This window comes from Antechinus flavipes, chromosome 1 (genome assembly GCF_016432865.1).
Source record: "Antechinus flavipes isolate AdamAnt ecotype Samford, QLD, Australia chromosome 1, AdamAnt_v2, whole genome shotgun sequence".
Classification (NCBI taxonomy): Eukaryota; Metazoa; Chordata; class Mammalia; order Dasyuromorphia; family Dasyuridae; genus Antechinus; species Antechinus flavipes.
Window position 1 is genome coordinate 175308079 of NC_067398.1, and position 144179 is coordinate 175452257.

Genomic DNA, 144179 nt, shown 5'->3' on the forward strand with positions numbered 1-144179 from the left:
TGATAAAAATACTAGCCTTGATCACATTTCTTGAATTGTAACTTAGGTATGGTACCTAGCCCATCAAGTGGGGACTACAGCCTGAAAATGGTGTACAAAATGGCATCTCACCCTCCCATTCCCTTTCTTTCTGGTTGGCTCCTTCAGGTAATCTGAATTATTTCCAATCAGAAACCTAAAAGGTCTAGTGAATTTCCCTGATTAGGGAGAGAACCATTTTTTCCAACCATGCAGTTACTGCTCAAACTCTCAGAGGATTAATGATAATCATGATTTGAGGTGTCGAAGAAATAAACTCTGTTTACTTACTACTTTAATTGAGTTCTCACTGGTATGTTTCCCATTTACACAAATCAGTCATCATAAAACCATTGATTCAAGCTTTAAATACTAAATGATAAGTCAAAAGCAAGACTATTCATACCATTTACTTAATAGAAGATATGAACAGGAATAATCAAACTACAACAGTGCATTCATAATCTGGATTATACTCTCCCACTAATTCACACAGTGTTCTTGAGGGAGAGTGGGTTCCAACTTACAGAAATGTAGTAGAAAATAGGAAAACCCATTAATTCAGAGCAATTACTACTCTGGACAGAAGGCCCCAATGTTCTCTATCTCCTTAGAAAAAAAATTGCAGGGCATCTCAGTTGCTGGGCAACATCATTTTCTTATGTTTCCTTTCTGATCCCTCAGGTTTCTTACTAGGCAAAGTCAAGTTTTTGATTCTTTCAGGATATTAAAACTATGACAAACTCTTTTAGTACTTGCCCATTTTTGTTAAGCTGCTAAAAACGTATTACTCTTTTTTAGTGATACACAATTCCCATAAATCAGAAAATTCCCAAGTTTCTCATATCTTCTCTGAAGTTCTAAAAAATTTCTCATCTTAGGCTACAGATAATGATAGGGCCATGTAGCTTTTCCTCATGAAGTTCTTTAAAAAGCAGTATTATTCAAATACTCAAATATTCAAAAAGTAGAATTAATCACCTGTCAGAACAACCAAATCTCTTTGCTGCAAAGCTCATTTCCTGCCACTGTCTCAGAGAGAACAATAGAAAGCAACACAGGCACACCTGAGAAGTTTCACAACTTTAAGTCTGTAGATGGGACTAAATTGAAATAAACCCAGAAAGCTCTCCTCATAGTATCAGTTTTGAGTTTTTCTCCAACAAGCCAGTCAGTTCTCGTTATAGCAATATTTAAATTACAATCAGCATATTTCCCCACAAAGCTTCTACAAAAATTTCTTGTAAGCTCAGAAGCTCAATGCCTCTATTTCATTATTTGGAAGCAGTTTTTCCTCATAGCCTCTTGTGACTTCTGTCTCCAAGTCCTTCTGTACTCAGCTTCTTCCTCTTTTCCTTTCTCCATCTTTGATTATTGACTTTTTTCTATAGCTTCTTTTCTATCTTTTTGTGCCTCAGAACAGTGCCTCCTAATAAATAGGGACATCTTTAACCTATTTTGGGAAACTCAACAATGCAACCTTTCTACAGGTATTAATCCGACAGTCTTCATATAATTTTCCCTTATTCTTCAAATAGTTTTTTAATTTATATTTTGTTGTGATATAGAAGCCACCTGCCAGTGGATGCTGGAGGTGTAACTCAGATCTGTAGAATGGATCTCTTCATGTGAGAGGAGGATGATGATACAAGAAGACTGAGAGGCAGTTGCTGTTCCCTGACCTCTTCACTGAGAGGCAGTTGTATTATCTGATCTCTCTCCTCCTCCCTCTGCTTCCAATTTATTTAATTCCCAGTCCACAAGCAATACCTGTGTCAGCAAAGGCTGCTTTGCAACTCCTTCAGATGTTATGATTCCCAATTGTGGAGGTTCTTGGAGAATTGACCTGCCCCTTCACCTAGGAATGGTCCTTAACAATTCCCTGTTTTTGTTTTATGGATATTTTCCCCCCACATAATGGTCAGTAAGTTTGTGCATTTGCTGTTATTTGAGTCCAAAACTGAGGAATGCAAGTAGCACTATCATAATCTCTGGATGTTTGTAGGGTGAAATACTATAGCAGGTGTTGATCTTGTGAGATGTCATGGAGGCAAACTTTTAAATGGAGAAGAGGACTATAGTCAGAACTCATAGCTTTTTAATTTAATATAATTTGAGTTTCTCATCAGTCTCCTGGATTGGCCAGAGTGTGTTGGCCCATTTAATTACCCCAACTAAAAAAGTCTTACCAGGTCTCTTCTTCCTTTCCTTCCCCATGAGTTACTAAAGGAACTCTGGGAGGATCCTACTCACAAACAGCTCTCAGATGCTGCTGCTTCTTCTTATAATTTTTGTGCTTCTTATGCCTCATGTTCAGGTGCCATATGTTGTGAAGCCACCTTCTAGTGGCTGCTGGATATTATGGGAGCCACTTGTCAGTGGCTGCTGGGGATCCAACTCAGACCAGCAGAATGGATCCCTTCATGTGAGAGGATGATTCTGATGATGATACATCATTATCAAGAAAACTGAGAGGCAGTTGCATTCTCTGACCTCTCAACTGAGAGGCTATTGCATCATCTGACCTCTCTCCTCTTCCCTCTGCCACTAATTTATTTCATTCCCAGTCCACAAGCAACACCTGTGTCAGTAAAGGCTGCTCTGCAACTCCTTCAGATATTATGATTCATAGTTGTAGAGGCTCTTGGAGAATTGACTGCCCCTTCACCTAGGCATGGTCCTTAACAATATTTTGTCTTTTGTAATATTTAAAATAAAAGCTAGATACAAGTGAACTGATAGACCAAAATGTTCTGCAGCCATTATCACTTTAGTAATTGCTCTACCTTCAAGCAGGTCCTTTTGATACATTTATCTGAAGGACAGTTCCTGCCCTGGTCCTAGAACAGTCTGTGTTTCTCCTCAATATTTTATCTGAGAAGCTGTTTCTTTTTTTAAGCTTATGTCCATATTCTAAAAGGGCAACTTGCATTGGAATTGAATTAATACTGACAGTTATATTCAATATAGAAAATAGATATATTGTAGAAAAAAATTTACTTGTTCTTTGGGTACAGGGCCACCAACCATTTGGTAGCCTAACTATGATACAACAGGTTTTTATTAGATGTAATTGATATAGTTTGTAAGATATGATTTCAGTTTAACTTAGTAAACATCTTTTGATGTCTATTATATGAAAAGCATTGCAGTAACTACTCAATATATTTAAAACCAGGTCCCTACATCCTACCAGATGAAGCAGTTTATTATATATTGGAGGAGAAAAGACCTAGGAAATTAAATTATATTAAATTAAATAGGCATTTAATTAATTGATTAATTGATGTGCTTCTTGGCTTGTTTGTTTGTCTTGAACTTGGTGTCCATATCTTGTCTAAGTTGGAGATATAACGGCCACACATAGGTCAGACAACACTACTGATCAGTATGGAATCCTTGAGCAATTTCTGATCCACTCAGGTTCTCTACTTCATGGATATCTTGATGCTATCTCCACCTCCAGGGGCTCATCACAATGGTGTCAGGCTTAGTATGGGCATCCAATCAGTTTTACTTGACCTCTACTCAAAACTTTCCAGATTAAGAAATCTACCAACCTCAACATCCTTAGTATCAAGGTTTATAGGTGTGCATGCCATCATGTTCAGTTCAACAAACATATATCAACTATTTGCATATTATTACTTCCATTTTACAGCTAAGAAAACAAAAGTTAAATGGCTAAGGTCATATAGCTAGTAAATAATGGAGCTGGAACTAGAACTCAGTTCTTCTGCCCCCAAACCTAGTTTTCTCTAATGTAAAATAAATTTTTAGAAGGAACAGAGGACTTGTGTTTGACTGAAGGAATTACACAATGGTACACATAAGAGCATTTGAACAGTTTTAAATGAAAAAAAAATTTCACATGGCAGAAATGTAGGGAGAAATGGAATGCAGGAAAATATGGACTTCTTTGGGAGAAAGTGATTGAATTTGTCTGATTAGGGCAAAAGTATGTGAAAAAGGAGAAATGAGATAAAGGAGAGGTGAATTGGTAAATATTTAACAATAGGCTTTCCAAAAATGTACAACACATTTTTAAAAATTTATTATTAATTCTTCCAATTTTCTCCTTCATTTTCTTAAGTCTAGATAATCAGCCAATCCCTTATCTGTACTGTTTGCTAATTTCCAAGAGAGAAGTACCAAACTGAAATTTTAACAATCAGCTCTCATGAATCAATAAAAACTGGCTCCAGCCAACAATATAATATCACAGTTATATAGCAACATAGTTCATTCTGTTAAATATTTGGCTAGATCATTAATTAAATTGTCTTTTTCCTGTATCTCCTCATTTTCTCATCCACTGCCATCTCTCTTGTTCAATGACAACCCTGGATAAAGATCAGAATAGTAGATTGTAACCAGATTATGGAGGTGTTTAAATGTCAAGCAAAGGGGTTTCCTCAATATGCAGCAATTAATAAGGAGTCATTGAAAGGTTTTGAGCAGAAATATGGCATGATCCCATCTGAACATTGGAAAGATTAATCTGACAGAGGAATTCAGATAGATTGGATAGAGCGTGGAAAACATGAAAGAAAGAACTCTGAGAAATTACTATAGTGGTCCAGTTGAGAAGAAATAAAACCCTGAACAAGGGAGGTGTCAGGGAGTAGAAATCCATAGATAGAGACAATTTAATTAGTGGTTTATCCAAATCTATATCATAAAGAATCATGTTACTATACATCTCTTTTGCTCAGGAGCCCTATTGCAAAGAACATTTCTCTGAGTTTCAGAGGATTGAGTTTTGTTTTTAATGAATTTGCATAAACATTAGAAGCATATCTTGCACATATATGTGCCAGCATCAATTTCCATATCAACCAGTTTGACTTAATACCATAGCTCAAATAATCAGTTGTGAAATTTAATTTAGTTATCATTTCATAGGATTAACTAAATAGTTTGGAGATCCATGATTAGAGTGAGGGATCAATACTATCTTGTTGAAAAGTAATACAGATAAATATTTTTTTTTTATCTTCGTTAAAAAAATTCAATCACTTAAATATGTGTCTAGAAAAAAGTTCATATGAAAAAGATTTTAAGATTCCTGTAAACTTCCATCTCAGTAAAAATCAACAATATGTTGAATGCAAATTCAACCTTAAGTTTCATTAATAGAAGTACAATACATAGAAAGAATGAGGTGCTGTTCTATTATATTCTATTCTGGTCTGATCATGTATAGAGCATTGTTCAGTTCCAGAGACCACATTTTGGAAAAGATTTTGAAAAGCTGAAGGCTTCCTGGGGCAACAGAAATCCATATCTTATGTCAATTGAAAGAACTGGAAATGTTTAGTCTGGAGAACAGAAATCTTAATAGATCTATTATTCATTTTCAGTTATTTAAAGGATGTTCAGTCTTTCTTCAGTCATGTTCAACTTTTTCATGACCCCATTTGGAGTTTTCAAGGCACCAATACTGGAGTGGTTTGTCATTGCCTTCTTCACCTTATTTTACAGATGTGGAAACTGAGGCAAAAGCAGGGTTAAATTAATGAGGGCAGATTTGAACTCAGATTTTCCTGACTTCAGGCATAGTATTCTAAGTGTTATCAAGTGGAAAATAGGCTAGGATTGGTTTTGCTTGGATAAAGAGAGCTAAGACATAGTAAACAGTAGAAAATATGGGGATCAAGTTTTCATTTACAATGAACAAAATTGCCCAATATTGGAATTATTCCAAACTGTAAGGAGTTGTCTTTGGAGATAGTGATTCCTATTACTAGAAATCTGTAAGCAGAGATAATATAATCATTTTAAGGAATTTTGTGTATATAGGTGTTTTTGTTTTGCTTTGCTTTTGGAGGCAATTAAATGACTTGTACAAGATCATACAGATAGTAAATGTCTGTTACTCTATTTGAACTCAGATCTCCTGATTCTAGGGCTGTGCTCTCTTCATTGTGCTACTTATCTGTATCCAATTTAATCTTTGTATAGGAGATTAAACTAAATGACTACTGAGATTCATCCCAATTCTTCTATTCTATAATTCAATTCATTCAAAACAACTGAAGCAGTTGTATATTTAGGATTTGTTAGCTATATATATTTTTTGAGATCTTCTGCAAAGCCTTTCCTATATTAAGAAAAAAATCTGTTTCACAATAAATAAAAGAAGAAAGAAAAAACTGGACTTTTGATTTCATTGGTAAATGGCAGATAAGAAAGCCTCTTCTACTAAAACAGAATTATAGCTCTAGATAACTGAGGAATGACTTCCCCCAAGATTATATAACCAGTATGTGTCAAAGACAGGACTTGAACACAGGTCTGCAAGCCAGCTTTTTATCTATTTCATCATGTTATCTCTAGAAGTAAAATAATTCAGTTTATTTTTTTACAATAAACCAGAGAACTATTTATTATGTGACATATCTTTTCTTGCAAATCACCTCTTTCAATCATTTTGGCATTGAATTCACAAGGGTTTTTTTTTTTTGGTTGTTGTTGTTCAGATCCACATTTTTATTATCTTGGAGACTGAGGAACCAATCTATTTTTCCCCAAGATTAGCTTTGATTACAACCCAAAGTTTTTCAATGAGATTTAAATTAGTCCACTGAAGCAAGTTTATTTCTAAGTCTTAGATAAATTATGTAACTTTTCATAATGTGGCATTGAGCAAAGTCATGGAACAATGTTACACTGATACTTTGAAATTTCTGTAATTCAGTAATAATTCTGATTCTTGGTATATAAATATATTGATTAGAATTCACCATTCTTCCAACAGTGACATTTTCAGACTGAATGAAGGGTTAAAAAAAAAAAAGCTTCCACGAAAACATATGGAAATGTGTAAATGTTTTAGTCCAGTTTAGATTGAATCTCATGGTTTTGGTAGAGCTTTGAATGAAAAAAGTGAGTTTCATGGGTGAATTACTTTTTGCAAATTTTCAGTACTCAAGTTTTTGTACTGTTTTGATTTGTTTCAAAGACCAAGAAAGCAACTAAACAGGTGTTGTGGACAGCTTAGAGTTTAGTCAAGTTCATCCACTGCATCCAGGACCAGCTCTGATCATTCTGACTTTTGTCTTGCCATCGAATTTTAATGACTGAGAGAATGAAATAAATTATTTTGTGCCTCATTTAAATCCAATTCATGCAGAAATGCAGATATCAACCTGTGATGTCATTGGTCCTCTTCAAAAGTAAAGAACAAATAGTAGTAGTTCTTAAGCACCACAGAATAAGAAACATAGGAAAAAAAGAGAACAATGAAACACTTGTGTATAGCACAAAATCCAGCACTCATATGGTGAAGAACTTATTGAAAGTTAGAGAAACCAACTCAATCCAGGTTTTTTTGGTGAAGTTCAGAACTCTGAGTGAGCCTAGAGTCAGTAAAACACATTCTGGGGCCACTCTTGTTACTAAATAACTGTCCCAAATAATTTGCACATTGTTTTACTACTAAAGCAGCATTATTTCCTTTTTCATTCAGTTTAGCATTGTAGACAGCTTTGTGCTATTGTTCATTTTTAAAGAGGACTAATGACATCATAGCATGATTATACACTGACTTTGTGTGAACTGGATTTAAGTAAGTCAGAATTGCACAAAGTTATCAGCTTCACTCTTTCTCCTAGACTCATTGAAGTCCAGTGGCAAGATCAAGGTCAGAATGATTGGAGATAACCCTGGAAGCACTGGAAGACCTTGGCATGTTAGATGTCTGACCAAGCTCTAAAGATCTCTGCAACACTTGTTTCAGTTAGCCTTCATGACAATTAAACAAATTGTTTTCATCCTCCCATTCTACCAGGAGACATCTTCACATGCTTGAGGTAGAAACCTCCTTTTACTGACAGGTTTGTAGCCCATTGGTTACCTTCCATCTGGTTTAGCCATCTGTCAAGATAATTTTTTGGGATATGACCATTGCCCATGCTACATCTTCTTTGGAATCACTCGTGAAAGAGTTGAGTGCCTGGTAGACATCAAAGGTGGATGAGCAGGCTTGAAAAGATCTTGGCAAGCTCTCACATCACAAATGTTAGTCTTCCTTGAATATCCTTATACGCCATTAACTATTAAATGTTTTCTGTTACATGAAATAGATTCTAAGTATCTATTAATCAATGTTTGAATCTTAGGGTTTTTTATGTTTTTTTCATCACCTTTGCTATACTATATTGAATAGTAAGTATTCAGTAAATATTCATTGCATGAATAATTGATCCTGAATTCCTAGGGATTATTCTGTTTTAAAAATCAGTATTATAATTAATTTTCCTAACCTTTAATTTTCATGTTAAACTGTCATATATGAACATAGAATGTTGGTTTATCTACTACCCATTTGTCACTGAAAAAAAAAAAAGTTGTATCCCTGTTATATCAGCCTAGCCCATTTTGTTATCTAATGGATCCAGGTTCATCTTATTAAATATCGATTGACTAATAAATTCCCATTGCTCAAGGATGAACAAAGCCATCCAAGAGGAAATTATCCAAAATATACATGAATGCCCTCATTCCCATATGAGAAATGATAGATTTTGAATGAATTGAAAATGTTATGTCATTATAGAACCCATTTTTTTCTTCAAAGGGAAACTTGTTTTAGATAAGAAGGACAGTTATTTCAGAAGAAATGCATCTTGTTTAAAAAAAAAAAAGAATTTCCCCCCTCATAATAAAAGCAAGTATTTATACATTTAGAAAGCATCATATAAATTAATATTTGCTATTATACTATTATATGTTATTATTTTCCCACTTTATAGACAAGATAACTGAGGCAGACACCACTTAAATTACCTCCTCACAAACTTAGAAAATGTCAGAAGCTTGATTTAAACTCGGGTTATCCTAATTCTAGGTCTAGCAATCCATATAGCAATCAACTGCCTTCATGCCTACAGTCAATGTTTTCCACAAAGCAAGTAAATTACATAGATGTCAGAATAATGGCCATTTTTTCCCCAGGGGCTACATTATTCCCTTGACATGGATAGAGAAGGGGGAAAAATGATAGATTATCACAGCTCATGGAAAATAAGTTGCTTTCTGAATAGTCTGGTTTTATCTACCTACCCATCCATGTACAAGTTCTCAACAGGATTGATTTTTTTTTCTAGTATTGTTATCCTCTTAATACTACATTGCTGAAACAGATTTTTTTAAATCAAAGTATGTGTGAACAGGATTGGAACTAAAAAAAGAACCTATTTATGAAATCATGTTTCTAAGGAAATGCATTGTTCTTATGAACCAAATGAGCACATTTCTCACTATTGGAAAATGTTATATGAACATTACATTTTATGTGACATTGAACAACTTCAATCTGATTTGCATATAAAAATAAAAGAAAGTAGCAATTAGGTTGCACAGTTTGTAGAGGATAGCCCTAGAGTCAGGAGGACTTGAGTGCAAATCCAGCCTCAGACATTTACTAGTTACATGACTTTGGGCAAATGACTTAACCTGATTGCTTAAAAAAAAAGAGTAGTGAATGGAGGATCAGCCTTGGAGTGAGGAAAATTTCCCTAGTAGGGAAAAGGTTCCCTATTAGATAGGGAGCTTGGAATAAAATGTTCCATCTATTAATATCCTAAATTCCAAACTTTGTATTGATGGAGTTTTTTTTTTAAGTTCCCTATATTGATGAAATCAATTTTCTATTTCCTTCCCCACTCCCACCAAACACACACACACATATGCATATATAATATTTTAATTAATTTATTATTAATTTAATATATATTTTAGTTTTTGAAAAAAATTATTTGGTATTCAGTGTTCAAAAGTAACTTACTTTGGAAATGTCAATCAGTGAATACTGAAATTATTCACAATGCTAAAACAAACTTTGTTCTCAGAATCATACTCAGAATTTTAGAGATGATTGGGCCATTGGAATTCATTAAGACAACTAAGACCCTGACAGACAGAGTTATTTGACTGTGGTTTACGTATATAGTAATGGGAAAAGAGGAATAGAATTGTAAAAAAATCAGATCTGAAAAGAAATGGTTCATCTTCGCTTATTTGATTTGCTATTGCCTTAGACACAGGATATGCAATGAAAGACACAGAAGAGAACTAATGTGATTTTATGCAAAAGTGAAAAATACATTATATTATATCTGGAATCAAAAGACATAGGGTTAATTTTAGGCTTTGCTTCGTGTTATCTGAGTGACTTTGGCCAAGTCATCTTGGTATTCTGAGCTTTTGTTCCCTTAATAATGAAGTGGTAGTCATGATGTTAGGGCTGGGGAGAAGCAAAGTTACATTAAATAATATCTAAGGTTCTTTCCAATTCTAAATCCTATCAGATTAATCAATGACAGAGTAACAGATTTAGTAAATAAAAGAAATACTAAAAAAAATTCCAAGATTTAATTATTAATGTGTTACAATTTATTTAGTGTGAAAAGAAACATTAGGTAATAAGATAAGTCTGTCTACAAGTTCCAAAGTGAATCAGTAAAAAATGTATCTATTCTGACTTCAGGGAAACTTTTGCATTATATTGCATGTTACATACTCATCAATATACTATGATTCAGGAACCATTGCTATTCAGAATTTCACTGTACCTAGAGATCGTAACAATATTTTTTTTCTGGTGAAATCAGATTTGACCAGCTTTGCTTAACATTTTCAAGTTATATAATAATGTGTTATAATAATAAGTTATATAATACTATGCAATAATATTCACTTATATAACATATAACATCTCAATATCTATATAATATATAATATCTGCAATCCCATCTTAAGGCACAAGATTAAATTATATGACCTATCCAAGTAACAATGATTCTTTGTCAAATAGTTCATTATCTAGTACACTATTTCAAACTCTGATTCTTTTTGTACAGCAAAATAACTGTTAGGACACGTATGCTTATATTGTACTTAATTTATATTTTAACATACTTAACATATATTGGTCAACCTGCCATCGGGGGGATGGGAGGAAGGAGGGGAAAAATTGGAACAAAAGGTTTGGCAAATGTCAATGCTGTAAAATTATCCATGCATATAACTTGTAAATAAAAAGCTATTTAAAAAATAGTTCATTATCTTGTGGACAATTTTTATCTAGGATTGCTTTATTCAAACAACATTTATTGAGTAGTTACTCTATAGGGCACTATAGCTATTTAAACAAGAAGAAAACATATCTGTTCTAAAGGAACTCATAGTAATAGTTGCCAGTCATATAGACATTTATAATTAAAAATACTTTACATACATTATCACATTTAAATCTCAACAATACTATCAGACAAATGCGACAACTAGTATCTTTCTTTCACAGATAAATAAAATTGAGACCCAAAGAAGTTTAAAAATTCTATAGTGAATAGAGCTCTGGACCTGGAGTCAGGAAGTCTTGAGTTCAAATATAACATAATATACTTAATAGCTGTGTGATTCTGCACTAGCCATCTGACTTCTCTGTGCCATCAATTTTCTTAACTATAAAACAGGAATAATGATAGCATCCACCTTCCTGGAGTATAGTAAAAGTCAAGTGAGATAGTAGGAATAAAAAGGAGCTTAGCACACAACTTGGCATTCTTTTCTTTCCTTTGCCCAGGGTCACACAGCTAGTGTCAGAGATTTAAACACACATCTTCTTGAAAACAGCTATTTATCCTCTTTTTTTCTAGTGTTTTCTTTCAATCTAATGACCGATACTAAAACCATACATAAAATAAAAGAACTATTAATACAATGGAAAATAATTAGCACTGGTGAAATTAATACCATGGAAGGGTTGCAGGATATGGGAAAGTCATCTAGAAAGCTAAGTCATAGAAAGTTTCCAGGAAGTAAGTTTTAAATTGCATTTTGAAGGGGATGAAGAAGAGAGATTAACTAAGAAGTAAGGCCGGTTGTCCTGAAAAGAGTATCTAGGCACAGAAATGAACAAGTCATATTTTAATGATGATGAGCAAATTAAAATTAGCCTCGCTGAACAAAAGATCTGTATCTTAGAGTACTGAGAACTTAAGCTGATCAGGTGGATAGTAGCAATAGAAAGGAGGCAAATCCAAGAGACATTGCTTTATTACTATATGAGTAAAGAAATTACATATTTCTCTCTTCATTCCCAACAATAAAACCCAGAACTATTTGAATGGAATTGCTAGCCATGTAAACTAGCAATAAACCCTATAAAGTTCAAAGCTCCAAAAAAGAAAAAAACAACAACAAACTTTCCTCCTCCAATTGTTTCTTTGAATCTACAAGGATACATTTAGCAGACATCCTAAAATATTATATGAATATTTAAAAGAACATATTTGAGATGCTATATACATGTGAAATATAGTTTTATACAAAATGTCATGCATTTTTTCATCTGAATCTCCAAACAGGTTGATAATCTAAGTAGTATTCTCATTTTTTAAAATGAGAAAACTAAATATCAGAGAGATTATGTTAACTACTAAAGACTACATTGCTATAAGCAGCAAATCCAGGACTCCAACAGGTCCTTCTGATTGCCCCATTCCCACCCACTTCAGTTCAATTTAATAAGTTTTTATTAAGTATCCATTATGTTCAAATCTCTAATAATAAGCAGGGGAGAATCAAAGTCTGCATTATATTTAATGGGAAAGATCATGTCCACAATTATATACAAAGTGAATACAAATTTCATTGAGATTAGGAGATGGGGGAGCACAAATGACTATGAAGATAATAATCATGTACAGGAAGTGACATTTAAGCTAAAACTTGAGAAGCAACAGAAATTCCAAGTGGCAGAGATAAGGAGATGCATTTTCCCAATATTACAGGTGTGTGTGTATGTGTGCATGCATGTGTGTGTGCACGCATGCATGTGCACATGTGCATACCATGCCTTATGTTGGAAGAATGAGCAAAGAACACTGGAAGCCAAAAGAGAAAAATAATTATCACATTTTAGTATTAATTTTATTTAAAGTTCTACCACTACCACAGAAAGAAAATCATCACTTTCTAGTATAAGATATTGAGGAATTCATTTTTTGAGTCAGAAGATGAAATGATAACCTTAATCTACTTAGGGTTTACTATATAATATAACAAAAGAATAATTATGTGAATTAAAAAGTAGTAGATTAATTATGTTTCCATTTACATTTCTATTCCCACTGTTAAATGCTTAAACTCTGGCATTTTCAAAGTCATTAATATATTTACATTTTATGAATGGAATACCTCCTATAACAAATGATGCTTGTAAAATGATAATATACCTGGGATGTACTTTCATACTAAAGAATATAATGAATATAAAAATTTTCCTTAAACATGCTGTTTTGGGAATAGAAATATAACTTGAAGCATAGTTTATAAGCTCATATATAATTATGTTCACCTAATAACATGTGTATTGACTATATACCCTCACATATATACATATTAGAACCAGATATACGTAATGGGTCAAACTAAAAAGTCTTTAATCCAAAGGAAAATGAAATTGATTTCTCAATAATTATTATGCACATATTAATTCTAAAGTGTTCTGCTTTGTAATGTTAATTTCTAAATCTAATGTGTTAAATTCATATTTTATTCAAAATAAATAATAGTGATACATGTATTATAATAATTTCAACTTATCCTTAATAGGTTTTGAGAAGGTAGATTCTATTACATCCACTGTAACTGATTTAGAAACAAGAATTATTATCAGCAATGGAAGATAGAAACAATTAGCAAAATTCTCCCTATGCTTTGGAGAAAGCAGAATTTAGTTGGAATATACAGCATCACTCCACTCCTTTTTGATGTGTATAGGCACAGGACTAAGAGATTGGTGTACCACATGTTTTAACACATCTGATAAAGATTATGCACTGCTCTGAAGTAAAGCTTTCTCCTTTCCTGCAGCCTATGCTATGCAAACAAGTGGCTAGAGAGAATAACAGAGCTTAGTGCTTATATACCCTCATACATAAGAGGGAAAAAGTTACACAAGGTGTATATTCATTACAAAATCGTGCTCATTTTGACACAAAAATATTGACATGCCATATCCTAGAGATTCATGTTAAGCACAGAAGTCCATTCCATTATTAGTCTATCTACATAATACCAAATACAGGAATAAAGACTGAAAATTTTGAATTGGACACCTGCATCTTTCAAGATATTTTGATAATTTAATACTAGATATTACACACGACACAAACTGAGAGTACAGATATATCTAAGAAAAGTGGGGAAAACAGATTTAATTTTCATATGGCAAGATTTTTCTTCTCTATAAATTTAGACAGGTAACTAGTGAAACAAAGTATCACATGAGCCAAGGGAGGAAAATTTTCAATATAGGAACCTTATCTTTCAACTAATATTGTTTTTAAAACTCATACTCTGATCTTTTTTTATTATTATTTTTGTTTCAAGTTTATACGGACACATAATACAACCAGAAAAATATTACCAATGTGACCTTCATAGATATTTTTATAACATGCCCATATTTTGGTTTTTACATGCATATTTTATAGTTTCAATTTCTGAATCAACCAATATTTTAACTTTATGTAAAATTACATGCAAAGATTGTTATATCTCTGTGATTCTGCATGTCAGTTTCAGCTTTTCAAGTTCAGTTTTGGATCCTCCAAAGTCTCAAAGATACTTTCAAAAAGAAGTATTTTCTCAATGTGTAAAGCTAAAAAATGGGTGGTAGAGGGACTGTATTGATTTCTGTTAAAAACACTGCTCCATGCTTTATGATTAAAATTACTCTTAGACAAAACAAGTCAGTAACTTTTTCCAATAGAAAAAGAGTCCTGTTTCTTCTAAACAAAATTTTCCCAAGATTTTTCTATCATGTATTGTTATAAAAGTTGAACTGCAGAATATGGAAATTAGACATTAAATATTCAAATTATCTATCTATCTATACATACATATTTTAAAGTACATATGTTTCTCTGAATCTGCATGGATATAGATGAGACATTTAGAAAAGTGAAATTGTTATTAATACCAAAAATGATATTTATATTTTCATTTTGGTATTCATATCAGGTTTGGGGAATATTGAGTATTGAAGGGAAAAAAAAAACTATAGCTCTCAAAGTAGAATGTGATTAATATTTTTAACTATAACTTGTCAAAAATCTATTTGTGATATTTTATATTTTAAATTAGTATAGATGTCAAGGAAAAATTAAATCTATAATTCTCCAGAATTTTATAAATAGCTATTTAAATACAAAGAAGAGGCGAAGTTAATTGAAGTTAGCTTAATAATTATTAAAAAATATAAAAAGTAAAAAATATATATATTGGCATTTCACCTATGTAAATCATCTGGAGTGACTAAACTTTAGGAAAAAAATCTTAAGTTAAATTAATATAATAATTTCAGTTCTGATGTATATACATACATATATACTTACATATATGTGTGTGCCACAAGAATGTCACTTTAAATAATAATAATTTGACTGAAAAGCTTCAGTACTTAAGGTTACAAATCTCTCCTGATAGTTATGAGACTCTTTGAAGCAAATTTATACCCCAAAATATAGTTCACATTGTAAATAGAAAAGGATCTGCTTATCTGTTTTTTTGTGTCGTGAAAAGCAGGTTTTTTCATTTCACTATGAAATGTGTGGTTATTTGTATTTTAAACGAGGACATCTCAAAATGAACACAACTGAGGCAAAGACATTTTTACCAAACAAGTAGAAGCCCAATTAATAAGATTTAAATTCCTATTAATTTATAAAACAAACAAACCTTTAAAAATGAATATTGGAATTATGTATGTAACTGATATGCCTAAATGAGGAAAATTACCCACAAACTTAGTTTCTCATTCTAAGTCATGTGAAAAAAAAAAGTTAAATTTTCTCAACTCTGTAACAATGAATTCATTATTTAAGTAGTTTCAAACTGAGATTTTGTTCAGATAATTTTTGGTAGCTATTAAAAATAAAAACTTATGTAAAGAAAGTAACAGTTGATCTTTTCTTTGGCTAACCATTATCATTTTTTCCTCTTCCACCTAGTAATATAGGCCAAAATTACATAGTAAAATGGGTGTTATTTCAGTGCCTTTAGGTCTTCAAAATTTTGATTTTAAGGAGATTAAATGTACATCTTTTTTCAACAATAATTCTTTTTGGGAGAGTTCCAAGATTTAGGGTCCTGTCTCCTTTGCTTCAAATTATACAGATGAATGATGCCCACAATAAAAGAATGGCTTTTAGGAAATTGGAAAACAGCATAGAAACCAAGACAGAACCAAAATATCTTAAAGGTTGATTTTTTTATATCATGATCAGAAACAAGTCTTGTATTCTTGATATAATATGATGATTTGTTACTGCATGGGGCACAAAAATGGTCAATAACATCAAAGAGGAAAATTCTTATTTTGGTATTGAATGAAAAAGCTGTGATTGCAGTCCCATTGCCCTAATGGCAAAGCCTGTTTGAGGAAAGTTCCAGCCCCTCCTTCATGCTTCTGAAACAAGTGGGTAATAATATTTTAATGACATTTTCCTTTGTGTCACTTCTCCCCTAAGACAAAGGTGAAGTTGTACTTCAAAGAGAAACAGAAATGGTTTTGGAGGTATCCCATTTGTAACAGTTCCTACTTAACCAGGAAATACAGCTTTACAGGAAGCATTCCTGTATTTCCTGGACAGCTAACTGGGACATACAGAAGGGATTGATGGATGATGCCTTCCCTTTGGACTTAAGTCTTCAAAAAGTCTCTGGCTGGATATAAAAGATAGCCTCAGGTTAGATGTAGGCATAGGGCAATTAAGGCATTTGAAGAATTGAAAAATCATCCTAAAGACCCATTTGGAGTTTTCTTGGCAAAAATTCTGAAGCGATTTTGCCATTTCCTTTTCTATATTATTTCATAGATGAGGAAATTGAGACAAATAGAGTTAAGTGACCTGCTCAGGGTCAAAGAGCTAATAAGTTTCTGGTGATGAATTTGAATCTGGATCTTCTGTCTCCAGACTTGGCATTTGATCCCCTGAGCCATAACTCCAAATAAAATGAGAAACTAAATGATTATCCAGACACTACGCTTACCTCTCAAAAATCTCTCAAACTCAGTGACTTCAAATATCTAGATGCCTTCTGAAAAACTAATTTTTTTATGCCACATTAGCTGAATCACTATGCCAATCCTACCTCATCCTTCCCTTGGTCTAGCAGCTAGATACTAGAAATGCAAGACGTTGCTTTCTGTAGCTGCTCACCAGACGAGATTTTCGAGAGAGCCCACTAGATGGCATGAATGCACCGTCCTGGGACAGTTCTGCCCACTGCCTTGGGAGATTCTTTCTTTTCATGTTGTTGGACCAGTGTTTAGTGCTGTGTGATGTACTTTCTTTCAGAAAGATCTTTGTATTGCTTGACTCTTTTCAGGACACAAAGGAGATTTTTCTTCCCCTCCATGGAAAAGTGGGATTGAATTTGGAATGATAGATCTTTTCAATATTTACCAGTTTTTTCAGAGAAATTTACTTTGGGGCACTTTGGGACATACTCTGCTATTTGTTGGCTGGCCTTACTTAATAGGGTGTTTCTTTGAAATAAGAATCCCTTCAGCATTATTTTATACTTAAACAACTGCAGATAAAGTTCACATGTTCTCAGCCAGACCTCTCTAATGTTTCCTGATTTTTGTCATCAAAAATTCTCTTTGTCTTTCTTCCCCTGATAGTATAGGGGTGGTAATTAAGGACTATCAAACAAAGAGCTGAATTTTATATTGCTAAATGAATGGGAGTTGAGTTATCTTTAATATTATTTAACAATAATGCCAAAGGAAATAGGCCAAAACTTGTTCTCCAAATGCTATGTTTTTCTTTTTAAGTGTTTCTACCTCATTTAATTCACCCTTCAATCCTAATGAGACAAAAGTACATTTAAACTCAAAGTACTGTTCCTGCTTTTCCAATATGTTCAGATACTTTATACGTAATTCAACCCCAACAACAACAACAACAAAAATGATCCTACTTCTCATATCATTTCCTACCAAAATCATTTCTTCACAAAATGTCCACTTAAAAGTTGTTTTGATCTTTGGTAAATGCATTAATTTAAAATAAAATGTAAAATTAGGCCTCTATGCTCAGCAGTGCATGAATGACAAATCTGTTGTAGTTGGGGTATATTTCTAAGACACTCTTTTTAAATTCCTTACAGCAAATTTACATGTGCTCAAAAAAAGATGTTACACATTGGCAAAACCAAGTGTATAATTTATTTGATATGTTACTGATATAGCAATGTTTATACATAGTTATAATAGCTTAAAACTGAGTAAGATTTTTGGAATTCCCTGTATGAGAGATTTTACAGTTTTTGAAATATTCTCTTATATAGTGATCTAATCTGAAATATTTTAAAATGCAATTCCATTTAAATTTTTTTTCCATTTGTGAATGGAGTTTTCCTTCTATAAAATGCTTTATAATATAAAGTAGTATATGCCTCCAATTTTCAGTGCAATCTTGTTTACCACAATGCACTTAGGAAAAGAAATGGTCTTTTTTTTTTTTAATGGGTATTGAGTTAGTTAGACAAGTTAAAAAACTTGGCATATGGCTAAATATAATGAGACATCTGGTATTGAGAAATACTGTTCTATTAGGCTGTGCTTATCTGTACCATATCATATTTGATCAATTGTATAAATAAATAATTTGACCAGTCATATAAATAAAAAAACCTAAGTGGTAATAAGCCATGTTAAAATGGGCCTGTACTATATTGTGCTATGTGAAAAGTCCATTTGGGGTAATCACTAAATGCTATTTTTAAAAATCAAACTTGGGGTATAATCATTAAATGCTATTTAAAAAAAACAAACAAGTTATTATATGGTATTAAAAAGATTGATGTAAGAAGTAATAGCAAAGTAACAAAAGGAATTCTATATGTAGAGTAACAAAAGGAATTTTATGTGTATATCTTTTCAATAATTTTCCTAAAGAGTACAGATAAATTATAACCATACTGATTATTATTTAAACATAGGGAAGGTCATTCAAGACCAAATGGAATATTATAATCTTTCAGTGGTTAACTTTATATATTCATCTGAACAAATTTCAAGAAATTGTTTTAGCTGATTGGTATTGGCAACCAAGCTTTTCCTGGCATCTGAATATACAACACAAGGAAACAGTGCAATGTGAAGTGATTATGTGAAACCATCTGGGTTATGCCCAAATGCAGGATAACTAAGAGAGTATATTTACCATGGAAAAGATCCACTGTGTTCTATTCAAACTCTTGTCAAAAGGTTAACAGTTTGTTATATTTGTTGTCATCATTGGTTTTTCTGTTATTATGAGAGGTACATTGTCTTCTGTCATTATTGCAGGGCAATGATTTGAGAATAGCTCTGAAAGTTCTTTTATCTGAAAGTTCACATCATTTATGAAAAAATGACTATCCACACTTTGCCCATAAAACTGTGAGAACCAGTGATGTTTTCTTGTAAGTAAATGGAGGGGCAGGGAGAAATAAATATTTAATACTTCATTATGTTCCTTATAAAATCCTATGTTTGGAGCACTTAGTAAACTCTGGAATAAAAGTCCATGAAAAATCATGAGGGGAAAACAAAAGTTAATTTAATAACTAATGTTATGTCAAGTAGGCAAGTTTAAAATACCAAATTTTCTTAGGAAAGTAAGTTATTTTAAAGTAGATTTTCAAATTAATCATAATGCATTTCATTCTTGCATGTCAAATTTTCAGTGATATGTATAATCTAGTATACAAAATAAATTGAATTGTTGGTTGTGTTTTTTCTCTTTACATTTAAAAGACAAATTTTGAGGGTGTTTTTTGTTTTCTTTTATTGTTTGTTTCTTTGGTCTTTTAACCATGGTTGATTTTTTTGGCCACATTTAAATTAAATATCAACTCTGTCACTGTAACCATAAATAGTACATATTAAATAGCAGAGCAGTGATCACAAAGCATTGAATTCCACACTTCCCTGCCCAGAGATTTTTCATTTCATGCTATATATATTTAGTATTCATTATGAATTGTCTACAAAGCCCAAACACTTCCTTAAAAGAAAGAAAACACATTGAAAAAGAATTTGCCTTTTAAGACTTTTAAAAATTCCAAAATATGTAACAAAGGCATATTCTTTTATAAAAGGAAAGAAAATTTTCTCTGTGCTTTGTTGCTTTGGCATTGGGCTTTTATAAACAGAAAGCATGTTTTTATTCTAATCAACATTTTGAGATGAAACAAACAATGAAAGAAAATGAGATTGTAAAATGTTCTTAGACTTAGACTTAGAAAACAGGTTGACCACATAGACTTCATTTCACTGCAGCATCATATGGTGCCTAAAGCACGGAGACATGCCTCCTTAGCATGCAAAATGAAGAAAAAGATCGCAAGGGACAATGCTTATGGGGGTGGGGAAAGTGAGAGTTCTTACTCCACTGGTCTTACAAGGTTGCTATTTATGTCATCTTTTTCATAGAAACATCAACAATCAAGTTAATACATTCCAGGAAATCAATAAGCAATGAACTCTCTTATCTATCTTTTGATCCCATTTTTCCAAGTGTTTTTGCCAAGTATCATCTACCTAGCACACTGCCTTAGGCTATTTAATCTGTAACAAAGCATAGTTTCACAACCAAACCCAAAGTGAAAGCTCATAACTATAGTCACCATTTCCCTGGGCTCTAATCATAGGCTTGGCAGATTCTTTAGTTTGGAATCATGTCTGAGTCAGAGGAATATGTTTCTATTTCTACTGAACCCTAAGCAAAAACCACCCAAGAAAGGACCTTTTGAAGGAGAACAATTTTGGAACCCTCTTATTTAATAGCATGAGAATTGTCCCTTTGCTTCTTCTCTGGTTCTCTATTAAGTGGACTATTTGAAAAGCATCTAAGTTGTTGCTGAGATGAACTAGGCAGATCAAATCTATCCCAAAATAAATTTGAAATCCAAGAATTTGAGCAGGAAATTCTATATGAGTGTATTTACTACTGATCCCTTCAAAGGATATCAAAGGATAGATTGGGTTGACAAAAAAAAAAAAAAAAATCACACTCATGTGTGCCCGCACACACACACATTAAAAAATCCTAACCAAAACTTAAATAAAAGGGACATGTGTTGCTAATCCTTGAGAAAGACCATTTGCACCTGGTGTTGGCAATAGTAATGAAAAGCCAATATCCCATCTAAGGCTATTTTCTATATTACAATTCACTAAAATGCCATCGACAAGGAGCTTATGTGAAACAATACATAGGCTATTCCTAAAGCAGAACTCAGGTATCAAGGAATAAAATGTGGCTCTTTTACTCGTTTTCATTAGGGTCTGATATTTTGAAACAAATGTAATATCAGGGACCGAAAAGAAATACAACAGCAAATTTGCCCGAATTATGAAAACACTTAGCAAAAGTTAACATAAACAATTAATATTACCTATCCATTTGAAATATCCTAGCCCTTGAAGAATCAAGATTCATTTCCAGTCTTGTTTTACTGATTTTCAATTCAACATTATTAAATGATGAACCTCTAGCACTGAGGAGAGTGCCTGGAACATAGTAGGCATTTCATAAGTGTTAGTTGAATTAATAGGTGGAAATTTTTCATCATTTTCCACAAAATGACTTGTTCATGATTAAGTAAGTCTGGAACTCAGTACTGCAGAAGCCTAATTTAATCCTTTTACCACTAGGTCACACTGCATCCTCAATACAAACAACAATATTGTCTTTGCCAATATCACACAGCTGTATAATTTCCATATTTCATACCCCTTTTGTGTTTACCATTTAATAGTGGCACATGTTTTAACCAGGGAAGGCAATGCTTATCCTTGCAAACAGAGTCAAAATTCTAAGATTTAGTGTACAAACAAGAAAAATGGCATTAGTGAAAACTCAGAATTCACATGTTTTTTTCCCAGTTACATTTTTACTTGGCATGATATTAAAAGTCAAACTATTTCTACCCAAAACAGATATAGATCATGGGTATGGAAATCCAATAAGCCAATAGCTAAAGGCCATGTTATTGTCCTTTCCTCCTCCCCTAGCTCATTTATGAAATAACATGTTTTTCTTCCCAATGTTTTCCCCCTCCTCTCTCTTTAGTGGCAGTAATGCTTACTGCTCTTGACATAATTCTTCGTTCACCCCTGACAATCATTTTTTTGAATACTATCCCAGCAATAAGATACCTGGAGTCTTTCGGATGGCCATTGGCTTGAGTTACCCCAATTAGCTAGAATCACTTGGTAGTACCCAGAGAAGTCAGGTGTTTTTCTCTTTTGGCTGAACACAACATTATGGGAGAATTCAACATTTTATTCAGGTCAGCTTATCATTCCAGAAGATTTTTTTATTCCTCTGTGGTCTTAATATAGTTAAATAGGAGTTTTAAAAAATATATATAGAAATAGGCAGGTTTTTATACCCATCATTCTGCCATGACTGTCAAATAACACAATCTTCCTGTTCCCTTATCCCCCAAACCCCCCCAAAAAATTTTCTTTATAACAATTAACATTAGAGTAACTGAAAGACATGGCTATGAATGGATAATTAAAATGTTTTTATATAGAAAATTATATGTATGTACTTGTACATGTATATCATAATACATAATCCAGCATATTATATATGCACAAGTAAACGTGCACACTCATGTGTGTGTCTTTTTTTGTGTGTAGATGAATACATCTATCTGTGAAATATCTGTGAATCTTTTTAATAGTCATTTTCCTTTTCAAAACTCTCTAATGGTGTGGAGAGTGTCCATAAATGGAAAAGGCTATATGGACCACCAAAGTTAAATGCAATGTGTTATAATATGTGAACATGGATATGAAAATGACTTTATCCCAGGAATAAAAATTAGAAGTTTTAATTTTTTCTAAATTAAGTGTTAAAAACTTGGGAACTGGGATTAATTTACTGAAAAGAATTTCAACATGGAAAAATGTTTAAATTGTAAGTTAAGAAATAAAACAAACTAGGATACTTTAATTATATTAAAAGGAAACTTTTCATGTTTTCCTTATGACAACAGATATTACAGATTTTTTCTGTCAATTTTCTCTTACTTTATTTTGCATTTAGTACATTATCAATATATACATTTGTGTCTGAGAGTTGTATTCTTTAATTATAATATATTTTCTGAATTCTTTTCTTTGTAATCATTTAGTGGTCATATATTTTGTGCTTTGTAAAAATGAGAAACACCTAAATTCACATAACTAATAATACTTTATAGGGGCAATAAAGTCCACACAACGACGGTGGACAACAAATAATAAAGACTAATATGAATGCATGTCTCTTCTTTTGACATGTAAACAGTCCGCTAAGGAGGGGAAAGACTAGAAATTGAATTTAGCTGATGCAAATGAAATTAAACCTAAATTGGTTGTCATATCAAACTGATGTTAACTATGTAAATGTTTGCTGTTTATTAAGCTACAATTTAGAATTTATAATGCTTCAAATAATAAGAATCTCTTCATATTCATTTAAAATACAAATTAAAAGGACATGTAAAATTATTTTTTCTGCTTCCTCTTTTAAAAATTATTTAAAATCTCTGCTGCTTTCCCATGTGATACTTCAGTGATTATAGTTCATGAGTACTGTAGTCTAATATATGTACACTCCAAACACACTCACACACACACATATGCATTTACTTTTCTGGCCAGGCAGTATCCCATTACATCACTGCTTCAAATGCGTTCATTCTCTTCAATATTGTTGGCTGTTTCAGGTTAACTACCAAAATCATTTGCCTGAGAAACGAGATTTAATTGTCTTACAACTACCTCTGTGAGGTACAATAGGGATTACAAGTACCCATTGATTATACTATTGGGTAGAATAAGGGACTCTTATTCTAGAGTTTCTCATTCATTTTGTCATTGCATTCTCTTTGAAAGAGACCAAATGGGTCCCAGCAGGTGAAAGCAAAGAAACCTGAAAGGCCCCCTTTGATGAATGACAATACCCCAACCGCCCTCCCCCCATTTTGGGAGATTATAAAACCTTATTAAATCATGCCCTGTTAGATATTGATTGAGAGGGAGCTAAACGAAAACCAACAATAGCAGCATGAATCAGAGAACAGTGCTTTCATCAGTGGGCACTAAACACAGCTAAGCTTTCCAATCCTTGGGGGGGGGGGGGAGAGTTGGGGGGGAAAGGGAGGAGGTTGGTATTTTTTTTTTTTACTATTTACTTTTGTTTAAACCATTATCCAAGAAAGTCATACAATTATAGCAGCTTTGTCAATCAAGAATGGATTATAGTTGTTTAGCAATTCATCTTTTAAAATGTAGCAGAGTAACATACAGACAACATTATACTTAAAGTTAGGATTCTAGATTATTATTGGGGTGGGGGGCAATTCTGGGTAATTATCCCAACTGTCACTGACTTCATGACAAGACTGATTTAAAATATACTGCTTGGACATAACAAATTAAGAAAGTTGAAAAGAGATAGTTACTAGGATCCAAGTTGAAAACTTACCCATGTTTTAAGGTTATCTTTGATAACAGACTGTTTTCGTTTCTTGGCTGTCATGTCAGCCATCTGTGAACCCCACTGTAAACAACCCCTTTATGACAATCACCTCAGTATTATTTGAATATGTCTGCTTTAAAGGAGATTTCTGTAATAAAGACTGTGTGTTAATTAACTGTCAACTTTTCTTCTTTTCCTCCCCCCCTTTTCTTTATAAACTATGTGAATTTCAGGAAATAAGGAGAAAAATATCTCCTAATTTCTCCCCACACACACCATCAAATCTTAAAAAAAATAACAAATTGTGTCAAACTAAAACTTACTTTCTCCTTCTAGGACTAACAACCAGGCCTGATTCTATGTAATTTTGTTGCTTTTAGTACTTTCATTTGATTTCATTCCTCTTTTTTCCTGACAGGTACAGGTGACCATTTTTTCTCCTCCATAAGATCCTTATTCAAGAACATTATTAAAAAAAGAAAGAAAGAAAGAAGGAAAGGAAGAAAAGAAGGAAGGAAAGAAAAAAGGAAGGAAGGGAGAAAAGAAAGAAAGAAAGAAAGAAAGAAAGAAAGAAAGAAAGAAAGAAAGAAGAAAGAAAGAAAAAAGAAAGAAAGAAAGAAAGAAAGAAAAAAGAAAGAAAGAAAGAAAGGAAGGAAGGAAGGAAGGAAGAAGGAAGGAAGGAAGAAGGAAGGAAGAAAGGAGAAAGAAAGGAAGGAAGGAGAAAGAAAGAAGGAAGGAAGAAAGAAAGAAAAAAGAAAGAAAAGAGAAATGAAAGAAAGAAGAAAGGAAAGAAGAAAAGAGAAAAGTAAGAAAGAAACAGAAAAGAAAGAAACAGGAAGGAAGGAAGGAAAAGAAAGAAAGAAGAAAAGAAGGAAGGATAAAAGAAAGAAACAGAAAGGAAGGAAGGAAGGAAAAGAAAGAAAGAAAGAAAGAAAGAAAGAAAGAAAAGAAAGAAAGAAAGAAAGAAAGAAAGAAAGAAAGAAAGAAAGAAAGAAAGAAAGAAAGAAAGAAAGAAAGAAAGAAAGAAAAAATAATTTGGTTAAAAAACCAAGATATTTTGTTTTTGGTGTAATGGTTACATGATAAAAAAAAATCAATTGAAAGCTAAATTTCAATAACTGTTAAACTTGCTTAAATTAATATTTGTCAAAGAATGCAATACCCAAGTATTTGTGATAGCAGTATTAATGCTGTTATTAGTTTGATATCAATGATGAGTAATTTGCACTTCAATAATAATAGCTTTATTTGTGGGAGTAGGATAAATGCAGCTGGCAATGGTATTTGATGCATCCTCTAGTAATAAGCATTGCATTGAACCTGAAATTTTAATGTCAACTTTTTTCTAGCTAACTTTTTTATATTGTTGTTCACTAAAGACATCCTCGAGGTGCTTAAAAACAAGACATCAGGAATTAAAATGTGCTTTAAAAATAGACAACAGCAGAGTGAATGCAGTAATATTTGTTTGACAATTAAAATCTAACATCTTTGCAATACAGCTAACTGCAAATTGAAGGAAAATATGGTAAGTATAAAAGATATTTGACTTTTTAACTAGTGTTTTAGAATGAGAAAAAAGCATATGAAATTATTATATTTCAACCAAATACTTATGTCCATTTTTCTCAATATAACTCTAAGTAAATTATTTTTCAGTAGTGTTAAAGAAATATCTTTATTTTAAAATCATGCTATGAATGATTCCTATTTGGAAACATGTTTGCAATATGTTATGGAACATTTGTAATGTGGGCTGCCCTGTTTTTTTTTTTTTTTTTAAGCTGGAACTATTAATTCAGTAATAGACTCCCTTAAAATGATCAACTATCTGTCACTAAACATTATAGTTTTATTTTGTTTATGTGTTTATATATTACCAATATTGTGAAATATTTAAATGAAGGTTAACAATGTAAATTTTATTCTCATACTCTTTGTTCAGTATATCTAATAATTATATAAGCCACTTATATCAAAGATAAAAAAAATTAAAATTATGCCAAGCTTCAGGGAGATGTAGATGGTAGTTACTTTTCAATACTTACTATGTTGCATACATTCTTATAGATACAAAATACCAGTTAAAATGCTTTAAATTTTCACATGCTACCTGTAATGAATAATTAACAAACTGAATTTTATTGCTAATTGTATTTTCATTACATTTGATTTCTTCAAGTGAAAGTGTTACTTGATGCTTTTACACTCAAAAATCAGTTCTGTATTGATTTGTGTTTCCTGTTTTTAAAAATATACATTTCTTTGTACCTACTCCTTGATAAATGCTGAATGTTCTCTATTGGGAAAATTGATAAAGAAACAGATAACTGTTCATTGTATTGTGGTCTCCATGCTGGATATTTTCTGCTTTGGAAGAAAAAATATTAAGAATTTTTATCTTAGCTAACTTTTCCAGGAATATTTTTAAAGTATACCAGTTAAAAATAAATGGGTGCCCTGACTAAATGGCAGACATCATTTTTAGCTTTAATTTTTCTATAATATATTAATGAAAAAAGATAGTAAGAACTATACAAATACAAATACAAAGATACATATATCATTTATCCCCTTTATTGTATTTAGGAATAAGAATAATCTTATTAAAATTTTTAGTTATCACACTTTAACCCTCTCCCTCCATTATTTCTTGTGTAAATATTTTTCAGCTAGTTTTCATAGAAACTATTTTTAACATTTTCTCATATAGATAATTTTGGGAGCACAGTAAAAACTGTATTTGAGTCTTTTAAAAGCATATAATATCATGCATGTTTCAGTAAGTTATCTAATTCCATAAAAATAATCACAATAATTCACTAATAACACAATTTTTCATTTAACATGAAAGGTTTTAATGTATCCTACAAAACTCTTTCAAGCAGCTGGTATTAAAAACATAATATAGTTATGTGTTATATGCTTTACTTATTTCATAATGGGTCGATCATAGAAAAAAGCATATATAATACCGTTAACTCTTCTGTCTACATGAGTACATTCACACTTTTGCAAAAGGAACTCATTTACCAACCTTTAAGTCAAAATACAAAAAAAAAAAAGATTCTTCCATTTACTTTATGGAAGTAAACATAAACTTTTAACATTATAATGTTAAAAGAGTATACAACCCTCAACTTTTTGCAGTTTAGAATTATTTTGCCCCACATATTCCATTTCATTTCTATTTCAAGTTCTTGACCTTCTATGCTATTACAGCATTACATGTACATTTCAGTAACAGGAATCATTTTTTGAATCAAATATCTAAGTTGAAACTATTCTAAAAGACATTAGTAACTATCCCAAAAGTGGATTACTATTGATTTTAATATGCCATATTTATTTATTTATTTATTTTTACTAATACTATTTTTGTCATATTTAATTTTCACCCAAGTTGAGGTAATTTATATATTAAGGTAGAGTTAGTAAAATGGAATGGATAATACATTTTTGATTGAGAGATATGAATTTCAGATATGAATAAATTTATGTTATTTACTAATGTAAGTTCTATAATATTTTGTAAGTGCTTTGACCATAGTAGAACTTCCATAAATATTTGCTCATTTAATGAATGAATACTTGTAGATAATTCTTTTTGTAGTGAAAATGTGCTTGGGACTGGGGAAGGGGGAAACAGAGGGAATGGGGGGTAGGTTAAAGGCAGGATATTGAAACATCCCAATGCTTATTTGCGCTTATTTGTGAACAGAATAAACAAGAAGTATATTGTTGTTGTTTGTGACAAAAGAAGACTAGTTTTCTGCATCATGAATACTTTGTCATTTTTTTTAGATTTCTGAGAATTTGAGGATTTTTGAAAGATAAACTGAGTTCCAAATATAAGAGACTTTAAGGTAATTATACTTTAAGTACTCTTTTAAAAGAAATTTTAGTTTGTCCTGGGTGTTCTTTTATGCTGAGTGTGTGTGTGTGTGTGTGTGTGTGTGTGTGTATCTGTATGTGTCCAATGCCAAACTAAGTTAACCTGCTTCTAACGTTTGTAATTGTAAAATAATAGCAATTCTAAGTGAATGAGTAAATGAGTGAATAAAAGCATGATAGTAATCAGTATGTGTTGAGATCTTAGAGTGATTCAAAGTTGACTTGATATAGGGGTTAAAAGAGCCAATTGAGAAGACCTTGCCCAAAGAGTTGAAAATGTTGGTTTACTTGGCACTACTATTGTCATTGAGGGAAACCAAAACTGAGATATTGTGAATAAGTTAATAAACATTTATTAAGTGCTATCTATGTACCAGACAACATGCTAAGAAGTGGGGATACAAAGAAAAACAAAATCAGTCCCAGCTTTCAAGGAGCTACCATTATAATAGGGAAGACAACTTACAAATGATAAGGTAAAGACAATAAGCATGTGTGAATATATATGTATATATTCATAAACAGAAAAAGAGAGAGAGAGAAATATATATACATATACATAATGAAAGAGGGAGGTATTATTACTGGTCAGCACCAGTGCAGACCTAGAAATAGATGGGGATTTGAGCTGAGTATTGAAAGAAGCCAGGGAAACTAAAAAAGAGAGTATTAAATTAGAAAAAAAAAAGTCTTAGGGTTAACATTTAAGTTAAAGTCTCAGATCACATTTAGCATCATGTATAAAAGCAGACAGAATTTTGAAAATTATTTTCATGATATAAGAATGAAGGATGTTAAGTGTATTTTCCCATGCCTCATCAAATACTATGAAGTACAACTATAAAGTAATGGAATTGAATTTTTAATAATTTTATAAACATACCAGACTGTATGTATCCAATGAAATAGGTTTTTTGTCATTCAGCTGTTTTTCAGTCATGTCCAAGATTTTGTGACATCATTTGGAGTTTTCTTGACAAAGATAGTGGAGTAATTTGCCATTTCCTTCTCTAGCTCATTTTACAGATGAGAAGGTTGAGGCCAGAAGGGTTGAGTGATTTATCCAGGATCACAATTAATAAAACATCTGAAACTAAATTTAAATTCAGGAAATTGAGCTTTCCTGACTTCAGGCCAGGTGCTCTGTGCCACCTGGCTGCTCTAATTAGATAATACACATTAAAATTGTCACATTGGAGGGGTTACATGCTGATTCCAATGCTGCTTTTACCAATTGATTCATTTTTGGAATTCTTTTGGAACTGATTTCAGAAATAGCTTCCAAACACATTGGCTACTTTTATTTACATTCACACCTTGCTTTTGACCTACAACAATGTTATATAACTTGATCTCTGTGCCCTTACTCCTACTCCTCATCTCTTTTATTAACCAGACTTAGCTTCACAAATTTTTGACTACTTTAAAACTTCAAACTTATCCTCAGAAGACAAGGATTCACCATTCAAAATTTCCAAAATAATGTGCCTTATCCTCTGAAAGTAGTATATGTGTTTCCAAAATGACATCCTGAAGGGGCAAAGCTTTTTTTGGTTGTATAAATCTTAGACTTAAAAAAATCAAGTACATTTCTTTGCAATTATATAAACCTTCTCTCTGAAATGACTAGTGATATAGCAATTGTGATAGCCCATCTTCTTTTTTTTATATAGTTCTCATTCTTCTTAACACTGCTACTTGCACTTGGCACTAGTAACCTTTCCAAGTGTACCTCCATGGCTTCAGAGGCATCATATTATTGTGGTTCTCCCTCTATCTTCCTAACTATTCTTTGTTTCACTCTCTAGAGACTTATCCTCTTGCTGAAATTTAATATAAAGTTTCCCTAAGATTGCTGTCCTAATCTTTTTTCTTTCATCCCCTAGAGATGGCAACTTTCTTTCTCTATAGAGGTGACTAAGTAGTACAGTGAAAATAGAGTGGGGTCAGGAAACCTGAGTTCAAATCCAACTTTAGATATTTGTTTGTATGTGACCCTGGGCAAGAAAGCTACTAAGCCCTGTTTGTCTCAGTTCAATTTAATATGGAGATAATGATAGTATCTACCTGCCAGGGTTGTTGTGAGAATCAAATAAAATAATAATTACAATACTCTTAGCCCTGTAAGCACCTAGTATTGACATCTACTATGTTGGCTATTATTATTAACTTTTACTTTTATGCCAGTGACTATAAAATTTATGGTTTCATCTTGACCTCCCTTCTGAGTTCTATCTAGGAAAACATCTGCAACTGTCTATAAGGCACTTTCCTGGAGGAAGCCCCACATTGAATGCAGCTTTACTATTTCTACATTTGATTTCATTTTGTCACCTAAGGCATTACCATTCATACAGCATTCCATATTTCTAACCTTTGGACTTCTTTTACTATCCCTTTCACCTTAACTCTTAATCCAAACAATTAGCAAGTCTTGTTGATAAATCTTTATGGCATCTCTAGTTCTAAGCACTAATAATCATCTACCTGATGATAATAGTTGCCTCTTCACAGCTCTTCTTGAAACATTTTCCCACTATTAGCCCTCTCCCATGGGTATAAGACTCTCTCCTTGTTGATAGAGATAAATCCTTGACCTGGGTGAGGAGTAGAGCAGAGATAGTATGAGATGGAGAGCTTCTTCCCTCTTGAGTTATCTTTTAAACACCTTGAGTTTTGGTCCTCTTTGAGCTTCTAGTCACTTTATGTGCTTCTGGCTTCTAGCTTTGAGAAGGAAGGTAAAAGAGGCTAACTTCATTCATTTCTTATACCTAGTTCTGATCTTATACCTAGCCCAATCTTCAAAAATCTACAGGGGCTCCCTGTTATATATGATCAATCTCATGACAATCTCTGTCATTCACAGCTTTCTACAATATGAAAGATCAATGACTTTCCAAGCTTACCTTGTTTCATTCGTATCTGTAAATGCTATATTCTAGTAAAACTAGATTATTTTTCTTCTTTCTGTTCTCTATCACATACCTACCACAGTGTTCTGCAAATGGTAGGTACTTAACAAATGTTTTTAAATTAATGCATGTATGTATATTTGCTAGATTTCTTGTATATTTTAAAATTTTATATAAAACTTTAAGCTATTCTTATAGACAAGATAGATGGCTCTAAAATAGTTGGGGAGTTAGCATATTATTTTGAATGGTTATGGATAAAAATGAAAAACAATCTTAATACAGAATTGTGGTTTCCTCTGCCTTCAAAATAGCATTAAATTGAGATTAGCATGAATAAAATTTCAGGGTCTTTGAAAAAATAACCTTTGGTTTCTTAGAAAAGATAACCTAAAAGATATAAACCTGGAATACAGTATGATAGAAGAAAATATATAAGAATACATAAGATAGTTAAGTGTGAATAACTTAATTATTGAATGGAATATTTAAACAATTGTTCCAGTTTAGAACAGGTCCATTGCACTCTTGTGGTTTCCTTTTTGAGTACAAAAGTATATCTCTGCACACACACATTTATGTTTGAGCAGAATAAGGCGAGCTTTCACAGGTCCCTTCAAAATGGAAAGATTTATATGAAAAGTCCTGTATCCTATTGTATTTTTCTTGTAAGAATTTTGTTTAAAAGGTACATCATTTCATATATATATATATATATATATGTAACTAGTATCTACCCTATTAGAATTAAGGCTCCTTTGGGAGCAAAGATTGTTTGATTTTTGGTGATTCTAACCCCCAGTATATAGAAGAGTGCTTGGTGAATAGTAAGCACTTAGTGAGTATTGTTTGATGGATTGTTCACCAGAAGTTTTGCCACAGATGACGAACCATGGAAACCCAGAAAAGAAAATATGTTATCATCAATCACAATCACCCACACTATTTGAATTCATTTTAATACAACAATTCAAAAATGGTGGTGTGAAGCTAGGAAATTGCTTGAGCTTTCCCAGTTTCCCTCAAAAACCATGTGGAACAAAGCCTCTGAACAGAGTCGGACAGAATGAAAACACTTTCCAGCTCAAAATAGATTGAAAGGACTTCAAAAAAGGTCTGCTATACTGAAGTGAAAGGGGTCTCAGCCCCTGGTGTCTGGGAAAGCTAGAAAAATAGATCCAAGACAGACAATTTAAATATTATTGATCTACAGAAAGGCCACAACCAGAAAAAAAGGAGCCTGGATAGCTTTCTTCAAGAGATCATCAAGAAATATTGCCATGGTATACTAGAACCAGAGTGCAAAATAGTCATTAAAAGAATCCATCAATCAGCTACAGAAAGAAATCCCACAAACAAAACTCCAAGAAACGTTGTTGCAAAATTCCAGACTATAATCTCAAGAAAAAAATACGGAAAGCTGACAAAAAAAAAACCCAACAACAATTCAAATGAACATACAACAAATATACAACAAATACAACAAATCAATGAGCAAAATGAGCAATGAGCAAATCAATGAGCCAAAGTCAGGATTATTCAGAATCTGGCAACTTCTACAATAAATTATTGGTGGACCTGGAATACCATATTGTGGAAGGCAAAGAACCTGGATTTAGTTCCCAGTAGGAACTGAGCATCATCTTTCAGGGGAAAAGATGGATCTTCAATGAAGTAAGAGACTTCTCTTTTTAAAAACTAGAACTAAACTGAAAACTTCATCTTCAAATACAAGACTCAAGAGAAACATACAAAGGTAAACAGTGAGAAAAATATTATTTAATGATTAAAATGTTTACATCCCTAGGTGGGAAAATGGTATTTGTAACTTCTGAGAATTGTATCTTTTACCTAGGCAGTTAGAGGGGGCAGATATGAATGGAGGATAGGATATAAGAAGGACAATAAACAACATACCAAAATCTATGGGATGCAGCCAAAGTAGTTCTTAGGGAAAGCTTTATATCTTTAAAGAGCTACATGAATAAAATAGAAAAAGAGGAGATCAATGAATTTGGTATGCAACTAAGAAAGCTAGAAAAAGAATAAATTAAAAACTCCCAATTAAATACCAAATTAAAATTCTGAAAATCAAAGGAGAGATTAATAAAAGTGAAACTAAGAAAACTATTGAACTAATTAATAAAACAGCTAATTTTATGAAAAACCAACAAAATAGATAAACTTTGGTTAATTTGATTAGAAAAAGGAAAGAAAAAAATCACCAGTATCAAAAATGAAAAGGGTGAACTTACTACCAATGAAGAAGAAATTAAACAATAATTAGAAGCTATTTTGCCAAACTGTATGTCAACAAATCTGACAATCTAATTGAAATTGATGGAAATTTACAAAAATATTAATTGCCCAGATTAAGAGTAAATAAGTTACTTAAATAGTTCTATTTAAAAAAAAGAAACTGAACGAACCATCAATGAACTTCTAAGAAAAAATCTCCAGGGCCAGATGGATTTACAGGTGAATTCTACAAAACATATAATGAACAAGTAATTCCAATACTATGTAAACTATTTGGAAAAATAGGTAAAGGAGCCCTGCCAAATTCCTTTATGACACAAATATGATACTGATACCTAAACCAAGAAGAAATAGAGAAAGAAAATTACAGATGAATTTCCCTAATGAATATTGATGGAAAACTTTTAGATAAAATATTAGCAAAGAGATTTCAACAACTTATCAACAAAATAATATTCTATGACCAAGTGGGATTTATACCAGAAATGCAGAGTGGGTTCAATATGAAGAAAACTATTGCCATAATTGACCATATCGATAACAAAACTAACAGAAATCATATGATAATCTCAATAGATGCAGAAAAAGCTTTTTGACAAAATACAGCACCTATTCCTATTAAAAAACACTAGAGTGCATAGTAATAAATGGAATTTTCCTTAAAAATGATAAGCATCATCTACCTAAAATCATCAGCAAGCATTATTTTTAATGGGGAGAAACTAAAAGCATTCCCAATAATATCAGAGATGAAACAAGGATGCCAATTATTCAACAGAAATTCTTTCATAATAGTAGTATAAATGTTGCTTTTAGCAATAAGAAATGAAAAAGAAATTAAAGGAATTAGAATAGGCAACAAGGAGATAAAACTATCACTTTTGTAGCTACAACACAATATAGTGACACAATAATAAATTACTACAATCATCTAGTATTTGATATATGTACAAATTCCAACTTCTGGATAAGAACTCACTATTTCACAAAAATTACTAGGAAAACTGGAAAATAATATATTGGAAATTTGCCATAAATCTTTATCTCAAACCCCATAACAAAATAAGTTGAAAATGGGTATATATTTTAGGTTTAAAAAGTGATAACAAGCAAATTAAGAGAGCAAGGCATAGTTTAGTTATCAGATCTTTGGAGAAGGGAGGAATTTGTAGCCAAAGAAGAACTAGAGAAGATTATGAAATGCAAAACAGATAACTCTGATTACATTAAATTAAAGAGATTTTGCAATACCAAAAGCAAGAGAAACAAGATTAAAAGGGAAGTGCAAAACTGGGGAAAATTTTTTACAGCCAATGTTTTTGATAAAGGCCTTATTTCTAAAACATATAAAGATCTGCATCAAATTTATAAGACTACAAATCATTCCCCAATTGATAAATGATCAAAGGACATGAATAACCAATTTTCAGAAGAAGAAGTTAAAGCCATCTATAATTATCTAAAAAATGTTCTAAATCATTACTGATTAAAAAAAATACAAACTAAAATAAGTCTTTGGTACCTCTCATATTGGCTTAAATGACAGGAAAAGAATGATAAATGATGGAGGGGATAGGGGAAAACTAGGACACTAGTTTTGGTGGAGTTGTGAAATGATCCAGCCATTCTGGAAAGCAATTTGGAACAGTCCAAAGAATTATAAAACTGTGCATACCTTTGATTCAGCTGTGCCACTATTGAGTCTGTATTCCAAAGAAATTATAAAGGAAGGAAAAGGACCCACATGTGCAAAAAATGTTTGTAGCAATTCTTTTTGTAGTGACAAAGAATTGGAAAATGAGTAATGCCCATCAGTTGGGACATTCCTGAATAAGTTATGTATGTGAAAGTAATAGAATATTATTTTTCTATTCTTAAAAAATGATGAACAAGCTGATTTTTAGAAAGACCTGGAAAGATGTACATGAACTAATGCTGACTGAAACAAGTAGAGCCAGGAATTCATTTATCGTACTCAGTAACAGTAAGATTGTGTGATGATCAACTATGAAAGACTTTGTTCTTCTCAGAGGTTCAGTGATCTAAGGCAATCCCAATAAACTTTGGATGGAAAATGTCATCCTCATCCAAATAAAGAACTTTGGAGATTGAATATAAATCAATATGTGCTACGTCCACTTTTTTCCCTTTTCTTTCTGTTTTCTTTTTCTCATGTTTTTCCTTTTGTTCTTATTTTTCTCTTCCAACATAATTCATAAGGAAAAGTGCAAAAAATGTAAAAAAGTTAATTTTTATATGTGTAACAAGGAACAATAAAAATATTTTTCAGCAATTAATTGAATACCTATTAAATACCTGTGTGTGCAGTGCTAAGAATTAATCAAATTTTTATAAGAAAACAAGTCATTCAAGAATACATGCATACATATATATGTATGTATATGTGTATATCTATGCATATCCATACATATGCTGATATTGTGTGTGTGTATATATATATGAAGACTTTGTGAAAGGCACATATTCTATAATCTGGATCAGAATTCTAAAATAATCTAAATCTAAAGAAAATCTACAGGTAATAGTCATAAGTTTTATAATAAAAACAGCTACATTTTATGAATATTTACTTATGAAAATTGAATAGTATTTTCAATTATGTAAAATTCTTCACTGTGCAATAAACTATATTGTGGCTTAACAACTGAATTTCTAACTTTATCTAATAGTTCAATTCTCAAATATTATAACAATATATTTTTCTATAATAAGCATTTTTTCAAAGCCTTTAATTTTCTTCATTGTTTTCTCTTGAAAATTGAAGAAAAGCATATTTATAAGCTGTTGCTAGTATTATTAGTCTGAGGATTGGTGCTTATGTATGCTTACTCCAATAGAAAAGATTACTGACAAACTCAACATCATCATTGAGTTTTAAGGAAGAGACTTTTGAATCTAAACCCCACCATGTAACAAATGACAGAACTGACACACAGAGAGATTAAGAAATAGTTAATAAATGTCTGAAATGGAATTTAGGCCTACATCTTTTTGATTCCATGTCTAATGTCCTCTCCACTATTCCATTTTACATGTAAAACCTGATTCTTCCCCAAAACTATTTCTCATCCTGACTTTCTTATTTCTGTTAATGACATCACCATTCATCCTCCCAGTTACCCTCAGAGTCATATTGAAACCTACATAGTTCCAAAATCACAAAGATCTATCAATTCTACTTTGGCAACATCACCTTCTTCTATTTTATTTCTCACTTTCTTCATTCTAGTTCAATTATTCATTACATGTGTCTTGAACTATAGTAATATCCTTCTATCCATTCTCCCTTTTTCCAACCTTTCCCAATCAAATATATCCTGATCATGGCATTTCTCAGTTCAAAAACATGCAATAATTTCCCATTGTCCAACATATAGTCAAACATCTTTAATATGAATAAGCAGAAACTAGGTATTGACTCACACCTAACATTCTATACCAAGATAAAGTTTAATGGATTCATATTTAGATATAAAGAGTCAGACTATAAGAAAATTACAACAAAGGATAGGCTTTCTCTCAGACTTGTGGAGAAGGAATTCCCCAAAACTAAAATACATGCTTTAATGCAAAATGGCTAATTTTGATTATATTAAGTTAAAAACTTTTTATAAAAACAAAAACAATGCAGACAAGATTAGGGGGAAAACAATAAACTGGGGGAGGGGGGAATTTTGCATTCAAGGGATCTGATAAAGGTCTCATTTCTAAAATATATAGAAAATTCACTCAAATTTATAAAAATGAAAGCCATTCTCCAATTGATAAATGATCAAAGGATATGAATAGACAATTTTCAGATGAATAAATTTAAACTATTTTTAGTCATATAAAAATCCTATAAATCACTATTGAACAGAGAAATGAAAATTAAGACAACTCTGAGGTACCACTTAACACCTTTCAGATTGGTTAAGATGACAAGAAAAAATAATGATGAATGTTGGAGGGCATGTAGGAAATTGGGACACTAATACATTGTTGGTGGAACTGTTAACATATCCAATCATTCTGGAGAGCAATTTGGAACTGGGCTATCAAACTGTACATACCCTTTGATCCAGCAGTGTCTCTACTGGGTCTGTATACCAAAGAAAACACAAAAAAGGAAAAAGGACCCACATGTGCAAAAATGTTTGTAGAATCCCTTTTTATAGTGGGAAGAAACTAGAAACTGAGTGGATGCCCATCACTTGGTGAGTGGCTGAATAAGTTATGGTATATGAATGGTATGGAATATTATTTTTCTATAAGAACAAATCAGCAGGATCATTTCAGAGAGGCCTGGGGAGACTTACATGAACTGATGCTAAATGAAATGAACAGAACCAGATCAATTATACAATGATCACTTCTGATAGAATAGTGGCTTTTTTCAACAATGAGATGATCCAGACCAGTTCTAATGATCTTGTGATGAAGAGAGCTATCTACATCCAGAAAGAGGACTGTGAGAACTGAGTATGGATCACAATATAGTATTTTCACTTTTCGTTGTTGTTTGCTTCATTTTGTTTTCTTTTCATTGTACTTAACATGTTGGTGCCTAATTTTCTTCTTACATGATTCATGTGATCATTATTTTGCCTCAAAGTTATGCAGTAGAATCAGGATTTGATGATTTAGTCCAGTGGTATAAAATTCAAATAGAAAGAAGAGACATTAAACCACATGTAAGGATCCCTATAGGCCATATATTAGAAAACTATCTATTAATATTATCTAAGTTTTTCTTTGTATTTGTATTGATTTTGGTGAATATTTCCCAATTACATTTAATCTCATTTGGGTCACATTTGGCATATTATCCATGGGTAGCATGTTTGACCCCTCTAGATTAGTCCATAGAAAATAGTTTTTATCAGATCTCATTTTTTTAAAAATACCAATTCCTTTTTGTTGCTTTTCCCTATGCTTTTGATTGGGGGAAAATAAAACAAGCCTTTAAATTGTTTTTTTTCCCCTCTCTTTTTGTCTGAGAAAAGATGCTGAAAATATACCTTTTAATCATTGAACAAAATTAAATATAAAATATGTTCCTGGTAGCTGCAATTTACAGGTTTCAATCAAACATAAATTAGGACAATGTAAGATGATCATTTATTAGGGAGACCAATGGGAAGCAAGAGAGAGTTGTTTTCCTTTAGGACTGAAATGGAGGGGATGTTGGCTAATTGTTGATAAGTGGGAGGCAGACCACAGAGAGGATGAAAGCTAGAGTTTTTTGCTTACATTGGAATCATTTTGAAAATGGAGTGTTCAGGACAATTCCCTAAGAGCATTTTCTGAAAGTTTTATAGAATGTAAAAGCAGAAAGGAAACTTGGAAAGTTGGAGATTATCTAATACAACCTACATATATTGCAGATAAAGAAACTGAGACTTAATAAGATTGAGTGATTTTACCCAAAATGAACTAGTTAGTGACAAAGTTGTCAGTACTTCCCAGTACTTCTGCCTTCCTAGCCCCCTGCCTTCCCATAACTATTTCTGCTTATTGGAGGTAATTACATCTAAATATTGTTTTGTGGCTTCATTTTTAAGTACGACTTTCGGGGGTATAAAACTGAACCATCCTCCACTCAGTTGACAAAGTGATTTTCCTAAAATGCAGGTCTGATTCCTTCATTCAACCCTTGACCACTTATTCAATAATCTCCAATGGCCAATTACCTTTAGAATCAAATTGAAAGTCCTTTGTCTAGCTTTTAAAGCTTTGTATCACTTGATTCCTTCCTCCTTTTCCAGACTTCTTAAACTTTGCTTCTCTCACCACTCTAAAGTGGCCACCTTGTGTTATTTGCTTTTCATTTCACACAATATTACATTTCCCAACTCCATGCCTTTGCAATACTTTCCCTTATAAGAGGAGCAACTAGGTGACCCAATGGATAGAACACTGAGACTATAGTCCGGAAGATCTGAGTTCAAATGTGACACTAGCTATTTGTTCCTGGTCAAGCCATTTAACTTTTGCCTGAATTAGTTTCCTCAGGTATAAAATGAGGGTAATAATAGCTTCTTACTTCCCAGAGTTGTTGTTGAGTTGTTTCAGTTGTGTCTAACTATCCATGATCCATGACTCCATGACATTTAGGGTTTTCTTGACAAATATACTGGAGTAATTTGTAATTTCCTTCTCCAACTAATTTTATAAATGAGGAACTGAGGACAACAGGATTAAATGACTTGCCCAGGATCATATAACTAGTAAGTATCTGAGGCCAGATTTGAACTCAGGAATTCCTTACTCTAGGGCTAACCACTATGGCACCTAGCTGTCCCTCAGAGAGTTGAAATAAGAATCAAATAAGATAATATTTGAAAACTGCTTAGTTTAGTGCTTGGTACATAGTAGACATTTAATAAATGCTTATTTTCTTCTAATTTTTTTCTACCTTCCTTTTAGACTCTCTGGCTTCCTTCCAATTCTATCTCATATGTCCACCCTTTGCAGGTGACTCTTCCTATTCCTTCCAGGGATAAATGCCTTACCTTCTAAGATTATCTTCCATTTTACTGTATAAAAACATGTATACATTTATTTGTATGTCCCTTATCCATTAGAATGATGGTTCCATGAGGGTAGAGACTATTGTTGCTTTCATGTGTTATTCCCTATCTCTGTACTCCATATTAATTAACTGCTTAAGAAAATCTTGTTCTGATTAAAGCTGTCCTGTTTATTCACTTTTGCTGCTGCTAAAGGTGGTTTCCATGTTTTCAAAGGACCACAACTAAGAATCACTGAATTCAGAATTTTCTGGAATAAATTTTTTTTTTATACCTAGTTTGCAGAACTATAGAATGTGCATCCTTATACTTTGCGCCAGATAAATTTTTTGTAAGACCTGAACTTGAGGACTCAAGGGATTAGTTTTTGACTATTTTTTAAAAAAAAATACAGAAAATGAATTTCTTATTTGCCTCTTTCCATAATAGAAGATAATAAATTTTTCAAGGAAAGAAATTTAATTTTTCTTTCTTCTACTTTTTTCATTTATTTTCTTGTTCTTATTGTTCTTGTTGTTCTTGTCCCTGTCCTCCTTCTCTTCCTCTCTTCTTCTTCTTCTTCTTCTTCTTCTTCTTCTCTTCTTCTTCTTCTTCTTCCTTCTTCTTCTTCTTCTTCTTCTTCTTCTCTTCTTCTTCTTCTCTTCTTCTTCTTCTTCTTTTCTTCTTCTTCTTCTTCTTCTTCTTCTTCTTCTTCTTCTTCTTCTTTTTCTTCCTTCTCCTCCTCCTCCTTTTTCTCCTCCTCCTCCTCCTTCTTCTTCTTTCTTTTCCTTCTCTTCCTTATCAAGTGGTATCAAATGAATGATGTTCATTTACCTATCATCTTAAAAGAAACTACCTCTTTCTTTAGGATAAAACTCAGATACACCAGGAAAGACTGTCAGGTTAGAAATCATTGTAGTCCTAGGAACCTGTCAAGCAAAAGGTTTGTTGTCTTCCTCTTTCTTACAATTACTAAACCTCTACTGCTACTACTTCTTTCAGAACTAATTCTGAAAGGAAAATGAAATGACTTCAGAAATCATAATATGTTGACTTCCCCCTCAAAATAAAGGTAGCTAGGAGAAATCAACATCCTGCTTTATTTATGATTCCAATACCAGACTTTTCTTGGATAGACCTTACAAGGCCTAACTTCCATTCCCCAATTGATAAAATAGATATGCTAAAATGTATATTTGATTTTGAATTTTTCCACTTTATTTTTAAACAAGGCACATAATGAATGTTTTTATGTGCCAATTATTCATTTTGTTACCAATATTAATTGTAAGTATGTGGACATTCAAGAATTTTTTTTCTTTTTCTTTTTCTTGATGCTTTTCTGGGTATTTATCATTGCATAATACAATGAAATGATGATTTCAGTTCTGGTCTATTTCTAGAGTAAGTAAAAGAGAAAGAAAAGAAGTAGCTTGTGAAAAGACCTGTTTTTGATAGTATAAATAGTATAACCATCAGTTAGCATGCATTGAAATCATCAATAGAAAGTAATTTTTAAACTTGTAATTACTAACAATAACAATGAAGGGCATAATCATTTCTGGTTAAAAATAAAGACAACTATGTGATTAGGTTTCTTCCTTTGCTGTATGATAAATAATTTCCCATTGCAATACACACATACACCTATCTTTACTCATATATTTCTAATAAAGTTTCCATTTGATCTAATTCTAGATTTGTGTCAAGAAAACACAAATATCAGATTTCTTGCTACAGGTTCATGTTTAAACAAAGTTTTCAGGAGAATCTTTCTTTTTTGTATTTTTTAACATAAAAAGAGATCCACCCAGGAGATCATTATATACTTCAACAACAATACTATATGATGATCAATTCTTATGGACCTGGCCATCTTCAGCAATGAGATGAACCAAATCAGTTCTAATGGAGCAGTAATGAACTGAACCAGCTACACCCAGCGAAAGAACTCTGGGAGATGACTAAGAACCATTATATCGAATTCCCATCCCTATAATTTTGCCTGCCTGCATTTTTGATTTCCTTCACAGGCTAACTGTACAATATTTCAGAGTTCAATTCTTTTTGTATAGCAAAATAATGGTTTGGACATGTATACTTATTTTGTATTTAATTTATACTCTAATATATTTAACATGTATTGGTCATCCTGCCATTTAGGGGAGGGAGTAGGGGAAAGAAAGGGAAAAATTGGAACAAAAGGTTTGGCAATTGTCAATGCTATAAAATTACCCATGCATGTAACTTGTAAATAAAAAGCTATTCAAATAAAAAATAAAAAGAGGTCCACAGCTGAAACAAAAGCAATAACTGAATAAAATGAAGTTTTTGTCACATCCTATGTATCTGTGACATTTCTTTAGATTTGGCATTTTATTTGTCACTGTTTCTTCTAGGTCAATACTCAGGTAGTCCATGCTAACTTTATATAAAGCATCTTCCCAGAATGGATAACTTTCAATAGTGTCAGTGGCGAAACAATCAAAATTATTCTCATTTAATTCATCATATTTAAATGAAATTTAGAGTTCAAATTAAATTAAACAAAAAGCTTCAAGTTGAAGGAAAAAGCTGAGGAGCCAGTGTCCATTTGTTTCTGTTCTCAGATAATTGATTTTTATTTATTTACACTTTGAACAATTAATTTCTTTGGTTTAGAATGGTCTCTTATTCATCTAAGAGAATACACCATTCCTCACTTTGACACTCATACTATAAAGGACATCAGTTGGCAAGATCTTCTCCACAGAAACTTCCTAATCCTAACCTATTTTTTTGGGGGAGGGGTCATCTGTTCATTTGTGTCCTTGCAAACCAATTTACTTTTTCCTCCAAAAAAAAAAAAAAAAAAAAAACCAAGACAAAAAAAGATTCCTTCAGCTGAATTGCTGATCTACCAATATATGATGTTAAGAGAAAGCAAGACTTGAAGATCATGCTGTGCCTTAAGAAAGGGAAATATACTCCCTTAAGAAAATCATACACTACTGCATTTTTACATTATATGTTAGGAAACAAAGAAGAGCTTTTGTTGTTTTTTAAAAGAGGCAAATAAGAGGGGATAGGGAGAACAGCTATGCATTCTACTCTCTAGTCTCTTCTACGAAGAGAAGAAAATGTGTGTGATATTGCAAGTGATTATATATATTTAAATCTCATGCTTGTTGGCATTTACACCCACACTTTTAGTCCTTAGTATTTAATTTCTGTCCAAAAGCCTTTGTTAAAAATCACTTTGTTGGTAACCATACCCTGAAGCAAATTAGTTTATCCTTAACTCTGTGTAGATTGGAATGTTAAAATACAGATATTTGAACTGATTACAACAAAGTTTTGCAAAATTTAGTTACTGAAAAAATCTAAGGTGTAGTGGGTTTTTTAAATGCTTATAAAATAAATTATACGCAATATCTTCTCTTTTAGATGCATTCACTAATCACTAATCAGATGCTATGTTATTCTAACATTGAGAACCACTATTGGGCCCAAGAATCTGGGATACTGCATCCACTTCCTCTCCCCAAGAGGCCCATCTGCCTTGTGTATGGGATGTCATCCCAATTCATTTTATGGCTACTTTTCTGGGTATTTACCATTGCATAATACAGGATGATGCTTTCAGTTCTGGTTTATTTCTAAGGTAAGTAACAAGAAAAGAAAAGCAGTGGCTTGTGAAAAGACCTATTTCTGATACTATAAATAGGATGATCATCAGTTAGCATGCATTGAAATTATCAGTAGAAAGTAATTTATTTTTACTTATAATTACTAAAATGATGGGCATGATAATTTCTGGTTAAAAATAAAGACAACTGGGAAAGGATTCTGGAAAGATTGGAGTAGATAGGTAAATTTCAAGCTCTCACTATTTCACCTACAAATAGAACACATTTGCACCTCAGGGAAAACATAGACTGGTGAAAAATCAAGAAGACTTGGGGCAGAACAGGGGTTCTCCTGACACAACTAAAGAAGCTCTGAAGAAAGACCCTGGGCTGGGGATTAATCTGTCTGAAGTGCAAAAATCTCTGGGCTAGCTCCACAGAAACATCAATAGGAACTCCTCCAGCTAGATGGCTGTGGCTGGAGCTCAGCAGGAAGTACAGAGACTTTCACCTCCTGGACTTTTTGTGGAGTCCAAGTCTGAGTCCCAATGATCCTCAACTGATTCAGAACACCAGGCCCAACTGTGCTGCTGAGAGGTGGCCTTGAGTGAGAAGGAACCAGCACTCAGTGAAGGCAGAAACAGCTGGGCAGGGACACTGCTGGCTGTGAACACTTGCAGGAGGATGGAGCTCTTAGTTTGGAGTTCCTGGTTAGAGTGAAGAGCTGAAGGGAAGCTTGAGGCTTCCCCCCTTTACCCCACAATTAGAGGTACTTACACTAATATCTCTTATTTTAAAAAATGAAATGGCAAAGAAGAAAATGCATCACCATTGAAACATACTATGGGAATAGCAAAACTGGGGGTTCGTCTTCAGAGGAGGACACTTTAGTAATAAAAAAGCTTCTAACCCAAAGAGAATGTGAAATGGCTTCCTGCACAGAGAGAATGTATAGAATACAAAAAAAAAAAGAATTTAAAAATCAAATGAGAGACGTTGAGGAAAAACTAAAAAATAATAAAAACCAAAAACCATCCAAGAAAAACAAGAAGACTATGAGAATAAAGTTAACCAACTAGAAAAAGGGACACAAAGTCTCAAAGATGAAAATAATTCTTTGAAAATTAGAATTGGGCAAGAGGAAGCCACGGAAGCTATGAGAGACCAAGAAATAACAAAACACATTATAAAGAATGGGAAAATTGAACAGAAGGTGAAATATCTTATAAGAAAAATGACAGATTGGAGAAGATCAAGAAGAGAAAATATAAGAATAACTGGACTGCCAGAAAGTTGTGACCAAAAAGAGAACTTTGACATGAGTCTACATCTACATGTATGTATTTATCTACATATGTATATATAAATATATCTTTTCTTAACTGTAGCTTGCTTGGGGAGGAGATGAGGATGAAAGGGGGAAAAGAATAAAGTAAATAATGTATGCAGCAAAGAATGAAAGAATAGTTTACAAGGAAGTAAAGAAATGGACATTCATGAATATAATTTCTTCTACTAATATATACTTTCTTGATCTGGTAATTTGTTGTCATATATTTTGAATCTTCCCTAATGTTCTGCTGGGTGCTTGACAGTATTCTCTTTTGTTTTGTATTCCTTTTCTGTTTTTCCTGTGTTTTCTTACTCTGTTTTTTTTTTCAACTAAAAAAGATAACTGTGCTCTTGATTTCATTGATACATTCATTTATATTTTTATAAATATTCATCATATTCATCCATGTTCACACCTGGACCTAATTTCTGATGAATTCTCCTTCAATTTCTTTTTCTTCTCTTATTGCTAAAGCTAATATTTCTAGTACAATATTGAATAATACTATGATAATGGACATTCTTGTTTCTCCCCTGATCATGTTGGGAAAGTTTCTAGCTTATCCCCCTTACATATAATGCTTGCTGATAGTTTTACATAGATACTCCTTTTCATTTTAATGAAAAGTCCATTTATTTCTATGTTCTCTAGTGGGTTTTTTTTTTAAACAGGAATTTGTATTTTATCAAAAGCTTTTTCTGCATCTATTGTTCTGTTAATTTTGTTATTGATATAATCAATTATGTCTGATAACTTTCTCAACATTGAACCAATCCTGCATTTCTGATATAAATTCTATGTGGTCATAGTGTATTATCCTGGTAACGAATTTCTATAATCTCTTTGCTAATATTTTATTTATTTTTTTCATGAAATTCATTAGAGAAATTAGTTTATAATTTACTTATTCTGTTTTTTAATCTTCCTAGTTTAAGTATCAGCATTATATCTGTGTCATAAAATGACATGAAACTTTCTTCATCTATTTTCCAAAATAATTATTCTTTAAATCTTTAATAGAATTCACTTGTAAATCCATCTGGATTTGGAAATTTTTTCTTAGGAAGTTTATTGATGGTTTGTCAGTTTCTTTTTCTAATGGGTTAATTAAGTATTCTTTTCCCACGTCTAAATATCTTAGCAATTTATATTTTTGTAAATATTCATCTATTTCATTTACTTCGTCAGATTTATTGACACATAGTTGGGCAAAATAGCTCCTCATTTTCTTTTTTTTTAAATCAAATTAACCAAAGATTGATCTATTTTTTTGGCTTTTTCATAAAACAAACTCTTAGTTTTGTTCATTTGTTCAATGCTTTTCTTATTTTCAATTGTGTTAATATCTCCTTTAATTTTCAGAGTTTCTAATTTGATATTTAATTGGGAATTTTTAATTTGTTTTATTTTAGTTGCACACCCAATCCATTGATTTGTTCTTTTTGTATTTTATTTAGAGATAGAAAAATTCCCCTAACTACTGCTTTGGCTGCATCCCATTAATTTTGGTATGTTATCTCATAATTGTCATTTTCTTTTATGAAATTATTTATTGTTTCTATGATTTTTTATTTGTATTTTGTATTTATAATTCTTTAGAATTAGATTATTTACTTTCCAATTAATTTTAATCTATCCATGTCTCTTTATAAATTGTAATTTTTATTTTATTATGATCTAAAAAGGATGCATTTGATATTTTTTTTTGCATTTGATTGGGAGATTTTTATGGCCTAATACATGGTCAATTTTTTGAGTACTTGTCATATGTTGCTGAGAAAAGATGTATTCCTTCCTATCCCAATTCAATTTTTTCTAGAGTCCTATCAATCTAGCTTTTCTAAAATTCTATTCATCTCTTTAACTTCTTGCTTGTTTATTATGTGGTTAGATCTATCTTTGAGATGGGGATGTTGAGGTCCTTGACAAGTATAGTTTTGCTATTTCTTTCTGAAACTCACTTAACTTATCCAAGAATTTGGATGCTATATCATTTGGTACATGTATGTTTATTATTAATATTACTTCATTATCTATGGTCTCTTTTATCAAGGTGCAATTTTCTTTCATCTCTTTTAGTAGATGTGTTTTTGCTTTTTCTAACTTCAGTATAGCTATCACTGCTTTTTTTTTTTTAACTTCAGCTGAAGCATAATATATTCTGCTCCAGTCTTTTGCCTTTACTTTATGTTTGTTTCTCTTTTTCAAATCTGTTTCTTGTATACAATGTACTGTAGGATTCTGGTTTTTAATGCACTGTGCTATCTGCTTCTGTTTTATGGGAGTATTAATGCCATTCACATTCATAGTTATTATAACTAATTGTATGTTTCCCTTCACCCTATTTCCCCCTGTTTATACTTTTCTCTTTCCTTTTACTTTGCCCCTCCTCACAAATGTTTTGCTTCTGATCACCACTTTTCTCAATCTGCCCTCACTTCTATCAGACCATCTTTCTTTCCTTTTCCCTTTCCCCTCCTACTCTGCCCTCTCTTATGCCTTCCTTTCCATTTACCATACTCTCTTTATTTTCCTTTCCCCTCCTAAATCTCTATACAGTAAGATAAATTTCTACAACCAGCTGAGGGTGTATGTTATTCTCTCTTTGAGTCAAATTCAAGGAGAGCAAGGTTCAAATAATGCTCACTCCTCCTCCCTTCTTTCTCTCTACTCTAATAGGTATTTTGCCTTTCTTAATGTGTTGTAATTTATCCCAATCTGCTTCCCCTTTTCCTCTTTTCCCAATATAATCCTATCACCTCTTTTTTTATATCATAACATCAAACAACTTATATTCACATTTTCCATCTACATTAACCCCTTCTAACTTCTTTCAGAGGCTTGATTTAATGTTGTTGGAAATCTGGGGAGACTTCAGGCAACTTCCTGGCTTCTCTCCATCATCTTCACTTCATCCCACTTCTAGCAAACTCTCCTACTCTTCTTTTCCCCCTTCTTCAGAACCCCGGGGACAAATTATTTAAATTTTACATTTTGGTTAATGTTTACATCTCCTCAAAAGATAGGGAGTGGAAAGCAACTCAATACACATTATATCAGTATTTATTTCCTATATATCAATGAAATGTCAAAGGACAGAAAAGACTCACAGTATCCCAATTGACAAAATGAGTTAAAATAAGACTCTGCAATATAACTTATGACTACAAGAAAAGAATAATTTAAATTCATCAAAAAGAGCTGTTTGAAGGACTCCTAAATAGATCTGGTTATTTTTCACCTTGTTTCTGTACTTGTTCTGCCCAAACAACTAATTTTCCTCCTATCAGTGGTCATTTAGCAGAAAACATACCTGGTCAGCTCTATGCCATTGATCTAATACATTTTTGTCTGTATGCATTATGAGGGGAAATCTATAAGTGTGCATATACATATATGTATACATAGAAAAATATGTATGTGTACATGCACATATATGTATGGGTACATGTGTGTATGCATATATTTTAAAATGTGTGTATACACATATATGCATATATATGTATATATACACATGTGTGTGTGTGCATTTATAAAATTCTGAAAACATTCTACTAACAAAGTCATTAAACATCCTTAGCCCTTCATCTGGAAATCTTACTTCTAGGCATTCTTCAAGAAAATCAAAGGAAAAAAAGATCCCATATACAGCAAAATATTCAAAGCAGGACTTTTTGTAGTTGTAAAGAACTGGTAACAAAGTAGATGAACGTAGATAATGGAGAATAACTAAACAAATTATACTACATGATTGTAATAGAATATTATTACATTGTAAGAAAAGAGAAATTTGACAATATAGAGAAGTATGGGAAGAATTATATGCAAAGTGAATTAAGCAGAACCAAGAAAATGACATAGACAATGACTATAGAAAAACATAAAATGTAAAAAACAATACAAAATAGAAACAATTCTTTATAATTATAATGACCAAATTTAATCCCAAAGAAGAGAAGAGAATATGTACCTCACTCCCTTTTTTGTACCTTTTGGAAACCATGAGTGTGAAGTTCTATATGATGCCTAAATCCAATCACATGTTAGTTTTTTTTTATGATTTGTTGTTGTTGTTCCTTGTTATAAAGGATAGTTACCTGAAAGGGGAAGATATGTTGAGATACAGATTATGAAAAGATATAATATCATTTTAAGAGAAAAAATATATAAAACTGGCTTTAAAAAGAAATTTGCATTTTAATCATTTTGATAATTGATTCAGTTTTCTAATTTATTTTGTTACTATAGACCTAACCCTTTTCAATAATCTTGTTTTATAAATTGGTAAAATGAGCATAATAATGCCTACCAAATAGATTATTTTGAAGAACCTAAAAATTAAATATCATGAAGCTGTCTGAAGGATATTGATAGATACTAAATAGCATTAAATGAATTTTCTTTATTGTTTGTGGCAATACAAAACAAGTATTTCCAAATTCATAAGATTATTTATCACCAAATTATATTTCCCACCATATTTACTCTATATGCTCTATTAAACAAGTTATACTGCAAAATAATTAAAGCAAACTTACTTTTTATGAAAATCAATTAGATTAAACACTTTTCTAGGAATTCTTAGAATGGATTAATAAAATAAAGAGAGAACGGAGAAGAAATATAGATTATGTGGTTCACAATAGGAAGAAAACTATGTAGGTCTAATTCATATTGGTGTTTTGGGGGGATGCTTTTCCTCTTTTCTTCTGTGTCCTTTATATAGCCCTGACCTTTTTCAGTTTCACTTATCATTCTGTAATACTTAAATTCTGACTCATTTAGCTTTGGGCCTCTTTTCAATAATTATGTCAATGTTTCAAAGGTTTATGATTTAATCAGTTTCATTATTCCCTACATCAACAAAAATCAACATTTTGGGGGGAAGCCAACATTTATTTGACACTTTATTTTTTGTTTGTTTTTTAATTTTTATTTTAACAGTGTTTTATTTTTTCACATATATGCAAAGATAATTTTCATCATTCATCTCTATAAAAACTTATGTTCCAAATTTTCTCCCTCTTCCCCTCTCCTCCCTCCCTTCTATAGTGAGCAATGCAATGTATGTTAAACATGTGCAGTTCTTCTAAATATATTTTCATATTCATCATGTTGCACAAAAAATCAGAACAAGAAGGAAAAAAAAAACATGAGAAAAAAAACAAGCAAATAAACAACAACAAAAGTAAAAACGCTATGCTGTGATGCACATTCAGTCTCAATAGTTCTCTTTCTGGATGTGGATGGCACTTTCCATTACAAATGTATTGGGATTGTCTTGAATCTCTTCATTGATGAAAAGAGACAAGTCCCTCACAGTTAGTTCTTCATCACATAATCTTATTGTTACTGTGCATAATGTTTTCTTAGTTCTATTCACTTCACTTAGTATCAGTTCATAGAAATCTTTCCAGACTTTTCTGAAATCAGCTTGTTCATCATTTCTAATAGAAACTCTGAGTTTTTCACACAATCATAAGTGAAAGAAGCAAAATAAAGGCAATTAAAGTGTATTCTCCTGTTTGGTCAAAGTCTTAATACAGTGAAAAGACCACTGGAATGGGAAAAAGTGTTTCCAAACTAGGTATATCATTTTGAGAAAATAACTACTCTTTCTGTGTCTCAGTTTACTTTATGTAGAAAATAAAGAGCTTGGATTAATTCATCTCTAAAGTCCTTTCTGGTTTTAATATTCTATGATTACATTCTTTCTCCACTTCATTAATTATATTGCTGTTGCATCTACTAATTCGTATTCTATAGTTCTGAAAGAATTCATGAGCCTAACAGAATGCAAAGAATCTGGCCTCTCATTAATTTTCTTAAATTTCAAAAGTCAATCCAATTCACAAAAGTAAAATAAATACTTCAAAGTTAAAATGAACCAATGACCATGCTAGAAAATACAAAAATGGCTAGCTAAGGAAAGAAAGTTAAACATAAGTTTATTTTAATTCTAATTTGGTATTAGGTACTGTTCTGCCCAGCCCAGCATTTGATTTCCCATTGAATATCAGTAAAATGTTTTCTAATTTATCTTACTTTGATGGATCCATGATATAACTGCAACAAGAGTTCTCTCCACCAATAAAAGACACCTCCTCTTCTAAAATCCAATTCATCGTGATGTCAGTGATGAGTCTTAATGCTCAATAGTTTTGTGAACAAAATGGAAAAGTTGTCAAGTGTTACTAAGTTGAAATACTGAGAGTATTGGCCCAGTGTTAGACTGACATGTTGTTCCAAGATCCATTTAGCTAAATATTTAGAGTTTAGTACATTGCCAGATGAAAAGAATGAAAGAATGAAAAGATGTGAAAGAATACCTTTGTGTTCTTGTATCATAAGTAACTTTTGAAATAGACACATTAAAACAAATACAACCATCACCACCATCACCATCCTAGAAAAAAAAAACCCAAAAAAACCTAATGACTAGCTTTTCATATTCTACACTCAAATACCAATCACTATAGTCATCAAGTTTCCTTCAATAATATTCCTGATTGTCTATGAAGCTCCTTTGTTCCTAGATGTGGAAATGAGTCTAAATGACTTGCTTCAATGTTTATTAGAATGAACACCTAGACAACCAATCACTATAGTCATCAAGTTTCCTTCAATAATATTCCTGATTGTCTATGAAGCTCCTTTGTTCCTAGATGTGGAAATGAGTCTAAATGACTTGCTTCAATGTTTATTAGAATGAACACCTAGACATTATATCCTGATCCAAAGCACTTCTGCTTCAAAGGTTCAATCTTACCCTTTCTTCCTTCTTTTACCTTCTAGAAGTACAGTTATTTCTGCTATATCATGGCTCTCCCTATCATAGTTTTGATATATTGTGAGTCACTATAAGAAATTAAATGGGAATTTGGGGAGAGTTTTTTGGAAGTCACAGAGGATAGGCAAAGGTCAACAGACAACAGAAAAAACATTTAGAAACTCAGAATATATGTAGAGTATTGTATAATATCTACATACTTTATCTGTTTTTATCTAAATACTAATTTAGACTTCTTCTCTGGTACAATAGGAGGGGAAAAAAATTTGCCCAAATTTTTCAGATGGGATGGAGGAAAGGGAGCCATGCTCCTCAATCCCTATAACGTAGAAGGTAATGTACCAGTATGTCCCAAAGGATCTAAAAAGAAATTTTAAGAGGCCATAGATTTATAACTGGAAGATAACATAAAAATCAAGTACTCTAACCCCATCATTTTACAAGAAAAGATATTTGGTGTCTAGAAGGTTAAGTGATGTATCTAAGGTTATGCAGATAGTTAACAGAAGAGTTGAGGTTCAAATTCAATTCCTACGATTCCAAATTCAGTTCTTTTTTCAATAATATATATAACTTCTCAAGTAAATTCAAAACAAAACAAAACAAAACAAAAAAATCTAGAGTTCTAAAGTTACCCTATTCTTATTCAGGTTAACTTCATTAGGAGCCTAATGTGCATTCTCGTCCACACACATAGAACAGTTTAAGGAATCTTAAATATTTCAGATTAACTGAGTGTAGAGATGGTTTAAGAGAACATTTCATAACTCTATAATATTGACATGATTAGTCCTCACCATATGTTTACTGAAAGTATGAGATGGGATATAGAGAAGATTAGTTTGCCATTCCCAGAAACTATCATAGAGACAGTGGCTGGGTGGTGCAATGGATAGAACTAAAACTGGAGTCAGGAAGATCTGAGTTCAAATCCTACTGTCCGATCATAGTTATTTCCCTTAATCTATGTCTGCCTCACGTTCTTCATCTTTAAAACAACATCTTTAATAACAACTACCTGTCAGAATTGTTGTAAGGAGAAAATGAGATAATAGCTTCAAAATACTTTATAAACTTTTAAAACACTATGTAAATGTCAGCTATTAGTAATTTATCTGTAATAATGGGGTTTAGAAAGAGATCACAAAAAAGTGAAAAGGATCCACATATATAAAAATATTTATAGTAGCTCTTTTTATAAGGGCAAAGAATTGGAAATTGAATGTATGTCCATTAATTAGGGAGTGGCTGAACAGCTTGTAGTACATGAATGTAATAGAACACTATAAGAAATTATGAGCAGATGGGAGTTCAGGAGAAAACAGAAAGACTTTAACTGATGTTGAGTAAAGTGAGCAGAACCTGGAGAATACTATACACAGTAACAGCAACATTGTGCAATGATCAACTATGATAGACTTAGCTCTTCTCTGCAATACAATGATCCAAAAAGACTAATGATGGAAAATGCTATTCATATCCAGAGAACTATAGAGTCTTAATGTAGGTCAAAACACACTATTTTCATGGGGGTTTTTTGTTTCTTGTGGATTTTTCATTTTTTTCTGATTCTTCTTTCATAACATAACTAATCTAGAAATATGATTAATATAATTGTAAATGTATAACCTATATCAGATTGCTTTGGGAGGGAGGAGGGGAAAGGAGAGAAAGAGAGGGAGACAAATTTGGAACTCAAAATTTTATAAATGTGAATGTTAAAAACTATCTTTACATGTAATTGGAGAAAAATGCAAGTGGGAAAAATTACATGGGGTTTAGTCAATAATAGTGAACCCCATTTTTCAAATGAATTGAATTCTGTAAAATCTAGAATGTGCTTTTCTTGGCATTTCCCCCTTAATTTTAAAACCAGATATGTTTGGATTTGCATGTTTTTGAATCATTTGCATTTTACTCATCAAAATGCTGTTTAGTAAGCTATTTGATATCCAAGAATCCCTAGGATCCTTCTGATAATCTTTTCAAAGCTTTTTCCTTTTCTTGAAATAAAAAGGTTCTCATTGCTTTTTTTATTTCCCATTTCCCCTTTCTTTAACTTTACTAGCTCCAGAGAAAAATAAAAAAAAAACCCACATGGCTTAAACAGACTCAAAAATTAGGAACTCTCTAAAATCTGAAGAAATTCTGCATTTGCAAAACTCACTCTATCATCATCCATAAGCATCATGTGAAATGCAATGATTCTATACTTAGAGCATTACAAATACATTTCTAAATAAACCTTCACATAAATGATTCTTTTCTGGAAACAGTTATGTATAAGTAAAAACCATATTTTCCCCTCAAATTAAAATAGTATATTCAAAATGTGTCTAGATTCTATATGTGCATATTTATACTATGTAATAGTGAACAAAATCTTTTCATTTTATATGTAGACAATTTTCAAGGTATAGGATGATTTTTTTATGAAAGGAAAAAGGAAATATATAGTATTTTGGAGATAGGAAATTATATGACATGTAGAAACTATTTTCTGGGCTTCCATTTGGATATTAAAAATATAAAATGGTAGCTAGCCAGAGTTAAAATATATTAAATTGGGCTTCATCTATCACCTACAGGACCATGTTCTCATTCCTGTTTTTCAAATGACCTAGACTAACTGGGACTCAGCTATTCTGTCTGAAATTGGGGCATCCTTATTACCAAGTAGGGGTATAGTTTGTGAAATCTGTAATTTAGAATATTTGGGTGAATTATGAAAGTGAGCTTCTTTTTTTTTTTAAGGAAGCATTACAGTTAATTCTCTTCATCATTTTTGTTATTAATAGTGTTTGACACCCTCAGTGCTGTACCATGCTTTCACATTATTTTCTCTTGCAAGTATTCCTCAGCTTTCAGCTCCTACTGTTCCCCCTGTTCAGTCAGCTAATTAAACACATAAACCTGTGAGGAAACGACTGTTAAATCCATCCAGCTTAAAAAGATGATTTCTCAATAGGCCTGATAGCAAATGTGTTTGAGGTGCATGGTTGAAACCTCCTCATGGAAAAATACATTTGCTCATAAGATGCCACTTGATCTCTGTGATTGTCTCAAATTAGACACCAGTATTTGATCATTCACCACAAACATCTGTGGGAGGAAAACTTTGACTTTAATGAATGTTCTAAATAAGCCTTCAACAAGTATTGGACCTTTGAAAGGTGTGTGAATCAACATGAAGTGGACATTAACCTTGTTCAGATAAACCCTAATAGAAACATATTCTTTTCAAATCATTTTATAGTATAAAAATGCTTTTTCTCCCTTTCTCTCTAGATAATCACTTAGTTTCACATATTAACTTTGTCTTTATCAACTAAGACATATCAACTATGTATTTCTTGACTATGTGACTTAAACCAATTTATCTATTTTCAATTGAAGTAGAATTTGTCTGTAAGGAATATCTATCATCCACTATAAATGTAATCAATTAGTCCTGGTAAATACACTTTTAAAATTTTTATTCAGCATGATGAAAATAGCTTTTCATTTCAAGAAATAGTATGATGCAAACAGTAGTAAACTAAATGCTGTTTGACTCATCACTGATAAATAATTGAATAAAGAGAAGGGCTAGGTAAATGGTGTGGAAAAAATATGCTGCATCACTTTTATCAAAATGATAGTTATTTCAAAAAATGAATGTGGTTTCTTCTTATAAATAGTGCAATTACTGTTTAACTTTATTTCAGGGAAAAAAATGTATGTAATCGACACACACACACACACACACACACACACACACACACACACACGCACACGCACTCTACCACTCTACCATCGCCACCATACCCCAAAAGTCAGACATGTGCCTTATCCATCAGAAGATTTGTTAATATTTTTTCTTTAATTACATTGTTTTGGTCAGGTGGTAATATAATTAATACTATACTTAATTTGTCTATATCAAAGCATAGTTACACATAGTCATGGTTTTTTGGTTTTGTTTTGTTTTGTTCTGAGGCAATTGGGGATCCTTAGGATCACACAGTTAGGAAGTGTTAAGTGACTAAGGCCAGATTTGAACTCAGGTCCTCCTAACTTTAGGACTGGTGCTCTATCCACAGTATCAACTAGCTGCCCCTATATTTTTTTTAAAGAATCCAGTTTCTATAAATACATTCTAATTCTTTGCAATATTACTGACAATAATGCAACCATGAAATTTATTATTGAGAGTAAAAAGTATACAGCACCAGTGTTTTGCATCCTTTGAACACCATAAGTCCTAAATATTTTTTTTCCAAACAGTACATCTTGTGAAATGTATCCAAGTGCTTTTTGGAAAGTTTATGGATTTTAAATTTATAAGATGACTGCTTTTCTTAGGGTTACCTAAGAAATTGTTAAAGAATTTCAACTGCCACTTTAAAGGTGATTCTTTTCTATTTCTTGGGATTGGGGCGGGGTTTGTTTGTTTTGTTTTAGGATATAGAATAACTATGTGATATCATGTTACCATGAAGAATATGTATTAATCAGATCATTATCAATTAATGTTAATTGAATTCTCATAGTAATCTCTATGTATGGTATGATCACCACCCTCTGAGGCTGTACCAATTTCCTCTAGGAATGACTATGTATTGATGAAATTACTCTCCATGGATACACATTCTGGTACAATAATAAAGAAATAATGATAACCCAGTTGTTTCATAAGAAATTTCTCTGTTTCATAAGAAATTTTATAAGAAATCTTACTGTTAGATATGTTTTAACTGTGGATTTAGACTGTTTTTAAATGATCATAAGGTTTTTCTGATTCTGTTCCTGGGCTCATTACCTAATACAATTTAAGATGGAAGTGTGACCTGATAGAGTCTGATAATAGAAACCCAATGTTCTTAAGTATGCCTTCAGAGATTACTCCATTCAGTTCATCAAGAATTCTGCAGGCTTAACCCTTAACATAGTTGGAAAGGAACTGAATTCCTGAGCAAGAAACTGTGAAAACTGGGTCTTCTCTGCTACATGCCTCTGGTACCAACTATCTGTGACATGAGGCAAATCACTTATTCATCCTGAACCTCAGTTTTCTCATCTGCAGAAGGACTGGGTTAGCTAGATGGCCTCTGAGGTGCCCTGCAACCCTAGACCTATCACCACATGACTTCATATACTGTTATTACTAGAATAGGAGATGGTTTATGGCTCAATGCCAGGAAGTGAGAAGCAAGGCAAGGAGCTAAAATCTAGCGAATAGTGATGTTTGAGCTTTGAGGCATCTCAAGAAAAAATTCACTCCAGGTCTCACAATATTGTAAAGAAGCTTTTTGAGCAGAACCCCTCCTGGGAATCAACTTCAGGAATATAATGCACTGTGTGACTCCTGGAGTTAAACTCAACCCACTTCCCCATTATTCTCTCCTGCCTAGTTTCCATTGTAGTTCTAATTCCAAATTACTTACATTTACATTTGTTAATAGAAAACTTCTAATTTTCTAAATTCTCAGTAATTTAGCAACCATTAGACACTACTCAGGTGTGAGTCAATTCCAAAGTCTGGTTATTACTATCATAGAGTCAAAGGAAGATAGAAAGATAGATAGATAGACAGATAGACAGGCAGGCAGGCAGGCAGGCAGACAAGCAGACAGACAGACAGACAGATAGGTAGATAGACTGATAGGTAGGTAAGTAGATAGACAGATGATGGATGGATGGAGAGAGGCAGATAGGTAGGTAGATAGATAGATAGATAGATAGATAGATAGATAGATAGATAGATAGATAGATAGATAGATGAATAGCTGGAGGAATGGATGGATGGATAGATAGATTAGTTGGTTCTTACAGAAATTGAAATGTAAAGTATTATGATAAATTAAATCATTATTTGCATTACAAAAAGATATATTTTATGAGATACTCATTACGTGTTCCCTTAAGAAAATAACATCTCCTAGCATGTTTTATTTATTATATTTCTATTTATGCATAATTTTCTTTTTTCTTTCTTTTTTTCTTTTCTTTTCTTTTTTTTTTTTTTTTTTAGGAAACAGCATGATATGGTGGAGAGAGGGCTGGACTAGATGTCAGGAGTTTATTTAAAGTTTCACATCTGTTGCCTAGCTACTTTGGGCAAGTCATCTTTTCAAACCTTGATTTTATTATCTGTAAAATGAGGGAGTGGAGCTAGATGAACTCTAAGATATATATACAGCTATAAAATCTTGTCAAGTTTAGACTCAGAGGGGACTTTAAAAATCATTTGATTCCACCCCTTCATTTTATTTTTTATTTTTAACTATGAAATCCTATTTATTGAAGTCAATAGCAAAACAGGAATTAGAGAAAATATGCATATGCATATAAGAATATATGTCAGAGAAGGGTGAAGGAGCTATTACACAGGGAGAGAGTAACACAGTTCCAAGAAAGAGTCCCAGATCTGTGTTGGAATGACTGAGGAAATAATCCAAGCTATATGATTTCTTATTGAAATAGGAATAATAAATGGATCAATGGACTCCCTACTCATTCCAAAGACCATGGATGCAGAATGAAACAGACTCTTATTATTAAAAACAATCAAATAAGACCTATTAATTAAAAGAAAGCAATTAACAAACATACAACCTGAGATAATCCAGTTTCTAATTAGAAGAAAGGTTAAGGACTTTTAAAGTTGGAAGGAGGAGAGTAAAAGTGTGATTCCCTGAAATCAGAAGAAATATCTCATGCTTCCCAAATGTCTGCAAACAATCAAAGGAATATGAAAATAATAACTGATTGATCAGTATTCCAAATTCATTTTAAAGGGAGGAAGCTGAGAATTATAAAGACAAAATAATCTTTTCTAAAATCACATAGAGAGTGAACACCAGAGCCAAGCTTGGTTCCACCAAGTCTGCTGACTTCAAATCCATTGATTAATGACAGTATGTTAGGTGTGCCTGTGATATTGACATGGGAAAGCACCTTCAGTTAAAGTGTTCTTTGTTGGTTATTTTTTAAAGCAGACTCATAAGAATAAATGATCCATTGAAACAATTGATGTCCAAAAGGGAAATTTTTTCTGTATCCAGGACTCTAGTGAACAATTTGATAAAGGAGAAAAAGGCAAAAACACAATTTTTAACTCAGCAATTCTGAAGGTTTTTACCTCATAAAACTATGTAGGAGGGAATAGAGGAAGAGGGAATAGAACCAGGCTAATCCTAATTCTGCTGGAAGTTTTAAAAGCCTTCTCTCTATGTCCCAATTGCTTGCTCAGGGACAGAAAGAAAAAGAAAAAACTTCTTCTGCTATATTAATATGGTCTCTAAGGTAACTAGGAAAACAGTCTATTTTCCTTTGAAAATCAACACCACCATAACTATACTTATAGCAGCTCCTTATATGAGTGAAAGTGATGAATAGCTGCTGGAATGGAGTCAGGAAAACCTTAATTCAAATTTCATATTTGACCCTTATTAACAATTTAATGATGCAATGGATAGAAAGTACTAGTCCTGGAGTCAGGAAGAATTGAGTTCAAATCCAGCCTCAGCCACTTACTATCTGTGTGATCTTGGGCAAGTCACTTAATCCATTGCCTCCCCAAAACAACAACAACAACAACAACAAAGAAATAAAAAGTCTAACTTCAGGCAAGTCTCTACTATTCTCATTTCCTTATCAGTTTATCAATAAAATTGGAATAAAAAAATCTATCCTACTTAACTCACTAATTTGTTAGGATTTGTTAGCAAATGAAATAAGTTGTGTAAAATGTAGTTTTGTGACTCTTCAAAAACTTTTTAATTGCCAACTATCATTAAAAATCTTATCTATACTCACATTTTTACCATATGGTATTTCACATGCTGGACAAGTCTAGAAGTCAGAATGAAACCAATTCTTTTATATCTGAAATGATTTTCAAATTGACTGAGAAAGTCAGTGAGGAGAGCAGATGACAGTCTGAAGTTCATCAAACCAAGGAAGAAAAAGAATAGGAAGCTAATCATGAAAAACTATTGAGAAGAGGAAGAATTAAATCCTAACCCTTCTCCTCCAGTTCCAACATAGTGTCCTCTCTCAACTTTCCCTCCTTTCTAAGGGTGGGCATTTCTCAAAAGATTAAAGCACCATTAGAGGCCCTTCTAGTTCAAGATATATATTTTGCTCTTTTTTTTCTCCAACGGATTTTTGGAATAGATTCTCTGCTACTGTTCTGGAATTAAACACTTTTAAAGAACATCTCTTCATCACAAAATCATAAACTTAGGGCTAGAAAGGACCTTAAAACCCATTGAATCCAGCTCTCTCATTTTACAGATGAAGAAACTGATGATTATTCAGTTGATGAGTTTCTGAGGCAAGATTTAAACTCAGATCTTTCTGATACCAAATCCAACACTGCCCACAGTACACTTTTCTTTTTTTGGGGGGGGGGGGGGAGGAAGGGGGGAGGTGAAGCTAGAGGAGGGGGCAGGTCTAGGTACATCTCCGCAAAATGAAACTATGGTTCTATGAATATGTAGTTGAAATGCTGATGCTCCCCAAGAGAAAGCTCTTAATTTTCACACAGCCAGTATGGAACTAGAAAGAGAAGTGGATCCATTATTTTATTTAAAAATAAATTTGGATCATTTATTTGTTGGCTGAAATATACCACTATTCTACCAACTTCTTAATCTCCACCTTTGGCATCATCATATTTAAAGGGCTTCCATGACTTAGGGGGGCTCTCTTGCTTTGACTAATTACCCTCTCTAGAACTTCAAATAGGTGAAAAGTTGTTGCTTGAAATTTTGTCAAAATAAGTCCCAGGAAGTGCTAGGAAGAGTACTAAGTAGAACTACAAGAACCTGCTCAAATCCAACAAAAGGTTACAAGGGATTCAAATGCCACAAAGACTCAAATGCCACAAAGATGCAAATCCTATTTTTAGAAATGGAAGGGACTTAATCTAGTCCAGCTCACTTATCTTTGATGAGGTCACATGGTCATTAGTAAACAAGAAGATCTAGTACCAAATTCTCTTGCTCTTTTTATTTTCTCTCCTCCGTTTCCTCTTCTCAATAGTTCATCTAGATTTGCTTCCAGTTCTTTTGCTTCATTGGTTTGATGCACTTCATATTATCCTGTTTCTCCTCACAATATGACTTTCTCAGTTTCTCTCTGAAAGGTTTGACTCATTAACCTTCTGTGACCTCTCCCCTGTATCTGTGTCTGGTAATTAGGGCCTTCTATTACCCCCTAGGGAAAACAAGAAAGGAGAAAAATCTCCCTCACCCTCCCATTTCTTCTCCAACATGCATTGTCCAGTAACAAGGAACTCTTTTGACTCCAGGGAAGACCCAGTTATTACAATCTTATAGCCTCACTTATCATTTTGCATTCGAGATGCAATAAGATCTCATAACCTGAATCTTCTTTAACAAATGATTATGTGTAGGAGGTTCTGGAACATTTCTAATTTGCCCTGGGTTCTTTATTTTAATTAAGTAGGTTCCTTCTTCTAGATCTGGAACAATCAAAAAGAAGTTAGGCATGGAAAAATATTCAGATAAAAGACCTGAATTCAGGTTCCAGCCCCAGCTTTAGGAGCTATGGGAAACTGGGTACAAATTTTAACTTTAATTTACTTCTGTCCTCCTTTGGAAGGGAAGGATAAAGACTTACCTCACAGAGTCATAGTGGGGAAAGCATTTTATAAATATAAAGTGAATTGTCAACGTAATTTATTAGTATCCAGACATATGATTTCATTAGCATGGAAATTCCCTATAATTAGTGTACATCAGCATTTCTCTGTAACTTAAGTACAGAGCATGGGAAATAAAATACTAGGTGGTATGACTAGAGTCACAACTAGTATGTGTCTGAAGCATGACTTGTATGCAGGTCTTTCTGACTTCTGGCCCAAAAATATTTCCACTAGTTCGTATTATTACACCAAGTAGAAATTTAAATCCCATTTTAAATTTAAAGATTTTAAATAAATATTTAAATAATACTATCTGTTTTTCATTGACAGCCATAACAATGACTAAAAAAAAACAGTCTCAGATATATACATGCATATATGGATAAATGTATAAATATATAATATATATATATGTATGTTCTTAGGTGACGTATTAGAGATAGAATATATACACGTATATGCATATATTTAAATATAAACACCTGTATATACACACAGTATACAAATATAGGTTTGAATATGATTTCATGTTTGTATGTGTAATATACAAATATATATATATTAATATATATGTTATATATATATATATATATATCCCGAAAACAGAGAGAGTAGAAGGATTTCAATAGTTAAAGATATAAAAAGAGTTCATTCCAAATCACACACAACTGGTATGACATATTCATATGCATGCATTTATATGTACATGCATGTATATATGTGTGTGCATATTCATCTGTGTGTATATGCCATATGCATTGTATACCTATACTTAGATGTGTGTACATGTATGAATACACGCACATATGCCCATGTGTGTATCTTCCCAGTTATGATTTGGAAGGGTCTATTTCCATCTCTGTAACTACTTAAATCCTCCCACCTGAAAAAGAGACAAAGAGAAAGAGAGAGAGAGAGAGAAATGTATTCATTATATGCATTTACTTAAATAGATATATAGATGTATTTAGTTATAGTTCACCCTCTTCTGTCTCTGTGAATTTGTGCCCATCATTATCCAGTTTGGGAATGGACTCTTTCCATATCTCCATCTCACTCTGTTTCCTGGATGCATTAAAATGAGGAATGCTGTAAGCCTCTGGGTGGGTGAAAAGATCTTATTTTTTGTTGTTGTTGTTGTTGTTGTCGTTGTTTTTTGGTGTGAGTTGTTTTTTTTTTTTTAATGAGTTTCCTTCTCATACACATGTAACTGTTTTCTGTCTCTGTGTATCTGCTTTTTGTGCTTATAGGTGGAATTTTCACAATGGAATAGACGATGCTGCCATCTTGTAAGATTCAAAAGACCAGAGGAAAAGATATCCAGTGAAAGTATAAATAAAGTCCTGCAGAGCAATCTTCAAATCATAACACAACAGTGATTGGTGGACCTGGCAGCTAAGACCCTGTTTTCTGGAATGCCTCATTCATCAGCAACGCCATATTTAGAAGTGAATTTGGTGGGTGTATGTTTGTGGCAACTGCTTTAATTCTGAGCTCTCTTACTCTCAGAATTGTGGTGATAGATGGGAGAATGTGTCCTGGCTCAGAAGAATAGTTTGTTCTTATGTTCTTGCCAATTCTTCTTAGTAAATATACCTTTATAAAAGCTAAAAGAAAAAAAAACCTTCATTCTCCAGTTTCTTTTAAGTTCCATCAAACTTCCACCCTATACATCACAGTCCATCCATGACACCATCCCTTTTTAAATATCTTATAGACTCTATTGGGTTATGTATATATAATCATATTAAAGTTATTTGCGCACATGTCAGATAACCAATATGAGTTTCATTTATAGAGTCCATTTTTGTCTGCAGATGGAATCTAGAAGCTTCACTTTCTTTGGTAGCAAGATATGGCTCCTTTGAGATGAAAAATTCAGAAAATGTGCAGATCTTTTTAGGTCATCCTGTCCAGCAGCTTTCCACTACGCTAATCTTGGGGTGGGGGAAAACATAACATTAAAAAAAAAAACTTCCATTACCATTTGTAAATTTCATTATAAACTCATACAAATTTGAACCATCTCTTTGTAGTGAAACATTTTGTCAAATTCTATGTATATGGTTTGGAATGGAGCCCAGTGAACTTAAAGAAAAAGTGCCTAATGTAGCATGGGGATAGGGAAAATATGGCTGAGTGCAATTTAATGATAGGAGGATACCAGTTTTCTGTCTGATCTCCTAGCTGTAGAAAATGTGGAGAAATGAAGCTGTCACTTTGGTGTCAGGAACTGGTAGTCTCTGAGGTTCTCTCTTTCTCTTAAATCATTTTGGGTTCTCATCTTTTCAGATACCTGTGCTTTTATTAACTTGGGGGCATATTTGAAGAACTTACCTTTAATTTTGTTTTACACTTTGAACTGCTACTAGTGAATCATCTTGAACAGCAACATTTTACACTGAAAGATGATACCAACTTCAAGAATTCATTACCCTCCAAGCTTTAAGCACATCTTTTGTCTCTTTGCCAAAAGGCATATAGGGATCTCCTTTGTGCCAAAGACCAAGATTGTTCTGTTGTTCCAAGTATTCTCTGTACATATCTGAAGAAGAAATGTATGTGTGTGTGTGTGTGTGTGTGTGTGTGTGTGTGTGTATGGAGAGAGAGAGAGAGAGAGAGAGAGAGAGAGAGAGAGAGAGAGAGAGAGAGAGAGAGAGAGAGAATGAGAAAGCTGGCATAGGATAGAACAGGAGCTAGAGCTATTAAGTTAACAAGCAACTGAATGAGTTCCTACTGAAGATCTCATCCAGATAAGTCATACTTTTGTGGTGTTTATTGCCAAAGATGCCCTGTAGTTTACATTGGATCATTCTTGGTAGTCATCATAAATCATTTTTTTATCCAGTGTTCAGATAAACCACAATGAGAAAAAGTTGCCTTAAATTTTATCTCCAACACACATCTGAACCCACTATTTCGAATGTTTGTATGCTGTCATTTGACACTGATCTTCTGTTCCTCAAATATCAACTTATAACAAGGTCATAGCCTTTTTTTTAAAGCAAGCAGCGCCTGTCACTGCCAACTCCCCACTTCCCCCCGCAAAAAAGAGTTGTTTAACTTTAACCATCTTGTCTTCCCATATCTTTAACGTTAAAATACACACACATACACATGACTCTCAAGTCTCAAGACTCAAGAATTTTCCAATTCTCCAAATCACCCCCCCAAAAAAATCAGGGGTTAGGTAAATCTTGGAAAGGAAGGTCTATTGTTAGTTCACATCTAAAAGAAACACATGTAAGTTTTTAATTTGTTCTTATAGAGAGCTTTACTGGGCAAGGATCTCAGGCCAAAGAGGAAGAAATGAGGCTCCCATCTGTTATCAATTCTGCTTTGACCAAACCTATGCTCACTTTATTCTAAGGGGGGAATAATTTTAAAGTTATGTTCTTCTATGGAATACATTAGATTTTAGCTGAAAACTCCCCAAATTACACATGAAAAGCACTCCAATGACTACTACTTTCTGGAACTGGAGGAAAGACAGGAGTGGGGGTGGTTGGTATTGATCTTTTAATAGCACTGTCTTGACAATAACTTTAGCCAAAAGTAACTATAATTTAAAAAAAAAACAACTTGTAAGTAACATAAAGTCAGAAAGCTATCTGGGGAAATATTGAAAGATTAAAGTGAAATGCCCAAGATTACATAACCAGAATAGGTCAGAAGCAAGATTTAAACTCACATTTTCTTGACCCCAGGGCTGGCTTTTTATCCATTATAGCATACTGGTTTTCTTCTTTCTATATAGTCAAAAGTTATTTTGTCTTTTCCTAAATTCTGACCCATAGAAAGATTTATCACTTTCCTATTCCATTAGAAATTAGTATTTCATATGAATATTAATATCTTTACATTAGAGTTAGTATACATTTCTAAAACAAAATTATAAGATAAATAATAAAGAAAGAAAATGTTTCCATGATTTCATCATTATAAGGATCTCCTAGAAGAGGAAGCTCCCTCTACCAAAGCAGGTCTGTACCTTCTCTACAATTTTATAGTCTAGAGACCTCCCTAGAACAATGAGAGGATGAGTGACTTATCCAATGTGATAATATGAAAAAAAAAATAAGGATGACCTGAATCTTCCTTGATTTAAGGACAGCTCTCTACATATTGCAATGCTGCATTTTCCATCAATGAATTAATAAACATTTATTATGTGCCTACTATGTTCCAGGTACTCTGCTAAGAGCTGAGGAAACCAAAAGACAATCCATTCCTTCAAGGAGCTTACAATCCAATGGGAGAAACAACATACAAATAAATATATTTCCATGTACATGGTAAATAGGAAATCGTTAACAAAGGCAAGGCACTGAATTAAGAGGGGATGCAGAAAGCTTCCTATGAAAAATAGGATTTTAGTCAAAACTCAAAGGAAGTCAAGAAGTTCAGTAGTCAGAATGGAAGAAACACAGCATTGCAGGAAGGGAGGACAGAAGGAAACAACACCCAAAGCCAAGAAATGAAGTGTCTTGTTTGTAAAACAGCCAAGAGACCAGTCATGGGATCAAAGTCTGTGTGTCACAAAGTAAGGAAGAAGACTGGAAAGATAGGAGGAGGTTAAGTAATGAAAGTCTTTGAGCGCCAAGTGGAGCAATTAGAATTTGATCCTGGAAGCAATAAGAAGAGCCATTTGGAGTTTATTGAATAGGAGATGAGATGAGAGTGGTGATATGATAAGACCTGGGTTGTAAAAAAAAAATCACTTTAGTGACTGAATGGGGGGTGGATTAAAATGGGGAGGCTCAAGGCAGGCAGACTCACCAGTTACCTTTTTCAACAAACTAGGTTGTGGAAAGATGAGCCCTTGGACTAGAGTTATAGCAATTTCAAAGGATAGAAGATGTAACAAAGGTGAAATCAACAACCTTGTCAACAGTTTGGAGATGAGGGTGAGAAATGATGGGAACACCATTTTGGTATCTTCCTTTACAATAATAGGAAAGTAAATGGGAAGTTAAGGGGAAAAATGAATTTCATATTGAATATATTGTTTTAGATATAATAAGGAAAGAGAAAAAGTAATTTGGATTCTCCAAATGTTCTAATTGTTTACAAATAAAATCCTGCAATGATTTATGAACTAAAAGCTAGCTGTTAAATTTTCTGTAATCTTATGTACCTTGGAAATCGGCAGCCACTACAAATTAGGATTAGGTTTATTGTTTTGTTGATTGTCCAGACTTAAGAAAGTAATGGAGAAAATGTCCATAATGCAGATTGAAATTAAAAGTGTAGCATGTGTGTATGTCTTCCCTTTGCATGAGTTATTCTTCTTTTCATTTTTCCCAAATTAAAAAATAATCTTCCAGCAGTGAATTCTTAATTAAACAAGAGTGATCAGTGATCATAAAAGATAAAAATAGTATGATTACATGAAATTGAAAATATTTTTCATGAACAAAATTAATTGATTGGGAATGATAAATTACATATAATTGATAAGTTATGTATTGATAAGAAATTACATTATTCCAAAAGAAATAAAGAATACAGAAGGAGAAGGGACGATGCATGTAAAATACTGCTTTTTTATAACACAATTTTTGAAGTGTTAATTGGTTTTTCTGGACTTTTCTCCTCTTTCTCTCTCTTTTTTTTTATTCTTTGTTTTGGGTGATGGTTCTCTGAGACCAGGAAAACAAAACGATACACTGGAAAATTAGGTGATCACAATTCATTTTTTTAAAGAAATGGTTCTCAACATTTTTTATTTTGTCTTTAGTTCCGGGCTTATCATTTATTGCTAATGTATAGGTCCTCAAAGGGTTAATATTTGAGTGTGATATGAGCATATGATTTTTTTTTACAATTATCTAAAAAAAAGTTCCTCTTCATTAATTTGGATTTCTTTTGCATCTTCTTCATGTTTTAAATCTCTGTGTTTGTTATATCCTCCGAGTAGAATGTAAGCTCCTTGAGAACAAAGCATGGATGTTTTGTTTTTTATCTTTTTTCATGCCTTTCACATAGTATTTATTAAATTCTTATTCAGCTGAATTGAATGGGATTGCAAAGTTGTGTCCATGTTAATTTTATTTAAGTTCTTGTATATAATACATTTGTGGCAAGATATAGATACATGATGAACTAGACTGAGGACTGGGAGATTTGGTTACAGTTCCATTCATTAACGTTAAGAACAATTCTTGAAACTCAGGTATGATTCAACCTTGCTGAAGAAAGGGGGAAATTTTTCTTTTAACCTTTTTCTAATAATGACTGTTTCTCTCCTGTGAATCCCAATTTAATTCAAAAGTACTATGTTTTTCTTTTTTAATAGGGTAATCAAAACCTGGAGTGTTTTACATATTTCACACATCATGTCAATGGCAAACTTGTTCACTTGGTCATATTCTTTGGCCATACTAACTTGTGAGAATCTCATGTGAATCTTCACAAGAAAACTATACTTTTATAGTGATGTGGGAGATATTTCTATATTGGGTTTATGTGGGGTTTTTTTCAAGTTTCATATTTTTTTCTGTTTTCTTTCCAAGTTCTGAAAACTGTGTTGGGAACAATCATTACTATTCTAACATCAAATCTGTGAGGACTAGAAATCATAGAATCAGAAGGCTAGAAGAAAGTTGGGGATATTACAACTCCATTAGGAATGTGAGAATCCATTGACCTCCTCCATGTATCTATATAACTGTCACAGATAAAGTCATCATTTATATAGTAAATAGTTAGCAGCCAGCAATTTTCAGGCTTTATGAAGTTGTTAGAGGGAGAAACATTGGAACATGGTATGTATACTATCCCGTGAGCCCTGCAGACTGGTCTTCCTGCCTTCAGTCAATCCCTTCTGCCCTGTATGCTCTTCTCCCCACTGCCAAAATAATCTTCCTAATTAACCACTTTGATCACATCACTCCTCTACTAAAAAATGTATAGTAGTTCCCTAATGCCTATCATATAAAACTCCTGATACAACTATTCAAGTCCCATCTCCTGTGTTTCCAATCTATTTTTCTAGTTTTAAATCATACTGTCCCCATCCATAGTCTAACCAAGACAGATGATTTTCTGCCTCTTTTTCTGTCCTTTATTCTCCTATCTTCATCCCATCTCCATATCTAGAATGAACTCCCTCTCCCCCATTTCTCTTACTTGATATTCCTTTCCAGCTTTTTTCAAAGCTCAACTTAGTTGCCTCTTCTATCAAGTCTTCAATTCTCTGCCTCTCAAATTAAAATGATTCTTCCTTCCCTAAATTTAATAAGATACTTTGCTTTGACTTTTCCTTTGCAGTTTTGTCATGCTCTCCTGCATCAAAGTGCCCCCTCCCCTCCTCCCTGCACCAGCTTTGGATTGTAAACTCCTTTACAATACGGTCTATGCCATATCTATCCTTATATCTCCAGTATCTAAGAATAGTAAATATTTAATAAATCTTTGGTGAATAAATGAATGAATCCTCCATTCTTCAAGGGAATTACATTACAACTGTTGACATGGCATATATGTTTCCAAGATCCATGATTGTTTTAGATCTGTGTACTACTGCTGCCAATACAGATTATAACCTCTCAATGACTGAGAAGTCATTGTTGAGTTGTTGCAGCTGAAAAGTTCATCAGCCCTGTGGCCAGTCTGGTCTGCTGCTGATCTTTTCCAAACTGAACCAGGCTGTTCAGATGACAGACTGAGAACCTGGTGCTAGATCCAAATTCAAATTCATTCTGTATGGGACAGCTAGAAGGCACAGTGGATAGCTTACCGGCCCTGGAGTCAGGAGGACCTGAGTTCAAATGTGACTTCTTCACACATTTAAAACTTACTATCTGGATGATCCAGGGTAAGTCACTTAACCCCAATTGCCTCGCAAAAACAAAACCAACAAAACCAAATTCATTCTGGTTTAATAGAAAGAAATCGCCAAGGCTTGTGCCATTTTGGCCAACCCTTGGAGAAGCTAGGGTCACTCTGCAGCACAGTAAAGCAGTAGAGTAGGATTTTAGGGGAGGGTGATATATATTACATAACAATCACTGCCATTTACATCGCTACTTAGTTGTTAACTCTTATTATTCTAATCTCTGATTAACACCCTAAATTGTTTATAGTATGGTAGAAATGATATCAAAGTCATCTGTGTCACTTCTAATGTGTCAGGCACTGTGCTATATAACAAGTATACAAAGAAAGGCAAAAATATATCTCTTACCTTCAAGAATCACACATCCTGATGGGGCAGACAATATGAAAATATTTATGTGCATAAAAGACATATTTAGTATATTGGGGATTATTTCAGAGAGAAGGCACTAAATAGGATAAGAGGCAATGTCAGCACAAATATATGTTTATTTTCTTAACCAACACATACACCGAAATGAATATTATCCCCTTCAAAGTAGTGCCCTAGAATGTAAATATGTATCTATTTCAATGAAGCTGTCTACTTCTCAAAAATTTTGGAAGTTTGTCCTTCTAAACTGTATATAGAGAATACAGCTTATCCTTTTGCACATCCTCCATAGAGAAAATCATCTTTTTACCTTTGATTTTTCTCTTATTTATTATCATTATATTTAGTAAACAAGACAACCTAAGCTTTTATATGAATGAAACATGCCATGTATTTGCGGCATCTAACTTTTGCTCTGCTCCAGGACCATGTAATATATTAACCTACTGAGCCAGACCAATCATCTCATAAATCCATGATGCTGACAAAAGAATGGGTCCATGAGAGTCAATCCATTACCTCTAATAGAAAACCAATTTGAAAAATATAATATTATGCATGTCATTGGAGTTATTAATTTTTTTTAAAAAGTTTTCTATTGCACATGTTTCAATCACAATTAGACAATATAACCAACAAGTTCATGGCATTTTGACTTTTGTGAAATTTTTCCAGGGACCACTATGTGTTAGAAGAAGGAAAGTCTTCTAGCTTTCTACCACTGAATACAGATAGTGGAATTTCTAGCAGAATACCATGTGCCAAATGCATCTTCTTATCTGAACTCCTACTTAGTGGTAATAAATTTTATGATTTGGTTGGATTGCTTTCACATCAAATTGACTAATAATAACTCAGATTTTATCTAAATCTATGAATTAAATCAGATGAAAGATGAGAAGATAGCATGGTGGAGGGCAAAAGTTCTCCAAGTATGTTTAGGGGATCTTTAGGAGTTGCTAAAAACTTTTAGGGAGTCAAAATTCTTTTCACAATAATACTATTTATTTTATTTTGCTTTAATATATATTTTATTTTAAAAACAGAATAAGAAAAAAAAAGAAAAACCAAAGGAATGCTAAACAATAGAATATTGTGACATGAATAATTCTAATATTTTTATTTTGAATGTGGTAAACATTAATAAATAAAATCCTCATAAACAAAAGATCTTGGAGAAGAATCCTCAATAAAAAATATATATATATACTTCCTCTCTCACTCTCTTCCTAAAATCCCAAGATAGAATAATCTGTTCTGGGATGCATGAATGCAGAGGACTAGGAGGAAAGATGATGGCAAACAAAACCCCTCCCAAATACTTAAAAACAAACAAATAATCAACAACAACAATAAAACAACCTTCCTCAACAGAAACTATAATATGCATAGGACAATGCAAAACAAGTAAAAATCAGTAATGCAAAATTAATAAATAATTACTAAAATATTTTCTAACATAAAATGATCAGTGTAAGCAGTGATCAAGGAAACCACATTCCGTTGTCCCTTGCCTCAGTTCTTAAGAATAGAACTCAATTTCCTATTCATTTCTTTAGGAGAGCAGATAAAAAGATGAATTTATTCAAAATTCTATGTACTTTGGCCTTTAGAACTTGACGGTGTTACTGAAAGTAATATGGATACTATTGCATTACAATATATAAATATCAGAAGCTGAATATAAATGTGCAGGGCATCCATGGCTTCTGGGATATTAAAATGCTTGATGATCCACAGATACACACTTAGTTTAAAAAGTAAAAAAGGTATCCCCTTTAAGTTATATCATGAACTCACCAGACAGAGACTCATTTGATGCCTTGCACAGAGCTCAGCACTTGTTGACATCTATCTTCCATTCAACAAAAACATAAATAATATGCCATTGAGGGACTTGGTTATGCTGGGAACTAGAACTAAGATTTTAATATCTGTGGTTCCATGCAGTATTTGTATATTAGCTTCATCTACTAAAAGCTTGCCATTTCTCTCTTCACAATATTGGTTCAAACTGCCTTTTTAAAAATACTTTTATTCATTCACTCACTCATTCACTCAATAGGCATTTATAGTATACCATCATATGCTAACCAGACTACTAAATCTCTTGTTGGTTTTCAGATATCCATATTTTTTCACAGGTTGTCCCATCTACAAAGTACCAGGTCTAAAGGACTAAATTATCCTTTATCTTATCCTAATTGTCTCTATCAAAGTTATCTTTCCCTCTAATTCACCAATGACATTACCATGCTGAACATCCTTTCATATCTGTCAATATTTGTTAGCAAAAATTTTAACCTTCTTTTTTTCTATTTGTTGAAAACCTGGCTAGATTTTTAAAAATTGTTTTCTTCTGCCTACTCATTTATTTGAGAGAGTAGTGGCTAGAATACTGGATCAGAAGTCAAGAAGAATTGGATTCAAATCTTACCTCTAAAACAAATGTGCTGCATAACCAAGAGAAAATTGCTTGACTGAACAAATTGTAATCTGGTTTTGGTGGAGATTGCTCAAACCTACAATATCACAATTTGTGATGTATTAATTTGGTTATTTTTGTATTTTTGCCATCCTACCATCAACCATTCCTTTTTCTGCTCCCACTTTTAAATAGCTGTGAAAAAAGTTTGGTACTTTCCTATTCTTCATGTCTTCTAAAATCATTGCTTTATTTTTCCCCACCATTCAAATTCCACCTTTTAAAGAAAAACTTCACCAATAAAATAATGCATCTAGCAAATATTTTAATAACGAACTCAACAGAAGCAGATCCAAGCTAATAAATCTCCAGACCTAAACATCTTTATTTCTCACTCTTTCATTGAGAAACACAGTTTATCGATTTTATTTTATTTTATTTTATTGCAAATCTTATTCACTGACATCAAGCATATATATAAAATCCTTTGGGGTTACTTAATGTGAGACAGACCTAATCCTTGAGTAGATGATACAATTAGAATCAAGACAATGAGATGAATGACAATGCCATGAAACATAGACTAAGGATCTATTAAGGATTAGAAATAAGAATCATATAGATATTCAGAAGGGGGAGCATTCTCCCTTCTTATCTCCATCTCTTGAAATCTCTAGTTCCCTTCAAGATTCAGCTCAAATGTTACCTCCTACAAAAGAGTGTTCCTATTTCACCTAGTTGTTACCCTTCCCTTTTTCTATTTACTTAACTGTGTGGAGAGTTTTTACTTCTCAAGATTTCCCTTATCTCTAGAAGCATAAAAGTTTTTTGAGAACAGTGACAGTTTCATTTTTGTCTTTGTCTTGGAAAAAAAATTCCCAGCACCTAGCACAATGCTTGGTAGCTACTATGAATTTAATAAAATTATTATATTTGAGGAAATAATCCCTAAGGGTCTGGGTCAACTAAGGAAAGTTTCTTCAAGGAGATAAGATTGAACTGACACTTGGAAGGTAGACATTCAGCGAAAAGATGAGGGAACTTTTATGAACAAAGTGATGAGAGGAATCTATGTGGTAGATTTGAGAAATGGTGAATAGATCAGATTGATTAGAATGGAATCATTCCTGATGGGTAGATAAGGTTGAAAAAAGAATAGCCATAATTGGTGGGGAGATGCTTCTTGAATATTAAGCTAAGGAGTCTAGATTAGAGACAGTGCCCCTAGTAAAGGCTCACTGATGGAAAAAGGGGAGAAAGAATGCTTGACCCATCAGTAGCGTAGACATGGTAATAATCAGGGAATGATGCTCTAATGTAGAGGGGTGTGAGGTGTGTGTGTGTGTGTGTGTGTGTGTGTGTGTGTGTGTGAAGGCAAGAGAGTATCCTCTTTTTGACTCTATGATCTCCAACCTTTGGTACTGATTTTTATTAGTTAAACTTGGAGGTAGAATTGATATAGAATTTATAATATGGCCATAGGATATAGAACTTGAATGATCTTTAAATTACATTTAGTTTGGCTCCTTCATTTATGCAAATTAAGAAACTGGGGATTGGAAAAGATTATACAAGCAACAAATAGCAGAAGCAGGGTTTGATGTACAGTCTAACAATTGCAAAATCTGATGTTTTTTTTCATTTGAATACTTTTTTGCCCTCATCATCTCCTTAATCTGTAGCATCATTGGAATTCTTTGTAAATATTCTTTGATCATAAGACAAATGTTTCCATGGAAATATTTTTATTGCATGTTTCCCTATTATGAAATTCTAGCAATATTCCAATGGGATAACACTATGTATCTAGATAATACTTAGTTTATAACCATAGCCTTGGAAACATTGAACAAACACAGGAGAATGATGATTAGACATTGTAATATATCAAGCATGGATTCTAGTTCCTGTAAAAAAAAAAAAAAAAAAAAAAAAAAAAAAAGGGTCATGCTCCGGAATGCTGAATTCCATTTTAGCGCAAAACTGGATGATTGCTGCACTGAGGACTGCCTTTGTTTTATTTGTCTCTGCTCTGCAGAGAGACCCTTTGAATCGCTTCCTATCGATACATCCCCAGTGCATAAAAGTCTTTAGAGGACAAGGATATTCTCCACAATGGCCACAGCTCCCTTTAAAAACTAAATAATGATTCAGTTCATGCAGCAACTACAGTTTTGTCAAATATAAATGTGTGTGTGAAATTACTTCACTAAGCTTCACGTTACTAATTAAGTCATTTTCTCTTTGGAAATGCCAACTCTTCTTATGCTGAGGGGTTTCAAAAGATTTTAGATAGAAGCAATACTGAGAAACACCTCTGCTATTTTAGAAACGGCACACTAGATCATCTGCTTATCTCATCTGAATCTATTTTAGGGTCTAGTTATTAAAATTTTAAATGCAAGGGGGAAAGGCAGGGCTCAAGGAGACCTTATGCTACATTCTAATGTCTGGGTATGTTAGAGAGTTATGGTGACTTAAGAGAACCATGAAAATTCTGCACACTTCTTCTACCATGATAACTGCTATCAAAAATACTCTGTCCATTTTACCATGATTGTTCATCGATAAATTCACTTCATTTCTTATCAGGGTGCAATCTGGGCTCCATCATCATGCTCCAGAAAACTCCTAATGCTGGAACATCACTTCGCTTCAGAAGGCTCATCTCAAAAGTTCCTCCAGCCCCTCCCTCTGATTAGATGGCTGTTTCTAGAACCTTTGATTGAGAAGGATGCCCAGATCAGCCATCTCTTCATTTCTCATCAGGCTCCTCATCATTCTTCTTATGCTGTGTACCCTTTTCCCTATTTCCTTCCTTCTTATTAAATTTCCTTTTTATTTTGTCTTCCCTTATCAGAATGGAAACTCCTTAAGAACAAGGAATATTTTTTTCTGCTTGTATTAGTAATCACATTGCTTAACAAAGTGCCTGACATATTGTAAAAAAATCTTAATAATGTTTGTTGACTAATAAAAAGAGCTTTCTGCTTATCAAAAGAAGGAAACTTTTAAGTGATGTGAGTGAATTTTCTTGAACTTCACCCCAAATTTCTCAAATGGTCGGGTTGCACCCCTCAATGGAGCAAAAGGACCTAGGGTATCTGTGGGGTCACTGGCACTATGGGATTTTTCTATGGCAGGAGTGAGTAGCAGCAGGCCAGTTGCCCTTGTGAACTCTGCCTAATCATATGCCATAAGGAGAAATTGCATGATCAGCTTCTTGGAAGTAGTTCACCTCTACATATTGCTGAGAGCCAAGGCTTCCCACAGAATTAGTCTAACAAGTTTCCTGAGGCTTTGCTGTACTATAAATATTTCTAACTATAGAACTGAGATTGATTCAAATATCTTGTGTCTTTTTGACTCTGAAGAAGGGCAATAACACCATCTAACTCCCTCCATCCTTTTCTCCCTCCCTCACATAAATCCATCAAAATCTATATTCAGCATATGTCACAGGGATGAATATGAAGTATTCAATGAGTGTTTCCTCCCTCTCTACCATTCAACCTCCCATTTCTTATTATAGCACTTTGTCTAGAGCTCTCTTTTGCCATTATTTCATTGTACTTTATTTGCTATCTCTTTGTTCATGTGTTTTATCCCTAAGTAACCCAAGTCCCGACGCCTATTGTATGGAACTCTAACCTTATTGATGGAAATCAGTATCCAGAGCCTGAGTATGGGTAGTGATGGAGTTGGTTAAGATTTGAAATTTGAGGTTTGTTCTCTTCAAATTCTTAAGTTTCTTTGAGTTCTGCAATCTCTTTGACTTTACAATTGCTTTGGGCACTTCTAATTTCCAGTTTAAGAGAGAAGTTGTACGATGCCAACATTTCTTCAGTTTACTGAAAGAAGAATAACATTCTGGGAAGATGCCACCATGAGAAAAAGCTAGCATTCTCCATCAGGTTTCCTACCCCAAATTGCTACTTTGAAGATTTAGGAGATTAATGCCTCCTGAGTGAGATATGGGATTCTCTCTTGGCTAAACTTAATTATCTCATTTCCAATGAGAGCACTCCTTCACTTTTTATTGTTTGGTATATGTCATCCTGTATATACTTTCTCTGAATTCTGTTTCACTTTTGTCTTGCATAAATATATTTCTTTGTTCTCGATACACATGTTCATTGCAGAACTGGTATTTCTGGAAAGTCAAGCCTTAGATGTAAAGTTTGAGTATTCCTTTTCTTATTGATGAACAGCTATCAAAAACAATATTCCCTAGACTAATAATAATAATAATAATACTTGGAGGAGTAGATAAATTGTAACCCAGTAACCCTTTTCTCTAAAAAGAGAAGAATGATGGTCAGGCTTCTGGTTCCAACTTCTTGTTTTCTTTTCTGGAAGGAATTAAAGTTTCCCACAGAGAAGAATAGTGAGAAGACGTTAAAGATATCTATTCTGCCTCCCAAGGAAATGAAAATTCCCTTGCTATACATGTAAGGGAGGGTCTCACTATATCTGCAGTGGATGGCAACCTCCTTGCTAACTATCATTTTATATCTCCACCCATATATGCATTGCCTTTCACATAGTAGGTTCCTAATGTTTGTTAAGTTGAATATAATTAATGAATAGGTGTTAAATTGAACATGATATTCATTAAATTCTGGTTATTTAAAAAAAAAAGAATTTTCCTCTTTCTCAGGCTCACTATCCCCCTATCTGCCCCCACACCAGGTTGGCACCTCATAGGCAGCTTTTTAAACACAAACAACATATTATTGGTCTGATGAGAACAAAGATAATAATACATCCCCCCAACCTCTCTCAAAAGGATGTTTTTTGAGGATGAATGCTCTACTGTTTGTGAGTATTTTGAGTTCCTCAGAAGACAGACACACCATAAATACAAGGTATTATTACTATTATTATCATGTTTAACATGTAGCAAATAGAGGGGAAAGTTCTTTTACAATCCTGATTGCAAACTAGAGCTGTGGATTTTTTTTTTTTTGGTCCACTTTTTCAAAGATATTCCTGAGGCTTTGAACAATGGTACTAAAGTAACAATTCAAGTACATCACTTTGCCTAATGAATAACAACAATTTTAATGATCAGAGCTTGTTTAACATCACATGGCAAAAATACCAAGTACAAAAAAAAATTGGGAGTTTCTTTTTGCCGCTGTCTTTTTTCCTGTGGTGCTGATAATACTGTGGAGAGAGGAATAGTCATCAGAGCTGGGCATTTTTTTTATTACCTTTTCAACTATTCAGCTGCTGTTGTATTTTTCACTCTACAAGTGTGTGCTTTTGTCTCATGCTGGTGCTTGTCATAGGAGCTGTTATCATTCAAGGGGTCTGCTGATAGGCAAGACATTGCTGCTAAGCTCTGAGTTCTGCCATCAGGGAAGCTCGATGCTACATTTTCACATGTAGCACTGACCAACATGGAAGTGATGGGGAGAACAAGGGTGGGAAATGAGTAAGAGGGAAAGTTGCTTAAAGGCATACACTGGTCACAGCTGTCAGGGAACAGCCAGGCAGCTGGAATATCTATCACAATGCCATTCGTGAATTGCAGGTGACTGGAGGCATACTTCACAGGCTGTATCAGAGTTTATGTATTTTACTAACCTTATTTCATTGGGTTGAAGCTATACAGTTTTATGAGCCCCCCAATCCTCTACTAGTTGGAAATAAATTCCTCCTAGGCTATATATCAGAGGATGACATTGGCTGTTGGGTCCTCTCTCTAGGTATGACCATTGCTTGTATTTCTTTTTCCTCCCTTGGTCTGGGATTGGGGGGCAGTCCAAAAGGTTGAAGGGTGGTGGGAGAGGATAGTGGGCCAGTGAGGATGTCTCTGCTAAGTGTCAGGGAGGGCAGGCTGCCGTTCAAGGTGAGGAAACCATGAAACCCATATGCCAGCCTCGCTTCTTCTTGGATCCCTCGTCTTGCAAATTGCTCAATCCGCTGGTGATTTGAATGGTTAGCACTATTGTCAGCTATCTCTGCTCTCCAGCTTTTCTCTCTCCTGGCAGGAACATCTGGGACACAGACTTTACAAACAGTAATAATAACCCTACTTTAGCTTTCACATTTTTGCAGTTGTTATTATGTCATCATGGTAAATGACCATAATTGACCCCCACAATAAAATGTTGCCAACATTCATATGAATAGCAACTGTAATCGCTAGAGCTAGCAGGGATGTGCTTCTCAAATAAAAAATTTGCTGAATAGCCTAAATCTCAGACTCATTTGGGGACCTTAGTATTTCTGAATTATAATAGGAAAAGACTTTAGTCCTGAAACCTGAGTGCCTGTATATAGCCACCTAAACAGGAGGTCAGGGAGAGGTAGGTAGGTATTGAAGGTAGATTTCTAGGATTTACAAGAACACATTAGCCCCCCAGAGGCTGATTTAGATACAAAGCGATGAGTCATGAGACTTTCTTCACCTGGCCTGTGAATTCCTGTGATTTCTTTTTTGCAATGAAAGCAGAAAAGGAATTCGGCATCCCAAGGTTTACGCTGACCTTTCCCAACCTTTATTCTTCCATTGAAAGAATAAGCCAGATGCTAGTAAGGACAAGGTAAGGAGGATGAGAAGGGGAGTGACAAAACTCTCAATATATAAACTGATTACCATGCATGGTAACAACATGAGGTTCCCTAATTGTTCTCAGTTGGTCCAGCAATTTGGGTCTCTAGGAGATGAGTGCCACACTGAAAAAAGCTCAAAAAGAATGGTTCTCTGTCTCTTTGGAAACTCACTGCCCTGCATTCTACTTAGGTTTTCCTGGACTGATTTTTTTTTTAACTGGACATGTCATACAGAAATGAAGCCCAACCTAATACAGAGAGCAGAAATCTCAAAATTAGTTTCATATTTTTATATGACCTGTGGAAATTCCTCCTCACTTAGTCATTGTCATAAAAATCTCATTAAAAGGGACCCACAATGTCTTTCAAAATACTCTTCTTCACTGATGGTTGAAGTTAAAGGTGAAGCTTATACTTCCCCACCCACCTGTTGAGTTCTTCTTTTTAGAAATCCTTGTAACTGTTTTCATACTTTTCCATATCATATCATCCCTTACTGCTGGAAAAGCTATGAATCATCTTCATCCATTCATTATATATGACTCCAAATATATATATATATATATATCCATATAATATATATAATTCCAGAAAGCCTGCCTGTAGTGGATTTGGAGTTGGAAGGTGGGTTTGTGTCCTAGTTTGGTCATTTACCATGTGAACCTTGCTTTTCTCATTTGTAAAATAATAATAGAAATAATTGATCTATTTACTAATCCTCTATTTGTTATGAAGATCAAGTGAAATAATATACATGAAGTTTGATATAAACTTGGAAGATCTATAAACTGTTATTTTTCAAACTTTTCTAACATTTTGTAAAACATGTTAAATTAAAAAAATAAATCATGAAACATTAATAAGTTAAGACTGGTGCACAGAAAGTACTTATGTACAGAAAATACATGTTAATTCAATTGTTTGATGAAGAATATATGCTTCTGGTGAACCAGGCCACGTATTTTAAATTTTTATATAATACAGTCTATTTATAAAAAAATTCTTTTTATATATATTTTTACTTGCTTTGCCATTTTATTTTAGGGGGAAAAGACAAGTAATTTTCATGTGTACTTTGGATGTCTAGGGCTAGGCCAAAAACAATTTCTCTTCACTGCTCTTGTCTTTTCCATTCCTACCCTGAATAGTAGAGTCCCCAATATTGAATTTGGCCATTCCCTGCCTCCCCAAGCAACTGCAATCACTGGAGCTAGCAGGGATGTGTTAGAGCCAGTAGGACTACCCAGTCTTCTCAAGACTCTAAAAAAGGAGCTCTCTTAGGAGCTTCAGTCAAAATGCTAAGAATGTGGCAATTCTATCCTACAATTTGTCATTTTAATTTGAGGAATATGGTTCTTTGGGGGAAAGGAGAGGAAGATAAAAGGGAAATGAGAAAGATCTGATTATCTGATGTTTATATTTCTCCCTTTAGCATCAGAAAGGCATGAGTTGGACATCCTGTTAGATTCATTGGAATAATGGAAAGAAGCATACTCAGTTGAAAAAATGGTGAGGGCCAATAATTATCTCTCCTATTAACTGAAAAGGTATTACCATTTTCAGAGAAAAGATATTTTTTGTCTCACTGATCAACTATATTTGTTATGTATTAAGAAATTAATTTTCTTTTAAAATTTCTTCTTAGGTTTGTATTTTAATTTTATGCCATTTTTGAATTTCAAGATATTTTCCAAGGTTAATCATATGATACAGGGGCACAAACCAAAACCATACAGAGCTACATTATTCTCTCCTTTTGTAGAGCTGTACTAGTATATCGCTTTATTATGTGCAGATTTCTCATTTTCCTACCAGATTATTCTATCTGTGAACATAGTAATCTGAACATAATTTATCAGTTTTCCTAGGAACTGTCACTAATTGTCATCATTACCCTTAGCCATCACTTCTCAATCTCAAGCTTTTGTCTAATGACTAAGATTGATATAGAGGACTCTAGTTTTCACTCAGATGCTATGGCACACACTAACAAAAGTTATTTTTTGCCTCATCAGACAGCCGTGATTTCTTTCCCTGTTCCTCCTGTTCTGTAGCAAGGAACAACCTGTAATAATCTGCTCCCACTTCATTACCAAAAATAAAATCTTTTTTTTAATTAAATACTCTTATCTTTGACTGTGATAACAACAAATCTGGCTGAAGATTATGACAAATTAAACAGCTTCAACTTCAAATCCTCCAAAAAACATTGGAAGTAAGTGTTCAGATTCTAGGTAAAATTTCCTTGGAGAATAAATCTTAATCTTAAGCAGATATGGAGATCTCTAGATCTGGACAATTATTAATCTCTTCATTTTGGTTCTGTTTTTCTCAAGCTTTTATTACTACTACTGCAGTGGGCTCTTGATGCCTCTCTATTCCTTATGTCAGTCCATCTCTTTATCCATCCTATTTATGGATAGCTTAATTTTAGGATTATAGGAATATGCATCTAGAAGACCTTGCATGTTAAATCATCCAAGCCTCTTATTTTAAAGGTGAGGAACCCAAAGTCCAAAATAATTTCCCAAAAAACATAATATTACAGTCAGGACCAACACAAAATAAAGATAATGGCATGGCATGTTACACAACACATGCACACTCACACAGATACACACATACACACACACACACACACACACACAACTTCAAAAACTTTCTATCATCTATAAAATAAAGGCCAGCATTAAAAAAAAGAAGTAGCATTCAAGGCTGTCCACAATCTGAACCCCACCTAGCTTACTAATCTTATTTCCCTTTACTGTTTGTGAGAATTTCTCAAGGCAACTCCAAAAAATTTAATATTTTCCAAATAAAACATTTTCATTATTATTACTACTATTAGTTTAATACATTCTTACTTAGGTACTTTTGTGTGCAATCTTTCTTCCCATAATTCTTTTCATTCATATCTTTGCCTATCTTGGTCCTACCTTCTTTGAACATCTATGAGATTTAGAGGACTTGCAGTCAGGAAAATGTGAGCTCAAATTCAATCTCAGATATTTATTAGCTGTGTTACTTTGGACAGATAATTTCTGTATTTCTTAGTTTCTTCATCTAGAAATGAGGTTAATAATAGTGCCTATCTCTCAGAGTTGAGCGATGGTAAAATAAAATGAGATGTAAGGTACTTTGGAAAAAATGCTATGTTGGTGTTTATATTATTGGTGTTAATATTATTTTTGTTGTTATTATTTAAGCATAAATTCTACTTCCTCTGTGAAATCTCACTTAATTCTATCAGATCATACTACTCTCCCTTTCTCCCTCTCTTTCTGTCTCTGTCTCTGTCTATCTGTCTATCTTTCCATTTCATTTCTATGGCACAAAACCTTATCAAAAATAGGCAAATAATTTAAAAAGATACTTAAAAGCCATCATGAAATACTCATGTTGGGCACAAGTGAACAACAAACAACAAAAACAAAGCAAAATGTCAAACCTAACTCTTCCTTTTCTAGTGTACACAAAGTAAGTAGATGGTAGCCAGCATGAGACACATTTAAGACTTTCATGTGCTTTGAGATCATTAAAGCAAGGCAAGACAATAATCAATTGTAAATATAAATTGTAAATCAATTATAAATATAAAGTATCTGTCATATAAAGTATAAAGCCCAAGGGATACAAAGACAAAAATAACTATTAAAAATAGTTCTTGTTCCCAAATGGGGGATAAAATATGCCAAAAAAATTATATACAAACAATATATATATAGGTGAGATGAAACTATTGAGTAGAAAGGAATAGCATTAAAGGAGATTAGGAAAGTTCTTTAAAAAGATATGATTTTTACCTGGGACCTGAATGAAATCACAAAGTTAGGAGGCAGAGATAAGAAGGGAGAACATTCCAGGCATACAATTCAGAGGGGCAATGTCTTGCACAAGGAACTGTAAGAAGGTCAATATCATTTGATCACAGAGTACACGGAGAAGGATTAAGAAGCTTGGAAACATAGAAGAAATGAGGTTATGGAGGCTTTAAAAACCAAACATAAAAGTTTATATTTGATCCTTGAGGTAATAATGAGTCATTGGGGTTTATTCAATAAGTATAACATGGTAGCTTGGTGGGAACTAGACACCTAGTAACTAGGGTGGCAAGGTAGGTTGGAGTCTGGAAGACTAATATTTTCTGGCCTTAGACACTTCCTATGAGACCTGGGCAAGTCACTTAATCCCGTTTAGCTTAATTTTTTATCTATAAAATGAAATAGAGAAGGAAATGGCAAATCATTCCAGTATCTTTGCCAAGAAAATTGCAAATGCGATCACAAAGAGTTGTGCATAACTGAAAAACAACTGAATAACATGATGCTACCGGTACTTTGAAAGACCCATTTGTCAAGTAAATATGAGATGAATTGCAGAAGCAAAATCCAGTAAAAGGTTATTGCAATAGTCCAGGCAAGAGTTGGTAAGAGCATGGACCAGGAAGGTGATGGTGACAGAAGAGAAAAAAAATGTGGGCATTATATTAAAGATATTCTGAATGTAGAATCTACAGCAGTTGGTGATTGGCTAGATATAGGAAAGCAGAAAATTTTTATTATGTGATTACTATGTGCTAGGCAATGGGGAAAGTTAAAGCAACTGTGAAAGTCTATCAGGAACCCTCAAAATCATATTCAGTTTAATGCCTCAATCAGTATAATAACACTACTAAGAACATTAACAGCAAAATACACATGGCAGTATTAGGATTGTAAACTTGTTCTACATAAATCTTCTGTGATGATCAACTTGCCATCACTGATGTCTTAATTGACTAATCTAATGGATTTTTTTTCAATCCTATTCCTTCTTAAGCCAAATGCTGCATTTGACATTGTTGACAACTCTCTCTTTCAGTATGCTTTCTCATCTATGGGTTTATGTGGCATTGTTTCCTATCTTCCTTGCCTACATGTCTTACCTATATAATCATGTCTTTTCAATTTTCTCTGTTGATTCATCATTTGGCTAATTCCTATGTAAGTATTTCTCAAAACTAGATCCTTTTTACCTTGTACTTTCTTTTCTCTTGATAAGATTATCAATTCTAATAGATTTAACTATATCTATGCAGATGATTACAGGATCTCTATATCCAGGTCTCATTTCTCTCCTGAACTTTATTCCTGTGTCACTAATTACATATATATACATATATACATATATATATGTACACACACACATATATATATAATATATATATAATATATATATATACACATACATATATAATTTTATATATATATATATAAAATCATAGTAGACAAAAGACATGAGTTTAAAATTTCAGAGGGGAAATGGGTCTTTAGTGAAAGAAGTATTCTCAAATAAAACTGAAGCTGTATAGATACTTTGAAATACAACCATCAAATTAAAAAGATACTTAAAAGCCATCATGAAATACTCATGTTGGGCACAAGTGAACAACAAACAACAAAAACAAAGCAAAATGTCAAACCATTATGTGCAAAAACATTAATGGCAGACCTTTTTGTAGTGGCTAGAAACTGGAAATTGAATGGATGCCCATCAATTGGATAATGGCTGAGTAAATTGTGGTATATGAATGTTATGGAAAAATATTTTTCTATAAGAAATGACCAGCAGGATGAATACAGAGAGGCTTGGAGAGACTTCTATGAACTGATGGTAAGTGAAATGATCAGAACCAGAAGATCATTACACACCTCAACAACAATACTATATGAGGATCAATTCTGATGGAAGTGTCTATCTTTGGCAATGAGAGGATACAAATCAGTTCCAATTGATCAGTGATGAACAGAATCAGCTACACTTAATGTAAGAACACTGGGAAATGAGTGTGGACCATACCAAGAAAGCATGTGTACTCTTTCTGTTGTTATTTGCTTACATTTTTGTTTTTATTCCCAGATTATTTTTACCTTCTTTCTAAATCCGATTTTTCTTTTGTAATAAAATAACTGTATAAAAATGTATACATATATTGTATTTAATGTATACTTTAGCATGTTTAACAAACAGCCTGCCACCTAGGGGAGTGGGTAGAGGGAAGAAGAGGAAAAGTTGGAACAGAAGTGTTTACAAGGGTCAATGTTGAAAAATTACCCATGCACACTGATGCATTGTTGGTGGAGTTGTGAACGAATCCAACCATTCTGGAGAGCAATCTGGAATTATGACCAAAAAGTTATCAAACTGTGCATACCCTTTGATTCAGCAGTATTACTTCTGGGCTTATATCCCAAAAAATACTAAAGAAGGGAAAGGGACCTGTATGTGCCAAAATGTTTGAGGCAGCCCTGTTTGTAGTGGCTAGAAACTGGAAAATGAATGGATGCCCATCAATTGGAGAATGGTGGTAAATTGTGGTATATGAATGTTATGGAATATTATTGTTCCCTAAGAAATGACCAGCAGGATGAATATAGAGAGGCTTGGACAGACTTACATGAACTGATGCTAAGTGAAATGAGCAGAACCAGGAGATCATTATATACTTCAACAACGATACTATATGAAGATGTATTCTGATGGAAGTGGATTTCTTTGACAAAGAGACCTAACTCAGTTTCAATTGATCAATGATGGACAGAAGCAGCTACACCCAAAGAAAGAACACTGGGAAATGAATATAAACTATTTGCATTTTTGTTTTTCTTCCCGGGTTATTTTTACCTTCTGAATCCAATTCTCCCTGTGCAACAAGAGAACTGTTCAGCTCTGCATACGTATATTGTGTCTAGGATATACTGCAACATATTTAGCATATATAGGACTGCTTGCCATCTGGGGAGGGGGTGGAGGGAGGGAGGGGAAAAATAGGAACAGAAGTGAGTGCAAGGGATAATGTTGTAAAAAATTACCCTGGCATGGGTTCTGTCAATAAAAAGTTATTATAAAATAAATTTTTAAAAAATAGAAAAAAAAAGAAAAATTATCCATGCATATGTTTTGTCAACAAAAAGCTATAATAATAATAATAAATACAACCATCAAGAGAAATATAGAAAAGTAAATATATTTGAGTAATTGGATATAATTATATAATGATGAAGTGCTAACATTCAAATTAAGGGAAAATAAAATATCTACTCAGAAATCTAATATCTTCAAAGGTCATAAGAGGAATAATAAAAGATCTGTTTAGTAGTTTTGTTATGCTTTGATGCCCTTAAGAGGAAAAAATAAGGGAAAAATTAATTTAGTAGGGAAGAAAGGGGAATGAAAAGAATAGAACTCACTGTTTCACATAATGGGAAAGTCTATTAATTGATATTATGATGCAAAACAAAGTAAAATCATAATAGCAACATTGATGTACCACTTTCAAACCTAGATATAGCTAATCAAAAGATAAATAAATTAAAGACCTAGGGAGATTTTTAGAAAAGTTACATATGATCACCCTCAATGAGAACAAAAAGAAGCAAACATATTTTCATCTTGAACAGGTACTAAAGGATAAAATATAACAAAGCAATAACAATTGCAAACAGGAAAGGGCTCTTGAAGAAAGAATTAAAATGAATTGGGGACTAATAATATTAAAGAATTCAAGTTTCAAGTCAAAGAACAAATCTTAGAATCAACAAATATTTTCATCAAAGAAAATTGAGGCAACATACCAAAAGTTAAATATGCAGATAAAACATTAAATAATTTATTTAAAAAGAGGAAGTATAAACCAAAATTGTTTCTATCCAAAATAAAAAAAAAACGAAAGAATCCTACAAAAGAAAAGATAGACAGTCATGAATATGATCTCTTCTATCATTATATATGCTTTCTTGAAGTGGAAATTTATTGTTACATATTTTGAATCCTCCTTATTGCCCTGCTGAGCACATGACAATTTTTAAATTTTTCTTTTTCTTTTTTTGTCTTTTCTTATTTCATATTTAATTTAAAATAAATATTTTTTAAAACAGTAAATGAAAGAATAAAAGAAATCATTAGAAAATTTCCCCAATTATATGCCAACAAAACTGGCAACCTAAATGCAATAGATTAATATTTATAAAAATATAAATTCAGGTTAATGGAACAAGAAATAGAGAATTTAAATAATTAAGTCCTGCAATGGAAAATTTTATGTTCAATAAACTTCCAAAGGAAATGAAAAACTAGAACAACATAGATTCACAAAGAAATTCTATCAAACACTCAGAGAAAAATAAAGTCCTATATTTCTTACTCTTTTTACTAAAATGGAAAAAGAAAGGATCCTGATACATCCTACAATACAACTAAAATCTTGATATCTAAAATCAAGGAGAACAAGAAAAAGAAAACTATGGACCAATATCCCAAATGAATCTTGACCCAAAAATTATCAAAGAGGATATAAAACATATCAGCAAGATAATAAAGTTTCACCACTTGGAATAAAGTTTTGGTTCAATAGTGGGAAAACTACACATATAATAAATGATAGGAAATCCGTGTAACAAAGACATGATTAAATCAGTAGATTCAGAAAAGAATTTTGACAAAGTGCAAAATCCCTTTCTGTTTAAAGGGGGGAAAAAACCTTTAAAACAACAAGAATAGAGGAAATTCTATTATACTAAACAGTATCTATCTAAAGCCAAGAAATAATAATAGATTCAATGAAGACAAAGTAGAAGCCTTTCTTGTATGTTCAGGAATAAAACAAGGATGTCCATTATCATTATTATTATTTGTTGTTGTGCTAGAAATACCATAGCAATAAAACAAGAAAAAAATTGAGGGAATAAGAATTGACAAAGTAGAAATAAAATTACTTTTTTCTTGAAAGTAAGACAATCCATTTAAAGAGCCCTGGAGACCTAACTAAAACAAATATAATTGAAACAATTATTAATTCCAACAAACAGATGATATATAAATAAACCCATGTGGATCATAAGATTTTTTATGTTATCAGTAAACTTCAGGGAGAAAAGAAACACCTAAAGGATGCATAAAATATTTGGGACTTTATCTACCAAGATATGCAAAAGATATATGGATACAATTACAAAACAACAACAACAAAAACTCTCTTTACAACATGAATTCTTAAATCTTGATAGAGTTCAGGGGATACAAAAACTTGCATTGGAAAAATATTTTTGACAACTATATTTCAATTATAATTGCCTTCCTTTCTAACTCCATATATTTCATTTAATGTATTCAAAATATTATTCTAAAAAGGGATTCAAAATTTTTACCAAAAAATCAAAAAAGTCCATGATATAAAAAAGGTTAAGAACCTTTTTGCATTACAGAAATAAAGGTCAAACTAAATAATTTGAGAGACTTGAATTACTCATTGTTGGGTGACTTGACAATATTATAAAATTGACAATGTTTCAGAAAGTAATTTAGTAGGCCATACCAATAGAATTACCAAAGGATAATTTTTATAAAGCTATAACAAAATTTTAATTCAACTGGAGAAAGAAAAAAGATCCAGAATCTCTAGGGAAATAATGACAGATAAAAATAGCAAGAACAAAGAAGACCTATTAGTATCAGATATCAAACTCTACCACAAAGCCGTAATTATCAAAACTATTTGGTACTGGCCAAAAAAACAAAATCAATCAGTAGAATAGATTAGATATACAATATACCAAAGCAAATGGATATAACATAAAAGAGTTTGATAAACCCAACAATCCCATATAGTGGGGTATGGACATACTATTTGAAAAAACAGCTGGCAAAACTGTAATGCACAGTAGCATTAGTAGGTTCTGGACTTATTCTCAAATACTCTTAGCTCCTCTAGTAAGATGGGTCCTCTAATACTGTTTCTTTTAGCCTTAGTACATAAGGCAAAGCTTTTTAAACTATGAATTGCAATCCCATATGGGGTCCTGTATCTGAATGTGAGAGTAACAAAATTATGATTTATTATCAGTAAATGTTTGCTTTGTATGTCTATTTTATATACCTATACAGCTGAGTTCATGTAAAAATTTCTCAGACGAAAAGGAATCTATTAATAAAAAAAAATTTAAGAAGCCCTACTCTAGGGGTACCTCTGAGGGGTGGTGAGATCTCTTAAAGCTGTCACTTTTGAATCCCCATTCAATCTATTTTTTATTGTTCTTATTCAATTATGTCCAATTCTTTGTGATTCCATTTGGGTTTTCTGAGATACTGAAGTGATATGATTTTTCCTTTCCTAGTTCATTTTATAGATGAGGGGACTGAGATAAATGGAGGTAAGTCACTTGCCTAGGATCATACAGTTAAAAAAGTGTCTAAAGCCAGAACTGAACTTAGGAAGATTAGTCTTCCTGACTCCAGGACTAGTATTCTATCCTCTGTGTTTTCTAGCTGTCCCTAATCTATTCTATCTAATATCTCTTAGATATATTTTTATTTTAGATATTTTATTATAGATAGATTAAATATCAAATTATTTTTTCAATATCTCTAACTAGTGAATAGCACTCCAATCTCATTTTGGCCATTTTACACCACTTTAATATCATGTCATTGATAACCAATTAGGATCAATTATTTTTTACAAAGGGATATTTACTGAAAGGAATAGAAGTATCAAAATATCACCCTGAATCTAGGTATATTCTGTTCTCCTATACATTAGTCTCTGGGAAATTATCTCAAACTTAAAGTACTTCATACAAAACAATTTTCTTAATCAGGATACAAACTCCTTGCCAACCTCAGTCTTGGGAAAGTATGGGTTCAAACTTAAAATGGTAGGTGCAAAGCACTTCTCTCATGTTTACTTCTGAGTGAATGATACATAATGAACAAGGTGCTCCCTTGCTAATATTAGCACACTATCTCAGTGAGTTATCCTATTGGTAGGTCAAGCAATTTGCATCTTATAGCTACTCACTAAACTCAGCAGAAAATGTTACAGAGGACTTGGCCATGAATTACACCAGGTCTCAGGGCTCTTCTAGACTTTCTAAAATTTGCTAATTCATTTAATTTCCCATTTTTTTTGCATAAGATGAGTGAAGAACAGAAAAAAAATAAAAATATTATGTGTTCAAGGTCATATGGTGATTAGTTATAAGGAAACCTCCCCATATAGAGGTGTGGAGCATTTTTACTTCTTCATTTGGAAGAAGAGGTGGGGGGGAGAAGGAAGGAAGGAAGGAAGAGACACACAGAGAGAAACAGAGAGAAAGATAGAAACAGAGACAGAGAGACAGAGAAAGAGAGAGAAACAGAGAGAGAGAGAGAGAGAGAGAGAGAGAGAGAGAGAGAGAGAGAGAGAAGGAGGGAAGGAGGGAGGGAGAGAAGGAGAAAGAGAAATTAAGTTTTTCCATTGGTTTCAGCCTTTTGAATGCACATTCAGTTATGGATTAGTAGTCAGTTAAGTGGCTTTTCTTCACTATGTAAGTAAATAGGAACCATTACAACCAACATTGAATTCTCTGAGGAGGAAAATAGGATTCTCCATTATATACTGTCATCATTTCCAGAAGTAGGCTACCCAGATCTACTCATGGATTGACATCGGAGTGAACAGACTGTGCATGCTTAAAGAATTAGGCCCCAACTGATCCTTTATAGAACCAAACAGAAATTAAACTTAGACTAACATCTCATATCTCATATTACATTCAATTCAATTAATACATGTTCTGGAAATCTGTCATCAGCAAAGAAGGAAATCTATTTCATAACTATGGAAAAGGGGAAAATACATAACTAAACAAGGATACAGAGGATACAGAAGATGATAAAAAATGAAACATAAAATTTCTACTATAGGAAACTTAGAATTTTTTGTAGCAACAATCAATGTAATTAAAATGAACAGTTAATTGGGGGAAAATCTTTGCAGCAAGTTTCTTTATTTTAAAACAACTTTATTATTTTTAGTTCACTCAGTTTTTTAAAATTCTGAATTCTCTTCCTTTCTCATCCATTGAGAAGGCAATCAACATATCAATTTTATATATGAAATCACGAAACACATATTGCCATATTAACCATGTTGCAAACAATAGCAAGAAAATGAAATGAGTCAGAGAATGACATTTTTTACCTAGTCAAAAAAAAATTCATTCTGGAAGGAAAAAAGCCTCAGAATTTTCTGGCCAAAATAAAAACAATTGCTATTTACATTCCCTGTGTGCTAATCAGGACCCAAAACAAGTAGGGCTTGTCTTGGGTCCTATTGTGGACCAATCAATGCCAAACTCCAAATGAAATCACCAATAAACAGTTAGAGAATATGAAGAGGCAGCTATTTGGAAAGAAATCAAAGCAATTTAATAACCATGTAGGGAAAAAAATCTTCAAAATAACTAATCATTGGAGAAATACAAACTAATACAATGCAATTATACTTCATATCCTTCTGGCAAAGATGACAGAAAGGGAAGTTAACTATTGTTGGAGAGGTCAAGGAAGATAGATAGGTACACTAACTAATTCATTGTTGGTAGAGTTATTATTTGATCTAGCCATTCTGGAGAACAATTTGAAACTATATCTCAAAAGTTAATAAAGCATTTATTTCTTTCTGTTATAGCCAAAACCTAGAAATAATGTGTCAGTAGGTTAAGATAAAACTGAATAAATTATGGTAAATGAATGTAATGGAATTTTTGTTGTGCAGTTGTTCAGTCATGTCTGACTCTTCATGATTCCATCTATAATAGCATGCCAGGACTTTCTATCTTCCACTATCTCTGAAAGTCTATCTAAATTCATATTCATTGTTTCCATGATACTATCTATCTCATTCTCTACCATTCCCTTTTCTCTTTGTTTTCAATCTTTCCTAATATCAAGGTCTTTTCCAGTGAGTTTCATTGTCTCATATGAGGCCAAAATATTTAAATTTCAGCTTTAATATTTGAGCTTCCAATGAACAGCCTGAATAAATTTCTTTAACCATTGACTAATTTGACCTTCTTTCTATCTAAGGGACTCTCAAAAGTCTTCCCCAGCACCACAATTCAAAATGTTGATTCCGTGGTGTTCAGCTTGCCTTATAGTTCAATCTCAAAGCCATAATTTGCTACTAGGAAAAACCTGGTTTTAACTATACAAACCTTTTTTTTTTTTTTTTTGGCAAGGTGTTATCTTTGCTTTTTAGTATGCTGTCCATATTTGCCATAGCTCTCCTCCCAAAGAATATATTTTAATTCCATAGCTGTAGTCACTATCTGTAGTGATCTCTGAGCTCAAAAATACAGAATCTGATATTGCTTCTATTTCTTCTTTTTCTATTTATCAGGAAGTAATGAAGCCAGTTGTCAAGATATTAGGGGTTTTTCTTTGTTGTTGTTAAAATTTAAGCCAACTTTTAAACACTTCCCTTTCACCCTCATCCAGAGACTTCTTAATTCTTCTGAATGTTATCAGAGTAATATTGTCTGCATATCTGAAATTTTTTATATTTCCCCTGGCAACCTTAATTTTGGATTTTTACTCATCCAGACTAGCATTTCACTTGATGGATTCTGCATCTAAGTTAAATAAGGTGATAATATGTAACCTTGTCATAGTCCTTTTCTGATCTTAAACCAATCAATTGTTCTATATTCAATTATAACTGTTGCATCTTGGCCTATATATAGGTTTCTCAGGAAACAAATAAGATGATCTGGTATTCCCATCTTTGAGGACTTGCCACATTTTCCTGTGATCCACATAGTCAAAGGCTTTTAAGTAGTTAATGAAGCATAAGTAGTTATTTTTCTGGAACTACCTTGCTTTCTCCATAATGCAATGAATATTGGCAATTCAGCCTGGTTCCTCTGCCTGTTTGAAAATCAGCCTGCTCTTCTGGTAATTCTCAGTTTCCATAATGCTGAGGTATAGATTTAAAAATATTGTTGACATATGAAATGAGTGCAAGTGTTTGATAATTTGAACATTTGTTGGCATTGCTCTTCTTTGGGACCAGTATGTAAACTGATTTTTTCCAATACAATGGCTACTATTGTATTTTTCAAATTTGCTGACATTTTGAGAGCAACACTAACACTATCATCTTTTAGAGTTTTAAATATCTCAGCTGGAATTCTATTACCTCCACTAATCTTATTGTTAGTAATGCTTCCGAAGGCCCATTTGACTTCATTCTTCCTATGTTTGGCTCTAGATCAGGAATCACATGATACATGGCAATCAGTGATGTGAAGATCTTTCTCATATAGTTCTTTTGGGTATTCTTGCCATCTTTTCTTAAACTCTTCTTCTTCTGTTAAATCCCTATCATTTTTATCTTTTATCATGTCCATTTTTATATGAAACTTTCTCTTGATATCTCTGATTTTCTTGAGGAGATCTATCATTCTCTTCTTTTCTTCTATTTCTTTGCATTGCTCATTTAAGAAGACGATCTAGGGGAAGCTAGATGGCATAGCGAATAAAGCAACCAGCCCTGAAATCAGGAGGACCTGACTTAAAATCTGGCCTCAGACACTTAACACTTTCTAGCTGTGTGACCCTGGGCATGTCATTTAATTCCAATTGCCTCAGCCAAAAGAAGAAAAAAAAGAAGAAAGAAGAAGAAGAAGAAGAAGAAGAAGAAGAAGAAGAAGAAGAAGAAGAAGAAGAAGAAGAAGAAGAAGAAGAAGAAGAAGAAGAAGAAGAAAGTTATCTTTCATTGCTATGCTCTAGAATATTGAATTGGATATATCTTTCCCTTTCCTTATTTCCTCTATTATTTGTAAAGCCTCATCAGACAGCCATTATCCTTTCTTGCTCTCCTTTTTTGCTTTGGAATGCTTTTTGGTTATTGCCTCCTATATGATATTATGAACTTCTGTTCAGAGTTCTTCAGACACTTTATCAGATCTAATCCCTTAAAACTGTTTATCATCTTCACTTCAAATTCATAAGGTTTCTGTTTAAGTCATAGCAATATGGTGTGATGGTTTTCCTTACTTTCTTCAATTTAAGTCTGAATTTTGCAATGAGAAGTTCACACTTTAAACCACAAACAGTTGCAGGCCTTATTCCAACTGACTGTATATTGACCATCTGATCATGTCCATGATCAGAGTTGTCTTTTGTATTATAGAAAAATAGTATTTGCTATGACCAGTGAGTTTCCATGACAAAACTTCATTACAAAATATTACTGCAGTGTGAAAGATGATGAAGACTATTTTAAAGAAATCTGGAAAGATTACCCTCAACCTGTTTTAGTATATGTGCTGAGGGGGTTTTACCAGAATGTGACCACTGCAGATGTTACAACTTCTTGGAAGTAGAGGTGAGAGTTGGGTGACAGGTAGATATTAAAGTTGGATGGCCAGCCGTGAAAAGGACTTGACAAGCCTACCAGGGAAGCTAGTCCTCCTCGAACATATTAGGCACTTAAAAAATGTTTGTTGTTTGATAAATGGCCTTTAATCTATAGGAAAGATCTGATAAAGATGACAACAGAATCATAGATAGAAAGCTAGGACATCAGAATTCAACTTGTTTAATTCCTTCATTTTAGAGATGAGGAACTGAGAGGCTAAGTAATTTGTTTACTTGGCCAATGTCAACATAAGAAGTAAATATCAGAGCAAGTATTCAAATCCAAGTTCTTTAACTTTAAGATTTAGCATAATCTCTATTGTATTGCACTAAATCATACTGTCTTCACCACCTTTTAAGATCATAGAATCATCCACCTCCAAAGAAATGAAAAATAAAAGCAATGTTAGAGAGCAAGAAAAGATCTGAATTCAAATTATATCTCTGATACTGATGCCCATGTAATTATGAATATATCACTGAGACTTTCTTAATCTCAGCTTTGTAATATATACAATAGATAAAACAATACTTACACTACCTATCTCAAAGAGTTGTTGAGGTGAAACCACTTTATGAGTCTTAAAACATTATATAAATATGAGTCATAATTCAAATGAGCAGTAATTTTCTTCCCAACTAAATTGTAGGTAAGAATGGCGTCTTAAGCTTCTTTATATCTCCATCTCATAGAAATGTACTTTGGACACAAAAGCAAGCTTTGATAAGATCCTTTGGGATTCAAATGGAGCTTCTTGACCATACTTTAAACCTAAATTAGTTTGGTTCTCACTGATTGGACAATATAGGTACCAGTCCAAACTTCACTCTGGATTTTTATGGCTCAGAATGAGTATAAATAACAACTGTTTTCTTTTTGGCCAGAAACTCTGAAGGTCTTCTCCTTTCCTTTTGATTTTTTTTTTTGAATAGGCAAACTAGGTCAAATTTTTGCCTCATTTCTTATCTAGCCTTAAGTCACTGAATGAATGGTTCCTCAGACAAACTGAAACTTGGGGGAAGACCTTAGTTAAAAAGCAAGGCCTCCCACTGCATTGGGGGTCATCTTCAATTGTCCTGATCTATGTCTTGCTACTAGACTTACATGACTCTGGAAGAAAGTGATTTCTTTGCATGGTTTTGAAAAGTTTAATCCAATGCATTTGCAAATCAAGACATCACCTTCCTGATTTCATCGGTCCCTTTTAAGAATGGAAGGTCAAACAACAATAACTTTGGGCACATAAGACACGCTCCATAATTATTTTTAAGGACAATAAATGCAAACTCTTTATTTCTCAAGCAGTTCCTGTGTTTCCAGAAATTTAGAGGATAAAGGCCTAAACAAAAAGAGGGGATCCTTCTTCACTATTCATCTCTTTTATTTTGAAAATAACAAAAGCCAGAAGGCCCCTTTTTGAAATCTTTGCTTTACAATGCAGAATTTAAACTTGCACCACTTCCCTCAGAACATCTCTTGAATCGTATTTCTTAATTTAACAGGCAGTACTTGGATTTAATGAGCTCAAGAGTATGAGATCAGAAGCTCCACAGTTAATAGCTAACAAGTTATGAAGAGCACTTTACCATAAAACTGGGATAAAGTAGGTTTTCAGTTCCACCTCTGGCCCCAGTGGAAAATGGCTTATCTTTTGTTTTATTTTCCCAAACTTTACTTATTTCTAATAAACATGTTTGTTGCTGTTTGCTATTATTGGGTTTTTAGTTTGTTTTTTCTGCTTTGCTTTGTCAAAAATGCCTGTAATGTTGAGCTTAATAAAAATGCCAGAAATTCTATCTTTTTGGTTTAATCGCAGTGTATGTCTAAATCAGGAGAGGGTATGCAGAAACATGACTTTTCTAACATGTCAATTTCATAATAAATATATTTAGAAAAGCAGAGTGTTCAGGAAATTATCAGGGCAATGGATAAAAAATAAATACTTGCAGCAAAGAAAAGCAGCCCCTCCCCTCCTGCTTTACCCTTTTTTAAACTAAATTATCCAGATTTACCCAAGTTTCATATTTACCAGGTATGGCAAATGATTGACTTGCCATTTGACTTGCTTGGAACTGATCAAATAAATGAATGAAAAAAACATTTATTAAGTTTTCACTAGAAACAAAAGGACCTAGTAAAACTGGGAATATAAAAGAGAAAAATAAGATGGTCTCTGTTCTCAAGGACTGCAACCTTTTTTAAAAAATTATTCATTTTTAAATTTTCAATTGCAAATTTTCTCCCTCCCTCCTGCCCTTCCCCCACCCATTGAGAAGACAAGCAATGTATCAATCTATTATGTATGCAAAATCATACAGAAAATTTCCATATTAGCTGTTGCAAAAATAACAACAATAATAAATAAAAATAAAGTGAAAAATATACTTTAATCTGCAGTCGGTGAATTCTCTCTCTCTAGAAATAGATATACATTTTTCATCATGAATTTTTTGGAATTGTCTTGAATCATTGTATCAGTCAGAGTAAATAGTTAAGTCTTTTACAACTGTTTATCATTATAATATTTCTATTACGATATACAATACAATCAAGCCCAACTGGATGCACTGTTTCTCCTTTATGGCTCCTCATCTGCACAAAGAAGAGATGAAAATATGATTCTCCTATCACTTCAAGGCCAAACTTGATTAACAGAATTGTCTGGCATTTACATTTCATATAAGTCTTTCCATCTTTCTCAGTTTTCTTTATAGCCAATGTTGCTTATGCTATAGTAATATTCAATTATGATCATGCACCATAATTTGTTCATCTATTTTCTAATCTATGAGCATGTATCTTATTTCCAGTTTTTTGCCACTAAAAAATTCTGCTGAAGTATTTTGGTGTGTATGGGATGTTTCTTTCTTTTCTTGACTTTCTTGGATCAAAGATACATATGTGATATATGCCTCACAGTGGTATCTTTGGATGAAAGACTATCAGCATTTTAAATATTTTCTTAGCATAATTTCAAATTGTTTTTCAGACAATTTTTCTTAAATCATGAGATGCTTTGAGTACTTTTTAAAAGTTATTTAATTTATTTAAAAAACCCCAAAACAAAAACAAAAACAAAAAAACCTCTCTTTACTATATTATTTTTGCAATGTGGCTTTTGCATAATATAAATTACTCAGGAACGTATGAAGCATGCTTAGATATAATTGTGTCATAATGCCAAGAAAATACTTTCATCACAACAATTTTACCAAGTAGGTAACATGTGTTACATTCCCATTTTGTAGATGAAAAAACTAAGACTCAAAGACACTTGTACAGCATTATAAATCAAATAAGTGGCAAAACTAGGATGAAATCCTGGGTGCCCTGACCCTAAATCTTGCATTCTTTCCACTATACCACACTGTTTTCAAGTAGGAAATAAATTGTCTTTAGCAACACCCTACCTCTCATTTTTTTTTGCCTTTTGAACAAGGCTGATGTTTTTCTCTATTCAGACATTTATCCCCTGCCCCATTTCCACAGAGCTGAAGGACAGATAGAGACACTTCATGCACACTAAGATGTTAGTTGATAATAACTTAGGAAGTTACTGTTCCTAGGGGTATTGACATTTTAATAGGGGCCTTCTGAAAATGAATGAGTCTTCAAGGCCCAAAGGAATGAATCTTTAATTTCAGACACCATGTAAGTATTGTGTGAGATATTTTGGAGGCAAGTCTTAGCTTGTTCAGAGCTACTCAAATCCTACCATATAGGAAGCTATCTTTTCTAAGAGGAAGGTCAACCCTGGAGAATCTTGTGTAACCAGGTTCATGCCTATAATAGTAGTGTAGTGCCAGAGAAACTGAGGCAAGATAGAAATAAGAGGTTTTTAATATTTTAGTAGAGGGAGAGTTTGGATTGGCTAAGCCATCTTAGCCAGCCAGTGGATGAGACTCTTGTCTCAAAGCATCCATCAATGAGAGAGGGATTCCAGAGACTCTTATAGGGCTCCAGCAATCAGAGAAACAAAGGCAAGAAGGGGCAGGTAGAGCACTAGTAAACAGGAACCTCAGGAAAGGACCATAAATTCAATTCTGATGGAGTAAGGGAACTTTTTTGGGGGGAGTAAAGAACAAGGATCATAAATTCTGATAATTTGGAAGGGAAGAAGTTAGGAAACAGAATGTCTGGACCAGGAGATGGGGGGAAAGGGGGAAGTGCCATCTAAGTATTTGAGATAAGCCATCTGGAGTTTTATAATTCTTTGGAATTCTAATGGCTAGGGCTCCTAGCCTTAATTATCTCAGTCCTAATGACCAGGCTGGGGACTTGCCACCAGGGAGACTGAGGTAGAATAATTCAGGGAAACTGAGGCAAGGAAACTGAGGTATAACATTACCAGTCTATGGAAACATCATTACTGTGACCAAGTACTACTTCCTTGAGAAAACACCAGGAAAACAGAGCAGACTCTGTAGGCCAGAGGATTCCAGGCTCCTATGAGAGATTCACAAAAGCTCCTAGGTTTAGAAAGGACTTTGTAGGTCATCAAATTCAACTCCCTTATTTTATAGATGAGGAAACTGAGAAAAGATAAATTATTTACCTAAAGTCATAGGAAGGCAGCTAGGTGATGCAGTGAGTAGAGCACTGGGCCTGAAGTCAGGAAGATTCATTTTCCTCATTTCTTATTTCAACTCTGGCCTAACTTACTAGTTATGTGACCCTGGGCAAATCACTTCATGCTGTTTGCCTCAGTTTCCATATCTGTAAATTGAGCTGGAGAAGGAAATGACAAATCACTCCAGTATCTCTGCCACCCTGAATGAGGTTAAGAAGGATCAAACATGATTGAAATGAATGAACAACAACATCATATGGCTAAACTCAGTTGGGATTTAAACTCTGGTCCCCTGGCAGTTGTGTGGGATAGTGGCTAAAGAGCCAGAGCTGGAGTCAAGAAAATTGAATTAAAATTTGGTCTCAGATACTTACCAGCTACGTGATCCTGGGCAAGTCACTTAATCTATTTGCCTCAGTTTCTTCATCTGTAAAATGAGCTGAAGAAGGAAATGGCGAAGTGCTCTATTATCTTTGCCAACAAAACCCAAAATTGGGTCATGAAGAATTGGACACAATTAAAATGACTCAAAAACAAAGACAATTTTCTGATTTCAAGTCTAACATTCTATCCATTATAGTGTTGTTAAATTTAAATAGAAATGAAGGATCCTTGAAATTGTATATTGACTTAGTTTTAAGTTATAGTTATGTGTGTTTTATTCTATTTTTTACTTATTCTGTTAAATATTACCCAATTACATTTTAATCCAGTTTTGGGTACCTAGAAATGTCGTACCTGATATTTTGTACTTGATGATTTTGTATTACAACATGCCTCTCCTTTGGCAGGGAGGGGGGGTTTTATGGAGGGCCAGTTTGTTTTAAATCCCCATGGAAATCTCCTAGTAAGGTTAGAATTCCTTGAAAAAAGGATCCAAAAAATTCATGTTCCTCGCATTCTACCTGGAGTAGCCTGAGTTATAGGAAGCAAAGATGCAAACTCAGGGGGTGAAGACCCATGACATTGCCAGTTAACCTGGGTGTTTGGTAATGGACTTTTTTTTTCCTGTGATTTCTTTATTAGCAGTATAATTCTTTCTTTTGAATGTCTTCTACAGAAGTCTGCCTCCCAGATGATACTGGTCTACCTCCCATGATGCTTTGTAACAGCAAAAATAATCATACCCCGTCAAAAAAAAATCATACCATAATTCAGGAGAGTGTGTACAATTAAAGAATAAGCAAGGAGAGGCTATATCCAACGAACTCTGAAGATCCTTGGATATATAGTTCAAGGCTTCCCAAAGACTGAAATTAGTCACATTAACCAGAGACCACTATGAGGAGCCAAGAGCCTTCCCCTACCTTCCCTTAGCTCGCAAATAGACTGACCTACAAACAGACCAACCATTGCTATCCATTCTGTACTTACCCTCTTAGAACCTAAGTATTACTTTGCGTCTCCATTTACTATGAACAAAACATGAACATCAGTCCATAAAATGCTCTGTTTTCTCTAATTTAAATGTGAACTTCTTGAGAGCAGGAACTATCTGTATTTGTATTTGTATTTGTATCTCTAGCACTTGGTACAGAAGTTCTTGACACTCAGTGAGAGCCTAATAATATTTTTCTTATTCCTGTACATAGGGAAGTATATTGACACATCTCATTCAAGAACAATGGCAGAATTGTTCATGAGTCATGTTTTCAGAAATGAAGGAGTCGGAGAGTAGGAAGGGGAAAAGTACAGGGAAACTAGAGCTTCCTTGAAATAGAGGTTTGGGAGACACAATTATCAATATGTAAATCAAGACCCAACAGCAGAAGCTTCAGAGAGGAAAGAGTTAAAACTTCCAAAGTATGATATCTTGTATAGGAAAAAAAGTTATTGATGAGGTTATAGAGGAGAGGAATAAAGGACAGAAAAATTAACTGAAGCATGGTTGCTTTTCTTGAAAATGTAGCACAAGAGAGGCAATCATCAAGCTAGACTTTTGGCCCCCAGTTCCAGAAATGCTTCCTCTTGAGAGGAAATATCTCCCTTCTCTTCACAAAGAAAAAAACTTTATAATATTTTCTTCAATTCCAAGTCTTCAACCATTGATCCTTCTTCCTTTTTTCTTCTGTCATGTTCTTTTAGCCTCTAGGCTGGAATTTTTTTCTTTTCATGTCAATTTCCTTTCTCTTCTGTATCATAATAGCCCATGATATAATAATTAATTGCCTGATTTCAACACAAAAGTATCATATTAAAGCAAGAATTAGGAAGTGAATGCTCTCACAAACTTCCTCAAAAATGAGTTCAATTGGAAAGCTAAGGTTGTCAACCTAGATACTATATCTGAATCCAAGAATATGGAAAGTTTGGGATATTTCCTACATGATTGTGGTGAAATTATTTATTGTTTTGTTTAGAAGTTATTAATTATTGTACTGTTTAAATTTAACTTTGTGACTAGAAATTGGTTGAACCCAGAATATTGTCCTGACCTCAGGAACTTTTCAGGAATTCTGGAGAAGGCTATAAGGAATTTTGGATTCTCTAAAGTCCTGAATCTACCCCAAACATTCTATGTTTTAGGTCCCCTCACCCAAGTCTTGTTTTGTGTCCATCCCAGCTCTATTTTGTCCTCTCAGATTAGATGTTTGCCTCAATTTTATTGAATGTTTACATTTACTCATATCCACTTCAATCTTGCTTTCTAGTTGCCCTCTCAATAAAATTTCTTAATTAGGTACATGAGATTCATGTGTGGGTTTCCTTTTCTAAATCCTATATAACAAAAACTTCTCAGACCTAGGAAGAGTGACCTACATTTCCTCTCCTTTTTGCTCTCCTCTACCAAAAAACCTAATAAATTTCTCCCCAAAACAATTTCAAATTTTGGAGTTTGTCCAATGAGCAACACGATCATCAGACTAAGAAAAATTCAAACATCTTTCCTTAGAATTCAAAATCATCTACTGATGTCACTCAAACTTTCCAGTCCTATTTCATACCACTTTCCTCAACAAACATATGATCCACACAAACCAGATACCTCTCTGGCCCTGACCATGAAGCCCATTCTTATCTTTCCATATCTTTTCTCAGGCATTTGCTTAGGATGTCATCCCTTCTTCTTTCTTTACCAGTTATTTCATTCCCATTCTAAAACTTCATTTAAGGGTCAACTAGATGGTACAGTAGACAGAGCACCAGTCCTGCAGTCAGGAGGACCTGATTCAAATCCATCCTCAGACATTTAATACTTACTAGTTGTGTGACCCTGGGCAAGTCATTAATCCCAAATGCCATACCATAAAAATAAAATAAAAGAAGAGAACATTATGAAATGCAAAATAGGCAACTTTTATTATATTATATTAAAAAGGTTTTACACAAACAAAACCAATATAAACAAAATTAAAAGTGAAGTACAAAGCTGAGGAAAAAAATTTATAGCCAGTGTTTCTGATAAAGGCCTCATTTCTAAAATATATAAAGAACTGTGTCAAATTTATAAGAATACAAGTTATTACCCAATTGATAAATGGTCAAAGATATGAACAGACAATTTTCAGATGACAAATCCATCTACAGTCATCTGAAAAATGTTTTAAATCACTATTGATTAAAGAAATATAAGTTGAAATAACTCTGAGGTAGCACCTTACTTCTCTCAGATTGACTAAGGTGGCAGGAAAAGAGATTGATAAATATTAGAGGGGATGTGGGAAAACTGGGACACTAACACATTGTTGGTGGAGTTATAAAATGATCCAACTATTCTGGAAAACAATTATGCCCAAAGAGCTATAACACTGTGCATTCCCTTTGACCCAGCAATGACACTGCTGAGTTTATATCCAAAGGAAATCTTAAAGAAGGGATAAGGATCCACATGTGCAAAAATGTTTGTAACAACTCTTTTTGTGGTAGCAAAGAATTGGAAAATGAATAGATGACCATAAGTTGGGAATGGCTGAATAAGTTATGGTATTTAAATGTAATGGAATATTATTGTTCTATAAGAAATGATCAGTAAGTTGATTTCAGAAAAGCCTGGAGAGATTTACATAAACTGACACTGAGTTCAAAATGAGAAACCAAGAGAAAATTATACATAATAACAAGATTATGTGATGATCAACTGTGATGGACTTGGCTCTTTTCAACAATATTGTGATTCAAGCAATACCAATGGACTTGGGATGGAAAGTGCCATCTACTTGCAGAAAGAGAATTATGGAAACTCAATGTGATTTGAAGCATATGATTTTCACCTTTTTTGTTTGTTTGCTCTTTTTTCTCATGATATTTTTTTCCCTTTTGGTTTGATTTTTCTTGCTCGATATGACAAATATAGAAATATGCTTAAAATAATTGCACATATTTAGCTTCTATCAGATTACTTGCTGTCCTGGGGATGAGGGAGATAAAGAAAGGAGAGAGAAAAGTTTGGAACACAAAGTGTTATAAAAACAAATGTCAAAAATTCTCTTTGCATGTATTTGGAAAATAAAATATTATTGAGAATTAAAAAAAAAAAGAAAAAGAAAAACTTTGCCTCATCCTTATTGGTAAATCCTCCTCTCCAATACTACATAACACTGATGTACTTATCAAGTAACATTGTGCATTTTAATTATCTGTATTATGCTTAAATGGACAATAAATTCTTTGATAATAAACTTTGTTTATTCCCCCAGCACTAAGCATAGAGCTTTTGTACAGTAAATACTTAATAAATGTTCATTGTCTTTGATTTTGATTTTGATGATGGATATAGCAGCTAACACTATCAAATGACTCTGGAACCACAACAACAACCAGGAAAAAAAAAAAAAAACATAATCATCAAAACTGAGGGTGAGTTGTGCATGGGTTCAAAGTCTAACAGGCTGTGTAGACCAAAGTAGGTTTCCTCCTGCCAGGACTAGATAAGCTTCACTGGAAGGTAGTATGAAGAAGGCATCCTTCTCAAAGGGATTTGCTTTATGACATTCAGTGATTTGAGGCCCAGTAATGGAAATAGAAGGATGTCCCATTAAAATGTCTCCTAAAAGTAAAGGCGGGAAAAAGATAAGGAGTTAATTCCTTTAACTGAATGTTATAGAGGGCTGGATGAGTTCCTTGCTCAAATATCTGTAACTATGCAAATTAAACATTAGGTGAAGCAATACATGAATATTTTATGGTTTAAGGCATAAACTTTCCATCTGTAACAAAAAAAAAAAAAAAAAAAAAAAGCCAGATGACTCTCTTTTCAGCCAGATTGCTGCTCAAATACCAGCAGAGTATATCCTCAGGTTTTCCTCTTTTCCTATGAAACACACAGCACTGAACCCTGCAGGAAGAAGAATGCTGGGGCTAATTTGGCCAATCCACTATGACTAATCCTGTGTCCTTATAATACAGAGTTCAGTTCCCAAGAGTAAAAAATCCTTTTATGTGTTAGTTTGAAGAAAAATTGGCCACCCTCATCCCACTTTGTAATCACTCTGTTGACTTCCCCTTGAGTAACACATCAACTATAAATTATCCTTCCGGTCTCTTTTTAAATTGGGTATTTCCCTTTAAATTAACAAGATAATGATTGGAACCTTTAGTTTAAAACATATTAATGATGGCAGAGAAGGTTCCATGATGCACAACTAATCAATAGCCATTCAAAAGGCCAAAAGAGTGAATACTAGCAGGCAGGTGACATTCTGGTACTGAACCAAATCCTCTGAGACACTGGGAGCCTGGCTTACTCTGCAGCAGACAGAATTTATCACACCTTAGGGCATGAGACAAGGCAAAGAACTTTATTTTATATGTTATACATTTCAGTAAATATGGCTATGTCCCTAAAAGAATATTAGTTTTAAAGGCCCTAAAGATTTTGAGTTCTTGAGTACTCTGATATTTCTTGATGCTTGGGACTTACCTATACTGGCAAAATAAAATCCCTTCTTTCCACAGAATTTTTTGTTGTTTGAAAATGGTTTTGTCCTATAACATTATTTTAATGTGACTTTAAGCTTGAAATCACAAAACATCATAAGATTTGGAGAATAGTTATTTTATGTATATATATATATATATATATATATATATATATATACAGACACACACACATACATCCCAGTACACTGATTCTCCCTATTCCCTGCTTATTTTTCTGTCTTTAATTTGAGGGAAGAAAAGAAAAAAGATGTAAGGGTCTAAGAGAAAAAACTTAAAAAACTTAAAACTTTATAATCTGGAGTATTGATCTAAAAATTCAATTAAGAGAAAATATTATTTAACCAAACAATCCGATACTATTTAAAACTCTATGTCATATTTCTCTTGATCCCCTCATTTTGAATCTGGGTCTCATGTACTTCCTGAAGAGCAAGAAAATCTGGGGGAAAATGACCAACAAATTTCAGCCTCTGCTATATCAGTCTGATAATTGAAATGAACGGAAGTGAGAGTCCTCATGTGCTATTCAGAATTGAGGTGGGACCACCTGGGGTTTCCAGTTTTAGATATAACTCTTTTGGCAATTAGCAAATCTCTGAGCATCTACCTCCCTTGGTATTTAGGTAAATTAATAATGTTAAGGGTTTCTAAAATAAGAAATGGGTTACAAGGTATGTCAAAGTACCTCGAGAATAATTGGCTTGGTTACCTTTTTCTCAAAGGGACTTCCTCTAGGCACAAGCCTCCAGCATCTATACTGGTATGCTCAGAACTAGGAATTCATCTAATTCAGGCATGTAGGAAACAAAGAAACTTAATTATCCTGTCCTATCTCCCCAACTTAATTCTAATACCTAGGACATGTATTTCTTTAATTCCTATATCAATATTTTCCTATGTGCTATCTTCCATTTCAAAATGCTAAATAAAAACATTAAATTTCCTAGTCATCTCTATTAGCTCATCCGTTTTCTTTTATTTCTAAGAATTTATTCCTTCAACCTGAGCATTGGAAGAGTAAATGAAATAAAAGAAAAAAAAAAAAAAAAACATTTACCAAGAGCCTATCGTCAAGTACTGTGCTATATACTGGGGACCAGAACACAAAAATGAGACAGTTGCTGCCTTCAAGGAGCTTACAGTCCTACAGAATGAGGCAACACAAGAAAAGTAGTAGTAGCCAGGAAAAGAAACTTTGATTTGGGGAGTCACTGGATAGCAAATAGAACCATAAAGGGAAATTATTTCATTCTTTCCAAAATCAGTAGTAGTACTGATTAACTTAGCCCAGGGCCTAGTACATAGTAGATGCTTGATTGATTGATTTATTACTGTTACCAGAATAAAAAATTAGGCAGATCGAGAAGAAAGGAGGTAGTAGAGCAGGTGTCAAGGTTCTGAGCATGAATGACTTAGTTGGATAACATTTGAAACGTAAGCTGGAATCAGGTAGCTAGACCACATTAGGCACTTCAGTATGTTCAAGGTACCATACAATGTCTGTGATGGCAAAATATTGATACAGAATTTTAAACTCAGTAAGAAGTTTGCTATTATTATGAGAAGATATTTACCAAGGTTACTCCTAGCTTTTAACCCAGTTTCAAAAATCCAAGAGAGTTTTTTCTAAATTACATTATCTAGATTCTATCAGTCCTTGAATAGTAGAATTATTGATTTATTGTTTCAATCAAGTTTGAATTTGAAACTATGGCCTAAAATGCTTTGTGAAAAAGACCTAGGATGGGGATGAATGGAAGGAGATTGACAAAGTTATCACTTCTCAATAGTTTTCATCCACATGGTTTCAGAACTCTTCAGAGCATGATAGATTGATGATAGAGTCACAAGGTTTGTATTCACAATTTTAAGTCCATAAAACTTAGAGATTCATATACTATCGTTTACATGAAGTGTATACTAAGACCTTCAAAATACTTAGTACAAATTATGATGATCTCCACTGTGCGTACTCTTAATGTAGAAGGTATGATGGCATGATTTTTATGGGCCTGGTATTTTTATCAAATTTTTAAGAATAACTCAAAAAGCAGGCTATTATAGCATATCAGAATAAAAATAAACAACAATATTCAGTTTGCATTTTAAAAACAAACTTAAAAAAGAGATCAATTTATAATATATCATTAATAATTGCTAATTATTAAAGTTATATTCACCACAATATTTTATAGTGGATAACTACCAAGTACTAGTATCTAGCAAGAATTTTTGTCTGTTTTTTAAAAATGTTTTGGATTTTTTATATGCAATCAAATGCCATCATAATGAAGTGGCTACACAAAATTTTCCATTATAAAAGATTTCCCACTTTTAAGCTACTGAAGTAAACTCTCAAATAATATCCATGCTTCTGGACTACATCATGTAGCACAAAGTTGGAAAATGGATGGTCTAGTCTTCCTGATGAAATTATATAAGTGTAGAAGAATTTATTTCCATTGTAATTTACTTCTCTAGGGTCAAAACAATCAGTGCTATTTATACTATTTCCATCAGTATAGATTAGAGTAAGTTTGTAAGAGACAGATAACTTATTTCATATCATTGTTACCAAGCAATATTATGGGAAATGATTGAACTTAACCTCCTGCTGTTACAGAGAGATACTTGCCATGGTCTGCTGACTGAGGGGAAAAAGAAATTCAAGGACGATGAGGAAGGAAGTGAGAACACATTTAATTTCTACAAATTTATCCTTACTTTGGTTAATAACAGATTTTCAACTACTTTTCTGGAGGTTTTTTTTTTTTTTTTAAATCTCCTGATAAGAACTCAATAAGAAATTTAGAAATTTTTTTAAAGTAGAATTTTCCCAAGTTAAATGTGTCACCAAAAAGGCTAATTCCCAAATCATCTATTTTTCAGAGATCTGGTATGGCATAAGTTAGTAAATAAATGATTATATAATATGTATTATGTAATATGTATGGAGGAGGTAGCTCAGTGATAGAGCATTGACTTTGGAGTTAAGAAGACCCAATTTCAAATTTGGCCTCAAATACTTATTAGCTATGTGGCCCTAGCCAAGTCACTTACTCTCACCTTGTCTTAATTCACCGTAGAAAGAAATGGCAAACTATTCTAGTATCTTTATCAAGAAAACCCCAGGAATAGTGTTGACATGCTATAATCTATGGGATCACAAAGAGTCAGACATGACTGAACAATGACAGCAAAACTGATAGTAAGCAGACCTATCTATTTTATATGAACTTTACATTTAAAGATATCATAGTTCATGGAAGTACTGGCTCTAAAGTAAGATGAGCTAGGTTCAGATCCCACCTTTAATCTATTTGTGACTTATACACTTAATAAATCACTTAAGATCCCCTAAATCTCAGTTTCTTCAATTGTAAAATGAAGGAGTAGTCTAAGAATGTAAAGGAGAGATGTATGAGATTAGAGTGGAAATGGGTTGCAGCTAGATTTTAGAGTGTCTTGAATATCAAATTAGAATTTTGCATTTTATTCATTGAGGAAGAGGGAGTTGCTGATTTTTCCTTAATAAAGAAGTGATTTACTGAGGGAAATAAATATAAGACAAAGAACAGAAAAAGTAAAGAGAGAATGAGGAGAGAAGAGACTAGACAAGTCAAATGTTAGAAGGCCATTATAATACTCTAAAATGAGTGGTAGGAGCGGAAAGAAGAAACTGAAAATGAGAGACATTACATGATTAGGATTGAGAAGGCTTGGCAAATGGTTAGAAGTGTCACATGAGGGAGGGAAAGGATGAATGGTGACTTGAAGGGAAGTACCTAGCCAACTGGTTGTTATTATTTGACACATGGATTAGTGGTCCTCTAAAGTTGAAATAAAGCCTTTGCCTTATCTACTAATCCTCTTTCTTCATAGGAAGAGGGAGTGGTGAGGTGGTTACCCAAATCTCCCTACTTATGTTTTAATATTGTCTAGGTGACTGGTCTGTAAGGAGGGAAAGCAGCATTCAATGCAACTCAAGGATGCCTATGATTTTGTCCCCTCCTACATTTATTTTGGGACCTGATAGTCTTAGAAATGGGATTTATAAATGCCTCAGAGACCAATTTCTTCTCCCCTTTCTTTACAAACTAAAGATTGTCTCACATGAGTACTAGCAGAGAGATACATAGCACGGGCTTTTGGATGATTTCTATCTCCTTGCCTGCATTCTCCATGCATCAGCAATGAGGACTCCTTGGCAGATCACACAAAGGGTTTCTCTGTAAGAGAAGGAAAGGTAATGATGTGTGTTTGTCTTACAGTGCACTCACATTTCAAACTTGTCTACTGCTCCATTACATAAAAGGAGTTGTTAAGCCCTAAACAAAAGCTAAATAAGAAATGTTAAACTAAAAAAATAAAATAAAAATAAAAAAAAAGAATAAAAACTGTCATTAGGGATAACCAGTCTGCATGTGGTTTCCCAGAATGACAAGTAAACAATAAACATTTAGTGTTGTCAAATAACTTCCACAAAGAAGGATTTCCATGCATGTGCAGACGGAAAGAAATGGAAGTCAGGGCCAAATTGCACAGGTTTTGTATGAAATCAGTCAGGAGAGGTGGTATAAAGTCCTTGATCTGTGAAGTACCAGAGTCAGTGTTTCTTCTTCTTGCAGTTATATTGCACACACATATACATATACATACAAAGTTCATCTCCTCTAATTAACTATCCAGTGGCTCTTCGGGTCCTCCCTTTGACCACCTACTTAACAATACACTCAATGCTATTAAAATAGCTGCAGGAGGGGGAAAGATTGTTGAAGGGGGTCAGATTTTTTTTTTTTAAGTTTAGGATAAATGATAGCAATATGTAAATTAGGTTAATTTATTTAAAAAATAGGAGAGACACAGATAGATAAACAGAGAGAAGCAGGAGACAGATATAGATGGAGACAGAGAGAGAGAGATGAAGACATACACACACAAAGAGGGAAAAGTAGATTTGGGCTTTTCCTCTGTCCATTTAATGATGAAAATGCATGTCCAGTTCACCTCCATGTATCCTCTTTCTTTGTTTCATGAATGTTTCAATGTTTCAATGAAATAAAATTGTAAACAAAATAAAACAAAACAAAACACAATTCAAAACTTAAAATATCTGAGCCATTACAGGAAGTATTTTAGATTAAGATATGATCTGAATGAACCAAACAAGAGAAAAATACTTTTGTGAATCTGAAAGGATAGAAAAAGCAATTTGATGTAATGGCATTGATGAAGCACCTACTTCAAATCAGGCACAGTGCTAGGTGATGACTAGGATAGGCTAGGATGGCTAGGATAGAGACCGTGATTTGCATGAAATAAGGAGCTCTCTTTACCAATGATGATCAACACCTTCTGTCTAAAGGAGAATCATGAAGAATTTCCTGAAACACTGAAAAGCTGGTTGACTTGCCGGGTCACAGTGCCAGGATGAAACTCAAACAGGATTTGAATCTAGCACTCCCTGGCTTATAAGACCAGCTCCCTATGCACTCCATCAAATTGCTTCTTTAAGTACCACAAAAAACGAAAACGAAATATTCTCTAATATCAAGGAGTTTACATATTACTAAAAGTACATGTCAGTAAATAGAAAATATAGACAAAACAATAAAACAATTTCAAGTATCAATTATACTTGGAAGGGTCATGTAGGTTATTGTTCTTGTTGACTGCTTGCCCTTCCTTCTCAAAGAGAACTATGATATCAGGGAAGTATTGCCATGACATGCAAGTGAATTGGATTTAAATGAGGGAGGACTGTGCAAGGTCATCTGTCTCACTTTCCCCTCCAGAAGCCATCTGGGTCCAGTGGTCAGATATAGATCAGGACAACTAGAGATGGCCCTGGATGTGGTGGAAGACTTTGACCTTTTTAATTAGTCTTTTACAGGTCTCAGTTTGATTGAGGCAACATCTATTCAGTGGTTAAAGCTAAGTAAAAAATGAGACTAGAGAATGACCTCTTTTACTTAGGCAAAAAAAAAAAAAAAAATGCACATATCTCTATCATCTATCTGTCTCTCAGTCTAATACATTTACATACATGTATACACACATATCTACACACACACATACACATATTTTATACACACACACACACACACACACACATACACATATCTATAGCTAGAAAGGGGAGACTCAGGATTTCTGGCCCAAATAGAAACAGTTGCCATTTACATTCACTAGGTCAATCAGACCCAAACAATGACCAAGTTGAGCTGATGAGGTAGGGAGTAGCCAGACAGTCTTTAGCAGAGAAAGTTTGAACCTCTGCAAACAAGCTGGGAGTCTATCTACTCCTTTAGGCAAACAGGGAAGAGCACTGAAAGTATCATCTCAGCCTTTTGAATTTAAGTAGGTCTTTTGTTCAAGTAGACTTTAGATTACAGCCTGGTGGGGCTGTGGTGGGGAGTGGAGATCTTTCTGTATTCAATCAAAAATCCAAGTTATGGTGTCAAACCCTGAGATTATATGTAATATTCTTCTCTAAAATATAATCTTTTCTGGGAGTAGGTTTCTTGGGGAGCTTCTGAGGGCAGCCTTCCTTTTGGTTCAGTAATCACAAATGCAGCCAGGAGTTAAAGTCTAAATCCTTTATTGTCTCCTTCAAAGTCTTGTCTCCTTCACTTAGGGCTCAGCTAGTTTTTCTGGACGCCTTCTGTAGTCTTGGTTCTGAGAACTTAAGCTGCTATCTCTGGCTTCTGAATCTTCTTGACTGAATCCTGGCTGAGGCTCCAAGAGCTTCTAGTGGGCTTCTCCTTTCTGGCCCTGACAGCTCCTCCTTATATATCCCACACTGAGTATACACACAATCATTATATCACTAGGAAATCATTATTTGTTATAGGATTAAATCAGTGCTAAACTAGATTTAACCACTGTCTCCTCAATTCCACTTACTTCGCACCTTGTAAGAATCCTAACAGTTATATGTCCCCAATAAAAGATCTGCTCATACTTCCTAACTCTTTTTAGGGCAAGCCTGCCAGTCAATGGAGTACTCCTGTATTATGATATCTTTCTCTTTATAATAGCTAACTCCTTTTTGGGGTTAGTCTGCTTTCTAAGCATCACAATATCTGACTTCTCTATGAATTTAGCCCACCAGTCAATAATGTACTCCTGATTATAAGTATCTCCTTTATGGGGTTAATCTGCTAACCTCTTGGAATTCATCTCAGCAGCATAATAAAATTTTTGTCCCTTGATTTTGAGGAGGTCTATATTACAAATTCTTTTGAGATACCTCATGCCACTGACCCATAACCCTAATATACTTTTGGGGTAAAACCCCTGAACCCCAACAGAGGTTGATCTATTGTTGATTTGGGTTTAAAGCAAGGTCCTAGGGCATGAACCCCAAGATGTTGAGATATTTTAGGAGGTTTTAGTAACGAAAATTTACATTCCTTGGTCAGAACACCCATAGCTAAGGATATAATACTCTATGTGGACAGAAAGAAAATAAGGGGAAGAAAAAAGAAGAGAAATGAAAGAAAAAGAAGCTGTGTTGCCTTACTGGCCAGTTCCAGTTGGGTCCCCAGTGGACCTATTCCTACTCATAGAGGTTCTTATTTGTCCTTCATTCTTGAAGAAGACCATAATATCAGGGAAATAATTCCGTGGTATGCAAGTGAATTTGGATTTCAGTGAGGGAGAGCTGTGCAAAGTCACCAACCTTACTTTCCCCCCGAGAGCTGAGTCCAGTGACAAAATATAGTTCAGGATTAGTTGAGGTAGCACTTAAGACTGTATTTAATAGTAGTTGTATGTTTGTCTTCATCTGATAAACCATGCTGATTTCAGGTACATGGAAAGAGAAAGATATCTGAATTTTATTGTGAATAGGATAGAGGAAGGATGACATTATTAGTAATGTCATCATCTATGAGAAAAATCATTATATTAAATAACCAGTTGCTAATTTTGGAGAGATCAAGGATTTTTTACCTTCCTATTTCCTTTTCTACTAGGTCCAATTAGCTTCTGAAGAATAGGGTTGATAATGAGATTGGATCGAACATTCTCCTCAATTTTTTCAGATTTCACCCAACTGGGGAAGCTTCCTTCTGAATAAAGAGTAAAAAGAATCTAATCTAGGTGAATTCTAGTCATTGTGTTCTACTCGGGTTGAGCAGAAGGGGAAGAAGATGGGGGAATGAGGGAAGGAATAGGTCTTTCGTCTAGATGGAGCAATTTGGAGGTAATCTGGGAATAAGAGTGACATGATCAAAGTCATGTCATCCAGCCCATCATCAGAATAGGACTAACTCTTACTATCATATTCATTCTTGCCATCAGAGTTCATTCCTGCCCATCAGGAACAGTCACTCTTTTAAGAGTATATAAGTGTCATGAGGAAGGGCCTTGATTTGTGAGAGAAAATCAAGTGACCATCATTTTATTAATTATTTGAGAGCCATAATTAATAAATTGATTGATTTCTCAGAAATGACATCTCTTGAATTTTTTATTTGTCCCATCTAGGAAACTGAGAAGACCTAACCTAACCTAACCCTAAGGAATACTGCTCTTTAATGAATGGGGTTAGATTTTTGTATCTCATAATCATAATCATAGTTTGTTATAATGCCTACACCACAGCACTTCAAAAAAGAAATTCTTATGACTTTAACTCATGTATAGGATCTCCTAAAAAGGAGACTAGAAAAGTATTCAAAGTACAAAATGAATAGGGCATAGAACAGATATTTTCCAACACAATAGAAAAGCTAAATGATACAAAAGATCGACAATTTACATTGATAAGACTCATACAATCAGTAAATTATAACCTAGTTACTATTAAATTGTAAGCTAAGTACTATTTTGCCTTTTTTTTTATCCCTAGCATTTAGCACAGTGACTGGCATATAGTAGATACTTAATAAATGTTTGTTTATTGATTGATTGGTTACAATCTTCTACAAATTGACTTAAAAGCATCAGAACATGGAGATTTCTTGTTTCTTTTTAGAGTGGACAATCATCCAGCTCCCCTTAGATACACAGTATTTGTTGGGTGGGTTGTTCAGCTAGATTTCACTATATGACTACAACTACAATCAGGGGTTCTGTTCTTCAATCTACTTTTATAGAACAAATATTTCTGCTCTCTAAATTGTTTTTCAAAATCTCTTTAACTAGCTAATTACTGGAAGCAATTTCTCTCTCTAGGTGGATCACAGATTCTATGTCCATTGGGAGAAAGAGAAGAGAAAGAAGAAAATAGGACTGTCCTGAAATATTGCCTTCGATCAAACTACGGCAGGTAGGACTTAACTATTTAAAGAATATGCATATCTAATTTTGCTTGGTCAATGAGATATTTCAACTAAAATAAAGAACTGATGCCTAGGATCACTTCAAGACTCTCTTGTACAGAATTACTTACAAAAAATTTAAACACATCTTTTTATTCAACACAGCCACAATTAATGTCAATGGAACTATTTGCCAGCCATGAAAGAGATTGAGGGCAAGGGAAGGCAGATACTAAAGGAAAAATAGCTTCATAGCTATGTGTTTTCATCAGATGTCATCCCTTTAGGAGTCCCTTAGCCTAAATTTATAAGGACCAGCATTAGAGACACCTTTCATGCTGGTAACCTAATCTGACTGCTTTTGTCACCCTTGCTGAGCAGGATTGATTTCACAGCTGGGGCAATGTGCTTAGAAATATGTGGCCTAGGGAATTCCCTTTTTTCAGTGTCTGGGATCCCTTTTCAACTAGTCTGGTATGTGAGCTTGAGTGACTCTTTCAATGTCAATCTATTTAAAATCAGCACAGAGGAAATGTTCTGTCTCTGAGCTCCTGAGAGACTAAGGGTTCTGCTAGCCTGAATTCTCATCTAATGATGTGTCTTAGAGTAGTGGGAAAGAACTTGAAGGTTAACCTAAGCTGGGGAAATTCTTACATTGCTGATGTATACCGGTCCTAGATTTGACAATTAGGCTCTGATCTAAAAATGTTGCTCTGAAACTCTTATCTCCTCTTTTAAGGATAGACAATTGGAAGAAAAGACAGTATACTTTCATATATTGTTTTATAGAGAACTTAAATTACTAAAAATCTAAATCAGAATGGGAAGTATCTTCAACATTTTTTAGTTCCCAGTAAAGCCACTAGTTAGTAAATGAACAATTATGTCACAAAGTTCTCCCTAATGTGCTATGATCACCTAATGAGCTCCTCATTCATTTTTTGCAATTTTTAGCTAAGGAAAGAAGTAATAGAATGACTAGGTGAGGTACTATGGTGGAGAAAGGAAGGAATATGGCTGATGTATTTATACTATTTCTTTCATTAGTAATAATAGTTCATAAAGTGCTTTAAGATTTGCAAAACACTTTATAAAAACTATCTCATTCAAGTCTCACAATAGCCCTATGACATAGGTACCATCATCATCCCCATTTTATGGATAAAACAATTAAAGTTCAATCAAAGTAAGTATAACAAGTAGGATATGAGCCAGACTCAAGAATATTCTCTCATCTACACCACTCTGTCTTTAGCTCTTAGAGTATTAGGAGCCAGATGGCTGAACCAGTGGAGGCCTAGCTGGCTATATTCCCAGGGATAGGGAATGTTCTTCCTCACTGTGTGTTCCAATGTAGCTCAGCAAGTTAAGAAATACATAATGGGAAAAAGCTGCAACACTGTTCTTGATCACAACACGCACTAAAACTGCTTCAATGGAAATCTGTTTCAAAAATATGACATACAAAGGGCTCATTATGAACTTATTTTCAGTTTTCATTTTAGGAAAACAAATAATGTACATTCCTCTGTGTGCAAAAGTCACAGAGAACATCTCAACATGGATTTCTGACATATTTCTCTCTTCTTCCTACTTTCCCCAATCTACTACCCCCACCTCAAAAAAAATACAGAAATTTTTTAGAGTATTTCAGGCTGATTAGCCTTCTTACCACAAGTCTCTCCCCACTTCAGTTTATCCACCACTCAGCTGTCAAAGTGTTCTTCCTATAGCACAGGTTGAACCATCTTAGATGCTACTTTACTCAAACTCTAGGGACTCCCTATTAAATATAAAGTCATTTGTCTTGTGTTCAAAGCTCTTCATAACTTGCCCTCCCCCCTTCCACATCAATCCAATATTTTCACATCTTTCCCCATCCCTAGTCCCCTCCATATTCTTTGATTCAAAATACACTGGCCTCTTGCTGTTCCTTGAATGAAAAACTCCATGTCTGTCCCCCATGAATTCTTTCTCCTCACCTCCACCTCTTAATTTCCCTGGTTTTCTTTTATTACTGTTGTCCAGTCATTTCAACTGTGCCCAACTCTTCATAATCCTATTTCAGGTTTTCTTGGCAAAGATAATGGAATGATTTACCATTCCTTCTTCAGCTCATTTTACAAATGAGGAAATTGAGGCACACAGAATTAAGTGACTTGCCCAAGATCACACAGTGTGTAGTCTTCCTGATTCCAGGCTCAGCATTCACTGTGACTGTAAGTCTCAGTTAAAACCCCACTTTCTTTCAGAAAAGCCAGAAAGACTAAAATGAACTGATGCTGAGTAAAATGAGCAAAACCAAGAGAACACTATAGACAGCAACAACAAGATTATGTGATGATCAAGTCTGATGGTCATGACTCTTTTCAACAATATGGGTATTCAAATCAATTCCAGGAGACTTGGAGTGGAAAAAGCCATCCACATCCAGAGCCTGAGATAGTACTTCTTCCAACCTAGAAGTGGAGTTCAAATTTAAAAAAAGGAAAAAAAAATCCAAAAGTGAGCAAAAGCAACCAAAAAGGAATCTGACTATAGAATGTTATTATGGTGATAGGGAAATCAAGACAAAACTCAGAGAGGATTTTGGGAAGATGGTGAAGTAAATCAGTAAATTTCAGGCTCTCCAGATTTTTCCCACAAACAGGACAAATTTGTGTGCAAACACTATTGATTGGGAAAAATCATGAATACTAGGGCAGAATCCAAATCCTCCAGGGACAGACTAACAAGATCTAAAGAAAGCCCCTAACTGGGGATTAATCTGTATGAAGTGCAAACACCTCCAAGGTGGCTCCCCAAGATTAGAGGTGCTTACACAATATCTCTCATTAAAAACAAACAAAAAAATGAGCAGGCAAAGAAAGAACCTAACCATAGAAATTATGGGAATAGGGAAGACTAGAGTTCATCTTCAGAGGAGGACACTGAAGTTTAAAAAAAAAAAAAAAAAAAAAAAAACTTCTATCCCAAAGAGTAATGTTAAATGGCTCCTGGTTTACAGAAAATTTATAGAAGAATTCAAAAGAGAATTTAAAAATCAAATAAGAGACATTGAGGAAAACTAAAATAAATAAATTAAAGATAAAAATAAAAATAAAAATCATCCCAGAGAAACAAACTTATTAAAAAAAATTAACCAACTAGAAAAGAAGATATTTTTCCTGTCTTTGTTTTACTTAATTTATTTATTTATTGATGAGACAATTGAAATTGTGATTTGCCTGTGCTCACCTAGCTAACAAGTATCTGAGGTCATATTTGAACTCAGGTCCTCCTGACTCCAGAGTGTTTCTACTCCACCATCTAAATGCTCTATGGAGACACTCTTAAAGATGAAAATAGTTCTTTGAAAATTAGTAAGGGGAAGCCAGTGAAGTTGTAAGAGCCCAAAAAAATAACAAATGGAATATAAAGAATAAAAAAAAAAGAACAGAATGTGAAACATCTTATAAAAAAACAGATCTGGAGAACAGATCAAGAAGAGAAAATATAAGCATAATTGCACTTCCTGAAAGCTGTGACCAAAAAAAAAAAAAACCTTTGATATAATAATGCAAGAAATAGTCAAAGAAAATTATCCTAGAATGATAGAACATGAGGAGAAAGTAAAAATAGAAAAAAAAATCTATTGATTAGCATCTCAAAGAAATTCTTTGTGTAAAACACATAGGAATATTACTACCAAATTTCAAAACCCCCAGATCAAAGAAAAAATTTGGCAAGAAACAAGAAAAAAATAATTCAAATAGGCTAGAGATACAATTAGAATTATACAGGACTTATCAACAATCACAATAAAAGACCACAGGTCCTGGAATCATATATACCAGCAATTATATAAACCAGCAATACCAGAACTTGGCCTTGACCAAAAATATCATATCCAGCAAAATTATCAATAATATTGAATGAAAAAAATGAACATTCAACAAATTTGCAGAATTTTCAGGACTTTCTTTCATTCAAACTCGAACTCAATAGAATATTTAACATAAAAGAGCCAATATCAAAGATCAGTTTCAAGGAACTTAACATGAACAAATCATTTGTGCTTTTTACAAGGAAATGTATATCATATCAGCAATTAGCTCAAAAAAAAAGATTGGGGCAGACGAGTATGATCTAATTCTAAAAAGCAAAATCACCTTTAAAAAAAAAGTTGTTCTATTAATAATGAGAAAAGGAAGAATAAGTATAGAGGCATTAGAGGGAAGGCTTGGGGTTCTGAAAACCTACTCACACAGGGAATAGATTAAATAGGAAACACTATATATATAGCAAGAAGGATATAGCACTCTCCAAAATCTACAGAAATAAAGGGGGAGGGATGGGTGGAGGAAGAAGCAAAGGACGGGGGAAGAAGACAAAGGAGGGATCCATGGATAGGGGGAGATTAAGTAATAGCAAGACAAGTTAAGGAGAAGAACTAAAACAGAAAAGTTAGCAGGGATAGGAAAGAAGAGATCTATACAATAAGGCTTAAGAGTAGAATTTATTAGAAAAAAGTATGATTAGTAATCATTGATCTTAGACAAAGTCAAACTTAAAGATTCAAGCGAAAAATCTATATATGTAAATATATATGCATGTTGCTTTATGTATACATGTATATAGATATATGTATACATGAGTAGGTATGTGGATGGGTGTAATGTTCTCTCTAAAATGTAATGTTCTCTGGTGAGGTTTTCTTGGGGTCTCTGGACGCAGCCTTCAGTTCAGTTCAGTAATCACCACACGAGTAGTCAGGGGTTCAAGTCCAAATCCTTTATTGTCTCTTCAAGTCTTGTCTCCTTTCCTGGGGCCTGATTAGCTTTCTTAGAGGCTAATCTCTCTCCTTGGTTCTGAGAGCTTGAGCTCCTGCCTCCTTCTCTGCCCTCTGAATCTCTCCAAATCCAAAGGTTTGTGCTTCAGCCTCCAGCCACAAAGGTAGACGATGGAATGAATCTGTCTCAGCCTTTGAGAGCTTCTAGTGCACTTGTCTTTTCTGGCCTTGAGAGCTTCTAGCTTATATGCTCCACACTGAGTATAAACCAATCATTATATCATTAGGAAACCATTACAACCTAATTGTTGTAGGATTAAATCAATGCTAAATTAGATTTAATCATTGTCTCAATTCCACTTAGTACTTTGTTTCAAGTTCTGGCCCATAACAGATGGGTATGAAGGTATAAATATAGATATAGACATATATATATATATATATATATAGAGAGAGAGAGAGAGAGAGAGAGAGAGAGAAGCAAAAGTGTGTGTGTATCTAGATATGTATATATAAATAAGTTCTTCCTTAACTATAACATGTTTGAAAGAGGTGGGGAGGGGGATGAAAGGAGAAAAAAAGAATAAAGAAAAAAGTGTGCAGCAGAAAATCAAAGAACCACTTACAAGAAAGCAAAGAAAAGAAGGACATTCATGAATATAATTTCTTCTACTATTATATATCATTTCTTGAACTGATAATTTATTGTTATTTATTTTGAATCCTTCCTGATGTTGCACTGGGCACTTGACAATGTTCTATTTTTTTATTTTTTCTATTCTGCTTTTTAAATAAAATAATATTAAAAGATAAAAATAAAAGATAAAACAAAAAACAACCAAAAATAAATATCGAAGATTATCTTTATATGTATTTGAAAAAATAAAATACTATTGAAAATTTGAAAGAAAGAAAAAAATGAAAAAAAACCCACTTTCTACAGAAAAACTTTCTGATTCCTCCTTAACTCTAATGTCATCCTTCTTTTGATTATCTATACTTTATGGTGTGCATATGCATATATATGTGTGTGCATGTGTTTATATGTGTGTGTGTGTATAAAACACATATGTATATATTATCTTGTTTGTATGCACCTGTTTGCTTGTCCTACCCCTCTTCCTACCCACCCATTAGGCTGGATTCTTGAGAACGAGGATTATCTGTTATTTTCACTGCTTAGCACAGGGTCTGGAGGAGTAGGCATATAGGTTTGCTGACTGATTATTTCATTCACTCCCTGGGACCATACAGTTCATCTTCATGCCAGTGACACTGACTGTTCCATGGATTTTCACTTCCTTCTCTGAGAACTACAATCAAATGAATAGTATTATTAAAGCATACATCAGTTAACTGCCTTGATATAGTTTTCTGCTCATCATTTTTGTGAATCTAAAGTTCACTAACTATGTTTCTTGTTTTTTCCATTCAAATGTAAACTCCTTGAGGTTAAGGACTGTCTTTCTCCTTTTTTGCTTTTGTTTCCACAGAGCTTATTACAAAGTTTGGCTCACAGCGAATGAGCCCATAATATTTAGAACTAGAAAATATCTATCTTTGTTTGGTTTTAGAAAATAAAACAAATATATCTTCCTCCAAAGAAATCTTTATGAAGTCATGAAATCAGATGGCTATTTGGTCTTAGTTTTTTGTTTTGTTTTGTTTTATTTTGTTCTGTTCTGTTCTGTTTTGTTCTGTTTTGTTTTGTTTTGAAGGGCCTTGCAAAGAGAGAATTAAAAGAATTCTGCTAAATCACTGTGGCCCCTATGAACAGACACCAGAATTATCTCAAGCATGGTGTTAAAAGAATTCTGCTAAATCACTGTGGCCCCTATGAACAGACACCAGAATTATCTCAAGCATGGTGTTAAGTGACATAGCACCAGATTTCATTGAATTAATTTGTTTTTTCATTTTACTGAGAATAAGCTAAAATATGTCTTCAATGGATCTAATTAATTAGTTACATGTTTTCTCCCTCTTCCCCTTCATTATTATTGCTTTTCAGCACTTTTGTCAATGGTCGGAAAACAGTTAATAGCTTCAATGGCCAACCAGGAAATTATAGCAAAATGAATGTTGTTATGTTTAAAGCTTGATCATATATGTAATTTAACTATAAGAGAATTAGTCACTTATTCTCTACTCTCCTCCTTACTGCACACACACTCCATCTTTGTGATTTGAACAATTTAAATATAGACAAAATTGTCTGTTTTAAATAGCATGCAGTCAGAGATAGTGGTGCTTCCACTTGTTCATCATATTCCTAAATTTTCGTCAAGACTCACTATGCAAAACCCCCAGCTTACAAGTCTATATAGCTGGATATGATAATGATTACTTATAAGTCATGTAAAATGACTTATACATTATCCTATATCATAAAATCATAAACCAGAAAAACACAGTTAAAGTTTGTAACAAGGAGAGCACAAAAGTAGTAAGAATTGATCTAGCTTAGCCAAAGCTGAAATATGATGGCTGCTTCTTCTAATTTAATATAACCTCTTGAGAAGCCAAAATGTGACAGCTCCTTTTCTTGCCTAGGAAGGCAGATAACTAAGAACTTCTTGAAAACAGATGATAAAACAGACTATCATAATTATATAAATTTAAAAGTTTTGCACAAACAAATCAAATGCAAGTAAAATTAAAAGGAGAAAAGTTCTCTGGGAAAAAATTGGAGCAAGTTTCTCTGAAAATGATCTCATTTCCATGATACATAAGGATCTTATGAAAATGTATAAGATTAAGAGCCATTGCTCAATGAAGAAATGGTCTAAAGATATGAATGGATAGTTCTCAAGAGAGGAACCCTATAGCAACATTTAAAAAATGCTCCAAATCACTAACAATTATAGCATGATTTTGATACCTATGTTGGCACTAAATTTTGTTGACCACTTGGTCATAATAGCACCTACCTTCAAGGGTTGTTGTAAAGATCAAATGAGATAATATTCGTGAAGTAGTTAGTATAGTTCTTGACACATAGAAGGCCCTTAGTAAATGTTTCATTTCTCCCTTTCTCCTCCTCCACTTCTTTCTCCCTCCTTCCTTACTGCCTTCTTTCTTTCCCCCTCCTCTCCTTCACTTTTCTTCCCTCCCTCTTTTTCCTTCCTCCTTTCTTTCCTCCCTTCCTCCTTCTCTCCTCTCTTCATTTCTTCCTCCTTCTTTCCTTCCTTCTTTGGTTTAGACAACTACCCAAATATTGAGGTGATACTAAGAAACATATATAGATAGATAGATAGATAGATAGATAGATATTTACATGTATATATATATATATAGTATATTTGTGATCTACACTTATCACATATATGTTATGGATGTTATTTCCTCCAATAGAATGTAACATCTTCAAGGGCAAGGAATATTTTTCATTTTTGTCTTTGTATACCAGCGCAGTGCCTATACTAGTTGATTAATAACAAATGGTTATAGATTTGTATGATAGAAAAGAATATAGAATGATAGAAATGGAGCTACAAAATGTTACTGGTAGAGATCCAATCTGGTCAATTAAAATAATCTAAATCATTTTTAATTCCTCATGGAATTGGCTAAAATCAGGATGATATGAAATAATGACTATTTATGGATATAGTAGAGAGTATTTATCTATATTGATATAGATAAATACTATGTGCTATAGATTTAGGCAACCAAAGAAATCAGCAGTTACAAAATACCCAACTTATCAACCCAAACAATACATACCATTTATTCAGCAGTACTTTAGTTGTAACATGAAAAAAATCCTCCTTGCTCCCTTCTCTATTTCATTCTAAAATGTGATCTTCTTCCTATACCTAGCATATGCTATGCCTTTTTAGAAGGCACTTTTAATGCCATGGTCTGGCACATAGAAGGTATTTAATAAATATTTGACTGACTGCTTAATGCTGGTTGATGGATTGAATCTCACATATTATAATACTACTTTCCTTTCTCTAGTAGGATATAGATATATTGGGGGGTGGGGAGAGAGAGAGAAATGGTGAAGAAAGAAATAAAGGATAAGAAGTTGATGATGATGATAATGATGATGATGGTGATGATGATGGTGATGAGAAGAAATATCATATAATTAAAAGGATATTGAAATTGGAGTCAAAACACCTGGGTTTTGGTCTCAGCAATGACATTCATTAGTTTTGCATAGCTGTAAATAACAGTTTTTTAAATCTGGGACAAGAATCTAAAAATGTACCAGGAAAAAAACAAACATGAAGCATGCCTTCAAATGAACTTTTTAAAGTTCACAAATTTACAAATAGAGAGAAGAAATTCCAAGATATCACTGCCTAGTATACAGACAGAAAACCCAATATACTGCGATAATTGCCTCTGTGAGAAACAAGTGAGTTGAACTTGACCAGGATAAAGATGGAATGGAAGTTAGCTGAGATTGTCATTGGTAAGGGAATAGTAGACAACTATTTCTCATCTCTAACCCTGACATAGCACCTATCTGTATATTGTTCCTGTGCCTTTAATACTAACATAACACCCTCATATTTGAGGATTTCCTATTTCAAGTAGTTAATTCTAAAAAGATACTAAAATCAGCTATTTCCACATCACTGGAAAAGCAGAATTTCAGTTGGTACCTGTTAAATTCTAGTACCCTATGGCAAAATACCAATTCTTTCTACCTAATTATGTCCCTTCAACTGTATAATTATGGGAAAATCACTCTTTGTACCTCAGTTTCCTCATTTGTAAAAATTAGATGGTTGGAAATCTAATCTCTAAAGATCTTCCAATTCTATTGCGCTACTATTGAAGGTCTGGAAGCTGGTCCTGAACCTTCCTCTCATCCTTCTCTCTGAAGTCTTCACTCACTTTGATCTGTCACTGTCTATCCTAGCTATCAATCACTACCATCACTACCACCATTTAGGGATGTCCTTTATTTCTGCAGTTCTCTACCAGTTCTACCAAATTAACTAGCTAACGAAGTTTTCACTTTGGCTCAGTAATTACTTAGTGATCCTTTTGACTCTTCTACACAGAAGTTCTTACTCATAGATTTTTATGTGCAAATACCCTAGTGATTTTTTTTGAAGGAGGGGTAACAAATAGAAGAATAAAAACTGGTTATTAAGCTTCCATTATTCTCTTTTGCTGTTGTGATTTAAACCAAAAACAGTCAATCATTCTTAGGTGAATATACCTTCAAATGGTATAGGAGACTGAACAGGCTCTTCCAAGATACCTGAATCTTACTTTCATTGTAAGTGATTCAAAGACTGAAGAATACACACACATATACATATATGCACAAGCAAGTTCAGTTGTGTACAGAAATATAATTTACACAACAGAGAAATTAAAGGAGATAAGAGAAAGGATTAAGAGGGCTGAAAAGAGGCTGCATTAAGAAAGTGATAGAAGCAAAATAAACTTTTGAGGAGGGACAAGATAAAGAGAAAGGAAGAAACAAAAGAAAATGGGTTGGCGGGAAATACATTGGATTCTTGACTATGGATGTGAATTCTTACTCTCAAAAAACAGAAGTGGGAAAGCAAAAGATTAAAAACCAGATTCGAATAATATGCTGTTTACAAGAGATACACTTGAAGTAGAAAGACACATAGAGTTAAAATAAGGGGATAGAACAAAGTATAATATTCTTCAGCTGAAGTAAAAACAAAAGCAGGATTAGCAATCATGAATTCAAACAAAACAAAAGCAATACACAAAAACAACAAACTTAATTAAAAGAAATAAACAGGAAAACTCATTATGCTAAAAAAAAAAAAAAGTGCCATAGACAATGAAGCAATATCAAAAAAACTTATAGCAAGTTTCTCTTATAAAGGCCTCATATCTCAAATATATACTGAGTATAAAATTCAGTCAAATTTATAGAAATAAAAGCATTCCTCAATTGATAAATGGTAAAATATCATAAACAGACAGTTTTCAAAAAAAGAAATCAAAGCTAACTAGTCATATAAAATGCTTTAAATTCCTATTAATTAGCAAAAACGCATGTTAAAATAACTTTGAGTTATTATTTCATACCTATTAGAAATGACAAATGCTAAAGTGGATGAGAGAAAAATAGATATATTAATCAATTGTTGGTAGAATTGTGAATAATTTCACTTATTCTGAAAAGCAATTTGGAACTATGCCCAAAGGGCTATAAAACAGTACATAGCCTTTGGGGGAAGTTGTTTTTATTTAGCATTTTACTGTATATGTAAAAACAACCTTTTAACATTTGTTTTTAAAACTTTGGATTTTGTGTTTTCTCTTCCTCCCTTCCCACTCCCCCACTGAAAATGCAAACACTTTGACATATGTGTGTGTGTGTGTGTGTGTGTGTTCTATACCTGAGTACACATATCCGATGTGTGTACATATTCTATACATGTGTAGTCATGCAAAACATTAACATAATAGTCATGTGAAAGAAAACAGACACATACACATACATACACACACACCCCACACATAAAACCCTCAAGAAAAATAAAGCTTTTTTTTTTTTTTAAGTATGCTTCAATTTGTATTCAGATATCATCAGTTCTTTCTCTGTGTATAGATGGAATTTTTCACCATAAATTCTTTAGAATTGTCCTGGATCATTGTATTTCTGAGGATAATTACATCATTGACAGCTGATCATCTTACAGTATTGCTGTTATTTATTATATAGTATATTTCACTTTGCATCAGCTTATGGAAGTCTTTCCAAGTTTTTCTGAAGGTATCCTAACTCCTCATTTATATAACAAAATAGTATTCTATCATAATCACATACCAAAATTTATTTAGTCATTCTCCAATTGTTGGGTATTCCTTCAATTTCCAATTCTTTGCCCCTCCAAAAGAGCTACTATGAATATTTTTTGTATATATAAGTCTTTTTCCTTTTTTTTTTTTTTTTAAAGTCTTTTGGGATACAGACCTAATAGCATACGTGCAAGGCCAAAGGATATGGATGGTTTAATAGACTTTTGAGAGCATGGTTCCAAAGTGCTCTACAGAAGGTTGGATCAGTTCACAATTCCATCAACAATGTATTAATGTCTCATTTTCCTCCCATCCCCTTCACCATTTGTCATTTTCCTTTTCTGTACTATTAGTCAATCTAATAGATATGTGATAGTACTTCAAAATTGTTTTAATTTTCATTTCTCTAATCAATAGTGAATTAAGCATTTTTAATATAGCTATCTATAGCTATGATTACTTCATCTGAAAACTATTCATAGCTTTTGACCATTTATCTATTGGAGAATGCATCTTTTTAATCATTTATTGAGAAATGAGGTTATTAGAGAAACTTCCTTCAACTTATTTCTTTTCCCCCCACAATTACTCTTGCTAAGTGTGTTTTGCCCATTTATTCTATTGTCTCTCTTTTCACATTGTCCCTCCTCAAAATTGTTATGCTTCTGACTATCCTCTCCCCCAATCTCCTTACTTTTATCATCATCTCCTTTTTAGTCTCCTCCCCTCCTACTATCCTGTAGGGTAAGATCTATTTCTATATCCAATTGAGTGTGTGTGTTATTCCTTCTTTGAACCAATTCTGATAACAATGAAGTTCATGGGGCAGCTAGGTGCGGAGTGGACAGTGCACCAGCCCTGAAGTTAAGAGGAACTGAGTTCAGATACTTAACATTTCCTAGCTGTGTGGCCCTGGGCAAGTCACTTAACCCCAATTATTTCAGCCAAAAAAAAAGAAAAAAGAATAAAGTTTATTCACTTTTCTTTATATTCCTCATGTTCTGCTCTGCTGTAAAAGCTTTTTCTTGTGTTTTTTTGTATGTATGATAATTTATTTCATTCTGCCTTTCCCTTTTCTTTTCTCCCAGTACATTCCTATTTCATCCCTTATTTTTTTTTAGATATCATCCCTTCATATTCAACTAACACCTGTGTTCTCTGCCTATATGTAGGCCTTCTAACTGCCCTAATAATGAAAAAGTTCTTATGAGTTTGAAGTATCATATTCCTATGTAAGAAAGCAAACAGTCCAAACTCATTAAGTCCCCTATGATTTCCCTTTTCTTTTTACATTTTATGCTTCTCTAGAGTCTTATATTTCAAAGTGAAATTTTCTATTCAGCTCTGGTCTTTTCAACAACAATGCTTGAAAGTCCTTTATTTCACTGAATTTTCATTTTTTCCCTGAAAGATTATACTCAGTTTTGCCAGATAAGTGATTATTGGTTTCAATCCTGGCTTTTTTGACTTCTGTAATATCATATCCCAAGTGTTCTGATTCTTTAATATAGAAGCTGCTAAATCTCATGTTATCCTGATTGTGACCACAATATTTGAATTATTTTTCTAGAGAAGCATTGCTTTTCGGCTGATTGATCATGTAATTCCTTTCTCCCATCTGATTGTTTCTCTGCTAATTGATCATATCAGTGTCCTGAACTTCTAAAGACTCTCTGGGTGTAACCTCATCTGGCATCATGCCTCACCCGTCTTTTGTATTATATCTTGGGGCTGGGCTCCGCCTCTCATTTCCCTTGGTCAGTCTACATTCTGAGGCCCAGTGGAAGCACTTGTTGCATTTTGGACACAGGGTTTTGGGTTTTGTTCTCCCATCCTATCCTCTCACTCTATCTCTTTGCCTACATTGAGCTTTCAGATGCCCTACATTACCACACTGAAAGCATTGACAAGTCTCTCTGGAAGTCCCTTGCCAAGAGGAATCCTGTCTTCCCATGTTCTGCATCATAGCCTGGGTATAAAAGACATTTCTGCCCACTGTGGCACAGCATCTTATGATCTCCTCTAAAGGAGCATCTTTGTGTAGTCCCAGTATGATTCTTCTACAAACCTTATTAGTATGTTCTTTAGCAATTTGTCTTATCATAATTCCTATAGTTGCATCTTCTCCAATCATTCATGTGACAGCTGTTTGCAAACATCCCACAAAATCAGCATACGGTTCATTTGGGCCTTGCTCTATTTTCGTGAAGGCTTCCTCTCTATCTTGTCCTGAGAGGGTGCCCCATGCTTTGATAGCAGCAGCAATTTGCTCATATGCTATCACAGGGTGATTAATCTGTACTGAAGTGTCTGCATACTGACCTTTACCTGCTAGTTGGTCAAAAGTGATTTGTATATGAACTCCAGTTTGCCTATTTCATTGGGCTTGTATTCTACAGCCATAACAAGTTTTGTGCTAGTTCTAAACATGTCCTTGCTATAGATTTTCAATCACTAGGGGTTAAGATTTTATAAGCCAAATTCTCTAATACCATCTTAACATAAGATGATATAGCCCCATAAAGAGTACAACCCTTTTTCAAATCCTTGATTTTTTCCAGATCAAAAAGAGTGTATCTTCTCCTTTGTTGACCTAAAGAGTTAAACTCTTCAGTAATAGAGTATGCATTTATTTGTAAATCAGATATATCCTGTCCTTTTTTTAGCTTTAACTAGTGCCTTTTGTAATTTTGTCATGGGACTGCTTCATAGGTGGTGCTGATTGTGTCACTGCCCCTCCCTTTCCTCCTTGTTCCTCCTTAATTTCATCAGAATTGTACTTAACTCCATTCTTGTCTAATTCTTCATCCTTTTCACCTAGTTTGTTGGTATCCTCCCCCTCCTGTTTTCTCTTCTTTTTTTTTTTTTTATTCAAATACTTATATAATTCCTTAAAGCCAGTTGTATTAAGTTATATGTATAGAATGTTCCTTTAGGAATTAAATCAGGACTATTATCATTGTAATATTCACTTAATGTTCTCCTACTAATTTCCACTCCTCTGGATTAAATTCTTTTTCCTTTGAGAACCAAGGAGATGTATACTGTACTGTTTCTAAAAGTTCAATGATTTGCTCCCAAGTTACAATCAAACCTTCATTTTTTATCAGTTTAACTAAGCTTTTGACACATTTTCCTTGAGGTGGAAAAGAAGGCTGTTTTCTAAACATTTGTCCCATTTCAGCTAAAACACTACTTTAACCCTTAACAAAGTTTTCTTTTTGTCTGTTTTTGTACTCACCCTAATTTCTGGGTCACAGATGTAGGTCCTTAGTCCCATGTTCGGATGCCAAAATGTTGTGTTCTTGTTGGTTTTCTGGAGGTTTTGGAGCAGCCTTTGTTTCAGTTGAGTAATCACAACAAGAATAACCAGGTGTTAAAGTCCAAATTCTTTATTGTCTCCTTGCCTGGGGCTGGGCAGCTTTCTGGAGAGCCTTTCAGACCAGCCTTGGTCTCAGTGGGGGAAATGCAGGAGGCCAGCCACCACGATGGTGTGAGATGGAGTGAATGAATCTCTCTGAGTCCTAGGACTTGTGCTTCAGCCTCCAGTCACCACAAAGGTAGATGATGGAATGAATCTGTCTCTCAATCCCTGCTCACTGTTATATACTCTATTATAATTATATCATCATATGTGTGAATGGGGTAAACTCCCCCATAAAGAGGAAGCGGTTAGCAGAATGGATTAAAAGCCAGAATCCTACAATATGTTGTTTACAGGAAACACACCTGAAGCGGGGAGATACATGCAGGTTAAAGGTAAAAGGTTGGAGCAAAATCTACTATGCTTCAGGTGAAGTCAAAAAAGCAGGGGTAGCCATCCTGATCTCAGATCAAGCTAAAGCAAAAATTGACCTAATTAAAAGAGATAAGGAAGGACACTATATCTTGCTAAAGGGTAGCATGGATAATGAAGCACTATCTATATTAAACATATATGCACCAAGTGGGGTAGCATCTAAATTCTTAAAAGAGAAACTAAGAGAGCTGCAAGAAGAAATAGACAGTAAAACTATAATAGTGGGAGATCTTAACCTTGCACTCTCAGAATTAGATAAATCAAACCACAAAATAAATAAGAAAGAAGTCAAAGAGGTAAATAGAATACTAGAAAAGTTAGATATGATAGAACTCTGGAGAAAATGTAATGGAGACAGAAAGGAATACACTTTCTTTTCAGCAGTTCATGGAACCTATACAAAAATTGACCATATATTAGGACATAAAAACCTCAAACTCAAATGCAGTAAGGCAGAAATAGTAAATGCATCCTTTTCAGACCACGATGCAATGAAAATTACATTCAACAAAAAACCAGGGGAAGTAGACCAAAAAATAATTGGAAACTAAATAATCTCATACTAAAGAATGATTGGGTGAAACAGCAAATCATAGACATAATTAATAACTTCACCCAAGAAAACGATAATAATGAGACATCATACCAAAATGTATGGGATGCAGCCAAAGTGGTAATAAGGGGAAATTTCATATCTCTAGAGGCCTATTTGTATAAAATAGAGAAAGAGAAGGTCAATGAATTGGGTTTGCAATTAAAAATGCTAGAAAAGGAACAAATTAAAAACCCTCAGTCAAACACTAAACTTGAAATTCTAAAAATAAAAGGTGAGATCAATAAAATTGAAAGTAAAAAAACTATTGAATTGATTAATAAAACTAAGAGTTGGTTCTATGAAAAAACCAACAAAATAGACAAACCCTTAGTAAATCTGATTAAAAAAAGGAAAGAGGAAAATCAAATTGTTAGTCTTAAAAATGAAAAGGGAGAACTCACCACTAACGAAGAAGAAATTAGAGCAATAATTAGGAGTTACTTTGCCCAACTTTATGCCAATAAATTCGACAACTTAAATGAAATAGAAAAATACCTCCAAAAATATAGCTTGCCCAAACTAACAGAGGAAGAAGTAAATATCCTAAACAGTCCCATCTCAGAAAAAGAAATAGAACAAACCATCAATCAACTCCCTAAGAAAAAATCCCCAGGACCAGATGGATTTACATGTGAATTCTACCAAACATTTAAAGAACAATTAACTCCAATGTTATATAAACTATTTGAAAAAATAGGGATTGAAGGAATCCTACCAAACTCCTTTTATGACACAGACATGGTACTGATACCTAAACCAGGTAGGCTGAAAACAGAGAAAGAAAATTATAGACCAATCTCCCTAATGAATATTGATGCTAAAATCTTAAATAAAATATTAGCAAAAAGATTACAGAAAATCATCACCAGGATAATACACTATGACCAAGTAGGATTTATACCAGGAATGCAGGGCTGGTTCAATATTAGGAAAACTATTAGCATAATTGACTATATCAATAACCAAACAAACAAAAACCATATGATCATCTCAATAGATGCAGAAAAAGCATTTGATAAAATCCAACAGCCATTCCTAATAAAAACACTTGAGAGCATAGGAATAAATGGACTTTTCCTTAAAATAGTCAGGAGCATATATTTAAAACCATCAGTAAGCATCATATGCAAAGGGGAAAAACTGGAACCTTTCCCAGTAAGATCTGGAGTGAAGCAAGGTTGCCCACTATCACCATTATTATTTAATATCGTATTAGAAACACTAGCCTCGGCAATAAGAGTCGAGAAAGAAATTAAAGGAATTAGAGTAGGCAATGAGGAAACCAAACTATCACTCTTTGCAGATGATATGATGGTATACCTAGAGAACCCCAGAGATTCTACTAAAAAGCTATTGGAAATAATTCATAATTTTAACAAAGTAGCTGGCTACAAAATAAATCCCCATAAATCCTCAGCATTTTTATACATCACCAACAAAACCCAACAGCAAGAGATACAAAGAGAAATTCCATTCAGAATAACTGTTGATACCATAAAATATTTGGGAATCTATCTACCAAAGGAAAGTCAGGAATTATATGAGCAAAATTATAAAAAAGTCTCCACACAAATAAAGTCAGACTTAAATAATTGGAAAAATATTAAGTGCTCTTGGATCGGCCGAGCAAACATAATAAAGATGACAATACTCCCTAAACTAATCTATTTATTTAGTGCTATACCAATCAGACTTCCAAGAAAATATTTTATTGATCTAGAAAAAATAACAACAAAATTCATATGGAACAATAAAAAGTCAAGAATCTCAAGGGAATTAATGAAAAAAAAAATCAAATGAAGGTGGCCTAGCTGTACCTGATCTAAAATTATAATATAAAGCAGCAGTCACCAAAACCATTTGGTATTGGCTAAGAAATAGATTAGTGGATCAGTGGAAAAGGCTAGGTTCACAAGACAGAATAGTCAATTATAGCAATCTAGTGTTTGACAAACCCAAAGCCCCTAACTTCTGGGAAAAGAATTCATTATTTGATAAAAACTGCTGGGATAATTGGAAATTAGTATGGCAGAAATTAGGCATGGACCCACACTTAACACCATATACCAAGATAAGATCAAAATGGGTCTATGACCTAGGCATAAAGAACGAGATTATAAATAAATTAGAGGAACATAGAATAGTTTATCTCTCAGACTTGTGGAGGAGAAAGAAATTTGTGACCAAAGATGAACTAGAGACCATTACTGATCACAAAATAGAAAATTTCGATTACATCAAATTAAAAAGCCTTTGTACAAATAAAACTACTGCAAACAAGATTAGAAGGGAAGCAACAAACTGGAAAACATTTTCACAGTAAAAGGTTCTGATAAAGGCCTCATTTCCAAAATATATAGAGAACTGACTCAAATTTATAAGAAATCAAGCCATTCTCCAATTGATAAATGGTCAAAGGATATGAACAGACAATTTTCAGAGGATGAAATTGAAACTATTACCACTCATATGAAAGAGTGTTCCAAATCATTATTGATCAGAGAAATGCAAATTAAGACAACTCTGAGATACCACTACACACCTGTCAGATTGGCTAAGATGACAGGAAAAAATAATGATGAATGTTGGAGGGGATGCGGGAAGACTGGGACACTATTGCATTGTTGGTGGAGTTGTGAACGAATCCAACCATTCTGGAGAGCAATCTGGAATTATGCCCAAAAAATTATCAAATTGTGCATACCCTTTGATCCAGCAGTGTTTCTATTGGGCTTATATCCCAAAGAAATACTAAAGAAGGGAAAGGGACCTGTATGTGCCAAAATGTTTGTAGCAGCCCTGTTTGTAGTGGCTAGAAACTGGAAAATGAATGGATGCCCATCAATTGGAGAATGGCTGGGTAAATTGTGGTATATGAATGTTATGGAATATTATTGTTCTGTAAGAAATGACCAGCAGGATGAATACAGAGAGGACTGGCGAGACTTACATGAGCTGATGCTAAGTGAAATGAGCAGAACCAGGAGATCATTATACACTTCGACAACGATATTGTATGAGGACATATTTTGATGGAAGTGGATTTCTTTGACAAAGAGACCTGAGTTTCAATTGATAAATGACGGACAAAAGCAGCTACACCCAAAAAAAGAACACTGGGAAATGAATGTGAACTATCTGCATTTTGTTTTTCTTCCAGGGTTATTTATACCTTCTGAATCCAATTCTCCCTATGCAACAAGAGAACTGTTCGGTTCTGCAAACATATATTGTATCTAGGATATACTGCAACATATCCAACATATAAAGGACTGCTTGCCATCTAGGGGAGGGGGTGGAGGGAGGGAGGGAAAAGAAAATTGGAACAGAAACGAGTGTCAATATAAAGTAATTATTAAATAAAAATTTAAAAAAAAAAAAAAGTGATTTGTATATGAACTCCAGTTTGCCTATTTCATTGGGCTTGTATTCTACAGCCATAACAAGTTTTGTGCTAGTTCTAAACATGTCCTTGCTATAGATTTTCAATCACTAGGGGTTAAGATTTTATAAGCCAAATTCTCTAATACCATCTTAACATAAGATGATATAGCCCCATAAAGAGTACAATCCTTTTTCAAATCCTTGATTTTTTCCAGATCAAAAAGAGTGTATCTTCTCCTTTGTTGACCTAAAGAGTTAAACTCTTCAGTAATAGAGTATGCATTTATTTGTAAATCAGATATATCCTGTCCTTTTTTTAGCTTTAACTAGTGCCTTTTGTAATTTTGTCATGGGACTGCTTCATAGGTGGTGCTGATTGTGTCACTGCCCCTCCCTTTCCTCCTTGTCCCTCCTTAATTTCATCAGAATTGTACTTAACTCCATTCTTGTCTAATTCTTCATCCTTTTCACCTAGTTTGTTGGTATCCTCCCCCTCCTGTTTTCTCTTCTTTTTTTTTTTATTCAAATACTTATATAATTCCTTAAAGCCAGTTGTATTAAGTTATATGTATAGAATGTTCCTTTAGGAATTAAATCAGGACTATTATCATTGTAATATTCACTTAATGTTCTCCTACTAATTTCCACTCCTCTGGATTAAATTCTTTTTCCTTTGAGAACCAAGGAGATGTATACTGTACTGTTTCTAAAAGTTCAATGATTTGCTCCCAAGTTACAATCAAACCTTCATTTTTTATCAGTTTAACTAAGCTTTTGACACATTTTCCTTGAGGTGGAAAAGAAGGCTGTTTTCTAAACATTTGTCCCATTTCAGCTAAAACACTACTTTAACCCTTAACAAAGTTTTCTTTTTGTCTGTTTTTGTACTCACCCTAATTTCTGGGTCACAGATGTAGGTCCTTAGTCCCATGTTCGGATGCCAAAATGTAGTGTTCTTGTTGGTTTTCTGGAGGTTTTGGAGCAGCCTTTGTTTCAGTTGAGTAATCACAACAAGAATAACCAGGTGTTAAAGTCCAAATTCTTTATTGTCTCCTTACCTGGGGCTGGGCAGCTTTCTGGAGAGCCTTTCAGACCAGCCTTGGTCTCAGTGGGGGAAATGCAGGAGGCCAGCCACCACGATGGTGTGAGATGGAGTGAATGAATCTCTCTGAGTCCTAGGACTTGTGCTTCAGCCTCCAGTCACCACAAAGGTAGATGATGGAATGAATCTGTCTCTCAATCCCTGCTCACTGTTATATACTCTATTATAATTATATCATCATATGTGTGAATCTTGTAGAACTATATTAAGTACTAAATACAAGTACTGAACTAGAGAACTATCAATCACCATGCTAAACAAGTTTAGATAACCATTGTCTTTATCAATTCCCCTAAATTAGCACTTTGTAAGAATCCTTGTTTTAAGTACACAGTTCTGGCCCATAACAATGTTTGGGCCTTTTTTCATCATAGTTTTCAGGTAGTTCAATAATTTTTAAATGATCTCTACTAAATCTATTTTCCAAGTCAACTGTTTTTCTTTTCTTTTTTTTTTTATTAATAGCTTTTTATTTACAAGGTATATGCATGGATAATTTTATAGCATTGACAATTGCCAAACCTTTTGTTGCAATTTTTCCCCTCCTTCCCTCTACCCCCTCCCCTAGATGGCAGGATGACCAATACATGTTAAATATTCAACTGTTTTTCTAAAGAAATATTTTACATTTCTTCTATTTTTTTCAGTCTTCTAGTTTTATTTTATTGTTTCTTGATTTTTTGTAAAATCATTAGCTTCCATTTTCTCAATTCTAGTTTTTAAGGAATTATTTTCTTTAGTTACCTTTTGTACCTCCTTTTCCATTTGGCCAATTCTACTTTTAATGGAGTTGTTTTCTTCAGTGGCTTTTTTCCCCATTTGGCCAATTATGCTTTTTATGGTATTATTCTCCTCTTTTTGTGCTTTTTTACCATTTGACCTAGTCTGTTCTTTAAAGTTTTCTTTCTGTCAGTATTTTTTATGTTTCTTTTACCAAATTGTTCACTTGTTTTTCATGATTTTCTTCTATCACTTTCATTCTCTTCTGAATTTTTTCTCTATTTGTCTTAATTGATTTTCAACATCTTTACTATAGTGACAGTTACCTTGAGATCTATGCCTGGTTTTCTGGAGCTGGGGCTATGTTCTCACAGCTTGCATTGGACTGGGCTCTATTCTCTTGGTGCAATAGGCCTTTTCTGCTGACCTTCTAAGTTATCTTAGACTGGAAAATTGTTTCACTCTGTCATTTTATAAGTTCTGCTACTCTAGAATTTGTTTAGAGTTATTATTTAAAGGTATTTGGAAGGTTTAGGGGGAGAGCTTGGGCAAGTCCCTGACTTTACTCCACTATCTTGTCTCCACTTTGTGCATAACCTTTTTTGAAGCAGCAATACCACTATTAGGTCAGTATCCCAAGAGATTAAAGAAAAAGGAAGAGGACCTATATATAGAAAATTATTTATAGTACCTCTTTTGGTGGTAGTGGTAAAGAATTGAAAATTGGGAGGCATCCCATTAATTTGGGAATGACTGAACAAATTATCATATGATTTTAATGGACTACTACTGTGTTATAAGGGTTGGGAATAGTTTTTAAAAATGGAAAGATCTATATAAACTGATGCAAAGTGAAGTGAGAAGAACCAAGAGATCATTCTGTATAATCACAGCAATATTGTGATGATGATCAAATGGGAAAGACTTGGCTACTCTGATGAATACAATTATCCAAGACAGTTCCAAAGGATTCAGGAATGATAAAATGTTTCCTGCCTCTAGAGAGAGAATTGATGAACATTGGGAAAAAACTGAAGTTTCTCACATTATTTATTTTTCTTGTTTTTTTTTTTGAAATATGACTAATTTGAAAATATATTTTGCATGATTTCATATATATAATTGATATCATATTGCTTACTTTCTCAGTAGGCAGGGGAGGGGAAGGAGGGAGATTTGAATTTTAAAATTAAAAAGAAAAGAATGTTTAAAATAAATAAATGAGATGTTTAAAAAAGTTAGATACTTGTCTAAACAAAAGAAGTCCTGCATACTATTCAGTTATTTTCATTTTAATAGGGAAAGGAATAAGCATTTATTAAGTGCCTATTATATGCTAGGCACTATGGTAGGTCTTACTTTATCCTTACAATAGTTATTTAAGATGTTATATAATAATAGATGTTATTATTATTCCCATTTAACATTTGAAGAAGTCTGAAGTAAATAGAGATTAAATCACTCACCTAGTATCACACAGCTAGTAAATATCTGGAGCCAGTTTTGAACTCAGATCTTCCTGACTCCAAATTGAGTCTATCTATTATACTTCCTAACTATATTTTTTTGAGAAGAGTAACATTGATAGATCATTTAAACAGGTCAGATTTTAGCTATTTTCATTACATTCCATACCTTCTTAAAGTTTTTATTCTTTCTCATTGAGTGTTGATTTTATTTTAGTTCCAATAAGCTGACCTTCTGACAGTACAGAGACAGCAATTTTAGCAGCAAGAAAAGGAATGAGTGATAATGACAAAGTAGTGTTCTAAGAATCCTACTTCTTTTTTTATACTGTTACACAATGTTTAGATTCTGACAGGGATCCTCAAATTTTTTAAATAGGGGGCCAGTTGACTGTTCCTCAGACTGTTGGAGGGCCGGACTATAGCAAAAACAAAAATTTTATTTTGTGGGCCTTTAAATAAAGAAACTTTATAGCCCTGGGTGAGGGGGATAAACGTCCTCAGCTGCTGCATATGGCCCACAGGCCATAGTTTGAGGACCCCTGGACTTTAAAACATTTAACTGTTGGTTGTATATATGTGAGATCTTTATCAAATAATAAAAGTTGATATCCTACCAAAAGACCTGAACCACAACTATAATGGCTGGTTCTTTATAAAGGAAACCAGAATCACAAAAGCTCAGAGTTGGACTTCAGAAGTCAAGTCCAGTCTTTACCTAATTAAAAACATCCCTGACATCATCTCCAGCACATGTCCAATCAACCTTTGCCTAGTTCTTAGGAAAGATTCCTTACTTTAAGCCTAAATCTTTCTTTTTTTAATTTCCCCCCATTCCTTCAATGTCTGTCTTCTGAGACCAAATAGATGAAACCTAAGCCCAAAAGCTTAAATACTAGTTATGATATCTACCTTGCATTTTCCATAATCTTCTTTTCTCCATATGAATTATCCCCAGACCCTTCCAAAAATCTTTGTATAGTTTGATCTGGAATTTTCTAGCCATCAGGTAGCACTATTCATAAAATGTAGCTACCAGAACTGAACATTATCTTCACAAGATAATCTGACTTAAGGAGAAATCAGTGGACCTATTAGCTACCTCATTCTAAACGTGCTTCCTCTTCTAATACAATTCAAGAACTTTTTTTTTTTTTTTTCTTTCTGGCTGCCTTATACCACAACTGACTTACATTGAACTTGTGATTCACTAAAACTCAGACTCTGCATTTATTTATTTATTTTTCTATTTAGTTATACTTTTCCCATAAAGGTGATTTTCAAACCAAAGCATGACTATTACAGGTCCAAACCAATAAAACTTGATATTTATCCCTATTCAATTTCATCTGATTAGATTCAGCCCAATGTTTTAGTATGACAAGGTCTTTTTTTATCTTAATTCTTTCATCCACTATTCTATCCTTCCCAAATTATGCCACCCAGGTCAAAAGGCATGAAGATGTTATAGCTAAATGGAAAAATGGTTCATAGCTCTTTATCTGCTACACGATATTGCCTTTCATATATCATAATATAGAGGAAATAACTGATTACTCGAGAACCGTTTCCAAAGCAGCTGTCAGCATGCAGGATTTCAACAGGCAGACAGACATGTAGAAGGACTGCAGTGCAAATATAAAGGACACTGTAGCAAATATCTGGAGAAGAGAAGTATATAATGAAATATGGAAACATCTAGGAATCCAGTTTGTCTGGAAGCTCAAAAGAAAGAAGTGGAACAATATGAAATAAGATTTAAAAGGCAGTCAGATCATGGATGAATTAGAGAAAAGATTAACATCAATACAACATTTTAAGAAAGGAAAAGAATAAAATTTTGCACATAACTAACGGCTCCAGCCCAACCTGATTAAATAATCTCCATGGCATTTAAATCTCAATCTCAATCAATCTCTCTCTCTCTCTCTCTCTCTCTCTCTCTCTCTCTCTCTCTCTCTCTCTCTTTCAAACTATCTTTCTCGGTCTCTGTCTCTGTCTCTGTCTCTGTCTCAATCTCTCCCTGTCTCTCTCAATCTCTCTTTCTCTCTCTCTGTCTCTCTCAATCTCTCTCTCTCTTTTTTTCTCTCTCTTTCTCTCTCTCTCTCTCAATTCCTCTCTGTCTCTCCCTCAATCTCTCTCTGTCTCTCTCAATCTCTCTGTCTCTCTCTCAATATCTCTCTGTCTCTCTTTCAATATCTCTCTCTCTGTCTCTCTGTCTCTGTCTCAATCTCTCTCTGTCTCTCTCTGTCTCTCTCTCTGTCTCTCTCTCTCTCTCTCTCTTCTCTTCTCTCTCTCCTCTCTCTCTCCTCTCTTCTCCTCTCCTTCTCCCTCCCTCTCCCTCTCTCTCTCCCTCTCCCTCTCCCTCTCCCTCTTCCTCTCCCTCTCTCTTTTTCTCTTCCTCCCCTAGGTAGCATAGTGGATAGAGCACCAGCTCTGGAATCAGGAACAACTGAGTTGAAATCTAGCCTTAAATGCTTACAAGCTATGTGATTTTGAGCAAATCATTTAATCCTGTTTGCCTCAGTTTTCTCATCTGTAACATTTTACATACAAGGAAGCTTGTAGGAAGGAAATGACAAAGCATTACAGTATCTTTACCAAAAAAAATTAAAAAATCCAAATGGGGTCATGAAGAGTCAGACATGACTGAAACAATTGAACTATGATCTGTATTCATGTCCATGCATATATAAAAACAATACACATATGCATATTATGTACATAAATGTATATGTAAATCTGTATATATGTGTGTATAAAATTATACTCATAAAATATTATATATTATATAAAGCATATCATATATATGTATACGTGTGTATGTGTGTATATATATAAATATATGTATTTATATATATGTGTGTATATATATATATGAAATCAAGGCCATCATAGAATCTTCTTCAAATGTCTTATTGTTCATGGGAGTGATACAGAATTCTTTTTTAGTTGCATTTTTTTCCAGATACATGTATACATGTACAGATAGTTTTTAATATTCATTTTGTAAAACTTTATGTTTGGTCATTTGGCATTGCAGTGCTTATGATTAAGCTTTTGAAAAAAGACTATTATGAATAAAATTGTAGCTCAGAGTTGGAAGGACTTCAGAAGTCAAATTCAGTTTTTAACCTAACTAAAAACATCCCTGACATCATCTCCAGCACATGTCCAATCAACCTTTGCCTCATTCTTAGGAAGGATTCCTTACTTCAGTATACCAATGCTACTACAAAGGGGGAAGAGAAAGAGAAAAATTCTATAAAAAATTAATCAGATCCTCCAAATTGAATCAACACATATTTTAATACTCAGTAACTAGTACAAAGTGGGATTAGGTATGGTTGATGAAAAATATATGGAGAATTATGAATCAGGAAAAAGTAATTAAGCCAGGTTAATAATCTATAACAGGACTTCTTAAAGTTTTTCCACCCGCAATCTCTTTTTGCTTGAGAAATTTTTACATGACCCTGAGAATACAGTTATATAAAATAGAATCAAACCTTTGCTGACAACAATTCATAATTTTATCACCCCCACATTTGGTTACATGACCTAATATTGGGTCATGACCCAAGTTTAAGAAGCTTTGATCTATACAAAATCCTCATGTCTCTATTTCATGAATACTTCAGGACATCATATATGACATACACCAAAAAATATATAAATGAAATCAATCCCATTTTCACAAATAAGAAATAACTCATCACTAATATAGGAGTCCTTCCTTACAAACTTGTTCTGGTACAGACAGACTTCTCACTGACTTATTAGAGAAATTATCAAAACATGTTCATGATAAATAGTAAAAATGAAAAAAATAAAATAAACTGATCATTTCAAACAAATTATTGATGGTGAAAAATGGGTTCTCTGTAGAAGAAAGGATATAAAGACAATTTTACACAGAATTTTAAATGAAATAAATTAATTGCCATAATAAGAAATCAAAAAGCCTAACAATAACTCTAGGCAGCAAACACAGCCTAATTTTCCAAACAATTAGAATATAAACTTCTTTGGAAAAGTCTTACAGAGAGAGATGATAGAAGACTATAGAATCATAAGTTCATGAAATAGAAATGGTAGAGGGCAAAACAGATCTGAAGAAAGCTAAACAAAAAACTCAATAAAGCAGTTATCCTAAGGACATTTGAGAAAAAAAATGAAGGTAATGTAACCAAAAAGTAGCAAATGAGACATTTTCTCTGATTCTCACCTCTTAAACCTCTCCAAAATAATTATTATGTGCAAGAAGTAAAGCAACTGTCTCCATAGTCTAAAACACTAAAAACCCTAATGAATGATTGATAACTGTTAGGTAACACCCAGCAGAGAATGATAATCCCTAATCCTTAACATACTGGCTCAATAGTCCTTTGCTACCAGCCCTCATACTCTGGTAGGGCAACACAATCCCAAATTTGCTCTTGGAGATCCACTCATTGAATCCCTCACTGATGCTGCAATCTCAGCTAGGTGATTCCTTGCTCTGCTTTCCAACCCTTATCCTCCACAGCAGTGTGTAGTCAATCCAGCCACTAATGAACAAAGGGAACTGAAGCAAGGTATCAATATTTATTTTACACGAGGCTTCACTAGTCCTGAAGGAAAATCATCCAGATAAAGCCTATTTGTTTCCTCCCAGAAGTCATTGGATCAGACAATAATGAAAATGAAAAGTGAATTCCCAAGGTAGGAATAGAGAGAGAAATCTCTAAAGTCCAACCTTAGGAAAACTGCCATCTAAGAAAAGGGAGGTCAGAAAAAAGTTCTCTTTTTAATATTTTTACATAATTTATTTATGCTCTTATAAAAAAAATCCAAACCAGCTTCATAAATATCTTTTTTTGCCAGCACCATTTACCTTTGTAACATCCCTAACTTTTTTCATTCTGTTCTTCTGTTACTTTCACTGATTTCTTGATGTCTTCTCATAAAGACCATGTCTTGAAAGTCTGCATTTTGATTCATTTTTCTCTGCATAATTGAAAAAGTTATTTTTCCGCCAACAAAATAGGTTCCAAAGACAAACACAAAAAAGGCACCTGAAGCTGTCTTATATATCTTAATCAGTTTTTCTTGATTGCCAATCTTAGACTCTGGGACTTTCCCATGATAGACATCTATAACCATTTGTTTAAAATGAAGAAGTCTGTTTGTCATAAACTTCCTGGGTTTGATGCTCATGGTGTCATTAATGGTGGCAGCCAGCAACTTGAGCAGTAGAAGAAAAAAAGGTAGAAGAAAATTCATTTTAAACTTTTAGCACCTAAAGATAACCGACATGAAATATATCAATAACAGAAGCTAATATGGCCTCCAGATCATCTAAATTAATTCAAACTCTCTGACTAAATACTACAAAGAAAGGGAAAGGAATCAAACTGTACAAATTTTCAAGAGATAGAGCTACCATAAGATGTACCTGAATGATTAAAAAGAGAAATAGGAAGCATGAAAGCAGAAATTATGACATAGATAGTAAATTGGCAAATCTCACCAAAGAAAGAAAAACTAAGAATGAAAATATATAGAAAGAAAGAATAATCTGGAAAAAGAGAAGCAAAAAGCAATAATGTTAAAAAGCAAAGTAATAACATAACAAGCAAAACATATTGATCTCAAAGACAAGATGCACAGAAATAACTCAAGAATGATAGATCTCATAGAAAAACACAATAATTTAAAAATGATGAACAGCATTATCAAGAAAATATAACATAAGAAAACTGTTCAGCAGTTCTAAACATGGAAAATAACTTACCAGTTGAAAGATTCTACAGATGCAGAAAAAAAAAATAGTTTAAGAAATAGTGTTTCAATTCAGCATTTCCATTGAATGACAACAAATTCTGCAAATGAATAGGAAAAAGTTCTTCAAATTGAAGTTAAGATAAATGTAAAGAATACAAAACCACTCTGCATCCACCAGAAGCTGAAGAAAGGAATGGAATAATATGTCACAAAGAGCATAGATGCTCAAGATGCACTCCAAGGTGATATAACAAGCAAATTTGAGCTTAATCATCAATGAAAACATTCAATTAAAGAAAGGCATTTAAAGCATTCCTCCAAAGGATCATGTATGATAAATAAAAGAAAAATGTAGGTGATAGAAAAGATTTTTAAAATAAACTTTTTGACTGTCATAGATAATAAAAAAAAATTAGAATCTTATATCAGAATTCCAGAGGTGTTTATAAAGGAAGTAGAATGGTACTGGAGAAAACAGATATAGGAAAATTATTTGTATTAGGTCAAGTGTAAATAAAGGAAATCCATTCTAGATGACATACATTTGTGAAGGAATTGAGGAACCAATTCCCAGAGTATGAGAGGGACAGGAAGATTCATGGAAAAAACATGGGGGTCAAAAGACAAGAAAAAAAAAAACTCAGACTTTTTAAATTCTAAAAACAGCAACCAAGAAAATAACAAATACTCATATGCCTACACACACATCAAAGTATCCTCAATAGGGGATTAGTGAGAAACAGGCTTTCAAAAGTGATTTTCCATGGCAGATCACTTCTTAACAATCACATGATTAACTGAAAGATGTAGGGGATATAAGAGACTACTGTGCTTATTATTTGTTTATTATTTTTTAAAGATTTTATTTAGCTCAATAAAATGCCACTTAAAAGGCTTCATTCCAATGAGGTGTCTCTTAAGCATACATCAGATTTATTCAAGATTATATAAGTTATACAACAATAGATAGCTTTGTTCATTAACCCTCTGGGAATAATAATAGTACCTACCTTACAAGGATGTTGTGAGGATCAAATAAAGTAATAATTGTAAGCCACTTAGCACAGTACCTGGCACATAGTAAGTGCTACATAAATGTTAGTTATTATTAATACCATGCCATTACTATTGTTATTGTTATTATTTTTGTCTTATCATAATATTGAGCAAGCTACCTTTTTCACCTTTCTTTGTAACCTCAGAGCTCAACACAGTGCCTGGCACACAGTAGGCAGGAAGCAATAAAACAAACCTTTATTAAACACTGTCAGGCACTATGCTAAATCCTAACAAATATCATCTTATTTAATCCTCACAACAAATCTGAGGGGTGGATGATATTATTATCTCCATTTTACAATGCAAAAAATAACTGACAAAGAGGTTAAATAACTTGCCTGGTAATTTGCAAGTAAGCATCAAAAGCTGGATTTAAACTTTGCTTTTTCTGACACTCAGTCCAGGGTTCTATCCAGATCTCCTAGCTGTAAAGTAAGTACTTAATAAATACTTGTTGACTGACTGCTCTTACATGTGTAAGCTGGATTCCTAAAGAGTGACTGCTACTGTGAGTTCTGGTTAACCCTGAGGGTTTGCATCCTTAACACTATATCTCATGAGCCCCCACTGGTTTTCTTTGAACCAAGAACCAGGCAGGAGGTTTAATTCACTTGAAACTAAGGTATTTATTCAACTGGAACAATATAAAACAATAGTTATAAAATAGCTTCCCTCTTCCATAAACCTAACATATATTTTCCTATAAATACATATTATCCATGGGAAGAAGGGGCTCAGAATTAGAGTATAGTTGTGAGGCTCATATGAAGGACCTACATATGACAAAAATAACTCATAACTTCTGATACTAAAGGCTCTTGAAGCTTTCTTCATAGAGTTCTTAAATAGCTCTATTTGAATCATCTCCACTGGACAGAATGCTCAGTTGGGATCCTAGGATCTACTTTTCTCAAAGTACATCTTTCCTTGAATAACTACCTCTCTGTATCCATGTCTACATGAAGCATGTGGCTCTAATCCCAAGTGGATGCAGTATTTTCTACTCCAGAAGCTCACTACAAAGGAATGTAGGGGATTGAGAAAAGAAAAGAAAAAAAAAACTTTATAAGGTGTTTCTTACACTATCAG

General features: G+C 33.4%; 1 long non-coding RNA gene and 1 pseudogene across 1 annotated transcript; one reads left to right on the forward strand and one right to left on the reverse strand.

The window, feature by feature from the left end:
* Positions 1 to 25631: 25631 nt before the first annotated feature.
* LOC127559415 (uncharacterized) lies at positions 25632 to 75323 on the forward strand. Its single transcript, XR_007953124.1, has 4 exons — positions 25632 to 26097; positions 28374 to 28435; positions 62783 to 62989; positions 74762 to 75323. It is a non-coding gene; the product is annotated as an uncharacterized LOC127559415 (long non-coding RNA).
* A 65785-nt stretch (positions 75324 to 141108) lies between these two features.
* LOC127544671 (40S ribosomal protein S24-like) lies at positions 141109 to 141562 on the reverse strand (annotated as a pseudogene).
* Between the last annotated feature and the right edge of the window lie 2617 nt (positions 141563 to 144179).